We start from the raw sequence: 144,179 nt of genomic DNA, 5'->3' as shown, positions 1-144,179 counted from the left end.
ATGGTCGCCATGGCGTTTCAACGCGGAGGTCCAGGAGGCGGAAGAGGACGCGGACGCGGAGGCGGAGCCGGCAGGGTCAGCAGCATACCTCCGAGGTCACTGCTGCCGGATCCCGCGCTCCGCAAACCTATGAGGAGTACAGAGACATGCCCTGCCTGGCCCATCTGGATCCGGTTACAGGGAAGTCCACTCATACCAACCGCAACTGCAAGTGGGTCAATGATCTAAAGAACGACCCGGAGGCCGGATACAAGCGCGCCCGGAAGCATCGCCCTCGCGGAAAAGGCGGCAAGGGCAAGAACAAAGACAAGGAGGACGATAGTTCCGAGGCGATGGATGAGGATGATAACTCGCCGGATCCCAAGGCAGGAGCCACAGGTAAATCCAATCCATTCGACAAAAAGAGCGTGGGGGCTTACCACACTTTCCTCGGAACCCCAACAGTACGCGCCTCCAAGTCAGCTACCCGGATCCTGAACGCCATAGTTCCGGCTGTGCCGCAGTACGTCAGGTGGTCGGAAATCCCGTGCACATTTGATCGGAAGGATCATCCCGCAATTGTGCCAAAGGAATGCTACGCCTTGGTTGTAAGTCCCCGCATAGACGGGTATGACTTCTCCAAGTGCCTCATGGATGGCGGAGCCAGCTTGAACATCATGTACCTGGAGACTCTAGAGCGGATGAACCTCACCAAGGAACAGCTCAAACACAGCACCACTGAGTTTGATGGTGTGGTTCCGGGTAAGAAGGCAAACTCCCTCGGCAGCATCACACTTCCCGTGGCTTTTGGCGATGTTCATAATTTCCGCGAAGAGAAGATCACGTTTGAAGTTGTGCCCTTCAAGAGCTCCTACCACGTCATCTTCGGCAGGCCCACCTACCACAAGTTCCACGCAAGAGCGTGCTACATCTACAACAAGCTCAAGATTCCGGGTCCTAAAGGTATGATTACCGTATCCGGAGACTACAAAAAGGCTCATGAGTGCGAGTTAGGCGAAGCCGCCTTCGCAGAGTCTGTGATATCCGGAGAAGAGCTGAAAGGCTACAGAGCCGCGGTGGATCCGACTGAGATGCAGACCACCAAGAAGCAGATCTCCGAGCAGAAAACCTCCTTCAAGCCCGCGATAGAAACCAAGAAGCATGACCTCATCCCAGGTGACTCTTCCAAGCAGGTTTCAGTCGGAGCCAACATGGACCCCAAATAGGAAAGCGCTCGTCGAGTTCCTCCGCGCTAACATGGATATCTTCGCATGGCAACCTTCTGACATGTCCGGAGTACCTAGGGAACTCGCCGAGCACTACCTCAACATAAATCCGGGGGCCAAACCAGTGAAGCAAGCTATGCGACGCTTTGGAGATAAGAAGCGCCACGCCATAGGAATGGAACTAGCAAAGTTACTAGAAGCAGGTTTTGTAATAGAAGTTATCCACACCGATTGGGTCGCGAATCCCGTCCTTGTACCCAAAAAGAACACTGAAATACTAAGAATGTGCATCGATTACTCTGGCTTGAACAAACATTGCCCGAAGGATCCGTTCCCCTTGCCGCGCATTGACCAAGTCATTGATTCGACGGCGGGGGCGGAACTTCTGTGTTTTCTTGATGCGTATTCCGGGTATCATCAGATCCGGATGAAGGAATCCGACCAAAAGGCGACTTCATTCATTACCCCGTTCGGTACTTACTGCTATGTTACTATGCCTTTTGGTTTGAAAAATGCAGGTGCTACTTACCAACGTACGATGCAGCGGTGCCTGAAGGACCAAATTGGCCGGAACGTGCACGCTTACGTCGACGACATCGCGGTCATGACCCGGAAAGGATCCGACTTGATCAGCGACCTCACAGAAACCTTCGACAACCTCCGCAGGTACAAGATGATGTTGAATCCGCTGAAGTGCGTCTTTGGCGTGCCAGCCGGAAAACTCCTTGGCTTCATAGTCTCTCACAGAGGCATTGAGGTTAACCCGGAAAAGATCAAGGCAATCCTGTGTATCAAAAGGCCAACTTGTCTCAAAGATGTGCAACGACTAACTGGTTGTGTTGCAGCAATCAGTAGGTTTGTTAGCCGTCTTGGCGAGAAGGCACTACCTCTATACAAGCTGCTGAAGAAAACAGACAAATTTGTCTGGGACGACGCAGCCGACGCAGCTCTTCAAGGGTTGAAGGAAATACTTACCTCCCCACCTATCTTGGCAGCTCCAGCAGAGTCAGAGCCAATGCTCCTTTACCTGGCAGCTACCAACAAAGTCATCAGCCTCGTCATCGTGGTGGAGCGAAAGGAAGAAGGTCATGAATATGACGTCCAAAGACCTGTCTACTACATTAGCGAGGTGCTGACGGAGTCAAAACAGAGATATCCTCACTTTCAGAAGCTAGCTTATGGCGTGTTCCTAGGCAGCCGGAAGCTGAGGCATTACTTCCAAGAGCATCCAGTAACAGTCGTGAGCAAGGCTCCGCTATCAACAATTCTCAACAACGCTGACGCAACAGGACGTACGGCTAAATGGGGCATCGAATTATCCACCTTCGACATCGTTTACAAGCCCAGGACTGCGGTTAAATCCCAAGTCTTGGCAGATTTCGTCGCAGATTGGACAGAAGCTCCGGATGCAAGTCTGGAGCCGGAACCAGAGACATGGGTCATGCACTTCGATGGATCCAAGCAGCATCAAGGCTCAGGAGCCGGAGTCACCCTGAAGTCCCCTACCGGAGAAGAACTGCAGTATGTTCTGCAGATCCACTTCGAAGCTACTAACAACATGGCGGAATATGAGGCTCTACTACACGGTCTGCGCATCGCTAAGGAAATTGGGATCAAGTACATCATATGCTGTGGAGATTCCGACCTGGTGGCATAACAAGTAGCCGGAACCTGGAACGCCAGAAATTCCGTCATGGCGGCCTACAGAGACGAAGTTGACGTGCTCGCCAAGTGCTTCCTCGGATACGAAGTCAAGTACGTCAGAAGAGACGACAACACAGCGGCAGACATGCTATCCAAGCTCGGATCCGGCAGGAAACAAATTCCGCCTGGCATTTTCCTGGAACATCTCCGGATACCCTCAGTTAAGGGCGCTAACCCGGAAAACCCAGAGGTGGCAGTATCTCCGGCTAGGGAAGTGATGGCTGTCACTCCGGCTTGGACACAGCCTTTCCTGGACTACCTCATCGATCAGAAGTTGCCAGAGGACGAGGTCCTCGCACGACAGATCGTCAGACGAGCAAGAACCTACACAATAGTGGATGGACAGCTCTACAAACGAAGTGCAGCAGGGGTATTTCTTAAATGCGTCTCCAATCAAGATGGCATTGAAATCCTCAGAGAGATCCACGCAGGGGATTGCGGGCATCATGCCGCTCCCAGATCACTCGTTGCAAAAGCTTTTCGGTTAGGTTTCTATTGGCTTACAGCTAAAGAGGATGCTGATAAAATAGTCAAGACCTGCCGAGGTTGTCAGTACTACGCTACTCAACCAAACGCTCCAGCCCAAGAGCTGAAGACCATACCTATCACCTGGCCATTTGCGGTCTGGGGGCTCGATATGGTTGGTAAGTTAAAAAGATCATCTCCTGGCGGTTTTGAGTACCTCCTGGTCGCTGTTGACAAGTTCAGCAAATGGATCGAGGCTAAGCCAGTGAGAAAAGCCGACGGTGCTACGGCACTAAAATTCGTCTGCAGCCTCGTGATGAGATTCGGCATCCCACACAGCATAATCACAGATAATGGCACAAACTTCGCTCAAGGAGAGTTAAGGGATTATTGTGACACAATGGGAATCCGACTGGACCTTGCATCTGTGGCTCATCCACAATCTAACGGTCAGGTTGAAAGGGCTAACGGTCTAATATTATCAGGAATTAAGCCGCGCCTTGAAGAACCGCTGCGACGAGCAGCCGGAGCTTGGGCTGACGAGTTGGAAGCTGTTCTGTGGAGTTTACGAACTACCCCTAACAGATCAACAGGGTTTACCCCATTTTTCCTGGTATACGGATCCGAAGCCGTGCTTCCTTCCGACATCATCCACGACTCACCGCGAGTTTCTGCCTACAATGAAGAAACAGCTGACGAGGCCAGACAGCTATCTGTGGACCTGATCGAGGAAGCTCGGAACTTAGCTGACCAGCGCTCCGCCATCTACCAGCAGAAGCTCCGACGCTATCACAGTCGTCGAGTTCGGAAACGCTCCTTTATGGCAGGAGACCTGGTCCTCCGCCTTCGACAGGTGAAAGACCATAAGCTGCAATCTCCATGGGAAGGACCCTTCGTCGTTAGCAAAGTGCTTCATAACGGGTCGTACTACCTTATTGATTTCCGCGAGCTAAGGGATAGACCTGCTAACTGGCACCGGAAACGCAAGCGTGAGGATCCGGATGACATCTACGATGAAACAGATCGCCCCTGGAATATCGCACAGCTACGTCCTTTCTACACTTAGCATATATTTTCCGAGTTCTAAACTCTGTAATAGTTATACATGATCAATGAAATAAAGCTTATGGTTCACTCTTTGAGTCTTTTACCTCCTTTACTTGTTCATTTTAGATCGTGTATGTTTTTTCCGACTAAAACCGCAGAGCTGGATGTTTTCCGCCTAGGCGTGTATGAAAGTTGTGATTTCCAAAACCGTCCTTTAGGACGTAAGCTTAAGTTTTCTGATCAAGTTGTTATCTGTTGCGAACTCGTGGATTCCTAGTAGCGATTTCCGGCACCTATGCCTGGGGGCTTGTTTCCGCGGTTATTGACGGATTGCCATTGGGCTTCGTCGCCGCTGGCGAGCGTTTCCGGCTAAGGTCTTCCGGCTCGTGGAAGGTCAAGCGGGCAAGCCGGAAAATAACGAAGTCAGCACTTGCTTTCCGACATAAAACGAAACATGCACATAATATTTAACGGATAGCAGGATAAGTGTTTCCGCCCCATGCATAATCGTTTCGTTCCTAGCTACTTAAGAATTTAAAGTCTTATTACAAACCCTCGCTGGGGCCAAAATGATGCATTGTTTTTCCCGCAGGAATAAAAGTTTTCATTCCCCCTTAGCCGGAGAAGTCTTGCCCTCTGGATCCTGTTCCTTGGCGCCTTCGGCCGGAGAAGACACGTCTTCTTCACTTTCTTTCTCTTCAGAAGCAGCGGTGCTGGTCTTGGGTTCCTCTTGGGGAGCATCCTTGGAGCTGGTCCAGGTAAACTGGGTTCCGGATTCCGCAGGTCGCGCCTTGGCCTCGACTTCCTTTTGAAGTTCCGCTTCTAAGGGCTCGTCCGCAGGGAGGACGACCTTGTCGTAGAATTCCTCGTGCCGGATCCTGCGCGCGATACGGGTGTCGTAGCCGCTCACTGCATCCAGCAGCGCGCCGACATCCGCATCCGGAGGAACGCCCGTGGTCACTTCATCAAGATCAAGACCCGGAGTATGTGCTAGGCACATGGTCAAGGCCATTGCAGCTGCGCCTCGGGCTGAAGATGCTTGCAGATCTGTCACCAGCTCCGGCAGAACATCCATCTTACCAACAAGCTTGCGCACGTCGCAAGTGCGGCTCCTCTTGATGTTCAAGTTATAGCATATCTTGCGGGAGGCGGAGATGAGATCTTTGCAGTCATCGCCCGCGAGTTGCAGAAGGTCGTCCCGTGGGAACAAATTCCGGCGCTGTTCCGGGTACCCAAGCGGCTCTGCATAAAAGATAATCAGGATATAAGCACGCAATTTGAGCGCAAAGTAAAAAAATTGGAGCAAATAACTTGACAAGGTTCCGATATCATACCCAAGATGTTCTCATTGAGCAAGTCCCAGTGCTGCTCCGCCGTCTCCATATATTTCCGGAGTCCATTCAGCTCTTTTTGCTGCCTCCTGATGGTCTCGCTATCAGCGTTCTTTTTCAGTTCCAGCTCGCCCTTTTCCCTGATATGCTCGGAGTTTTTCTCCGCCAGCTGCTTTTCGGCCTGCTCCCTTTTAAGTTCCGCCTCCTTTAGTTTCGTCTCCAGCTCTTGGTACGAGGAGCGCAGGTTCTCAAGTTCAGACGAAGCTGTTGCAAGGGAGGAGGATGCGCCTATAATAACATAAGTTAACAGCAAATTTGAAATCGGAATTTGGTTAATGACGAAGAAGGCGGAAACCAACCTTGGGCGTCCGCCAGTTGTTTAGCCAGTTCTGCATTCTCATCCTTCAGGGTCCGGATATTTTCCGCCTGACTCAGAGTAACGCGGCGCTGCAGGGCAATGTTCTTGTGCAGCTCGTAGTGCAGCGCCTGCTGTTCCTGTAAAATTTAAACAGTGCAGGAGTAAAGATTCCGCCTATAGCAGTGGTTTCTTTTAAAGCATCATTGCCGGAACCTTTCCGCAATAATGCTTGGGGGCTACTGGTCCATTCTAAAAAACTTTCCCGGAAGTAATCTTTCTCTAAGCATCTAAGCGCTAACTACTTTTTCAGTTTCCGCCTACATGCTTGGGGGCTACTGGGGAGTACCTTTTGCTTGCAGATGAGCTGGTCGCAGAACTGGCCAACGTTTTTCTTGAAGTCCTGGATTTCCGATGTCCTGGAATCAGGCTTCCCCCAGGCGTTGTTCAGCATGGCGTTGAGCAAGTCTTGTTCAAGCTCCCACTTCTCCGCCTCAGTCAGCTTGTTGAAAAACTTAGTGGCATACGCCTTGGGGGTGGAAGTGGTGTCAGCCGGATCTCCAAAGTTCTTCGGAAAAACGACCATGTCGCCAGCGCCTTCTCCAGCTTTCTCGGAAGAAGTTACTTCAACCTCTCCTTGGCCTTGTTTTTCCGCTTCTTCTTGGGCAGGGCCTTTGGCCTTAGGATCTTCTTCGCCCGCATGCCCGCTGCTAACCGGAATTATTTCCGGTGGAGTGTTTGCGGCAGGTGGGGGAGATGGATCAGCCTGAGGGGGCGACGGTTGGGGAGTTGGGTGGGAGACGCTTGGTGGAACTGGAGTAGAGGGACCAACAGCCGGAGATTTCTTCATGTATTTTGTGATGGGCTCCTGGCTGGTGGTCCGCGTGGCAGCGGTTTTCGGATTCCTGCAAACAAGTGAAAGGGTTTAGACAAGAGATAATTTCGTTAAGTTAAAATTGCATCATGCTCGGAAACTTACGGGGCGCCGGGGATGATGGGGCGTGTGCCCTGGCCAGCTGTCGAGAGCATTCTTAGACGCGCACGCTCCGCTTTCCTTGAGTCTAGTGGAGGTGGTTTTGTCGTTTTCGGCTTCTTGGCGGAGGCCTCGCCGCTAGCTCCGGCTTCAGAGCCAGAAGCTTTGGCGCGGGGACGCTTTGTAGGTCGAGGGGCCGCCTTGCGGGGTGCCTGGTCCTCTTCCTCCTCGTCGTCTTCCGGAGCCTCCTCCGCCGTGTCGCCGGTGACGGGGACGCGAATGATGGTGCGGAAGTTTTCCTCCGCCAAAGTGTTGAGCTGGAAGGAAAATGAACAAGAGTTAGAGTTAAACATCAAAAAACTTGTGAAGTTTGAAGCAACGAAAAGAACAAAGCTTACCGGAGGACACTGGTCGTTCGTGTAAATGTCCTTGAACAGTTCCGGGACCTGTTGGCCCCTCGGAATCTTCACCAGCGTCTTGATCCTTCTCTTCAGAGAATCGGCCGGAAGATCGTGGCGGGTAACCCGGAGAAGATCGTCCGCCCCGGTATAAGCGCACATCAGGCGCGCGTTGTAGCGTAGAGGCTGGATTCTCCGGGAGAACCAGCTAAGTGTGAGCTGGGCTCCGGTCAGTCCGTCGTGGACTAGCCAGGAGATTCTCCGCGCAGCCTTCTCCAAGGTTGGGGTCAGGGCGAGTGGAGGGACGAAGCTCCAGCTTGCAAGTTCTTCCGGAGGTTCGTTGACGAACTGGGGCCTTCGTGGACATCCGGAACAGAAACATTCTTCTCGTAGAACCATCCGGCATTCCAGTACCGGACGGATTCGTGTGAATCATGGGGAGGATACATACGGTTGGGGCGGAGCATAAACGTCATGCTTCCGCAGTTCACCATTGCTTTGTCCTTGGTTTCTTTCTTCACCCGGAAAAAGAATTGCCACAACTTGACATCTGGCCGGATCCCAAGATGTCCTTCGCAGAGAGTCACGAAGTTGGACAAAAGAAGGTATGAATTTGGGCAGATGTTGTGGGGCTGGAGCCCGTAGGTGTTGAGGATGGAGAGAAAAAATTCCGAACAAGGGAGTGAAAGTCCGCGTTCCACCCAAGCCTTGGTCATGACAATTTCTCCGGCTTCTGGCTTGGGGACGTCGGAGTCACGAGTGAAGCTCCAGTGTGTGGAGATCATGCCCTCGTTCTGGAGCTCTCTAAGCTCCACGTTGGTAGTTGCGCAAGGCCACCATTGACCCCGTTCTCCTTCGCGGATCCGGGCCTTGGACGCCTTCTTGTTTTCCGCCTCCTGCACCTTTGCCGCCATCCGAGCTTGTCCCTCGAGTTCTTCTTGTAGCTCTTGGAGGGTAGGGATCCGGCCTGGAGCGGTGCTGGAAGATGCGGAAAAAGGTTGAGCTAGTCTGATGTCGGAAACATATGGTGGCAGGAATGATATGGGATCCGGGCATATGGGTTCTATTTGGTTGGGATCCGGGCTACTCGAAGAGCTACCAGTACAAAGCGACGATTCGAGTGGCATGCTTCCGGCTGCACCCATACAAAGTGTTTGAGTACCCGGATCGCTAAGTCTATCCTCTACACTAGGTTGTCTTCTACAAGGCCGGCGTACTTACCGCTAATGGCGCGGTGGCTCGACGGAGCTCCGGCGAAGATGAGGTTGCCGAACTTGAAGGAAATCGACCCGCGTGACCACGAATCGGCGGCGGAGCGAGTTTCTCGTTCAAACGTGGGAATCTTGGCGCGAGGGGAGCCTTGGGGAGGCGGCGAGCGAAGTTCACCGTGGAGAAGCTCGCCGGAATCGAGATCTGGCGGGCGGCGCGGCGCGAGGAGGAAGACGATGTGGTGAGAAGGGGTGAAAAGAATGGATTTTTACCGGGCCGCGGGGTATTTATAGGCCGCGCTCGGAGATTCGGGATCCGGATCCAACGGTGGAAACTGAACAGTCGCGCCGTTGGATGAATGACACGTGTTTAGGTCAACTGCGGTAAAACGACGTGGAGGTAACTTGACCATGCACTCCCGAAATTTCCGGCTGAAGATTTGCATCTGCGAAAATTTAGCGTGGGAAATGAGGAAGTTGTGCGCGGGAAATGTGGAACTTCCGTTGTTGAGTGTGATCTGAAGATGAAGGATTTCCGGAACCGTTTGAGTCTTTTAAGATTTCGGGTAATTCCGTGAAGATAAGTTGTCTCTCGTTCGAGCAGGGAGTAACCCGGAAATGTTCTTTGGAACGTCGATGGATGAAGTCCCGCGGGATGGGAGCATTTTCCGGCTATAAGTTGGAAAAAGAAGAAAATGCAAAGTTGGAGCTCTTCGAGTTTCTCCGCGTTACCAACGTTTGTCGGAGATCATGATGGACCAGCAAGGCGGAAACTGCAGGTGAAACTCGGAGAACTCTGGGGGCTACTGTTGTGGGTATACTTCATTGGTGTACCATCGACAGTGCCTAGATCCGGCAAGCCCGGGTGGCCCACAGACGGTGATGAGGCATGTGGCCCATCGGGCGGCCCAGTTGCTGTTGATCATGAAGGAAGAAGTCCAGCCCAGGATCAGTAAGCCGGATCCGTACCGACATAGGAGTAACCCGGATCCATGGAGGCCCATGAGGAACCCGGATCCAGGACGACGTGTATGGAAGGCGGATCCGTGACGTGCACGGCAAGATATTGTACCGTAGCTAGGCTATCTGTAATCCGGCTAGGACTCTCCATGTAAACCCTAGATCCGTGCGCCTTTATAAGCCGGATCCCGGGAGCCCTAGAGGCACAACCACAACTCATTGTAACAACGCGAAAGCGCCCAGATAATTCCAGACAAGCAGCAGTAGGCCCTGTCATCGTGCAGGTGTTCCGAAGCTGGGTAACTCGCGTACCACCGTCCCGTGTGCACTCCGCCTTATGGCCCCTACTTCTTCTCCCCCTCGTGAGGATCCCTCCTCCGGGGTACCGTCGATTAGGCAACGACACCGTGCGGCGAGACACTGTCGTGCGCCAGACGCTGCCGTGTTTGCTCCCTTTGCCGTGCGGTCACACCTCAGCCCGCACGGCAAAGCCTCCTCCAGGCACTCCCAGCAGCTTGGCGCCTTTGCCGTGTGTATGCATATGGCCATGACTCTGTCAGTCATCATATGTTACAAGAGAAATGAACAAAATATATTTTATGATTTGCCACATTTTTCTTCAAAATGTCTATTATTTGCCATGACATCCACGCTTCAGAGACGTTCTCGGTTCCCTCTGGCGTGTCTAGCTTGATAAAACTAGACCCTTGCTAAAGCCAAAGCTACATTGAGGTCCTTCGTAGCTGTTGTCTGTAGCTTCACTTTCTTGGTTTCCTCAAGTGAAGAGAACATGAAAGACAAATTCTACACAGATTAACCAGAAAGGTTTTGAAGATCTACTCACCCTGGAAACCTAAGATCGCTCGATGCGTTGTGGTCATGGAAACACCCCTTGCAAGGCAAACTATCAAGTTGCTACTTATCATCGTACTGTCAGAGAAGAAGACCGAGAGAACAACTGACCAAGGTAAGAATGAAATACAAATAATGATTGTCGCCTGTTGAGACAAGCCTAAGAATTGGGCGGCAGATAACTAGAACAATAACCAGCGATTCATAGGGTAAGGAAAACTTAACTGATAATAAGAACCAAGGCAAAATACACAGTTGAGAAGAAAAACACATTGAAAGGATAATATTTGCCTTACATTATAAGCACCGGGTCACATAGGACAAATGGAGATAATATTTGCCGCGCATTATACCAAGTCATACATGATAGCTCCCCGCAAAAGAGATGTATTATACTCTCCCTGCGTCTAATAATATAAGATGTTACGATTGTAAACTATACTGTATTAGGCTGGTCATAGTGCATAGTATCATATAGTAGTATCATGTATATGATACTTGTCTATGATACTATCACTATAGTGGGTGGTATTATATAATATGGGAGTATCATAATTTTCTAAATTTATTGTTTTGTAGAATCCCAATACAAATATGTGTACAAGATCTATTTAGCATTAGCTTTTTTTTGTAATATGCGCTATGATATAGTATCCACCTATGTTACTCTAATTTTATCTCTCCACATTAATTACCATTTTTCTGGACCTAAGATGCATGATACTACTAAGATACTAGTACTATGGCCAGTCTTATTGGACGAAGGAAGTAGCTAGTTATGCATTGCAAGGATCATCTTCCAGCACTGCAAATCTCCCATAGTTTCCTACCAACGAAGGAGGCCATGCCATGAAGTAGGAGGAAGAGATATAATTGGCACCGAATGTCCTCGGAGCCAGTTTCTCCAGGTGCAATGTTTCCAAGCAGAGTGAATACAACATCTCCACTGAGGCCAAATACACAAAGCCATCTTTACTGGCCACCATATAAAACATACCAGGGTCGTCCTTGTGATAGACCCGGTCTAGCTCCCACCCGTCAATACCCTTCTCGTCGCCTCCAGGCATCAGAACTTGAATAATGTCGTTTCCAGTGTCATATACGATGCGAGGCGCGCCACCCTTGGTCCCGCCGATGATAACGCTGCAATGCGGCCGACCCTTCAAACACGGCGGGAGCTCGGAAACGGAGAACTCCATCGTCTCCGTGTCCAGAGTGAGCAAGTACTCCATGTTTTCGCAAAGCCAGTACACGGTCCCGTCGACTAGATTCCCAGAACGAAGCCAGTATTTGTCGCCGTCATGTGGCAGTGTCCTGTCAGGTACTCCCTCCCATGGATGAACACGCCAGTCCCAGGTGTCCGACGAGAACACGGCCGCGCGCACCCTGCACGCGTCGTAGCAAACCCAGAGCACTCGGAAAGACATCGGGTCTTCCTCAGATGAAAGCAAAAACATGCCGAGGAAGAGAATCTCCGGAGTGCCCGCGCCCATATCAGGGAGAACGATGTAGTCAGGGCTGTATCGGGCCAAAGGGTTGACCATGGCGAGTTGGGCAGACTGCGTGTTGGCCAGTACGAGGTAGCCGTCGTGACAGCAGTCGACGTGCCAGCTGCCGTCCAAGAGGGAGGTGAGGAAGAAGTCGCTGCTGCGGACGGCCGCGAGGACGTCCCGGTCGCGACAGTACGTGGGGGCGAAGACCGGGAGGGGCGCCGAGGCGTGGAGGTAGCTGAAGACGCCGAGTAAGGGCGCGGGGCGCAGAGCGCGAAAGCGCCGGCGGAAGGACGGTGAAGATGCCACAGCGCTGCGCCACGCTCGGCAGGTGAGGGCGGCGCGGACAAGCGTCGCGAGGGAGGGAAGGCGGACGAAGATCTCCAGCAGGATGTCGTCGCTGAAGGAGCCTATGCCTGTCGCGGGTGCTTGATTTCCCCCTCGCCGGCGGCGGCGGCTGCGCTGGCGGCCACTAGCCATGGTGGAAACAGAAGGGACTACAGCGGACTCTCTCTTTAGAGCTTTGCAGATACCCAAACCCTAAATACGCGTTTCTAAACCACCCTAAACACATTTTGCGGGCTAAAAAAAACATATGCAAGTCATGTTTGGCGCGTGTAAATTATGCGCTCTTTTATCAGCTCGCAAACAAAACCGTAATACAAGGTTTTGCAAATATCACAATCAATTGGTACAATAAATATTTTAGTGTCATATACAATACAAAAATAATCCTAATTACAACAAATATTTATTGTCATACAATAGAAACAATAATCCGAATTACAATATGAATCAAATGATACAACAACAATTCAATAAATAACAAATGGTTGAAAATAGAAATAAATCCTAGTTGCCATGGCTCTGCCAGTGATGTTGACAGATCTGTTGACTTATCATTCTCAATCTGACGGCATGTTTCAGTAAATGCCACAACAATATCCGGATTTCAAGCAGGTTTAACCCGGGTGCCAACATTATCAAAGAAAATAATAAGTTTAAACCTCTCTCATCCTCGATGATCATATTGTGTAGAATAACACAAGTGGTCACCATGTCCTTGAGGGTATCCACATCCCAAAATCAGGCTGAACCTCGAACTATTGCAAATCTAGCTTGCAAAACACTAAAAGCCCGCTCAATATCTTTTTGAGTTGCCTCTTGTGCTTTTGCAAACTCGCCTTCAGCACCGTTCCTGGCAGCCTGAAGGTGTTCACAAATGTGACCCAATCTGGATGTATACCATCGGCAAGGTAGTACCCCATTGTGTATTCCCTTCCGTTAACGGTGTAGTTGTAAGCCGGGGCATCACCTTTAGCTAGCCGGGTAAGAAGATGGGAGCTATGCAACATTTATATCATTGAGAGAACCTGGCAAACCAAAAAAAATGTGACAAATCCAAAGATCCTGTGATGCAACTGCCTCAAGCACGATCGTTAGTTCTTTGCTTGCTACAGTACAAGCCTTGCCAAGCATTTGGACAATTCTTCCATGCCCAATGCATACAATCTATGCTATCTAGCATACCCAGCCAACATCGACATTCGTTCTCGGCCATTAATCTAACGATATCTTCTTCGTTGGGAGCTCGAAGATACATCAGCCCATACACACGCATCATAACTTTGCAAAAATGATGGACGGATTCCATCATCGTATCTTCACATATGTGAAGATACTCATCGACATAGTATGTTGGAATGTTTTAGGCGAAGATGCGCATGACGGCGGATATCTGTTGGTGAGCACTAAATCCTATGAGATCGGCCGCATTCCTCTTGCGCTTGAAGAGGTGTATTGCTCTCACATGTATCAACGATCGTGTTGAACAAAGATCTACGCATTCGGTATCGGCGGCGAAAGATATGGGGCGGGTATGTGGGTACCTCGGCGACATAATCCCGCATGAGAAAATCGTGCCCAAGAACGCGGTTCCGGGGGATGCACGACCGCCCCATGGTTGACCCCTTCCTCTTCTTCGGCCTCACGTCCAAGATCTCCTTCGCCGCGAGGATCACAACCGTTTGATCCATGTCATCATCGAGCAACTCCTCCAAATCGGAGTCGTCGTCGGAGGACGAATCCTCCAATAAAAACAGCGCGCACGGGTCCATCTGCAAGCGCAACGGCAATGAAGTTAGGAGCTTGACGGCGGTGAATCCGCGGCTATGAGGAGTTTGGCAGAGTTCCGTACCTTGGCAGCGGAATGGACGCGGTGAGGCGGAGCGAGTATTTCTGTCGGGTAGATTCGGAAGGGACGAGCCACGTACGCCCGAATCTGCGTCGCTGCGTGGTGGAGGCGGGAGGTGGGAGAAGGGGGAAAGAGAAGGAATTGAATTCCTTTCGCACCAATGCGGGAAAAGAGATGGGGTTCGCGCTCGCATAGGCTCACGAAAACGGGAACTTGGGTTTTCCGCGGCGAGAAACTGGCTGGCCCGGATATTTTTTTTGGTATTGGGGTCTGATGTGGTGTCTGGGCTGTCCTCTTTTTCCTCCAAACCCGCAAAATGGTGGTTATTACGCGGTTGGAGTCCGATGCGATGTCTGCTAGAGATGCTTTTATCTCTTCTGAGAAGCAACGCCATCCATCAATTGGTCTGTGGGATTTGTAGCAGCCCGACATGAGGAACCCAGAACCGACTCTTTTGACGGTGAGAAGTAAAGTCACACAAAAATAAGAAGTAAAGTCAGGGTATGCTGTCATTAAATACCTAATTTTATAAGGTAGCTAATTACTGTATGAGATTACTGTAGCATAAATCAACTAAATTATTTGTTGCACCATAATTTTGGTTCCAAGTAATAGCTGTAAATACATATCTCAAATTTGCACTACATAAGTTGATTTGAATCATATTAGAATGAAATAGTATGAATTTGAAGAAGAAAAGTTAGAGTATTATAGCTTCTCTAACTTTCCTTCTCGATGTTAGAGGATCCGGTTCCGAGGAACCCGAGGCAGTGAGCGGTCAGCGTTGTTAACAGTAGTAGTACGAGACAGATGGCGGTACATTACCCAAAGAGACCTCCGAAGTGCAGCCGAAGGTGCAATAAAATTACAATTACTCTTACTTCAGTTGGTCGCACCCAATGGCACACCTAGAGACACAGTAAGCGTGATAGGCCAAAGGTGTCCGATCTTTTGATGAGATGAAGGTAGATCGATTTGTTGGTGTAGTTCGTGCTTGACGGTCCAACTACACGTGCAAAGCTCGTGCGCCAATGCAATCGCTAGGACAATCTTCGGGAGTTACTGATCTTGCGGGAGCACGATCAGCCTGACCAGAAGGTCTTAATTCCTACCTGAAATCGAGAACAAGTAAGAACTAAAGATGCAATCAGAATATTGCGAATAGAGATGAAAGCTTGATTGATAATGGTGGGATTCCGAATAGTCGGTCTTGTTCTGGGCGTTGACCTCAAAAGAAGTACACGAAGTTGTAGCAATTGGCTAACTTTTAATCTAATCAAAATCCAAGTTCTAATGACGGCTACAGAGGGATATATATATATATGGGGGAAGTGAAGGGATTTTCGTCCAACCAGCTAGGGTTGGCCAAAAACACACCTAAATGGGCCTTCCTTCACTTATATGGCCTCTTAAAATCCCCTAAAATACCTAATCCGAAAATACATGGGTATGGCCCATTAAATAAGGTGACGCAACACCATAAATAACTCTTGGACGAATTTTATGATGGGGAAACTTGTAAAATTTGTCCAAGCACCGTTGCTTCATTATGGTGTCTTTAATGTTCTGAAATCTCCACTTGGGGCGTCCTCTTGAATCCTCACATGTTTGCTGCCATCTTCTCCATGTGTGATCATGCTCCAGTGTTTGTCCTTCTCATCCATGCTAGGACCATCATTCCTAAGAGTAACAAACACATCTGATTTAGGCAGCATCATATTCTCATATATATGAAGAATAGCTCCAAGAAACGAAAGTACCCGATAGTTAAGTTGCTTGGCACGAGCTCGAGTGATTGGTCCTTGTATTTGTGTGGCTGTAGGTACATCGGTTGCATCAATAGATGGGATGTCCTCATCATGCCCCCCTTCCTGAATTGAAGTCGTCCTCGACGAAAGCTCATCTTCCTCACCAAAGTATGGCTTCAAATCTGCAATGTTAAATGCGGGACTAACCCCACCAAAATCTGCAGTAACTCAAGTTTGTATGCATTATCATTGATGCGCTCTAACACCTTGAAAGGACCTGCATCACGTGACATTAACTTAGACTTGCGCAATTCAGGAAAACGGTCTTTGCGCAAATGCAACCATACAAGATCACCAACATCAAACACCACATGTTTTCTTCCTCTATCTAAAGCAGTTTTATATTTAGCATTCATGCGCTCAATATTATCTCTAGTCGTTTGATGTAATTTCAGAATCAGTTCAGCACGTTGTGTAGCATCAAAATTTGTTTGCACCGAAGATGGTTGATACGTCTCAAACGTACCTATAATTTCTTATGTTCCATGCTAGTTTTATGACAATACTCATATGTTTTATATACACTTTATATCACTTATACGCATTTTCCGGCACTAACCTATTAACAAGATGCCGAAGTGCCAGTTCCTGTTTTCTGCTGTGTTTGGTTTCAGAAATCCTACACAGGAAATATTCTCGGAATTGGACGAAACAAAAGCCCAGGGTCTTATTTTTTCACGGAGTTTCCAGAAGACCGAAGGAGATACGAACTGGGGCCACGAGGCGGCGACACCACAAGGTGGCGCGGCCAAGGAGGGGCCCGCGCCGCCCTATGGTGTGGGCCCCTCGTGCCTCTCCCGACTCTACCATTCTTCCTACTTATACTCTCCGTCGCGAAAACCCTATTACCGAGAGCCACGATACGAGAAAACATACTGAGACGCCGCCGCCGCCAATCCCATCTCGGGGGATTCAGGAGATCGCCTCCGGCACCCTGCCGGAGAGGGGAATCATCACCCGGAGGACTCTACATCACCATGATCGCCTCCAGACTGATGTGTGAGTAGTTCATCCTTGGACTATGGGTCCATAGCAGTAGCTAGATGGTTGTCTTCTCCTCTTGTGCTATCATGTTAGATCTTGTGAGCTGCCTATCATGATCAAGATCATCTATTTGTAATGCTACATGTTGTGTTTGTTGGGATCCGATGAATATGGAATACTATGTCAAGTTGATTATCAATCTACCATATATATGTTGTTTATGATCTTGCATGCTCTCCGTTGCTAGTAGAGGCTCTGGCCAAGTTGATACTTGTGACTCCAAGAGGGAGTATTTATGCTCGATAGTGGGTTCATGCCTCCATTGAATGCAGGACAAGGATGAGAAAGTTCTAAGGTTGTGGATGTGCTGTTGCCACTAGGGATAAAACATCGATGCTTTGTCTAAGGATATTTGTGTTGATTACATTACGCACCATACTTAATGCAATTGTCTGTTGTTTGCAAATTAATACTGGAAGGGGTGCGGATGCTAACCCGAAGGTGGACTTTTTAGGCATAGATGCATGCTTGATAGCGGTCTATGTTATTTGTCGTAATGCCCTAAGTAAATCTCATATTAGTCATCTTGATATGTATGTGCATTGTTATGCCCTCTCTATTTGTCAATTGCCCAACTGTAATTTGTTCACCCAACATGCTATTTCTTATTGGAGAGACACCACTAGTGAACTGTGGACCCCGGTCCATTCTTTTACATCTGAATACAATCTACTGCAATCATTGTTCTCTACTGTTCTTTGCAAACAAACATCATTCTCCACACCATACGCTTAATCCTTTGTTTACAGCAAGCCGGTGAGATTGACAACCTCACTGTTAAGTTGGGGCAAAGTATTTTGATTGTGTTGTGCAGGTTCCACGTTGGGGCCGGAATCCCTGGTGTTGCGCCGCACTACACTCCTCCACCAACAACCTTCACGTGGCCTTCATCTCCTACTGGTTCGATAACCTTGGTTTCTTACTGAGGGAAAACTTGCTGTTGTACGCATCACACCTTCCTCTTGGGGTTCCCAACGGACGTGTGCTTCACGCGTTATCAATGGTAATGGCAATAAATCAATTGGTGCACGAGGAACAAAACCATACACAACTTCAAAAGGGCACAACTTAGTAGTAGAATGCAGCGAACGATTGTAAGCAAATTCAATATGAGGTAAACAATCTTCCCACATTTTTAAGTTCGTTTTAAGCACAACCCTAAGCATAGTAGACAAAGTTCTATTGACTACTTCAGTTTGCCCATCAGTTTGGGGATGACATGTAGTACTAAACAGCAATTCAGTCCCCAACTTAGCCCATAAACATCTCCAAAAATGGCTAAGAAACTTAGTATCACAATCAGAAACAATAGTATTTGGCACACCATGTAAACGAACAATTTCGCGAAAGAACAAATCAGCAACATGTGTAGCATCATCAGTCTTGTGACATGGAATAAAGTGTGCCATCTTAGAAAACCGATCCACAACAACAAAGATACTATCCCTCCCCTTCTGTGTACGAGGCAATCCCAAAACGGAATCCATAGAAATATCCTCCCAAGGTACACGAGGAACAGGAAGAGGCATATATAAACCATGAAGATTAAGTCGAGACTTAGCTTTTTGATATGTAGTGCAGCGTGCCACAAATCTCTCAACATCTCGACGCATACGTGGCCAAAAGAAGTGTAAGGCAAGTACATCCTCTGTCTTCTTCACACCAAAGTGACCCATCAATTCTCCTCCATGCGCCTCCTGCAACAACAAAAGACGAAAGGAACTATCTGGGATGCATAGCTTGTTAGCACGGAACACAAATCCATCCTCGAGGACGAATTTGTTCCATGTTCTACCATCTTTACAATTCAGCAACACATTTTTAAAATCAACATCATGCAAGTATTGTTCCTTTATGGTTTCTAATCAAAAAATCTTGAAGTCAAGTTGAGATAGCATAGTATAACGGCGCGACAAAGCATCAACAATAACATTATCTTTACCCTTTTTGTGTTTGATAACATAAGGAAAAGACTCAATAAACTCAACCCACTTTGCATGGCGGCGATTAAGCTTAGCTTGACTACGAATATGCTTCAAAGATTCATGATCAGAATGTATAACAAATTTTTTAGGCCATAAATAATGTTGCCAAGTTTCTAATGTCCGAACCAGCACATATAATTCTTTATCATAAGTAGAATAGTTCAGACTAGGCCCACTCAATTTCTCACTAAAATATGCAACAAGTTTGCCCTCTTGTAATAACACACCTCCCAAACCAATTCCACTAGCATCACATTCTAGCTCAAAAGTCTTATTGAAATCAGGAAGTTGGAGTAATGGAGCATGTGTTAACTTATCTTTCAGAATCATGAAGGCTTCGTGTTGTGCATCGCCCCACACAAAGGGCACATCCTTCTTGGTAAGCTCATTCAGCGGCGCAGCAATGGATCCAAAATCTTTCACAAAGCGCCTATAGAAACCAGTGAGGCCAAGAAAACTCCTCACTTATGTGACCGTCTTTGGCTGTGGCCAACTCTCAATTGCTTCAATCTTGGCTGGATCAACTTCAATTCCATGTGCAGTAACAACATAGCCAAGAAACGCAACTCGATTGGTGCAAAAGGTGCACTTCTCAAGATTACCATACAAACGTGCATCACGTAAAGCATTGAAAACATCACGTAAATGATCCAAATGATCCTCCAAAGATTTGCTATAAATCAGAATATCATCAAAGTATACCACCACAAAACGTCTAATAAAAGCACGTAAAACTTTGTTCATCAGTCTCATGAAAGTACTAGGTGCATTAGTTAAACCAAAAGGCATTACTAACCACTCGTATAAACCAAACTTAGTTTTAAACGATGTTTTTCATTCATCTCCTAATTGCATACGAATCTGGTGGTAACCACTACGCAAATCAACTTTAGAGAACATAATAGAACCACTCAATTCATCAAGCATATCATCTAACCGAGGTATAGGATGACGGCATCGAATGGTAATATTATTAATAGCTCTGAAATCAGTACACATGCGTGAAGAACCATCTTTCTTAGGTACCAAGATAATAGGAACATGTCAACACCCGGATTTTTAAGTCTAGATGCCTATTATGCCATACATCGCAATCCCAGGAAGATTGTTTTTGCGAGACATAACAGTTGAATATCATAGAGTCATCATTCATTACAATACCAACATAGTCATTACATAAAAAGGATCACATGATCCAGTCTCATTACAACACTTGATCTATTGATCATTACATAATACGTGGCGGAAGCGAAGTAGTAGTGAACTATCTATTCCACAGGCAACGCTTGACGTTAGGAGAAGCTCCTAGTTGTCGTAGACGTCATGTTGGCCGTCATCTTCATATTGTTGTTCAGCTTCATAGTCTGGCCATTTGAATAGTCAGGGACACAGCCGTGAGTACTTTCAAGTACTCGCAAACTAATACTAATGTAAGCACTAATAGTTTTATTGAGAATGTTCTAAGCTCTAGGGTTATTTGCATAAAGCCAATTTTAGTTTATAAACTTTAGTAAAGACTCCTCATTTGCTTAGCTAACTCAAGTGGGAACATTAGTGTCATTCCCACAACTCTGTTGTGATTCAATTCAAAGTCACCTTTAAAAGTCAATTCACAATTCATATTTGAGGGAAATTTCTGATGATGGAACCATATGGCCTTTCCAACTGTCCATGACCGCGGACGCGGCTATTCGAATAGGTTTACACTCTGCAGAGGTTGCACACTTGTGCCACAACATTTGATTGCATCCGTCAAGGATAACCTTGAATCATCGTAACTCAGTACGCGGATCATAAACCGTTAACCTTTCACTTACACACCCTAGTATAGGCACCTCTCCCCATGAGCTTGGCCTCTGATACGTCTCCGACGTATCGATAATTTCTTATGTTCCATGCCACATTATTGATGATATCTACATGTTTTATGCATACTTTATGTCATATTTATGCATTTTCTGGAACTAACCTATTAACGAGATGCCGAAGAGCCGATTCTTTGTTTCTGCTGTTTTTGGTTTCAGAAATCCTAGTAAGGAAATATTCTCAGAATTGGACGAAATCAACGCCCAGGGGCCTATTTTATCACGAAGCTTCCAGAAGACCGAAGAGGAGACGAAGTGGGGCCACGAGGTGGCCAAACACTAGGCCAGCACGGCCCAGCCCTTGGCCGCGCCGACCTACTGTGTGGGCCCCTCGTGACGCCCCCTGACCTGCCCTTCCGCCTACAAATAGCCTTCGTCACGAAACCCCCAGTACCGAGAGCCACGATACGGAAAACCTTCCAGAGACACCGCCGCCGCCAATCCCATCTCGGGGGATTCAGGAGATCGCCTCCGGCACCCTGCCGGAGAGGGGATTCATCTCCCGGAGGACTCTACGCCGCCATGGTCGCCTCCGGAGTGATGAGTGAGTAGTCTACCCCTGAAATATGGGTCCATAGCAGTAGCTAGATGGTTGTCTTCTCCTTATGTGCTTCATTGTCGGATCTTGTGAGCTGCCGAACATGATCAAGATCATCTATCTGTAATGCTATATGTTGTGTTTGTTGGGATCCGATGAATAGAGAATACTATGTTATGTTGATTATCAATTTATATCTATGTGTTGTTTATGATCTTGCATGCTCTCCGTTATTAGTAGAGGCTCTGGCCAAGTTTTTGCTAGTAACTCCAAGAGGGGGTATTTATGCTCGATAGTGGGTTCATGTCTCCGTGAATCTGGGGGAGTGACAGAAACCTCTAAGGTTATGGATGTACTGTTGCCACTAGGGACAAAACATTGATGCTATGTCCGAGGGTGTAGTTATTGATTACATTACGCACCATACTTAATGCAATTGTCTGTTGTTTTCAACTTAATACTGGAAGGGGTTCGGATGATAACCTGAAGGTGGACTTTTTAGGCATAGATGCATGCTGGATAGCGGTCTATGTACTTTGTCGTAATGCCCAATTAAATCTCACAATACTCATCATATCATGTGTGTGCATGGTCATGCCCTCTCTATTTGTCAATTGCCCAACTGTAATTTGTTCACCCAACATGCTATTTATCTTATGGGAGAGACACCTCTAGTGAACTGTGGACCCCGGTCCATTCTTTACATCTGAAATACAATCTACTGCAATTGTTCTACTGTTCTCTGCAAACAATCATCATCCACACTATACATCTAATCCTTTGTTACAGCAAGCCGGTGAGATTGACAACCTCACTGTTTCGTTGGGGCAAAGTACTTTGGTTGTGTTGTGCAGGTTCCACGTTGGCGCCGGAATCCCTGGTGTTGCGCCGCACTACATCTCGCCGCCATCAACCTTCAACGTGCTTCTTGGCTCCTACTGGTTCGATAAACCTTGGTTTCTTACTGAGGGAAAACTTGCCGCTGTACGCATCACACCTTCCTCTTGGGGTTCCCAACGGACGCGTGCTCTACGCGTATCAAGCTCTTTTTCTGGTGCCGTTGCCGGGGAGATCAGGACACGCTGCAATGGGAGTCTCCACAATCCAATCTCTTTACTTTGTTTTTGTCTTGCTTTATTTTATTTACTACTTTGTTTGCTGCACTAAATCAAAACACAAAAAAATTAGTTGCTAGTTTTACTTTATTTTGCTATATCAAAAACACACAAAAATTAGTTACTTGCATTTACTTTACTTATTTCATCATGTTTCCTCCTAAGTTTGTTCTTAAAGATGTACCGGTAGGCCGAGGGTCTATCCTTGGGAAAAATAATATAGAATTTTTTTTCACTCATATTAGTACGGTTGAGGATTTTGAAGATAGACACCTGGTAGAACTTGCTCCTATTTATGAAATCGCTGTTGCTTCTTTAGTACACGCGTTAGAAGCTAGATTTGTTAATCTTAATCCTGTAATTCAACATATGTTCCTTACACTCAGTGATATGGAAGAAGGAGAAAAGAAAGATTTTGTATTAGAAACCCTTCTTAAAGAATTTGGGGGAATAGCAAGAGAAGCTAGAAAAGTCTTCACTAAATATAATATGCAAGGCTCTTATACCAACTTTGCCAGTACCCTTGAAAAGATGGAAAAAGATAGACAAAAGTACACTAATAAAGTTAATTATGAGGGGGATATTAAAACATCAATACCATGTAAGCTCCTAGCAATGCATGAGGCACTAGAAAATAACTATGCTTGGCTTGTTCCTGAAAATTTGTTTGATGAGAGTAGCAAGCCCAAGACTAATGAAAAGGGAGCCGCTGAAACTTATGTATCCAATATAATATGCATGGTTGAGAAAACTCCACACCCCACTGTAGATGCTCCATCTTTCGATAATACTTGATACACACTTTCTGCGCCTAGCTGAAAGGCGTTAAAGAAAAGCGCTTATGGGAGACAACCCATGTTTTTACTACAGTAATTTTATTTTATATTTGTGTCTTGGAAGTTGTTTACTACTGTAGCAACCTCTCCTTATCTTAGTTTTGTGCATTGTTGTGCCAAGTAAAGTCGTTGATAGTAAGGTTCATACTAGATTTGGATTACTGCGCAGAAACAGATTTCTTTGCTATCACGAATCTGGGCCTAATTCTCTGTAGGTAACTCGGAAAATTATGCGAATTTACGTGAGTGACCCTCAGATATGTACGCAACTTTAATTCAATTTGGGCATTTTCATTTGAGCAAGTCTGGTGCCTCAATAAAATTCGTCTTTACGAACTGTTCTGTTTTGACAGATTCTGCCTTTTATTTCGCATTGCCTGTTTTGATATGTTCGATGGATATTTCGATTCCATTGACTTTCAGTAGCTTAGTGCAATGTCCAGAAGTGTTAAGAATGATTATGTCACCTCTGAACATGTAAGTTTTAATTGTGCACTAACCCTCTAATGAGTTGTTTTGAGTTTGGTGTGGAGGAAGTTTTCAAGGATCAAGAGAGGGAGATGATACAATATGATCAAGGAGAGTGAAAGCTCTAAGCTTGGGGATGCCCCGGTGGTTCACCCCTGCATATATCAAGAAGACTCAAGCGTCTAAACTTGGGGATGCCCAAGGCATCCCCTTCTTCATCGACAACATTATCAGGTTCCTCTAGTGAAACTATATTTTTATTCCATCACATCTTATGTGCTTTGCTTGGAGCGTCGGTTTGTTTTTGTTTTTGTTTTGTTTGAATAAAATGGATCCTAGCATTATTTGTGTGGGAGAGAGACACGCTCCGCTGTTGCATATGGACAAGTATGTCCTTAGGCTTTACTCATAGTATTCATGGCGAAGTTTCTTCTTCGTTAAATTGTTATATGGTTGGAATCGGGAAATGATACATGTAGTAATTTGCTATAATGTCTTGGATAATGTGATACTTGGCAATTGTTGTGCTCATGTTTAAGCTCTTGCATCATATACTTTGCACCTATTAATGAAGAAATACATAGAGCATGCTAAAATTTGGTTTGCATAATTGGTCTCTCTAAGGTCTAGATAATTTCTAGTATTGAGTTTGAACAACAAGGAAGATGGTGTAGAGTCTTATAATGTTTACAATGTGTCTTTTATGTGAGTTTTGCTGCACCGGTTCATCCTTGTGTTTGTTTCAAATAACCTTTCTAGCCTAAACCTTGTATCGAGAGGAAATACTTCTCATGCATCCAAATACTTGAGCCAACCACTATGCCATTTGTGTCCACCATACCTACCTACTACATGGTATTTCTCCGCCATTACAAAGTAAGTTGCTTGAGTGCTACCTTTAAATTTCTATCCTCTACCTTTACAATATATAGCTCATGGGACAAATAGCCTAAAAACTATTGTGGTATTGAATATGTACTTATGCACTTTATCTCTTATTAAGTTGCTTGTTGTGCGATAACCATGTTCCTGGGGACACCATCAACTACTCTTTGTTGAATATCATGTGAGTTGCTATGCATGTTCGTCTTGTCTGAAGTAAGGGAGATTTACCACCAAAATGGTTAGAGCATTGCATAATGTTAGAGAAGAACATTGGGCAGCTAACTAAAGCCATGATCCATGGTGGAAGTTTTAGTTTTGGACAAATATCCTCAATCTCATATGAGAAAATTAATTGTTGCTACATGCTTATGCATAAAAGAGGAGTCCATTATCTGTTGTCTATGTTGTCCCGGTATGGATGTCTAAGTTGAGAATAATCAATAGCGAGAAATCCGATGCGAGCTTTCTCCTTAGACCTTTGTACAGGCGGCATAGAGGTACCCCTTTGTGACACTTGGTTAAAACATGTGCATTGCGATGATAATCCAGGTAATCCGAGCTAATTAGGACAAGGTGCGGGCACTATTAGTATACTATGCATGAGGCTTGCAACTTGTAAGATATAATTTACATAACACATATGCTTTATTACTACCGTTGACAAAATTGTTTCTTGTTTTCAAAATCAAAGCTCTAGCACAAATATAGCAATCGATGCTTTCCTCTTTGAAGGACCTTTCTTTTACTTTTATGTTGAGTCAGTTCACCTATCTCTCTCCACCTCAAGAAGCAAACACTTGTGTGAACTGTGCATTGATTCCTACATACTTGCATATTGCACTTGTTATATTACTTTGCATTGACAATATCCATGAGATAGACATGTTACAAGTTGAAAGCAACCGCTGAAACTTAATCTTCCTTTGTGTTGCTTCAATACCTTTACTTTGAATTATTGCTTTATGAGTTAACTCTTATGCAAGAAATATTGATGCTTGTCTTGAAGTACTATTCATGAAAAGTCTTTGCTATATGATTCATTTGTTTACTCATGTCATTTACATTGGTTTGATCGCTGCATTCATTACATGTGCTTACAATAGTATGATCAAGGTTATGATGGCATGTCACTCCAGAAATTATCTTTGTTATCGTTTACCTGCTCGGGACGAGCAGAAACTAAGCTTGGGGATGCTGATACGTCTCCGACGTATCGATAATTTCTTATGTTCCATGCCACATTATTGATGATATCTACATGTTTTATGCATACTTTATGTCATATTTATGCATTTTCTGGAACTAACCTATTAACGAGATGCCGAAGAGCCAGTTGCTGTTTTCTGCTGTTTTTGGTTTCAGAAATCCTAGTAAGGAAATATTCTCGGAATTGGACGAAATCAATGCCCAGGGGCCTATTTTATCACGAAGCTTCCAGAAGACCGAAGTGGAGACGAAGTGGGGCCACGAGGTGGCCAAACACTAGGCCGGCGCGGCCCAGCCCTTGGCCGCGCCGACCTACTGTGTGGGCCCCTCGTGACGCCCCATGACCTGCCCTTCCGCCTACAAATAGCCTTCGTCGCGAAACCCCCAGTACCGAGAGCCACGATACGGAAAACCTTCCAGAGACGCCGCCGCCGCCAATCCCATCTCGGGGGATTCAGGAGATGGCCTCCGGCACCCTGCCGGAGAGGGGATTCATCTCCCGGAGGACTCTACGCCGCCATGGTCGCCTCCGGAGTGATGAGTGAGTAGTCTACCCCTGGACTATGGGTCCATAGCAGTAGCTAGATGGTTGTCTTCTCCTTATGTGCTTCATTGTCGGATCTTGTGAGCTGCCGAACATGATCAAGATCATCTATCTGTAATGCTATATGTTGTGTTTGTTGGGATCCGATGAATAGAGAATACTATGTTATGTTGATTATCAATTTATATCTATGTGGTGTTTATGATCTTGCATGCTCTCCGTTATTAGTAGAGGCTCTGGACAAGTTTTTGCTAGTAACTCCAAGAGGGGTTATTTATGCTCGATAGTGGGTTCATGTCTCCGTGAATCTGGGGGAGTGACAGAAACCTCTAAGGTTATGGATGTACTGTTGCCACTAGGGATAAAACATTGATGCTATGTCCGAGGGTGTAGTTATTGATTACATTACGCACCATACTTAATGCAATTGTCTGTTGTTTTCAACTTAATACTGGAAGGGGTTCGGATGATAACCTGAAGGTGGACTTTTTAGGCATAGATGCTTGCTGGATAGCGGTCTATGTACTTTGTCGTAATGCCCAATTAAATCTCACAATACTCATTGATACGTCCAAAACGTATCTACTTTCCCGAACACTTTTGCTATTGTTTTGCCTCTAATTTGTGTATTTTGGATGCAACTAACACGGACTAACACTGTTTTCAGCAGAACTGCTCTGGTGTCTCGTTTTTGTGCAGAAATCCAACTTTCGGGAAAATCCTCGGAATTTATGCAGAAGGCCCTATTTTCCCAGGAAACTAACGGAGCCAGAAGGACAATTGAGGTGGAGGCCCGAGGGCCCCACACCATAGGGCGGCGCGGCCCAGGGGGGGCCCGCGCGGCCCTGTGGTGTGGCCCCCTCGGCCGGCCTCCGACGCCCTCCTTCGGACTACTTATCGGCCTCGACCTAAAAATGCACGGAGAGAAGTCGAAGTCGCCAGAAACCCTCCAGAACGCCGCCACATCGCGAAACTCCGTCGCGGGAGCCAGAAGTCTCCGTTCTGGCACTCCGCCGGGACGTGGAATTGAAGGAGATCATCGCCGCCATCACCGCCAATGCCTCTACATCAACCAGCCATGTTTCCCCCATCCATGTGTGAGTAATTCCCCCGCTGTAGGCCGAAGGGGATGGTAGGGATTGGATGAGATTGGTCATGTAATAGCATAAGATTGTTAGGGCATAGTGCCTAGTGTCCGTAATTGGTACTTTGATGATATTGTTGCAACTTGTTATGCTTAATGCTTGTCACTAGGGCCCGAGTGCCATGATCTCAGATCTGAACATGTTATTGCTTCATCAAGATATTCATTGTTTATGGTCTTACCTATAAGTTGTATACACATGTCGCTGTCCGGAACCAATGGCCCCGAAGTGACAAGAATTGGGACAACCGGAGGGGATGGTAGCGATGTGAGGATCACATGTGTTCACGGAGTGTTAATGCTTTGCTCCGGTACTTTATTAAAAGGAGTACCTTAATATCCAGTAGTTTCCCTTGAGGCCCGGCTGCCACCGGCTGGTAGGACAAAAGATGTTGTGCAAGTTTCTCATTGCGAGCACGCACGACTATATATGGAACACATGCCTATTGATTGCTTTGTACTTGGACACCGTTTTATTATTATCTGCAAATGCCCTGCTATGATTGTTACATGAGTTTCTCTCATCCATGCAACGCCCGTCATCCGTCCCCGTGCCTACAGTATTTTAATCCTGCTGTTTACTAAAATCACTACTGCTGTCTCTGTTACTCTGCTCTACTGCCACTGCTATAAAACTGTTACTACTGATAAACTCTTGCGAGCAAGTCTGTTTCCAGGTGCAGCTGAATTGACAACTCCGCTGTTAAGGCTTCCAAGTGTTCTTTGTCTCCCCTTGTGTCGAATCAATAAATTGGGTTTTACTTCCCTCGAAGACTGTTGCGATCCCCTATACTTGTGGGTCATCAAGACTATTTTCTGGCGCCGTTGCCGGGGAGCATAGCTTTATTTGGAAGTTCACTTGGATTAATATTGTTCGCTGCAAATTCTCCATCATGGGTAAACCTCGCGATACTAAGATCGCCATATTACCATCCACTACAAGAAAAGGTACAATTCTGAATACCTTTGCCGCTCTTGATTCACCATCTGTGATTGATAAACTTGTTTCACCGCCACATGCTTCGCATGCGGGTACATCTGCTGAATCTGAACACTCTCATAATATTGATAATATTTCTGATGTGCTTGATGATAGTGGTTCATTGGGATCCTTTCTAGATGCTACGATTGCTAGGTCTAGACAAATTGAAAATACTGAAACTCCTAATGCTACTACACCTGTTAATTCACCTGAACTTGATTATTTTAGTGATGATCCTGATGAAGATTATGTGGAGCTTAATGATGATTTTATTGAAAAATGCAATGCTACTACTGATGCAAGAAAAATTAAAAAGTTGCTTGCAGAACATGCTGTTAGATATAAACTGTCTCCTGATCCTAATTTTGCCACATCTCCTATAAACATTAGGGATAAAGATTATGATTTTTCTCTTGATCTATCTCATATAGCTATTGTTGAGGAAACACCCTTTTGTGGTACTGAAAAAGAAAGTGCTGTTGAACACATGACTGAGTTATCTACTCTAAGTAGCTTGTTTTCTGATGATGTCAAGATGCGTACTTACTTTGTTGCTAAAATCTTTCCATTCTCATTGAAGGATGACGCTAAAACTTGGTATAATAATTTGCCACCTAATTCTATTAGAAGTCCAAAAGAATTGCTTGATGTTTTCTTCCGCAAATACTTTCCTGCTAGTGCTCAACATATTGCTTTGCAGAGAATTTATAATTTTGACCAGGGAGATGAAGAGAAATTGCCTGAGGCTTGGGCGAGATTCTGCTCTCTTATTAGAGCTCGGCCTGAGCATGATTTGGAAAAGCATGATTTGCTTGATATATTTTATAGTGGACTAACCATTGAGTCTAGGGCATACCTGGATAGTTGTGCTGGTTGTGTTTTCAGGAAAAGAACTCCAGACGACGCTGAAGAATTATTGGCTAAAATAAGCCGGAATCATGATGATTGGACTACGCCTGAACCAACTCCAACGCCAATATTGAAGAAGAGGGGTATGATTAAATTGAATGATGAAGATATGAGGGAAGCCAAGAAGTCTCTCAAGGAGAAAGGTATTAAATCTGAAGATGTGAAGAATCTACCTCCTATAGAAGATATATGTGAGAAAATTCCCCCTTCATCCATGATTGAGGTAAACTCCCTTCAACGCTTTACTAGGGAAGATATTCCGTATTCGAAACCTCCTGCACAATGCTTAGATGAGTTTGATAATTATATTGTTAAGCAAGAAAATTTTAATATGAGAGTAGAGAATCATTTAATGGAAAATTCTCGAGCTATTAGTGAATTGCATGATATTGTGGAGAGAACCTCCAATGATGTTAAGATGCTTGTTAAACATTTTCATATGATTCAAACTCAAATTGATCAACTCACTAAAGTGCAAAATGACTTGTTAGGGAATAATTCTAAAGAGAAACATGCTTATGAAGTAACAACTAGAGGTGGTGTCTCTACCCAGGATCCTCTATATCCTGAAGGGCATCCCAAAAGAATTGAACAAGATTCTCAACGCATTGAACCTAGTGCTCATTCTAGGAAGAAAAAGAAGAAGAAACATAAAAATGTTGTAGAATCCTCTGAACCTGTTAATGATCCTAATAGTATTTCTATTTCTGATGCTGAAACTAAAAGTGGTAATGAACATGATAATGATAAAGATAATGATAAGAATGATACTCCTGATAAAGAAGAGGTTGAAGAAGAACTGAAAAGCATGCTAAAAATAAAAAGTATACTAAAGAAGACTTTATTGCTGAGAAACATGGTAATGAAAGAGAACCTTGGGTGCAAAAGCAAATGCCTTTTCCTGCTAAGAAATTAAAATCAAAGGAAGAAGAACACTATAATAAATTTTGCGATTGGATGAAACCTCTATTCTTGCAAATCCCTTTGACTGATGCTATTAAATTGCCTCCTTATTCAAAGTATATGAAAGATATTGTTACTAACAAAAGGAAAATCCCCAATGAGGAAATTTCCACTATGCTTGCTAATTACTCTTTCAATGGCAAAATTCCAAAGAAGTTGGGCGACCCAGGTATACCTACTATTCCTTGTTCTATTAAGAATAACTATGTTAAAACTGCTCTATGTGACTTGGGAGCCGGTGTTAGTGTTATGCCTTTTTCTCTTTATAAGAGACTTTACTTAGATAAGTTGATACCTACTGATATATCTTTGCAAATGGCTGATAAATCTACTGCTATTCCTATTGGTATATGTGAGAATGTTCCAGTTCAAGTTACTACTAACTGCTTGATATTAACTGATTTTGTTGTGTTGGAAATGCCTGAAGATGATAATATGTCTATTATTCTTGGGAGACCTTTTCTTAACACCGCAGGGGCTGTTATTGATTGCAATAAAGGAAAAGTTACTTTCAATGTTGATGATAGGGAGCATACCGTTTATTTCCCCAAGAGGATTGAGAAAGCGTGTGGAGTTAATACTATTTCTAATGTGAGAACTATCAAAGTGGGAACTATTGATTGTCCTATATATGAGCCTAAAGAAGAATATCAAACTCTCGTGATTGGATCCATATCAATACAATTCAAGGTGACATGATTGATTTGAGGTTTATTTCTTCTTATGCTATGAAAATTTATTTGGTGGCAAGACTTGATCAACCTTGTTAACGAATACTTTTTATATGCATAGAGAGGGTAAACAACATCTCTTTCTTCCTCCATTTGCTCTAGTTGCTGTAGCATTTTTAATTTGCAAAGTTCCTTAGTTATTTGAAGATTTCAAAATTTTTCCTGGCCAGTAATAATAAACTAAATACCCAGAAATGTGCATTTTTCAAAGTTTTCAAAAATTCACAAAAATTATACCGTTGGTCCTATTTTTCGACGAGGCACCTGGGAGCACCAGAGGATGACCTGTGGGGCACCAGAGGGCGCCAAACCACAGGCCGGCGCGGCCAAGGAGGTGGCCGCGCCACCATGTGGTGTGGTCCCCCCTTTGCCCCACTTTGTCATTTCTTTCTCCCAGCACCTTCTCTCTCCCGAAAAAACTCGTACCAAGTTCCTCTCACTCGCGTTTTTGCTCCAGAGCTCCAGATTTCTCGATCTCTTTGCTCAGCCCAGATTTCTGTCTGAAATTTGGCACATTTGCTCTTCGGTATGTGACTCCTCCACCCATCCAAGTAGAATTTTGTTTGGTTGAGTATATCTTGAATATTTTGCTGCTGTAGGTAACATGTTTAGTGAGCTTGCATGTTTGTTCTAAGTGATAGAAACTAGTTTTGATGCATGATTAGTACTCTAGCAAGTTCCTATGGTAGTTTCCCTCAATTATATGTCACCAAATCAAATTTTTATATCATTTGTTGAAAATTTCAGAGAAGCTATGAAGAAGTTCAGCTTTGGAGAGTTGTTCAAGAAAGGGACAACCAGCACCGGGAGGCCTTCTAGGGCCGCCACCCGGATTAGGCGATCATACAATGAAGACATCATCGCGCCTAGCTTTGCGCCCGAAGAGGACAACGGGCCTCCTAATGCTTCTACTTTTCCATGCTATGATTTTCTAAGGAATGCAGGGATATTGGAGGATTTCTTAACCCTTGTCAACAGGGCAGGGTTAACCACCTATATGGGAGATGAAAGGGAGCAATACTACTTGCTCACCAAAATCTTCGTCGAGAGTTTCCAGTTCAACAACAAACAATATGAGCCAACGGTTGCATTCAGGATCTATGGTAATCCTGTTACTATGCAATTGAAGGATTTTTGTCGTGCCTTGGATATTGCCCCTGTAGGTACAGCAAGTAGGATTGATGACAACCCCCGGGACTTGTTGGAGCTCTATCGAGGGATTACCGATGATGACTGTCGCACCATTCAGCGTGGCAAGATAAGGAACATTCAACTCCCCGCCATTAAGTATTTTGCATACTACATTGCTACTAGCATTCTTGGTAGGGAGAACACTAGCAACATTTCTAGTTACCATCTTGCTTTCTTGAATATTGCACTCACTGGTCAAACATCTTATCACCTTGGTGCTCTTATTGCTCGCCGCCTGACTACCAGGGGGCCTATTTTTGGAGGAACCATTGCACTGCGCGTTTTAACATATCTAAATCTTCCTATTGATCCTAATGATGTGCCATTGGCCCCTAGGAAACTTGATATTGTTGCTATGAAGAGTCATCATTTTGTTACTACTGATTCTACTTTAGATAATATGGTGTATAGAATGTTGTTTTCTGACGGGGATGAGAAAGAAATTCCTCTTCCCCAACTAGGTTTGTTAAGTATTGACAGGCAATCATGGTCGTGCACTAAGGAGGAAGTGGATGAGCATTTGAAGATAAAAGACTTCCACCAGCAACATGACTCCGAGGACGCCGGGGCCTCCTACAACCATACCGTCACATATCCGGGTGCTTCCTCTAGTACATACCCGGAATACGATCCATCTTCGTCATACTACGAAGACACTACTTCATGGGGTCGATGGGATTGAACTCCACTTAGGCCAAAACCTAAGCTTGGGGGGAGGTATACCGGCATCACTCATTCTTTGCATATTATGGTTGCTGGATACTTGTACATACTTGTTTTGTTCGTTTGAGTGGTTTTCTAATGAGAAGAAGATAATATTTGGGGAAGTGCTGCCTGAAAACAGATTCTGGAACGTTACCGTAAAAATTCTCAAAAATAGCCAGAGCGTCATTTTGAGCTGCCAATTTTTGTGCAGGTTCCCCAGGTTGTTATCTAACTTTCATTAGTTGAACACTTTTCGATCTGAGCAACGTAAGATTTTTGTAAAAATCGATTTCTGTACTGCTGTAAGGTTTTGGCAGATTTCTGCCATCTCGCTTTTCTGTGTTTCTTTTAGTTTGCTATTTCTTGTTTTCGCTTTGTTTCTTTCCCAAAACACAAAAAGACCAAAAATATTTCTGTTGTTTCTCTTCATCATTTGTTTGCTTTGATTTCTTGCATTTGTTTCACTTTATTTGCTATTGCTAGTTTGCTATAAGAAAACCCAAAAAGATTTTGCTTTGTTTGCTTGTTTCCTCTTGTTCTTATTTGCAATTTGAAAACACCAAAAATATTTGCTGTTCTTCTTTGGTTTGTAAAGTTCTTTATGAATTCAATGGTCTTCGGTGGCTGGAGCGTGGTTTTCATTTCATATTATCCAAGTTGCACAAGTGAAAAGGCAATAATGACGATCTACGGCAATCTGATTGTGGTGAGAGGCTGGTATAAACTCTATTTGTTTTCATTTTTGTACATATACTCATCCATGTGAGCATGCTTAGTTGGTTCATGTGAGGTATATGTTATTTGAGAAAGTCTAGTAGTTCATGATCTCTCATGTTTAGCTCCAATTTATTAATATGAGTAGCATGTCATGGATGTTTGCTTGCATTGTTTTGTTCATAAGTAAGTATGGCATTGTGGTATCCTCCTCTGAGTAATTCATTTATATCGACTTGGCACATGCTCACGCATGCATATGACTGAACAAAAAGTCAATTAAGCCTCGATGATCTATATTGCTTCAGAGTTCTTGTATCACTTTTATGCCTCCGTTAATTTATTTTGCCGCAAGCATGATTATGACAGTTACTGCTCTCTTGATTTGTCTCTCCCTAGTCTATTGCTAGCCTTCACTTGTACTGAGCGGGAACGCTGCTCGTGCTTCCAAACACCTGAAAACCAAGTTATTCCAGAGTGTCCACCATAAATACCTATGCATGGCATTTCAAACCATTCCAAGTAAATTCTCATGCGCTACCTTTAAAACCTTCAAAATGTTTCTCAATTTGTGTTTATGTTTCATAGCTCATGAGGAAGTATGTGGTGTTTAGCTTTCAACCTTGTCATTTACTTTTGACGGACTCTCATATGGACTAGTGGCACATCCGCTTATCCAATAATTTTGCAAAAAGAGCTGGCAATGGGATTCCCAGTCCCGAATTAATTAACTTAAATAGACACTCCTCCATGGTTTGTGATTGTTGGACGGCACCCGAAGGATTCGGTTAGCCATGGCTTGTGTAAGCAAAGGTTGGGGGGAGTGTCATCATCATAATAAAACTAAAATAAAAAGGCACTCCTTCATGGTATGAGATTGTTGGCAGGCACCCGAGGATTCGGTTAGCCATGGTTTGTGAAAGAAAGGTTGGAAGGAGTGCCAAATAAATATGCAATAATTCATGGGAGCCGCTCTTGAAAGTCCGGTTGGCGAGGTAGTTAGTGTACCCATTACCATTCGTTGACAACAACAAACACCTCTCAAAATAATTTTACTCCTGTCTTTATAAAAATGAAAAGCTCTAGCGCATGTTAATCCCTGCTTCCCTCTGCGAAGGGTCAATCTTTTACTTTTATGTTGTGTCTCCATTACTTCTTTGAGCACTATCTTGAGAGCACAACTGTCATTCTTAGTATAATATGCTTGTCTCAAAATATGATTGATTGTGGTATAACTTTGATGCATTTATCTTTTGACAATCACTACTTCTAGTCTTTCTATGAACTCCAGAGGTGCCCGGGCATTTATGTTTTGCCAATCAAATACAGGCAAGCGAGATACCACTTTATCATACTCTCTTATGAACATTGCAATCCTGCTTATATACATGATTCATGATGCTTACTATTAATTGTTGGTACCTCTCCATGATTGACATAGCTGTTAGATGATCTTATTTGCATATGTCTCATTATAAATTGCTTAAGTATTAGCCATAGCATGAGAATATATACATCATATGAGCAAATATGTTCGTGAAAGTTCTTTTATCGCTCAGTTGTTAACTGAATTGCTTGAGGACAAGCAATAAGCTAAGCTTGGGGGGGTTGATACGTCCAAAACGTATCTACTTTCCCGAACACTTTTGCTATTGTTTTGCCTCTAATTTGTGTATTTTGGATGCAACTAACACGGACTAACGCTGTTTTCAGCAGAACTGCTCTGGTGTCTCGTTTTTGTGCAGAAATCCAACTTTCGGGAAAATCCTCGGAATTTATGCAGAAGGCCCTATTTTCCCAGGAAACTAACGGAGCCAGAAGGACAATTGAGGTGGAGGCCCGAGGGCCCCACACCATAGGGCGGCGCGGCCCAGGGGGGCCCGCGCGGCCCTGTGGTGTGGCCCCCTCGGCTGGCCTCGGACGCCCTCCTTCGGACTACTTATCGGCCTCGACCTAAAAACGCACGGAGAGAAGTCGAAGTCGCCAGAAACCCTCCAGAACGCCGCCACATCGCGAAACTCCATCGCGGGAGCCAGAAGTCTCCGTTCTGGCACTCCGCCGGGACGGGGAATTGAAGGAGATCATCGCCGCCATCACCGCCAACGCCTCTACATCAACCAGCCATGTTTCCCCCATCCATGTGTGAGTAATTCCCCCGCTGTAGGCCGAAGGGGATGGTAGGGATTGGATGAGATTGGTCATGTAATAGCATAAGATTGTTAGGGCATAGTGCCTAGTGTCCGTAATTGGTACTTTGATGATATTGTTGCAACTTGTTATGCTTAATGCTTGTCACTAGGGCCCGAGTGCCATGATCTCAGATCTGAACATGTTATTGCTTCATCAAGATATTCATTGTTTATGGTCTTACCTATAAGTTGTATACACATGTCGCTGTCCGGAACCAATGGCCCCGAAGTGACAAGAATTGGGACAACCGAAGGGGATGGTAGCGATGTGAGGATCACATGTGTTCACGGAGTGTTAATGCTTTGCTCCGGTACTTTATTAAAAGGAGTACCTTAATATCCAGTAGTTTCCCTTGAGGCCCGGCTGCCACCGGCTGGTAGGACAAAAGATGTTGTGCAAGTTTCTCATTGCGAGCACGCACGACTATATATGGAACACATGCCTATTGATTGCTTTGTACTTGGACACCGTTTTATTATTATCTGCAAATGCCCTGCTATGATTGTTACATGAGTTTCTCTCATCCATGCAACGCCCGTCATCCGTCCCCGTGCCTACAGTATTTTAATCCTGCTGTTTACTAAAATCACTACTGCTGTCTCTGTTACTCTGCTGCTGTTATTTCACTACTGCTACTGCTATAAAACTGTTACTACTGATAAACTCTTGCGAGCAAGTCTGTTTCCAGGTGCAGCTGAATTGACAACTCCGCTGTTAAGGCTTCCAAGTGTTCTTTGTCTCCCCTTGTGTCGAATCAATAAATTGGGTTTTACTTCCCTCGAAGACTGTTGCGATCCCCTATACTTGTGGGTCATCACTCATCATATCATGTATGTGCATGGTCATGCCCTCTCTATTTGTCAATTGCCCAACTGTAATTTGTTCACCCAACATGCTATTTATCTTATGGGAGAGACACCTCTAGTGAACTGTGGACCCCGGTCCATTCTTTACATCTGAAATAAAATCTACTGCAATTGTTCTACTGTTCTCTGCAAACAATCATCATCCACACTATACATCTAATCCTTTGTTACAGCAAGCCGGTGAGATTGACAACCTCACTGTTTCGTTGGGGCAAAGTACTTTGGTTGTGTTGTGCAGGTTCCACGTTGGCATCGGAATCCCTGGTGTTGCGCCGCACTACATCTCGCCGCTATCAACCTTCAACGTGCTTCTTGGCTCCTACTAGTTCGATAAACCTTGGTTTCTTACTAAGGGAAAACTTGCCGCTGTACGCATCACACCTTCCTCTTGGGGTTCCCAACGGACGCGTGCTGTACGCGTATCAGCCTCCCGGTGATAGCCAACTGTTATCCCGGGAACTGCACAGGGCTTGGGTCGTACATTCACCTCATTTCACGTCATTTCACTTTTAACGGAGGCAGCCTCGGCATAACCTCTATGACGCTTGTTTAGAGGGAACCCATACTAAGATACATAAACTTCCAGTTAAGCCCTACCCATAATCAGGTATTGTGGGGGTACTCAAGAATTGGAATGGTATCGCATCCAACTCAATCATCAGATTTTATCAAGTTCACCAATTCAATTCAAGTCACATTCACCTTCAAAATATTTCAATGGAATAACTCATCATTCCAAGGTTTTCAAAGTCATTTCAAAATCACATGTTCCCATCTAGAGTAGTCATTTTTAATTTAGCACTAGCAACTAAGTATGAGGGGTGCTAGGTAGTTTGCATTGCTTCTAGGCTAACTTTGATGCTCTTGTACCAATCCAATACTAACCAAGTGAATCATGAATCAAAAGTAACTTTGGTAAATCAATTTCATAAAAGCTTGTAAAGTAAAAACTTGGGATAGGACCATTGAGTATAAAGTAAATTGGGGTAATGCCTTGCTCTTGTAGAGCTTTGCACTTTGCAAGAATATTAGCTTGCCTTGGTTGGTGTATTGATCAAAGTGGTCTTCTTCTCCTTGGAAGTAGACCTCCTCCTCCTCTTGATACTCCTCGGTACTAGCGTCTAAAATCGAATACGAGGTATACAATCACCAAACAAGTCTTAAGGCTATTCTAAGCACCCATATGGTTCACACAAGCTATTCATTCATCATAACCTTAATCAAAAAAAGGGGGTTTGGCTTGTGTGTTAAGAAAACTTGCAAGAGAGAAATAATTTCCTCTCATTGAATCTTTTTACAATTTAATTTCCTCAAATAATAATAAGGTATGAAATCATGTTGCTCAAGTGCAACACTTCATATCTATCATTTGTGGAAAAATGATTTAAATGAGGTACTAACCTCATACCATTTGATTCTTACTTTAACAACAATTTAATGTCTCTAAGTAATCCAATATGAGATGATATAGACTAAGTCAACACACCATTTTGAATTGCTTAGGACCATGATTTAAATGAGAGAAGACCTCTCATACTATTTGAGAATTCATTTTGGATAAGTTTAAATGGGCTAGAATTAGCTACATAGTCATTCTTTTGCTCTAGCCCATGATCATACAAACAACTAGTTCATATTCTTACATATTCTGATAGACAATATGAAATGTGGCTTTTCAAAGTTGGAATCAATCAAAAATCATTTTTGGTTGATTTTTAATAAATGTTTGAAGTTGCAAAATTCCCTGCCTTGTTATTTTCCTCACATTAATTCTACAAACAATATAAGGTTGGGACCAGTGGGGTTGGATAGAGCTTTTCATAAGCTTTCCAACAATACCAAATTAATCAAATTTGGCCCAGTGGATTCGAAACTATTCAAATTAGAAAATGGAACCAGTATTGAATTTGAACTAAACAGATAAATCCAATTTGAATTAATTGGGCTGGCGGGAAAAGAAGTGGGCTGCGCAGAGGGAAAAGTAAACGGGCCAGCCAAGCTAACGCGTCTCGCACGCCGTGGGCCGCCTGACAGTGGGAGCCACTCATCAGTGGGTCTTAACGGGTGAAGCGGTAAGTTCTATCCTGAGCCGCAAGATTAGAAGAGAATCCGACGGCTTGAGTTCATCGTCGACGGCAACGAGAGGCGCGGCTACTGACGGCGAGGCTAGGGGGTGGGAGGCTCACCGGCGGCGCGGCGATGGTCGGCGACGTGCTACGGCGAGGTTGTCGATGACGGGGAAGCAGCTGGTAGCAGTGGCGTCTCCAACGGTGGCCGAAATCATTGGCGAGCTTCTCAGCACTTCCACGGCTCCGGCGATAAAATTGGATGGCTACGGTGAGGATTGGAGAGGGAAAAGAGGTCGAGGAGGCTCAGTGAGATGAGAGGAGAGGAGTGGTGTGCTTGAATTGAGGAGGGAGGCCCTCCTTTTATAGCGGCGAGGCGAGGCCGAGGTACTGCAGTGAGGTCATCAGCGACGATGCATCTACAGGGGCAGGGAGGCACTGGCGATGACACTCCTGGATCGGCGACGTCACGGCGAGGACGTAGGGCTTGACAGCGGTGAAAACGAGGCTCTGGCGAGGACGAGCGCGTGACCGAAGCTCGCAGTACTGCAGACGTCGGTGATGGTGTCATCGCGTACGGGGTTCCCGCGGGCCAATGGGCTTGTCCAAACGGTGGCGGGTGACGTTGCGGAGTTGGTGGCGCAGAGAGGAGGTGCGGGGGTCAACGTAGCTGGCCAGGCGACGTCGTGGCCGTGCGCGTCTGTGATGCTCACCATGAGCGCTCTGGCATGCGTGGGTGTCTCTGGGTGTGCATGTCCTGGCGTGTGTGGTGCACCGGCGTGTCGATCCTGGTGTCTGGTGATACGTCTCCGACGTATCGATAATTTCTTATGTTCCATGCCACATTATTGATGATATCTACATGTTTTATGCATACTTTATGTCATATTTATGCATTTTCCGGCACTAACCTATTAACGAGATGCCGAAGAGCCAGTTGATGTTTTCTGCTGTTTTTTGCTTTCAGAAATCCTAGTAAGGAAATACTCTCGGAATTGGACGAAATCAACGCCCAGGGGCCTATTTTTGCACGAAGCTTCCAGAAGTCCGAGGGAGAGTCGAAGTGGGGCCACGGGGCGCCGACACGCTAAGGCGGCACGGCCAAGGGGGGGCCCGCGCCGCCCTAGTGTGTGGCCCCCCTGTCAGGCCCCTGACCTATCTCCTCCACCTACTTAAAGCCTTCGTCGCGAAACCCCCAGTACCGAGAGCCGCGGTACGGAAAACCTTCCAGAGACGCCGCCGCCGCCAATCCCATCTCGGGGGATTCAGGAGATCGCCTCCGGCACCCTGTCGGAGAGGGGAATCATCTCCCGGAGGACTCTTCACCGCCATGGTCGCCTCCGGAGTGATGAGTGAGTAGTTCACCCCTGGACTATGGGTCCATAGCAGTAGCTAGATGGTCGTCTTCTCCTAATTGTGCTTCATTGTCGGGTCTTGTGAGCTACCTAACATGATCAAGATCATCTATCTATAATGCTATATGTTGTGTTTGTTGGGATCCGATGGATAGAGAATACTATAGTTTTATTCCATCACATCTTATGTACTTTGCTTGGAGCGTCTGTTTGTTTTTGTTTTTATTTTGTTTGAATAAAATGGATCCTAGCATTCATTGTGTGGGAGAGAAACACACTCCGCTGTTGCATATGGACAAATATGTCCTTAGGCTTTACTCATAGTATTCATGGCGAAGGTTGAATCTTCTTCGTTAAATTGTTATATGGTTGGAAACGGGAAATGCTACATGTAGTAATTGGTAAAATGTCTTGGATAATGTGATACTTGGCAATTGTTGTGCTCATGTTTAAGCTCTTGCATCATATACATTGCACCTATTAATGAAGAAATACATAGAGCGTGCTAAAATTTGGTTTGCATAATTGGTCTCTCTAAGGTCTAGATAATTTCTAGAAAGAGTTTGAACAACAAGGAAGACGGTGTAGAGTCTTATAATGTTTACAATATGTCTTTTATGTGAGTTTTGCTGTACCGGTTCATCCTTGTGTTTGTTTCAAATATCCTTGCTAGCCTAAACCTTGTATCGAGAGGGAATACTTCTCATGCATCCAAAATCCTTGAGCCAACCACTATGCCATTTGTGTCCACCATACCTACCTACTACATGGTATTTCTCCGCCATTCCAAAGTAAATTGCTTGAGTGCTACCTTTAAACAATTCAAAATTTATCATCTCTGATTTGTGTCAATGTTTTATAGCTCATGAGGAAGTATGTGGTGTTTATCTTTCAATCTTGTTGGGCAACTTTCACCAATGGACTAGTGGCTTCATCCGCTTATCCAATAATTTTGCAAAAAGAGCTGGCAATGGGATTCCCAGTCCCAAATTAATTAACCAAAATAGACACTCCTCCATGGTATGTGATTGTTGGACGGCACCCGAAGGATTCGGTTAGCCATGGCTTGAGAAACCAAAGGTGGGGAGGAGTGTCATCATAATGAAACTAAAATAAAAAGGCACTCCTTCATGGTATGAGATTGTTGGCAGGCACCCGAGGATTCGGTTAGCCATGGTTTGTGAAAAAAAGGTTGGAAGGAGTGCCACCCAAAAATAAAAATAAAATGGGAGCCGCTCTTTGAAGGTTTGTCTGGCAAGGGGGTTAGAGTGCCCACTACCATTCGTTGACAACAACAAACACCTCTAAATTTTTTACTTTTATGCTCTCCATATGTTTTCAAAATCAAAGCTCTAGCACAAATATAGCAATCAATGCTTCCCTCTGCGAAGGGCCCTTTCTTTTACTTTATTGTTGAGTCAGTTCACCTATTTCTCTCCACCTCAGGAAGCAAACACTTGTGTGAACTGTGCATTGATTCCTACATACTTGCATATTGCACTTGTTATATTACTTTACATTGACAATATCCATGAGATATACATGTTATAAGTTGAAAGCAACCGCTGAAACTTAATCTTCCTTTGTGTTGCTTCAATACCTTTACTTTGAATTATTGCTTTATGAGTTAACTCTTATGCAAGACTTATTGATGCTTGTCTTGAAAGTACTATTCATGAAAAGTCTTTGCTATATGATTCATTTGTTTACTCATGTCATTACCATTGTTTTGATCTCTGCATTCATTACATGTGCTTACAATAGTATGATCAAGGTTATGATGGCATGTCACTCCAGAAATTATCTTTGTTATCGTTTACCTACTCGAGACGAGCAGGAACTAAGCTTGGGGATGCTGATACGTCTCCGACGTATCGATAATTTCTTATGTTCCATGCCACATTATTGATGATATCTACATGTTTTATGCATACTTTATGTCATATTTATGCATTTTCCGGCACTAACCTATTAACGAGATGCCGAAGAGCTAATTGCTGTTTTCTGTTGTTTTTGGTTTCAGAAATCCTAGTAAGGAAATATTCTCGGAATTGGACGAAATCAACGCCCAGGGGCCTATTTTTGCACGAAGCTTCCAGAAGTCCGAGGGAGAGACGAAGTGGGGCCACGGGGCGCCGACACGCTAAGGCGGCGCGGCCAAGGGGGGCCCGCGCCGCCCTAGTGTGTGGCCCCCCTATCAGGCCCCCTGACCTATCTCCTCCGCCTACTTAAAGCCTTCGTCGCGAAACCCCCAGTACCGAGAGCCACGATACGGAAAACCTTCCAGAGACGCCGCCGCCGCCAATCCCATCTCGGGGGATTCAGGAGATCGCCTCCGGCACCCTGCCGAAGAGGGGAATCATCTCCCGGAGGACTCTTCACCGCCATGGTCGCCTCCGGAGTGATGAGTGAGTAGTTCACCCCTGGACTATGGGTCCATAGCAGTAGCTAGATGGTCGTCTTCTCCTAATTGTGCTTCATTGTCGGGTCTTGTGAGCTTCCTAACATGATCAAGATCATCTATCTGTAATGCTATATGTTGTGTTTGTTGGGATCCGATGGATAGAGAATACTATGCTATGTTGATTATCAATCTATTATCTATGTGTTGTTTATGATCTTGCATGCTCTCCGTTATTAGTAGAGGCTCTGGCCAAGTTTTTGCTTGTAACTTCAAGAGGGAGTATTTATGCTCGATAGTGGGTTTATGCCTCCATTAAATCTGGGACAGTGACAGAAAGTTCTAAGGTTGTGGATGTGCTGTTGCCACTAGGGATAAAACATCGATGCTATGTCTAAGGATGTAGTTGTTGATTACATTACGCACCATACTTAATGCAATTGTCTGTTGTTTTCAACTTAATACTGGAAGGGGTTCGGATGATAACCTGAAGGTGGACTTTTTAGGCATAGATGCATGTTGGATAGCGGTCTATGTACTTTGTCGTAATGCCCAATTAAATCTCACAATATTCATCATATCATGTATGTGCATGGTCATGCCCTCTTTTTTTGTCAATTGCCCAACTGTAATTTGTTCACCCAACATGCTTATTCTTATGGGAGAGACACCACTAGTGAACTGTGGACCCCGGTCCATTCTTTTAATCTGATACAATCTACTGCAATACTTGTTCTACTATTTTCTGCAAACAATCATCATCCACACTATACATCTAATCCTTTGTTACAGCAAGCCGGTGAGATTGACAACCTCACTGTCACGTTGGGGCAAAGTAATTTGGTTGTGTTGTGCAGGTTCCACGTTGGCACCGGAATCCCTGGTGTTGCGCCGCACTACATCTCGCCGCCATCAACCTTCAACGTGCTTCTTGACTCCTACTGGTTCGATAAACATTGGTTTCTTACTGAGGGAAGCTTACTGTTGTACGCATCACACCTTCCACTTGGGGTTCCCAATGGTCGCGTGCTGTACGCGTGTCATCTGGCATGATCAGGAGAGTGAGGGGAACACGTTGGACAGGGTGGTGCACGCTGGTAAGGTCCAGAGAGAGAGGGAGCATGTGCGTGTCCATGCCATGCCACGACATGGATGATTTGGTCAATATTTGTGATGAGCAAGGGTACCATTTCTTGTCTATTGTGCTTGGCCAGGTGCAGAGAGGTCAGAGAGGTACAGAGGATGACCTAGGGTTGATGAGAGAGGAAAGGAACCACTGGGTTTTGCAATGTCTAGGGTTGGCAGATCAGTGCCCACCAAGTGTTTGATGAAATGGCAGCAAGAAAGTTATTTTCGATTTTTCGAATGAATTTTGGTGGGTTGCAATCATATATTATTTGAAGTCTACTGATGGTGGTGGTGGTCAAATTTGAGTTGATTTGCAAAATCACAAAATGCATATGATCTTAAATCTGTTTCAAAGTCCTCACTTTGCTTGATCATATCTTTGAATCCATGAATAGTTTGCAGAGGTGTTCTTGAGAAAAGTTGTTCACTTTGATGTTGTCTTGGATGAGGTGCAAAGAGTTGGCATTGTGTAGTTTAGAAATTTCTAAATAACAGGGCTCAAAGTGGGTGTCAGGTTAAAGTTGGCAGATTTTGCCATTAGTGTATGTGAGCTCCATTTGAATTCAAATTTGATTTGAATTGAGTTTCTTTGATTCACAAAGTGCTATTTAGTGTTTATTAACATTTCACAAACATTGACATAAGCTAACTTGGCCTAGATCAAAGATTTGTATTTTGGCCATAAGCACATGCATGTGTTGAAATAGTAATCTTTCTATTTCCTTTTATTTCTTCATTATTGATCAAGGGATCATGTGTGATGGTTTTATCATCATTGTTCAACACTCAAACAAGTATCATGGCAATAGCACACTAACCTAATAATTCAAAAGGAGTTCTATGCATAGCACTCGTATTATTAAAAAGTTTTTGTTGGTTTCTAAATTTGAATTTTGGGAAACCACCATTCTCATTGATTGAAATTTTTGGGATGTTACAGAACAGCACATGGACTAAGAGACTCACGAATCTAACCTTTATCTTGGAGAACCTGAATTTTTCGCTGAATCTCTTTGGTCTCTTCAAGATTGGTATGATATGGCACACGGTTTGGCAGTGAAGCTCCTGGAATCAAGTCAATCTGGTGTTCTATACCACAAATAGGTGGTAGTCCAGGTGGAACATCTTGTGGGAACACATCAATGAATTCCTGCAAAAGGTTAGCAACCGCGGGTAGCAAAGAAGGAGGCATATCCTCAAATAAAAACAGAACTTCTTTGCAAATAATAGCATAGCATTGAGTAGTGTTCACATCAAGTTCAGCAATATTAGATTTGCTAGCCAGCAAACAAGGATTTTTCAAACGAATTTCAGTAGCATGGTTTGAATCAGATTTAGTATTAGTCTTATGTGGCACAAAATCTACAGCAACAATCTGATTTTCACTCTTATGTTTCTCCTCGTTTTTTACTCTACTAGCTCTAGCAAGATCATCTTTTACTATTTGTTCATGAGTCATATGTTTGAGACCAATTTTCTTTCCATCATGCATAAGAGAATACTGATTAGTTCTACCATTATGAACAGATTCTCTATCAAATTGCCAAGGTCTACCAAGTAACAAAGAATAAGCTTGCATAGGTACAACATCACAATCAACAAAATCAGAATATGTACCAATAGTAAAATGCACACGTGTAGTTCTTGTTACCTTGAGCTTCCGAGAGCTCTCAAACCATTGAATATAATATGGATGTGTGCGCTGTCTCGTAGGTAGAGAAAGCTTCTCCACCATGTCAACGCTAGCCAGAGTGTTGTAGCTCCCTCCATCAATGATGATCCTTATAGCTCGCTCTTTTACAATGCCTCTTGTATGAAACAGATTGTGGCGTTGATCATGCTTAGATTTGCTCAATTGCATGCTCAACACACGCTGTGCAACTAAGCTCCTGTACTGATCAGCAGTGTCAGCTTCCATTACCTCTATCTCTCTCTCAGAATAAGAATTGGCACCATCACGTGCAACAATAAGGGTCATTGTATCGTCATCAAAGTCACTTGCAGAATCATATGCTCCATCTTCACGCACCAACATCACCCGCTTGGTTCTGCATTCTCTCTCTTTGTGTCCAAATTCCAAGCATTTGCGACATTGAATGTCGCGCGTCTTCCCCGTGGAGGCCATCGAAGATGAACTCCGAGGAGGACCAGCAGATGGTGGGGGAGTAGCAGCCGATGGTGCTCGTGATGCAGGCGCGGTGTACTTGGAGGTAGTAGGCGCTGGTGCAGCCCCACGAGATGGTGGTGTTGATGGTCGCGGAGACCACGATGATGTACGACCTGCAGAAACATTAGCTCTTCTCCATGGTGGTTGACGATCCTGCACTTCACGTTCAGCTTTGCAAGCAAGATGAAACAAACGAGTAATAGTGTTGTACTCCTTATAATCTAAAATATGCTGAATCTCTTTATTCAAACCACCAAAGAAACGTGCAGGCATAGCCTCATTATCCTCTATAATACCACAGCGAATCATGCCAGTTTGCAATTCTTGATAATAGTCTTCTATAGAATTTTTTCCTTGTTCTAAGCGAGACAATTTTTTCAGCAAATCATGCCAGTTTGAAATAATGTGGAGGAACAAAACGAGTACGCATAGCAAGTTTTAAACCAACCCAAGTAGTAGGAACATTTGCCGGATCTGCTCTACAATATTCAGACCACCAAATAGAAGCAAAATCTTTGAACTCACAAGTAGCAGCACTAACACACAAGTGATCAGGGTATTTTAAATATGCAAAGCGTTGTTCTACCTCCAATTCCCATGTAAGTTATGCATCAGGATTATATCTACCATCAAATGGCGGAATATTTAGTTTCAGTTTAGCAACATGATCATCATCACGTACCGGGCGCGGAGGTGGGCGAGCGTAACGGTTCAGTTGTCGTGGATGACCCGGTGCAGGTTCTTCGACTTCCTCGCTGTCCAGTATGTTCTCATCTACCCGCTCGTCCGTGTACCCTTCATAGTCTTCGTATCCTTCATCAGAAGGCGTGTCATGTGCGACTGCTGCAGCAGGAGCGGTACCCGCAGGCACATCCGCACGAGGAACGCGGCGCGCGCGTCGTCGCACGTTGTCGCAACTGAGTCAAGAGCTCCTGAAACTTGGCGTCGAGCTTGGAGTTGAAAGCTGTCTTGAGGCCATCCAGCTTGTCCAACGCGTCGGTGAGTTTGGCGTCCACATCACCAATGCGCACATCCACGTCACGTGCATGCCCGCCCAAAAGTTGGGTGAAGTGAGCATGCAACTCCTCAGTCATCATCTTTGCTGGGTCAACAGCTCCCGGTGTAGGTCTTGTCATGATTAGTACACAAAAAGCACAAATGTATATGCATACAAACTACGGAATATGGTGGTGCACGTGCAATTCGTCAAGCAAAATACAAAGCTCTTACAAGTTCTTACCAAACAGGAGGAAGGTGATACGGCAACCAACAATGATCAGCTTCTCCCCGAAATTGCACAAAGCGATTACCAGGTGTCGACACAAAGCACGTGGAGAAATCTGTGGAGCTTTGGGAAGGCAAAGTATAGTGATATGGTGGCACAATAATCAAATCAGCGATGCAAATTGAGTAAACACTCAACGAAGGTACTGTGCTGGTCCTAGGCTAGATCGTATTAGAGACGCGAGGCTAAATCACCAACGAGGCCACGACGCGGCACAAAATGCAAGAGGCAGCGAAACTGGCGCTGGAGGATAGAGGCACCTAAGGTAAGGCGCCCAGTTTTTTTTTTGACTCAACCCTGGCGCTTGAGGGCAGAGGTCTCTATGGTCGGGCAACCAGAATTTTTTTTTGCCCGGAATCTACCTTGGCGCTAGACCACAGAGGTCTCTATGGTTAGGCAACTAGAATTTTTTTTTCGCGGAATCTACCTTGGCGCTAGACCACAGAGGTCTCTATGGTCGGGCGCCCAATTTTTTTTCCAGCTAGACTGCTATCAGGATTCCGATGGAAAACACGAAATTGACCAAGAAAACAGGTCTAAAACCCGAAAAAACTCAGAAACGAAGATCAAGAAAGACCCTACTATGATGGGAACCAAAGAGGCACAGCAAGGAGTTGATGGCAGAAGTAGCGGAAGTATATGGTGGTGGTGATATGGCGAGGACTGCAAGCGGAGATGGTGCGGCGGCGATGCGACTACTATGACCAGAACTCGAAACTATAACAACTCTAGGCGCTAAGACCAACACGCGACACGACGATTGCAGACAAAGACTCAAAAAGCAAAAAACTGAAAAGATCATGCAATGGCTTGGCAGGGGCTATGGGACGGATGATCTAAACCTAATATATTTTTGGCTTTTTCGTGGGTTTTAGGTATGAAGGCAATGCAATCTACGCTAGAAAAACTGTAAAATCTCACCGAGCAACCTGAAATCTGATACCACTTGATAGGGCAAAGGTGTCCGATCTTTCGATGAGATGAAGATAGATCGATTTGTTGGTGGAGTTCGTGCTTGACGGTCCGACTACACGTGCAAAGCTCGTGCGCCAATGCAATCGCTAGGATAATCTCCGGGAGTTACTGATCTTGCGGGAGCACGATCAGCGTGACCAGAAGGTCTTAATTCCTACCTGAAATCGAGAACAAGTAAGAACTAAAGATGCAATCAGAATATTGCGAATAGAGATGAAAGTTTGATTGATAATTGTGGGATTCCGAATAGTCGGTCTTCTTCTGGGCGTTGGCCTCAAAAGAAGTACACGAAGTTATAGCAATTGGCTAACTTTTAATCTAATCAAAATCCAAGTTCTAATGATGGCTACATAGGGATATATATGGGGGAAGTGAAGGGATTTTCGTCCAACCAGCTAGGGTTGGCCAAAAACACACCTAAATGGGACTTCCTCCACTTATATGGCCTCTTAAAATCCCCTAAAATACCTAATCCGAAAATACATGGGTCTGGCCCATTAAATAAGGTGACACAACACCATAAATAACTCTGGGACGAATTTTATGATGGGGAAACTTGTAGAATTCGTCCAAGCACCGTTGCTTCATTATGTTGGCTTTAATGTTCTGAAATCTCCACTTGGGGCGTCCTCTTGAATCCTCACATGTTTGCTGCCATCTCCTTCATGTGTGATCATGCTCCAATGCTTGTCCTTCTCATCCATGTTAGGACCATCATTCCTAAGAGTAACAAACACATCTGATTTAGGCAGCATCATATTCTCATATATATGAGGAATAGCTCCAAGAAACGAAAGTACCTGATAGTTAAGTTGCTTGGCACGAGCTCGTGTAATTGGTCCTTATATTTGTGTGGCTGTAGGTACAGCGGTTGCATCAATAGATGGGATGTCCTCATCAAAGCGTGTCCATTTGAGTTATGACCCTAGGAGTACTCCCTTGAGCTCTAAATAATTATTACAAATTTAGGAAAAATCCAGCTAAAATCTGTTTAGATTCATGATGCTAGTGTCATCAAGAAGTTTTCGACAAACACGGGCTGAAAATAAAACTCTAACATGAAAGACCGGATTTAACAAAGATGAATAGCGTTGGGTTTATTCAAATGAAACCCACGATGAAGAAGTCACCAATAGGGCTATGCAATTTATCTACTAGTGTGCCATGGCACAGTACTATGCTTTTGCAGTGGATGGAGCAACTGTCTATAATATCTTATCTAACTATCCAAGATAGTGGAACGAACTACCGGGGCAGCTCCCTCTTATTGCGGTGGGTATGTTGAACTACTGGAACAACTCCTCCTTGCTTCATCTCTAAAAAAACTGAGACCAATCCAGGCACTAACACCCGTTTGGCTTTTTTATAGAAGAAACTCCGTGAGTGCACAACGTGAGTACCAGGACTCGAACGCTGTCCAGCAGCCTGCGCTCCCGCAGAGCTAACCAACGGACCGACGGCCCGTTCTCTCCTTGCTTCATCTCTAGTTGGTCGTTCTCCCACCAGATTGCTTTGGATCATTTTAAACACTAGAATACCCACCCTTTCATCATATAATATACTTATCTAAAAGACGTTGGGAGTGATGTTTTGGCACATGGGAGCGTATGCTTCCTTTATTTTAAAATACATGTTAGACATATTTTGAAATGTCAAAAAAATTGAAACAAAAATCGTACATATTCATGTGCTACGCGCTCACAAAGTCGTTTAATAAAAAATCGGCTTGTCGTGTGGCGTGTGTAAAAAGGACAAAATTCGGTGAAACTAAAGACTTGTCATAAGATAAATTTTCTCTTTTTCACGTAGACTACAAAAAACATCATTTTTTCGTGAAACTTGACGAACATACATATATTATGGTGATGTCTATGTAAAAAAAATTGTCAACATTTTTTAACACTTTGAAAATATGTTTTCATGGTAGAGGGGTCATACGCACCCGGGAACCGAATTGAGTTTCTCAACAAATGTTAGAAACTAAACCATCCTAGTTACGTAGCACTTAAAACTACCAAGCGTGTAGGAACTACATGAACCAACAAGTAAATCAAGAATCGTTCCAACCTCGGCTCGGGTCTTTCTAGAAATGGAAAACATTTCTCTCTCTCATCCCGACCGTACCACGCAAGCATACCATGAATAGAGATGGAGGAGATAGATGACTCAAGGATTGCTCCCCTACTTGTATCCTAATTTTCATAATCACTTTTACATCCAAAATACATTCACATATTCATCCATTTGGCACACTCACTGTCACCACGAACTGAAACTCTTCGCGCCTAACCATTCATCTACAAGAAACTCCAAATACAATCGGTTACTTTGTTTTCATTATTATTTAATTTTTATTTAGGCTCAGTCACTTTCTACTCACCATCTACACCTTCACACTTGCAGTCAATTCACTGAAGGCACCGTGACCCCTTGGGTGCGACCGAAACACCAACAATAATACTTCTCTTCTTTGTCCTCATTGGGTTCGATATACAAATTGGGAGAATACTTCCACAAATTTAAGCTCTGATGGTGTTGTGTTCTTGTAGGCCATCATCTGGTGCTCCGCCGTGCCCTCCCGCGTTGTCTCGCTCGCCCCGCTATTTCTTCTTCTCTTGCTCCATCCAGAACGCTCAGAGGTCAAGCTCTACAACGGAGATGACCATGGATGTTTCAAATCAAAGGTCTCCTACAATCCCGAGTCCAAACACATGTGAAATTAGCGGGCCCAAGGTCACCTTCTCCAACACCAATAGCCCTCGGCGAGCCGGATTCGTGGCCAGCGGCGCCAACTCAGAGAGATAGTCTCTCCATGGACAAGTTGATGTTTCATAGGTTAGTTAATTTAGTAACAAACGTGTATTTGTTTTAGCGAAAGCACATGTGACATGTTCTAATGTTTATCTAGCCATTTGCCACAAGTTTAAATTCCCCAAGTTTATTTGATGTTGCATCAGTTATTAGCAAAATATAACAAACTCATAGTTTTCTTGGAAAAAACGTATGATAGATATTACAAAGGTTTTCTTCAAGTGAGTTTTCTCGGATTATTCAACGATGTTTACGTGCTTATTTTAAATTCTGGAAATACATGATTATTTTTGTAATAGTTTTTATTTTTGTTAAAATAGTTGGTAATTTTGTTGTCAATCAATCTATATCAAAACATTGTTCTTAACATCCTTCTCATTGCAACAAACACATGTTTTTTTCGTGTAACAGGTTGCCTTTTGTTGTAAATGAACCTGTGGCTAAAATATTGTTGTTTAACCCCCCTTTTTTGGAATATTAGTTTTTAAAATGTTGCTACATTTTTTTTGTAGTAGTGTATTTTTTGTACACGGGTGAGACTTTTTTTTGTTGCAACACCATGTGTATTTGCAAATCACCATGATGGTATTGTTACATAAATATCAGGATGGTCAGGGACAACGAGATGTATCCCTTCGGTTTAACTGAAGGAGTTGGGATTGTGGGTTGATTTCATAAAAACTAAGGGGCTAAAATGCAAAACATTTCTTGTCACTGTTTCTAGACGTTAGATCATGATCCGACGGCGCGACTAACAACCGATTTTCAAGGCCCGGATCAGACAACACGTGCTACATGCTAACCTATCTCTATGTTTATTTATAGACTCACTACAACATATGTGACATTATATAACGCTCATTCCATTACGATACATTGAAAAAACATCAGAAAATAGTCAATTTTCACATCTTTTTTTTGAAATCCAAATTTTCACATCTCTTGTATAGTTAGGATGCACACAGCCCGTCTAAATACGTTACAACACATAGCAGAACTATTATGAATGGGAAAACAAATGGAACGCCAATAGAAGCTGCAATCCGACACGGTCTATACCATTTACTACATCCCTATTCTTGATGAGTTGGGGCTGCAGGCAACGAAACGAGATAGGCAAATGGAAAGAGCTGCGACGCCAGGGCCTCGCCATCAAAACGAGGCTCCGACGGAAAGATCTGGTGGCCACGCCACGCAACGCAAACATGCAGAGCCACCGCCCCGCCCCCGAAGACCACGTCCGAGAAACAAGCCCAAGCGCACGCGCCCAACAAACAACCATCAGGGGCCACGCGGCGGCGACGGCGACGGCGACGGCGACGACCGCGGCGCGCGCCAGACGCTCGGCATCCATGTCCGTTCCCTCCGCCGGTGCCAAGGAGCCCCCTAGCCCGCCCCCGCCCCCGCCCACCGAGGCCGGGCGGACGCGGCTCCGGGACGAGCAGCTGCGGCAGCTCCGCGAGCTCTTCCTCCGCTTCGACCTCGACGGCGACGGAAGCCTCACCATGCTCGAGATTGCCGCGCTGCTCCGCTCGCTCGGCCTCCGCCCCGCCGCGGGGGACGAGATCCACACCCTCATCGCATCCATGGACATCGACGGCAACGGAACCGTCGAGTTCGAGGAGCTCACCTCCTCCCTCTCGCAGCTGCTCCTCGGGCCCTGCCGCCCCTCCGTCGCCGTCGACCACGAGCAGCTCGCCGAGGCCTTCCGCGCCTTCGATCGCGACGGCAACGGGTACATCTCCGCCGCCGAGCTAGCGCGCTCCATGGCGCGCATGGGCCACCCCATTTGCTACGCCGAGCTCACCGACATGATGCGCGAGGCCGACACCGACGGCGACGGCTCCATCAGCTTCGAGGAATTCACCGCCATCATGGCCAAGTCCGCCGTCGAGTTTCTTGGCCTCGCCGCCTTGTGAAGGGATTCCGACGCTTACACCTCCGCTTAGAGCCTCGAGGAATTCTTCTCCGCCTGTAAATTAGCTCATTTCCCCTTCTTTTCACCCTTCGGCTTTGCTATGCACGTAATTGAATTGAATTGGCTGTATTATTTATCTCATTGTAAATATGATATACTCTAGTAGTGAACATTTGATTTGGAATTGTCTCTATCCAGAAAACATAATAAATTTTGCTGACAAAATAGGAATATGAATTGCTCGATCGCGTTGATCCATATGATTTGCTGTGTTCTCCCAACTTTGATTTTTGAACTGGAATCACCGTGTTCTTCAGTATAGCATATAATCTTTTTTCCCCAGTCAGAAATCCATGCAAACATTTACATGGCTATCTGAAGAAAAAACTGGCACCAATCTCTGGTATTTGGACCCAAAATTGGTGTGTATGAAATAACCGATATGTAAAACATAAATGGGGAATTTCTCTTATATCATCAAAATGTCCGAAGCATTAAGTATAACCACCTAGTGAAATAGTCCATCAAACTGAGAATCATCCGATGGCTCAATGGTCGGATACGTCGTCGTGTAACCAACCAAGAAACCACTAGGGTTAGATAATCACATTCCTCACAATGAAAAAGCCGTGTGAGCTACCCGGTCTCTTTCAACTTTCTTATTCCTGGAAAGATTATATATAAGCAACCCACCATACCTACTTGAATAAAAGGGAGCAAAATGCAACCCAATTTTAAGTGGAATCACACCTAAAACTTATAGTTCATTTTGTTTGTTCTAGTGCAGATTTTAAGACAAAAACTTGCAATAGAAAAAGCAAAATAAACTATACGTAGGGGATAAGGGGGTTAGCTCCTTGGGTGGCCCGATATTCACGAATTGACCTAGACTGGCGGAGGGAAACATGGGGGAAGGGCCAGACAAGAAAAACACGATGAACCCACACCACAAAAGCTACTATAGTTCTAGTTTGCTCTCGACGACACAAACCACCGCTCCAATAGAATCGTTCAAGGGAGAGACATGCGGTAGAACTCCCTGAGGGAGACACTGGTATGAGATCGATAGAATCACTCGAGCGAGAGAGTGGAGGCTCAGTAGAATCCTAAGGGAGACGCGTCGCAACCACTAGAATCAAACCAGGCCGGGAGAGATCAATCACATAGAGAGGTCATTGATACCACACAATTAGTGGTAGTTAAAAGAGAGGTCTTGATTCCCACTTGGGAGAGGCCTAAGCCTAGTTCATCTCTTATCCAATATATTCCTTCCTCCTATCCTGGAGCCACAAGGGGCTATTACTATCCCTATATGGACCAAAACGGTATCCACAACTGCCCATGTTGTTGCTAGTGCTTACAAAAGATTGCCACTGCATAGAATAAGTTGGAGAAAAGGGCAATTTTTCGGCTGAGTCCACGCTCGCCCGCATCGAGTCCTAGCTAGGGTTCCCCCCGCCGCGTCCGCTAAACCCGCCCCCAGCTTGCCACCAATGGACACCCTCCACATCATCCACCCGCGACCGACAACTTCCGACCCACCCAATACCTCGTTCATCGCCCCAACGATGGCGTCATACGCCACCCACGACTAACTCCAAGGACCGCCGCCCACCGCCCCATATGTGACCCTAACCCCCAACCGGCGACCGCGAGCCTATCCTCCCCATGTATTCCTCCCTGCCACAGTAGCAGGATGATATAAATTTCAGTGTTAGGTTCTGATTTTGTTGATTTTCATTTCAGAGCTATGTGATGTTGTCTTGATTTAAATTTGAGTGTTAGGTTGATTTCTAGAGAAGGATAAATGTTCATTCCTAGTAAACGATACAATTTCAGTGCTATGTGATATTGGGATCTCCCTATGTTATTTGCTATGAACATGGATTTGTATTGTGACGACCCTATGTTATTTGCTTTCAACATGGATTTGTATCTTCTTTATTCATTTCTATCTCATTATGTACTCAAAACTAGCATACAAGTGGTATTATCGATTATTTAGATCACACATAAAATTTAAGGGTGCTATAGACATTTCACAACTCAATATATCAAACAAGACAAATTTTCCGAAGGCAAAAAGAATAGAAGAAACCGGTTTCTATGTGGTTCTCTGTTATGGTCGGTTTGACCTATACACACAGGAAGCCCACTAGTGACTAGTTGTGGGCTTAGCCCAAGTAAATTAGGGGCTTAGCCCAAGTAAATTAGGGTTTCGAGGAGGCCGTCCTCCTATATAAACACTTGTATCCCTTCGAGATTAATCAGACAATAATTCAGTATCATTACTGCCTCGTCTCCTGAAGGGAGACGGGAGACCCCTGCGCCCGCCGCACCAACCCTAGCCGCCGCCTCCTTCCTCCGCGACGGCGCCCAGCCGCCGGCGCCGAGCTCTCCAACCTCTCCGCCCTCACTTCCACCCTTACAACCTCCGTCCTAGACCCGGTAGAACCCTAGCCCCTACCACTTTGGTATCAGATTGCCTAGGTCTCATGGGCTCCAATAGCCCCCCCGTCGACCCCATCGCCGCCACGTCCACCGCCGCCACCAACACCACCCCCGCCGCCATGACAGGCGCCCACACGCTGCATGGGGCCGCCGCCGCCGCCAACGGAGACCAGGCCGCCGCCGTCCCCACGGGCCTCGACCTCCTGCCCGCTACCTTGGCGGACCTCGCCGACAGCCTCCGCGCCATTCGCTTCGAGCTCGCGGAGATCAAGGCCGGCCAGCACCCGCCACCCCCACCGGCCGCTGTTCCGCCGCCGCCCCCACAGGCCGCTGTTCCGCCGCCGCCCCCACCGGCCGCCGTTCCGCCGTCGCCCCCATCGCCCGCCTCCGCCGCCAGCAATGGCCGCCCCGCGTGGTGGCCGCCGTCTCCCTCGCCGATTCCCACATGGACCGACGCGTGGCCCGTCTACACTCATACTGCGGCGCGGACGACGGTTCAGCAGCCCGCCCACCGCCTTGGCGGCCCTGGCGGGTTTGCGGCCCCCTTCGCCGCGAGCACGTCCTTCAAACCGGGCCGCCAGGAGGGCGCCCCCGAGGTCCCGCCTTTGGCACAGCAGCCGCCCCGCTTCACTAAGCTGGAGTTCGCCACCTACGACGGCGCCACCGACCCCCTGAACTGGCTGAACCAGTGTGAGCAGTTTTTTCGGGGGCAGCGGACGCTCAGCACCGACCGCACATGGATCGCCTCCTATCACCTACGGGGCGCTGCGCAGACTTGGTACTACGCCCTTGAGCAGGACGCGGGCGGGATGCCGCCCTGGGAGCGTTTCCGCGACCTGTGCCTCCAGCGGTTTGGGCCGACCCTCCGTGGCAGCCACCTCGCCGAGCTGGGACGCCTCGCCTTCACCACCACGGTCCAGGACTTCGCCGACCGCTTTCAGGCGCTCACGTGCCATGCTCCGGTCGTCTCGGCACGGCAGCGCGCCGATCTCTTCATCGGCGGCCTCCCCGACTACATCCACGTCGACGTCGAGATGCGCGAGCCGGCGGACATGCAGATGGACACGTACTACGCACGAGCCTACGAGCAGCGCGCCCTCGCCATGCAGCAGGTCTACGTGCAACGTGGCAGCGCTCGTCCCGCGCCCCGACCCGCCCCGACGCCCACCGCCCCGCCGCGCCCCGTGATGCGCGTGGTTGACGTATTGTCTTTCCGTTCGACACGCATCCGTTGGGAACCCCAAGAGGAAGGTGTGATGCGCACAGCGGCAAGTTTCCCTCAGTAAGAAACCAAGGTTTATCGAACCGGTAGGAGTCAAGAAGCACGTGAAGGTTGATGGCGGCGAGATGTAGTGCGGCGCAACACCAGGGATTCCGGCGCCAACGTGGAACCTGCACAACACAAACCAAGTACTTTGCCCCAACGAAACAGCGAGGTTGTCAATCTCACCGGCTTGCTGTAACAAAGGATTAGATGTATAGTGCGGAAGATGATTGTTTGCAGAAAACAGTAGAACAATTGCAGTAGATTGTATTTCAGTATAGAGAATTGGACCGGGGTCCACAGTTCACTAGAGGTGTCTCTCCCATAAGATAAATAGCATGTTGGGTGAACAAATTACAGTTGGGCAATTGACAAATAGAGAGGGCATGACCATGCACATACATATTATGATGAGTATTGTGAGATTTAATTGGGCATTACGACAAAGTACATAGACCGTTATCCAGCATGCATCTATGCCTAAAAAGTCCACCTTCAGGTTATCATCCGAACCCCTTCCAGTATTAAGTTGCTAACAACAGACAATTGCATTAAGTATTGCGCGTAATGTAATCAATAACTACATCATCGGACATAGCATCAATGTTTTATCCCTAGTGGCAACAGCACATCCATAACCTTAGAGGTTTCTGTCACTCCCCCAGATTCACGGAGACATGAACCCACTATCGAGCATAAATACCCCCTCTTGGAGTTACTAGCAAAAACTTGGCCAGAGCCTCTACTAATAACGGAGGGCATGCAAGATCATAAACAACACATAGACATAAATTGATAATCAACATAACATAGTATTCTCTATTCATCGGATCCCAACAAACACAACATATAGCATTACAGATAGATGATCTTGATCATGTTAGGCAGCTCACAAGATCCGACAATGAAGCATAATGGGGAGAAGACAACCATCTAGCTACTGCTATGGACCCATAGTCCAGGGGTGAACTACTCACTCATCACTCCGGAGGCGACCATGGCGGTGTATAGTCCTCCGGGAGATGAATCCCCTCTCCGGCAGGGTGCCGGAGGCGATCTCCTGAATCCCCCGAGATGGGATTGGCGGCGGCGGCGTCTCTGGAAGGTTTTCCGTATCGTGGCTCTCGGTACTGGGGGTTTCGCGACGAAGGCTATTTGTAGGCGGAAGGGCAGGTCAAGGGGCGTCGCGAGGGGCCCAGGAGACAGGCCGGCGCGGCCAAGACCTGGGCCGCGCCGCCCTACCTCCTGGCCACCTCGTGGCCCCACTTCGTTGACTCTTCGGTCTTCTGGAAGCTTCGTGTGAAAATAGGCCCCTGGGCGTTGATTTCGTCCAATTCCGAGAATATTTCCTTACTAGGATTTCTGAAACCAAAAACAGCAGAAAACAGCAACTGGCTCTTCGGCATCTTGTTAATAGGTTAGTTCCAGAAAATGCATAAATATGATGTAAAGTATGCATAAAACATGTAGATATCATCAATAATGTGGCATGGAACATAAGAAATTATCGATACGTCGGAGACGTATCAGCATCCCCAAGCTTAGTTTATGCTCGTCCCGAGCAGGTAAACGATAAAAAAAAGATAATTTCTGGAGTGACATGCCATCATAACCTTAATCATACTATTGTAAGCATATGTAATGAATGCAGCGATCAAAACAATGTAAATGACATGAGTAAACAATTGAATCATATAGCAAAGACTTTTCATGAATAATACTTCAAGACAAACATCAATAAGTCTTGCATAAGAGTTAATTCATAAAGCAATAATTCAAAGTAAAGGTATTGAAGCAACACAAAGGAAGATGAAGTTTCAGTGGTTGCTTTCAACTTATAACATGTATATCTCATGGATATTTGTCAATGTAAAGTAATATAACAAGTGCAATATGCAAGTATGTAGGAATCAATGCACAGTTCACACAAGTGTTTGCTTCTTGAGGTGGAGAGAGATAGGTGAACTGACTCAACATAAAAGTAAAAGAAAGGTCCTTCAAAGAGGAAAGCATCGATTGCTATATTTGTGCTAGAGCTTTGATTTTGAAAACAAGAAACAATTTTGTCAACGGTAGTAATAAAGCATATGTGTTATGTAAATTATATCTTACAAGTTGCAAGCCTCATGCATAGTATACTAATAGTGCCCGCACCTTGTCCTAATTAGCTTGGATTACCGGGATTATCGCAATGCACATGTTTTAACCAAGTGTCACAAAGGGGTACCTCTATGCCGCCTGTACAAAGGTCTAAGGAGAAAGCTCGCATTGGATTTCTCGCTATTGATTATTCTCAACTTAGACATCCATACCGGGACAACATAGACAACAGATAATGGACTCCTCTTTTATGCATAAGCATGTAGCAACAATTAATTTTCTCATATGAGATTGAGGATATTTTTCCAAAACTGAAACTTCCACCATGGATCATGGCTTTAGTTAGCGGCCCAATGTTCTTCTCTAACAATATGCATGCTCTAACCATTTTAGTGGTAAATCTCCCTTACTTCAGACAAGACGAACATGCATAGCAACTCACATTATTCAACAAAGAGTAGTTGATGGCGTCCCCAGGAACACGGTTATCGCACAACAAGCAACTTAATAAGAGATAAAGTGCATAAGTACATATTCAATACCACAATAGTTTTTAGGCTATTTGTCCCATGAGCTATATATTGCAAAGGCGAATGATGGAAATTTAAAGGTAGCACTCAAGCAATTTACTTTGGAATGGCGGAGAAATACCATGTAGTAGGTAGGTATGGTGGACACAAATGGCATAGTGGTTGGCTCAAGGATTTTGGATGCATGAGAAGTATTCCCTCTCGATACAAGGCTTAGGCTAGCAAGGCTATTTGAAACAAACACAAGGATGAAACGGTGCAGCAAAACTCACATAAAATACATATTGTAAACATTATAAGACTCTACACCGTCTTCCTTGTTGTTCAAACTCAATACTAGAAATTATCTAGACCTTAGAGAGACCAATTATGCAAACCAAATTTTAGCATGCTCTATGTATTTCTTCATTAATAGGTGCAAAGTATATGATGCAAGAGCTTAAACATGAGCACAACAATTGCCAAGTATCACATTATCCAAGACATTTTAGCAATTACTACATGTATCATTTTCCAATTCCAACCATATAAAAATTTAACGAAGAAGAAACTTCGCTATGAATACTATGAGTAAAGCCTAAGGACACATTTGTCCATATGCAACAGCGGAGCGTGTCTCTCTCCCACACAAAGAATGCTAGGATCCATTTTATTCAAACAAAACAAAAAACAAAAACAAACCGACGCTCCAAGCAAAGCACATAAGATGTGACGGAATAAAAATATAGTTTCAGGTGAGGAACCTGATAATGTTGTCGATGAAGAAGGGGATGCCTTGGGCATCCCCAAGCTTAGATGCTTGAGTCTTCTTGATATATGCAGGGGTGAACCACCGGGGCATCCCCAAGCTTAGAGCTTTCACTCTCCTTGATCATGTTGTATCATCTCCCTCTCTTGATCCTTGAAAACTTCCTCCACACCAAACTCAAAACAACTCATTAGAGGGTTAGTGCACAATTAAAATATTCATGTTCAGAGGTAACATAATATCTCTTAACACTTCTAGACATTGCACAAAGCTACTGAAAGTCAATGGAATCGAAAAATCCATCGAACATATCAAAACAGGCAATGCGAAATAAAAGGCAGAATCTGTCAAAACAGAACAGTTCGTAAAGACGAATTTTATTGAGGCACCAGACTTGCTCAAATGAAAATGATCAAATTTAATGAAAGTTGCGTACATATCTGAGGATCACTCACGTAAATTGGCATAATTTTCTGAGTTACCTACAGAGAATTTTCCCAGATTCGTGACAGCAAAGAAATCTGTTTCTGCGCAGTAATCCAAATCTAGTATGAACCTTACTATCAACGACTTTACTTGGCACAACAAAGCACAAAACTAAGATAAGGAGAGGTTGCTACAGTAGTAAACAACTTCCAAGACACAAAATAAAAACAAAGGTACTGTAGTAAAAACATGGGTTGTCTCCCATAAGCGCTTTTCTTTAACGCCTTTCAGCTAGGCGCAGAAAGTGTATATCAAGTATTATCAAGAGATGAAGTGTCAACATCATAATTTGTTCTAATAATTGAATCAAAAGGTAACTTCATTCTCTTTCTAGGGAAGTGTTCCATACCTTTCTTGAGAGGAAATTGATATTTAATATTACCTTCCTTCATATCAATGATAGCACCAACAGTTCGAAGAAAAGGTCTTCCCAATATAATGGGACAAGATGCATTGCATTCAATATCCAAGACAACAAAATCAACGGGGACAAGGTTATTGTTAATGGTAATGCGAATATTATCAACTTTCCCCAAAGGTTTCTTTGTAGAATGATCAGCAAGATTAATATCCAAATAACATTTTTTCAATGGTGGCAAGTCAAGCATATTATAGATTTTCTTAGGCATAACAGAAATACTTGCACCAAGATCACATAAAGCATTACAATCAAAGTCATTGACCTTCATATTAATGATGGGCTCCCAACCATCCTCTAGCTTCCTAGGAATAGAAGCTTCGCGTTCTAGTTTCTCTTCTCTAGCTTTTATGAGAGCATTTGTAATATGTTTTGTGAAAGCCAAGTTTATAGCACTAGCATTAGGACTCTTAGCAAGTTTTTGTAAGAACTTTATAACTTCAGAGATGTGGCAATCATCAAAATCCAAACCATTATAATCTAAAGCAATGGGATCATCATCCCCAATGTTGGAAAAAATTTCAGCAGTTTTATCACAGGCAGTTTCAGCAGTTTTAGCAGTTTCAGGCAGTTTTTCGCGCTTTGCATTAGAAGTGAAAACATTGCCAACACCAATTCTTTTATTAGTAATAGTAGGAGGTGCAGCAACATGTGTAGCATTAGCATTACTAGTGGTGGTAATAGTCCAAACTTTAGCTATATTGTCTTCTTTTTCATTTTCTTCTCTTTCCCACCTAGCACGCAATTCGGCCATCAATCTTATATTCTCATTAATTCTAACTTGGATGGAATTTGATGTAGTAACAATTTTATGATTATGATTTTCATGAGGCATAACTTTCGATTTCAAAAGATCAACATCAGCAGCAAGACTATCGACTTTAGAAGCAAGTATATCAATTTTCCCAAGCTTTTCTTCAACAGATTTGTTAAAAGCAGTTTGTGTACTAATAAATTCTTTAAGCATAGCTTCAAGTCCAGGGGGTGTGTTCCTATTATTGTTGTAAGAATTCCCATAAGAATTACCATAGCCGTTGCCATTATTATAAGGATATGGCCTATAGTTGTTACTAGAATTGTTCCGGTAAGCATTGTTGTTGAAATTATTATTTTTAATGAAGTTGACATCAACATGTTCTTCTTGAGCAACCAATGAAGCTAACGGAACATTATTAGGATCAATATTAGTCCTATCATTCACAAGCATAGACATAATAGCATCAATCTTATCACTCAAGGAAGAGGTTTCTTCGACAGAATTTACCTTCTTACCTTGTGGAGCTCTTTTCGTGTGCCATTCAGAGTAATTGATCATCATATTATCAAGAAGCTTTGTTGCTTCACCAAGAGTGATGGACATAAAGGTACCTCCAGCAGCTGAATCCAATAGGTTCCGCGAAGAAAAATTCAGTCCTGCATAAAAGGTTTGGATGATCATCCAAGTAGTCAGTCCATGGGTTGGGCAATTTTTAACCAGAGATTTCATTCTTTCCCATGCTTGTGCAACATGCTCAGTATCCAATTGTTTAAAGTTCATTATGCTACTCCTCAAAGATATAATTTTAGCAGGGGGATAATATCTACCAATAAAAGCATCCTTGCATTTAGTCCATGAATCAATACTATTCTTAGGCAGAGATAGCAACCAATCTTTAGCTCTTCCTCTTAATGAGAAAGGGAACAATTTTAATTTTATAATGTCACCATCTACATCTTTATACTTTTGCATTTCACATAGTTCAACAAAATTATTGAGATGGGCAGCAGCATCATCAGAACTAACACCACAAAATTGCTTTCGCATAACAAGATTCAGTAAAGCAGGTTTAATTTCAAAGAATTCTGTTGCAGTAGCAGGTGGAGCAATAGGTGTGCATAAGAAATCATTATTATTTGTGGTTGTGAAGTCACACAACTTAGTATTTTCAGGAGTACCCATTTTAGCAGTAGTAAATAAAGTAGACTAGATAAAGTAAATGCAAGTAACTAATTTTTTTTGTGTTTTTGATATAGCAAACAAGATAGCAAATAAAGTAAAACTAGCAACTAATTTTTTTGTATTTTGATTTAGTGCAGCAAACAAAGTAGTAAATAAAGTAAAGCAAGACAAAAACAAAGTAAAGAGATTGCGATGTGGAGACTCCCCTTGCAGCGTGTCTTGATCTCCCCGGCAACGGCGCCAGAAATTTGCTTGATGCGCGTGGTTGACGTATTGTCTTTCCGTTCGACACGCGTCCGTTGGGAACCCCAAGAGGAAGGTGTGATGTGCACAGCGGCAAGTTTCCCTCAGTAAGAAACCAAGGTTTATCGAACCAGTAGGAGTCAAGAAGCACGTGAAGGTTGATGGCGGCGAGATGTAGTGCGGCGCAACACCAGGGATTCCGGCGCCAACGTGGAACCTGCACAACACAAACCAAGTACTTTGCCCCAACGAAACAGCGAGGTTCTCAATCTCACCGGCTTGCTGTAACAAAGGATTAGATGTATAGTGTGGAAGATGATTGTTTCCAGAAAACAGTAGAACAATTGCAGTAGATTGTATTTCAGTATAGAGAATTGGACCGGGGTCCACAGTTCACTAGAGGTGTCTCTCCCATAAGATAAATAGCATGTTGGGTGAACAAATTACAGTTGGGCAATTGACAAATAGAGAGGGCATGACCATGCACATACATATTATGATGAGTATTGTGAGATTTAATTGGGCATTACGACAAAGTACATAGACCGCTATCCAGCATGCATCTATGCCTAAAAAGTCCACCTTCAGGTTATCATCCGAACCCCTTCCAGTATTAAGTTGCTAACAACAGACAATTGCATTAAGTATTGCGCGTAATGTAATCAATAACTACATCCTCGGACATAGCATCAATGTTTTATCCCTAGTGGCAACAGCACATCCATAACCTTAGAGGTTTCTGTCACTCCCCCAGATTCACGGAGACATGAACCCACTATCGAGCATAAATACCCCCTCTTGGAGTTACTAGCAAAAACTTGGCCAGAGCCTCTACTAATAACGGAGAGCATGCAAGATCATAAACAACACATAGACATAAATTGATAATCAACATAACATAGTATTCTCTATTCATCGGATCCCAACAAACACAACATATAGCATTACAGATAGATGATCTTGATCATGTTAGGCAGCTCACAAGATCCGACAATGAAGCATAATGGGGAGAAGACAACCATCTAGCTACTGCTATGGACCCATAGTCCAGGGGTGAACTACTCACTCATCACTCCGGAGGCGACCATGGCGGTGTAGAGTCCTCCGGGAGATGAATCCCCTCTCCGGCAGGGTGCCGGAGGCGATCTCCTGAATCCCCCGAGATGGGATTGGCGGCGGCGGCGTCTCTGGAAGGTTTTCCGTATCGTGGCTCTCGGTACTGGGGGTTTCGCGACGAAGGCTATTTGTAGGCGGAAGGGCAGGTCAAGGGGCGTCGCGAGGGGCCCAGGAGACAGGCCGGCGCGGCCAAGACCTGGGCCGCGCCGCCCTACCTCCTGGCCACCTCGTGGCCCCACTTCGTTGACTCTTCGGTCTTCTGGAAGCTTCGTGTGAAAATAGGCCCCTGGGCGTTGATTTCGTCCAATTCCGAGAATATTTCCTTACTAGGATTTCTGAAACCAAAAACAGCAGAAAACAGCAACTGGCTCTTCGGCATCTTGTTAATAGGTTAGTTCCAGAAAATGCATAAATATGATGTAAAGTATGCATAAAACATGTAGATATCATCAATAATGTGGCATGGAACATAAGAAATTATCGATACGTCAGAAACGTATCACCCCGCACCGGTCGCTGCGCCCGCAGGCCCTCCGGCGCCTACTCGCCCCTTCAAGCGGCTGACGGCTGCGGAGCAGCTTGAGCGGCGCCGCCAGGGGCTGTGCTTCAACTGCGACGAGAAGTATGCGCCGGGCCACACGTGCGCCCGCCACTTCTACCTGGAGACCGTCGACGACGCCGACGTTGAGGCCCTCACCGCCGAGTTCGCGGCCGCCACCGTCACTGAGACCGGTGTCACGACCTACGCGCCAGTCGACACATCTGCCTTCATCGTCTCTCTCCATGCTATGGCGGGCATCAAGACGGCAAAGACGATGCTGCTCCCAGTGACGATCAATGGGGAGCGTCTCACTGCGCTGGTGGACACGGGCTCCACGCACAACTTCCTGTCCAACACCGCCATGCGCCGCCTCGCTCTCCAGCCGGCGGGATCGGAGAAGTACAGCGTCACCGTCGCCAACGGGGATCGTCTTACGTGCCAGGGCGTGGCGCGACAGGTTCCCGTGCTCGTGGGCGACGAGCCGTTCTCCATCGACTGCGTCGGCATCGACTTGGGCTGCTATGACTTCATCCTCGGCCTCGACTTCCTGAGCACCTTAGGCCCCATCCTGTGGGACCTCGACGTGCTGTCCCTCATCTTCTAGCGCGAGGGCGGCCGCCGTGTTCACTGGACGGGCGTGGGCAGCACTGGCACATCCCCGCAGCTCCACCTGATGGCCGCCGCGCTAGACGAGGCGCATCCGCTCCTGGCCGACTTACTGCATCAGCACGGTGACCTCTTCGACGAGCCGCAGGGCCTCCCTCCCTCGCGACCCTGTGACCACCGCATCCACCTGCTGCCAAACACGGCACCCGTAGCTGTGCGGCCGTACCGGTACCCCCAGCTGCAGAAGGACGAGCTCGAGCGCCAGGTGGCGGTCATGCTAGCACAGGGCATCATCCGGATCTCGACGTCACCGTTCTGCGCCCCCGTGCTCCTTGTGCGCAAGACCGACGGCACGTGGCGTTTCTGCATCGACTTCCGCGCCCTCAACACCGTCACGTCCAAGGACAAGTTCCCCATCCCCGTCGTGGATGAGCTCCTGGACGCGCTGCATGGCGCGCGCTTCTTCACCAAGCTCGACTTGCGCTCGGGCTATCATCAGGTGCGCATGCACCCGGACGACATCGCCAAGACGGCGTTCCGCACTCACCATGGCCACTACGAGTTTTTGGTGATGCCCTTCGGCCTCTCCAACGCACCGGCGACCTTCCAGGCTCTGATGAACGACGTGCTCAGCCCCTACTTACGCCGCTTTGTGCTTGTTTCTTTGATGATATTTTGATCTACAGCGCATCCTGGGCGGAGCACCTGCAGCACGTGGCCATCATCTTCAACGAGCTTCGAGCGCATCGTCTTCACCTCAAGCGCTCGAAGTGCTCGTTTGGCACGACCTCCGTCGCGTACTTGGGCCACGTCATCTCCGCCGACGGTGTCGCGATGGACGCGGACAAGGTCGCTGCCTGGCCAACGCCCCAGTCGCCACGAGCTTGATACGTCTCCGACGTATCGATAATTTCTTATGTTCCATGCCACATTATTGATGATATCTACATGTTTTATGCACACTTTATGTCATATTTATGCGTTTTCCGGAACTAACCTATTGACGAGATGCCGAAGAGCTGATACGTCTCCGACGTATCGATAATTTCTTATGTTCCATGCCATATTATTGATGATATCTACATGTTTTATGCACACTTTATGTCATATTCGTGCATTTTCTGGAACTAACCTATTAACAAGATGCCGAAGTGCCAGTTGCTGTTTTCTGCTGTTTTTGGTTTCAGAAATCCTAGTAAGGAAATATTCTCGGAATTGGACGAAATCAACGCCCAGGGTCCTATTTTGCCACGAAGCTTCCAGAAGACCGAAGAGTCAACGGAGTGGGGCCACGAGGTGGCCAGGAGGGCAGGCGGCGCGGCCCCACCCTTGGCCGTGCCGACCTATAGTGTGGGCCCCTCGCGTCGCCCCCTGACCTACCCTTCGGCCTACTTAAAGCCTTCGTCGCGAAACCCCCAGTACCGAGAGCCACGATACGGAAGACCTTCCAGAGACGCCGCCGCCGCCAATCCCATCTCGGGGGATTCAGGAGATCGCCTCCGGCACCCTGCCGGAGAGGGGAATCATCTCCCGGAGGACTCTACGCCGCCATGGTCGCCTCCGGAGTGATGTGTGAGTAGTCTACCCCTGTACTATGGGTCCATAGCAGTAGCTAGATGGTTGTCTTCTCCTCATTGTGCTTAATTATCGGGTCTTGTGAGCTGCCGAACATGATCAAGATCATCTATCTGTAATTCTATATGTTGTGTTTGTTGGGATCCGATGAATAGAGAATACTATGTTATGTTGATTATCAATTTATATCTATGTGTTGTTTATGATCTTGCATGCTCTCCATTATTAGTAGAGGCTCTGGCCAAGTTTTTACTCTTAACTCTAAGAGGGAGTATTTATGCTCGATAGTGGGTTCATGTCTCCGTGAATCTAGGGAAGTGACAGAAATCTCTAAGATTATGGATGTGCTGTTGCCACTAGGGATAAAACATTGGTGCTATGTTCGAGGATGTAGTTACTGATTACATTACGCGCAATACTTAATGCAATTGTCTGTTGTTAGCAACTTAATACTGGAAGGGGTTCGGATGATAACCTGAAGGTGGACTTTTTAGGCATAGATGCATGCTGGATAGCGGTCTATGTACTTTGTCGTAATGCCCAATTAAATCTCACTATACTCATCATAATATGTATGTGCATGGTCATGCCCTCTTTATTTGTCAATTGCCCAACTGTAATTTGTTCACCCAACATGTTGTTTATCTTATGGGAGAGACACCTCTAGTGAACTGTGGACCCCGGTCCAATTCTCTATACTGAAATACAATCTACTGCAATACTATTCTACTGTTTTCTGCAAACAATCATCATCCACACTATACATCTAATCCTTTGTTACAGCAAGCCGGTGAGATTGACAACCTCGTTGTTTCGTTGGGGCAAAGTACTTGGTTTGTGTTGTGCAGGTTCCACGTTGGCGCCGGAATCCCTGGTGTTGCGCCGCACTACATCTCGCCGCCATCAACCTTCAACGTGCTTCTTGGCTCCTAGTGGTTCGATTAAACCTTGGTTTCATACTGAGGGAAAACTTGCCGCTGTACGCATCACACCTTCCTCTTGGGGTTCCCAACGGTCGCGTGCTGTACGCGTATCACGTCTGTTTTGTGGGGCGGTTGCCGGGGAGATCAAGACACGCTGCAAGGGGAGTCTCCACATCCCAATCTCTTTACTTTGTTTTTGTCTTGCTTAGTTTTATTTACTACTTTGTTTGCTGCACTAAATCAAAATACAAAAAAATTAGTTGCTAGTTTTACTTTATTTACTATCTTGTTTCCTATATCAAAAACACAAAAAAATTAGTTACTCGCATTTACTTTATCTAGTTTGCTTTATTTACTATCTTGCACTCTATATCAAAAAAAACAAAAAAAATTAGTTACTTATATTTGCTTTACTTGTTTCAACATGTTTCCTTTTAATTTTACCGTAAAAGACATGCCAGTAGGGCGCGGGTCTATAATTGGGAGAAATAATATAGAAGAATTTTTCAACCATGTTAGTACCGTTGATGATTTTGAAGATAGACACTTGGTAGACCTTGCTCCTACTTATGAAATTGCCGCTGCTGCTTTAGTTCGTATGATGGAAATTAAATTTGTTAATCTCAATCCTATAATCCAACACATGTTTCTTACACTCGGTGATATGGAAGAAGGGGAAAAGAAAGATTTTGTTTTAGAAACCCTTCTTAGAGAATTTGGTGGTATAGCAAGAGAGGCTAGAAAGGTCTTTGCTAAATATAATATGCTTGGTTCTTATACCAATTTTGTTAGTCTCCTTCAAAAAATGGACATGGAGAGAATAAGGTACACTAATAATGTTAATAATGGTGGGGAGATTAAAGCACCAATACCATGTAAGCTCCTAGCAATGCATGAAGCACTAGAAAATAACTATGCTTGGCTTGTTCCTGAAAATTTATTTGATGAGAGTAGCAAGCCCAAGACTAATGAAAAGAGAGACGCTAAAACTTATGTATCCAATATACTATGCATGGTTGAGAAAACTCCACACCCCGCTGTAGATGCACCATCCTTCGATAATACTTGATACACACTTTCTGCGCCTAGCTGAAAGGCGTTAAAGAAAAGCGCTTATGGGAGACAACCCATGTTTTTACTACAGTACTTTGTTTTTATTTTGTGTCCTGGAAGTTGTTTACTACTGTAGCAACCTCTCCCTATCTTAGTTTAGTGTTTTGTTGTGCCAAGTAAAGTCGTTGATAGTAAAGTTCATACTAGATTTGGATTACTGCACAGAAACAGATTTCTTTGCTGTCACGAATCTGGGAAAAATTCTCTGTAGGTAACTCAGAAAATTATGCCAATTTACATGAGTGATCCTCAGATATGTACGCAAGTTTCATTCAATTTTAGCATTTTCATTTGAGCAAGTCTGGTGCCTCAATAAAATTCATCAATACGAACTGTTCTGTTTTTGACAGATTCTGCCTTTTATTTCGCATTGCCTGTTTTATTATGTTCGATGGATATTTCGATTCCATTAACTTTCAGTAGCTTTGTGCAATGTCCAGAAGTGTTAAGAATGATTATGTCACATCTGAACATGTATATTTTGATTGTGCACTAACTCTCTAATGAGTTGTTTTGAGTTTGGTGTGGAGGAAGTTTTCAAGGATCAAGAGAGGGAGATGATACAACATGATCAAGGAGAGTGAAAGCTCTAAGGTTGGGGATGCCCCGGTGGTTCACCCCTGCATATATCAAGAAGACTCAAGCGTCTAAGCTTGGGGATGCCCAAGGCATCCCCTTCTTCATCGACAACATTATCAGGTTCCTCCCCTGAAACTATATTTTTATTCCATCACATCTTATGTGCTTTGCTTGGAGCGTCGGTTCGTTTTTGTTTTTGTTTTGTTTGAATAAAATGGATCCTAGCATTCTTTTTGTGGGAGAGAGACACGCTCCGCTGTAGCATATGGACAAGTATGTCCTTAGGCTCTACTCATAATATTCATGACGAAGTTTCTTCTTCGTTAAATTGTTATATGGTTGGAATTGGAAAATGATACATGTAGTAAATTGCTATAATGTCTTGGATAATGTGATACTTGGCAATTGTTGTGCTCATGTTTAAGCTCTTGCATCATATGCTTTGCACCTATTAATGAAGAAATACATAGAGCATGCTAAAATTTGGTTTGCATATTTGGTCTCTCTAAGGTCTAGATAATTTCTAGTATTGAGTTTGAACAACAAGGAAGACGGTGTAGAGTCTTATAATGTTTTCAATATGTCTTTTATGTGAGTTTTGCTGCACCGCTTCATCCTTGTGTTTGTTTCAAATAGCCTTGCTAGCCTAAACCTTGTATCGAGAGGGAATACCTCTCATGCATCCAAATACTTGAGCCAACCACTATGTCATTTGTGTCCACCATACCTACCTACTACATGGTATTTCTCCGTCATTCCAAAGTAAATTGCTTGAGTGCTACCTTTAAATTTCTATTCTTCACCTTTAGCAATATATAGCTCATGGGACAAATAGCTTAAAAACTATTGTGGTATTGAATATGTACTTATGCACTTTATCTCTTATTAAGTTGCTCGTTGTGCGATAACCATGTTCCTGGGGACGCCATCAACTACTCATTGTTGAATATTGATACGTCTCCGACGTATCGATAATTTCTTGTGTTCCATGCCACATTATTGATGATATCTACATGTTTTATGCACACTTTATGTCATATTCGTGCATTTTCTGGAACTAACCTATTAACAAGATGCCGAAGTGCCGATTCTTTGTTTCTGCTGTTTTTGGTTTCAGAAATCCTAGTAAAGAAATATTCTCGGAATTGGACGAAATCAACGCCCAGGGTCCTATTTTGCCACGAAGCTTCCAGAAGACCGAAGAGGAGACGAAGTGGGGCCACGAGGTGGCCAAACCATAGGGCGGCGCGGCCCAGGCCTTGGCCGCGCCGACCTATAGTGTGGGCCCCTCGTGTGGCCCCCTGACCTGCCCTTCCGCCTACAAATAGCCTTCGTCGCGAAACCCCCAGTACCGAGAGCCACGATATGGAAAACCTTTCTGAGACGCCGCCGCCGCCAATCCCATCTCGGGGGATTCTGGAGATCTCCTCCGGCACCCTGCCGGAGAGGGGATTCATCTCCCGGAGGACTCTTCACCGCCATGGTCGCCTCCGGAGTGATGAGTGAGTAGTTCACCCCTGGACTATGGGTCCATAGCAGTAGCTAGATGGTTGTCTTCTCCTCATTGTGCTTCATTGTTGGATCTTGTGAGCTACCTAACATGATCAAGATCATCTATCTGTAATACTATATGTTGTGTTTGTCGGGATCCGATGGATCGAGAATACTATGTTATGTTAATTATCAAGTTATTACCTATGTGTTGTTTATGATCTTGCATGCTCTCCGTTATTAGTAGAGGCTCTGGCCAAGTTTTTGCTCTTAACTCCAAGAGGGAGTATTTATGCTCGATAGTGGGTTCATGCCTCCATTGAATCTGGGACAGTGACAAAAAGTTCTAAGGTTGTGGATGTGCTGTTGCTACTAGGGATAAAACATTGATGCTATGTCTAAGGATGTAGTTATTGATTACATTACGCACCATACTTAATGCAATTGTCTGTTGTTTTGCAACTTAATACTGGAAGGGGTTCGGATGATAACCTGAAGGTGGACTTTTTAGGCATAGATGCATGCTGGATAGCGGTCTATGTACTTTGTCGTAATGCCCAATTAAATCTCACTATATTTATCATGACATGTATGTGCATTGTTATGCCCTCTCTATTTGTCAATTGCCCGACTATAATTTGTTCACCCAACATGTTTTTATCTTATGGGAGAGACACCTCTAGTGAACTGTGGACCCCGGTCCTATTCTTTACATCGCATACAATCTCTTTGCAATACTTGTTTTACTTGTTTTCTGCAAACAATCATCTTCCACACAATACGATTAATCCTTTGTTACAGCAAGCCGGTGAGATTGACAACCTCACTGTTTCGTTGGGGCAAAGTACTTTGGTTGTGTTGTGCAGGTTCCACGTTGGCGCCGGAATCTCTGGTGTTGCGCCGCACTACATCCCGCCGCCATCAACCTTCAACGTGCTTCTTGACTCCTACTGGTTCGATTAAACCTTGGTTTCTTACTGAGGGAAACTTGCCGCTGTGCGCATCACACCTTCCTCTTGGGGTTCCCAACGGACGTGTCAACTACACGCATCAAGCAAATTTCTGGCGCCGTTGCCGGGGACCTGAAGAAAATTTACACCACAAAGATTTCTATCTCCCACGTCAACTTCACGCCAGCAGCAAATTTCTGGCGCCGTTGCCGGGGAGATCAAGACACGCTGCAAGGGGAGTCTCCACTTCCCAATCTCTTTACTTTGTTTTTGTCTTGCTTTATTTCATTTACTACTTTGTTTGCTGCATTATATCAAAACACAAAAAAAAATTAGTTGCTAGCTTTACTTTATTTACTGTCTTGCACTCTATATCAAAAACACAAAAAAATTAGTTACTTGCATTTACTTTATCTAGTTTGCTTTATTTACTACTGCTAAAATGGCCACCCCTGAAAATACTAAGTTGTGTGATTTCACAACCACAAATAATAATGATTTCTTATGCACACCTATTGCTCCACCTGCTACTACAGCAGAATTCTTTGAAATTAAACCTGCTTTACTGAATCTTGTTATGCGAGAGCAATTTTCTGGTGTTAGTTCTGATGATGCTGCTGCCCATCTTAATAATTTTGTTGAACTATGTGAAATGCAAAAGTATAAGGATGTAGATGGTGACATTATAAAATTAAAATTGTTTCCTTTCTCATTAAGAGGAAGAGCTAAAGATTGGTTGCTATCTCTGCCTAAGAATAGTATTGATTCCTGGACTAAATGCAAGGATGCTTTTATTGGTAGATATTATCCCCCTGCTAAAATTATATCTTTGAGGAGTAGCATAATGAATTTTAAACAATTAGATACTGAACATGTTGCACAAGCATGGGAAAGAATGAAATCTTTGGTTAAAAATTGCCCAACACATGGACTGACTACTTGGATGATCATCCAAACCTTCTATGCAGGACTAAATTTTTCTTCGCGGAATTTATTGGATTCAGCTGCTAGAGGTACCTTTATGTCCATCACTTTGGGGGCGGCTACAAAGCTTCTGGATAATATGATGATTAATTACTCTGAATGGCACACGGAAAGAGCTCCACAAGGTAAGAAGGTAAATTCTGTTGAAGAATCCTCTTCCTTGAATGATAAGATTGATGCTATTATGTCTATGCTTGTGAATGATAGGACTAATGTTGATCCTAATAATGTTCCGTTAGCTTCATTGGTTGCCCAAGAAGAACATGTTGATGTAAACTTCATTAAAAATAATAATTTCAACAACAATGCTTATTGGAACAATTCTAGTAATAACTATAGGCCATATCCTTATAATAATGGTAACGGTTATGCTAATTCTTATGGGAATTCTTACAATAATAATAGGAACACACCCCCTGGACTTGAAGCTATGCTTAAAGAATTTATTAGTACACAAACTGCTTTTAACAAATCTGTTGAGGAAAAGCTCAATAAAATTGATATTCTCGCTTCTAAGGTTGATAGTCTTGCCTCTGATGTTGATCTTTTGAAATCGAAAGTTATGCCTAATAGGGATATTGCAAATAAGATTGTTACTACAGCAAATGCCATCCAAGTTAGAATTAATGAGAATATAAGATTAATGGCTGAATTGCGTGCTAGGTGGGATAGAGAAGAAAATGAAAAACTAGCTAAAGAGAAAAATGTAGCTAAAGTTTGGACTATTACCACCACAAGTAATGTTGATTCTTCACATGTTGCTGCACCTCCTACTATTAATGGTAAAATAATTGGTGTTGGCAATGTTTCTACTCCTAGTGCAAAGCGTACAAAACTGCCTGAAATTGCTAAAACTGCTGAAATTGCTTGTGATAAAACTGCTGAAATTTTTTCCAACCTTGGGGATGATGATCCCATTGCTGTAGCTCATAATGATTTAGATTTTGATGATTGCCACATCTCTGAAGTTATAAAGTTCTTACAAAAACTTGCTAAGAGTCCCAATGCTAGCGCTGTAAACTTGGCTTTCACAAAACATATTACAAATGCTCTCATAAAAGCTAGAGAAGAGAAACTAAAACTTGAAACTTCTATTCCTAGAAAGCTAGAGGATGGTTGGGAACCCATCATTAAAATGAGGGTCAATGATTTTGATTGTCATGCTTTATGTGATCTTGGTGCAAGTATTTCTGTTATGCCTAAGAAAGTCTATGATATGCTTGACTTGCCGCCATTGAAAAATTGTTATTTGGATGTTAATCTCGCTGATAATGCTAAAAAGAAACCTTTGGGGAGAGTTGATAATGTTCAGATTATGGTTAACAATAACCTTGTCCCCGTTGATTTTGTTGTCTTGGATATTGAATGCAATGCATCTTGCCCCATTATATTGGCAAGACCTTTTCTTCGAACCGTTGGTGCTACTATTGATATGAAGGAAGGTAATATTAAATATCAATTTCCTCTCAAGAAAGGTATGGAACACTTCCCTAGAAAGAGAATGAAGTTACCTTATGATTCTATTATTAGAACAAATTATGATGTTGATGCTTCGTCTCTTGATGTTACTTGATTTACACTTTCTGCGCCTAGCTGAAAGGCATTAAAGAAAAGCGCTTATGGGAGACAACCCATGTTTTTACTACAGTATTTTTGTTTTATATTTGAGTCTTGGAAGTTGTTTACTACTGTAGCAACCTCTCCTTATCTTAGTTTTGTGTTTTGTTGTGCCAAGTAAAGTCTTTGATAGTAAAGTTCATACTAGATTTGGATTACTGCGCAGTTTCAGATTTCTTTGCTGTCACGAATTTCTACCTGCCTCCCTGTAGGTAGCTCAGAAAATTAAGCCAATTTACGTGCGTGATCCACAGATATGTACGCAACTTTCATTCAATTTGGGCATTTTCATTTGAGCAAGTCTGGTGCATCAATAAAATCCATCTTTACGGACTGTTCTGTTTTGACAGATTCTGCCTTTTATTTCGCATTGCCTCTTTTGCTATGTTGGATGAATTTCTTTTATCCATTAATGACCAGTAGCTTTATGCAATGTCCAGAAGTGTTAAGAATGATTGTGTCACCTCTGAACATGTTAATTTTTATTGTCCACTAACCCTCTAATGAGTTGTTTCGAGTTTGGTGTGGAGGAAGTTTTCAAGGATCAAGAGAGGAGTATGATGCAATATGATCAAGGAGAGTGAAAGCTCTAAGCTTGGGGATGCCCCAGTGGTTCACCCCTGCATATTCTAAGAAGACTCAAGCGTCTAAGCTTGGGGATGCCCAAGGCATCCCCTTCTTCATCGACAACATTATCAGGTTCCTCCCCTGAAACTATATTTTTATTCCGTCACATCTTATGTGCTTTGCTTGGAGCGTCGGTTTGTTTTTGTTTTTGTTTTTGTTTGAATAAATGGATCCTAGCATTCACTGTATGGGAGAGAGACACGCTCCGCTGTTGCATATGGACAAATATGTCCTTAGGCTTTACTCATAGTATTCATGGCGAAGGTTGAATCTTCTTCGTTAAATTGTTATATGGTTGGAATTGGAAAATGCCACATGTAGTAATTCTAAAATGTCTTGAATAATTTGATACTTGGCAATTGTTGTGCTCATATTTAAGCTCTTGCATCATATACTTTGCACCCATTAATGAAGAAACACATAGAGCTTGCTAATTTGGTTTGCATATTTGGTCTCTCTAAAGTCTAGATAATTTCTAGTATTGAGTTTTGAACAACAAGGAAGACGGTGTAGAGTCTTATAATGTTTACAATATGTGTTTTATGTGAGTTTTGCTGCACCGTTCATCCTTGTGTTTGTTTCAAATAGCCTTGCTAGCCTAAACCTTGTATCGAGAGGGAATACTTCTCATGCATCCAAAATACTTGAGCCAACCACTATGCCATTTGTGTCCACCATACCTACCTACTACATGGTATTTCTCCGCCATTCCAAAGTAAATTGCTTGAGTGCTACCTTTAAAATTCCATCATTCACCTTTGCAATATATAGCTCATGGGACAAATAGCTTAAAAACTATTGTGGTATTGAATATGTACTTATGCACTTTATCTCTTATTAAGTTGCTTGTTGTGCGATAACCATGTTTCTGGGGACGCCATCAACTATTCTTTGTTGAATATCATGTGAGTTGCTATGCATGTCCGTCTTGTCTGAAGTAAGAGAGATCTACCACCTTAATGGTTGGAGCATACATATTGTTAGAGAAGAACATTGGGCCGCTAACTAAAGCCATGATTCATGGTGGAAGTTTCAGTTTTGGACATATATCCTCAATCTCATATGAGAATAATAATTGTTGCCACATGCTTATGCATTAAAGAGGAGTCCATTATCTGTTGTCCATGTTGTCCCGGTATGGATGTCTAAGTTGAGAATAATCAAAAGCGAGAAATCCAAAATGCGAGCTTTCTCCTTAGACCTTTGTACAGGCGGCATGGAGGTACCCCATTGTGACACTTGGTTAAAACATGTGTATTGCGATGATCCGGTAGTCCAAGCTAATTAGGACAAGGTGCGGGCACTATTAGTATACTATGCATGAGGCTTGCAACTTGTAAGATATAATTTACATAACTCATATGCTTTATTACTACCGTTGACAAAATTGTTTCATGTTTTCAAAATAAAAGCTCTAGCACAAATATAGCAACCGATGCTTTCCTCTTTGAAGGACCATTCTTTTTACTTTTATGTTGAGTCAGTTCACCTATCTCTCTCCACCTCAAGAAGCAAACACTTGTGTGAACTGTGCATTGATTCCTACATACTTGCATATTGCACTTATTATATTACTCTATGTTGACAATTATCCATGAGATATACATGTTACAAGTTGAAAGCAACTGCTGAAACTTAATCTTCCTTTGTGTTGCTTCAACGCCTTTACTTTGAATTATTGCTTTATGAGTTAACTCTTATGCAAGACTTATTGATGCTTGTCTTGAAGTACTATTCATGAAAAGTCTTTGCTTTATGATTCACTTGTTTACTCATGTCATTACCATTGTTCTGATCGCTGCATTCATTACATATGTTTACAAATAGTATGATCAAGGTTATGATGGCATGTCACTCCAGAAATTATCTTTGTTATCGTTTTACCTGCTCAGGACGAGCAGAACTAAGCTTGGGGATGCTGATACGTCTCCGACGTATCGATAATTTCTTGTGTTCCATGCCACATTATTGATGATATCTACATGTTTTATGCACACTTTATGTCATATTCGTGCATTTTCTGGAACTAACCTATTAACAAGATGCCGAAGTGCCGATTCTTTGTTTCTGCTGTTTTTGGTTTCAGAAATCCTAGTAAAGAAATATTCTCGGAATTGGACGAAATCAACGCCCAGGGTCCTATTTTGCCACGAAGCTTCCAGAAGACCGAAGAGGAGACGAAATGGGGCCACGAGGTGGCCAAACCATAGGGCGGCGCGGCCCAGGCCTTGGCCGCGCCAACCTATAGTGTGGGCCCCTCGTGTGGCCCCCTGACCTGCCCTTCCGCCTACAAATAGCCTTCGTCGTGAAACCCCCAGTACCGAGAGCCACGATACGGAAAACCTTACTGAGACGCCGCCGCCGCCAATCCCATCTCGGGGGATTCTGGAGATCTCCTCCGGCACCCTGCCGGAGAGGGGATTCATCTCCCGGAGGACTCTTCACCGCCATGGTCGCCTCCGGAGTGATGAGTGAGTAGTTCACCCCTGGACTATGGGTCCATAGCAGTAGCTAGATGGTTGTCTTCTCCTCATTGTGCTTCATTGTTGGATCTTGTGAGCTGCCTAACATGATCAAGATCATCTATCTGTAATACTATATGTTGTGTTTGTCGGGATCCGATGGATCGAGAATACTATGTTATGTTAATTATCAAGTTATTACCTATGTGTTGTTTATGATCTTGCATGCTCTCCGTTATTAGTAGAGGCTCTGGCCAAGTTTTTGCTCTTAACTCCAAGAGGGAGTATTTATGCTCGATAGTGGGTTCATGCCTCCATTGAATCTGGGACAGTGACAAAAAGTTCTAAGGTTGTGGATGTGCTGTTGCTACTAGGGATAAAACATTGATGCTATGTCTAAGGATGTAGTTATTGATTACATTACGCACCATACTTAATGCAATTGTCTGTTGTTTTGCAACTTAATACTGGAAGGGGTTCGGATGATAACCTGAAGGTGGACTTTTTAGGCATAGATGCATGCTGGATAGCGGTCTATGTACTTTGTCGTAATGCCCAATTAAATCTCACTATATTTATCATGACATGTATGTGCATTGTTATGCCCTCTCTATTTGTCAATTGCCCGACTGTAATTTGTTCACCCAACATGCTTTTATCTTATGGGAGAGACACCTCTAGTGAACTGTGGACCCCGGTCCTATTCTTTACATCGCATACAATCTACTGCAATACTTGTTTTACTGTTTTCTGCAAACAATCATCTTCCACACAATACGGTTAATCCTTTGTTACAGCAAGCCGGTGAGATTGACAACCTCACTGTTTCGTTGGGGCAAAGTACTTTGGTTGTGTTGTGCAGGTTCCACGTTGGCGCCGGAATCTCTGGTGTTGCGCCGCACTACATCCCGCCGCCATCAACCTTCAACGTGCTTCTTGACTCCTACTGGTTCGATTAAACCTTGGTTTCTTACTGAAGGAAACTTGCCGCTGTGCGCATCACACCTTCCTCTTGGGGTTCCCAACGGACGTGTCAACTACACACATCAAATATCATGTGAGTTGCTATGCATGTTCGTCTTGTCTGAAGTAAGGGCGATCTACCACCTTATGGTTAGAGCGTGCATATTGTTAGAGAAGAACATTGGGCCGCTAACTAAAGCCATGATCCATGGTGGAAGTTTCAGTTTTGGACATATATCCTCAATCTCATATGAGAAAATTAATTGTTGCTACATGCTTATGCATAAAAGAGGAGTCCATTATCTGTTGTCTATGTTGTCCCGGTATGGATGTCTAAGTTGAGAATAATCAATAGCGAGAAATCCAATGCGAGCTTTCTCCTTAGACCTTTGTACAGGCGGCATAGAGGTACCCCTTTGTGACACTTGGTTAAAACATGTGCATTGCGATAATCCCGGTAGTCCAAGCTAATTAGGACAAGGTGCGGGCACTATTAGTATACTATGCATGAGGCTTGCAACTTGTAAGATATAATTTACATGATACATATGCTTTATTACTACCGTTGACAAAATTGTTTCTTGTTTTCAAAACCAAAGCTCTAGCACAAATATAGCAATCGATGCTTTCCTCTTTGAAGGACCATTCTTTTACTTTTATGTTGAGTCAGTTCACCTATCTCTCTCCACCTCAAGAAGCAAACACTTGTGTGAACTTTGCATTGATTCCTACATACTTGCATATTGCACTTGTTATATTACTCTATGTTGACAATATCCATGAGATATACATGTTACAAGTTGAAAGCAACCGCTGAAACTTCATCTTCCTTTGTGTTGCTTCAATACCTTTACTTTGAATTATTGCTTTATGAGTTAACTCTTATGCAAGACTTATTGATGCTTGTCTTGAAAGTACTATTCATGAAAAGTCTTTGCTATATGATTCATTTGTTTACTCATGTCATTTACATTGTTTTGATCGCTGCATTCACTACATATGCTTAAAAATAGTATGATCAAGGTTATGATGGCATGTCACTCCAGAAATTATCTTTGTTTATCGTTTACCTGCTCGGGACGAGCAGAAACTAAGCTTGGGGATGCAGATACGTCTCCGACGTATCGATAATTTCTTATGTTCCATGCCATATTATTGATGATATCTACATGTTTTATGCACACTTTATGTCATATTCGTGCATTTTCTGGAACTAACCTATTAACAAGATGCCGAAGTGCCGATTCTTTGTTTTCTGCTGTTTTTGGTTTCAGAAATCCTAGTAAGGAAATATTCTCGGAATTGGACGAAATCAACGCCCAGGGTCCTATTTTGCCACGAAGCTTCCAGAAGACCGAAGAGTCAACGGAGTGGGGCCACGAGGTGGCCAGGAGGGCAGGCGGCGCGGCCCCACCCTTGGCCGCGCCGCCCTGTCTCCTGGGCCCCTCGCGTCGCCCCCTGACCTACCCTTCCGCCTACTTAAAGCCTTCGTCGCGAAACCCCCAGTACCGAGAGCCACGATACGGAAAACCTTCCAGAGACGCCGCCGCCGCCAATCCCATCTCGGGGGATTCAGGAGATCGCCTCCGGCACCCTGCCGGAGAGGGGAATCATCTCCCGGAGGACTCTACGCCGCCATGGTCGCCTCCGGAGTGATGTGTGAGTAGTCTACCCCTGGACTATGGGTCCATAGCAGTAGCTAGATGGTTGTCTTCTCCTCATTGTGCTTAATTGTCGGGTCTTGTGAGCTGCCGAACATGATCAAGATCATCTATCTGTAATTCTATATGTTGTGTTTGTTGGGATCCGATGAATAGAGAATACTATGTTATGTTGATTATCAATTTATATCTATGTGTTGTTTATGATCTTGCATGCTCTCCGTTATTAGTAGAGGCTCTGGCCAAGTTTTTACTCTTAACTCCAAGAGGGAGTATTTATGCTCGATAGTGGGTTCATGTCTCCGTGAATCTGGGGAAGTGACAGAAATCTCTAAGATTATGGATGTGCTGTTGCCACTAGGGATAAAACATTGGTGCTATGTTCGAGGATGTAGTTACTGATTACATTACGCGCAATACTTAATATTGTCTGTTGTTAGCAACTTAATACTGGAAGGGGTTCGGATGATAACCTGAAGGTGGACTTTTTAGGCATAGATGCATGCTGGATAGCGGTCTATGTACTTTGTCGTAATGCCCAATTAAATCTCACTATACTCATCATAATATGTATGTGCATGGTCATGCCCTCTTTATTTGTCAATTGCCCAACTGTAATTTGTTCACCCAACATGTTGTTTATCTTATGGGAGAGACACCTCTAGTGAACTGTGGACCCCTGTCCAATTCTCTATACTGAAATACAATCTACTGCAATACTGTTCTACTGTTTTCTGCAAACAATCATCATCCACACTATACATCTAATCCTTTCTTACAGCAAGCCGGTGAGATTGACAACCTCGTTGTTTCGTTGGGGCAAAGTACTTGGTTTGTGTTGTGCAGGTTCCACGTTGGCGCCGGAATCCCTGGTGTTGCGCCGCACTACATCTCGCCGCCATCAACCTTCAACGTGCTTCTTGGCTCCTACTGGTTCGATTAAACCTTGGTTTCATACTGAGGGAAAACTTGTCGCTGTACGCATCACACCTTCCTCTTGGGGTTCCCAACGGCCGCGTGCTGTACGCGCATCAAGGGCCAGTTCCTGTTTTCTGCTGTTTTTGGTTTCAGAAATCCTAGTAAGGAAATATTCTCGGAATCGGACGAAATCAACGCCCAGCATCTTAGAAATACACGAAGCTTCCAGAACACCCGGGAAGGACCAGAGGTGGGCCACAGGGGCCCCAGGAGGGTGGCTGGTGCGGCCCAAGCCCTGGCCGCGCCGCCATACCCCCTCACCGCCTCGTCGCCCCTCCGACTCCGCCTCTTCGCCTATATAAAGGTCCCAGACCTAAAACCTCGAGACGGAAAAGCCACGGTACGAGAAACCATCCAGAGCCGCCGCCATCGCGAAGCCAAGATCTGGGGGACAGGAGTCTCTGTTCCGGCACGCCGCCGGGACGGGGAAGTGCCCCCGGAAGGCTTCTCCATCGACACCGCTGCCATCTCCACTGCCATCTTCATCAACGCTGCTGTCTCCCATGAGGAGGGAGTAGTTCTCCATCGAGGCTCGGGGCTGTACCGGTAGCTATGTGGTTCATCTCTCTCCCTATGTACTTCAATACAATAATCTCATGAGCTGCCTTACATGATTGAGATTCATATGATGATGCTTGTAATCTAGATGTCATTATGCTAGTCAAGTGGATTTTACTTATGTGATCTCCGGAGACTCCTTGTCCCACGTGTGTAAAGGTGACAGTGTGTGCACCGTGTGGGTCTCTTAGGCTATATTTCTGTCATCGTGGCGAACGAGCAGATGCCATGGGATGGCTTAAGTTGGGGCCGAATGGGCGCTAGAGGATTCGGGGGAGGGTTTGCGACTAGATGGGATGAACTTCCGGATGCTTTCCTCAAGAACACAACCAAAGGCCGGTATGCAAGAAGAGAGACAAGAGGAAGAACTCTTTACTAGATCGCTTGCTTCATTGATCTCAACATGATTACAGGTGCTTGGATACAAGTTCTATCGTCTAATCTCCTCTGTGGACACGCGCCCGTATGAGGCAGTGCCCCCTCTCCTTATATAGGGGAGAGGGTGGCTTACAGAACAAGAAACCCTAATGGCATCTTTGACTGGACAAACTACTTTACAAAGCTACTTTAATCATAGATGACGCCGGAGTCTTCTTTAATCAGGGACGCTGACGTCCTCCGGCTTCTTTCAGCGTCATCTCTCTCTTTGGCGCCAGGGCTCTGATTAAAGTCGCTTTGCTTAGCTCATCCTTGTCTTCTTGCTCTGAAGATAATCTTTGACCAGTCCCGCCGACAGGCCCTTCTCTCCGGTATCTTGTTTACCGGGTTCCGGTATACCCCCCTTGGGGATACCGGCTTAGCTTCACTTAGCCCAAACTCTTTCCTTTGTGTTCCGGTTAGAATATTAAACCGGTATTCGATGGCTCAAACCATCCGGTTTGGCATGCCTTTGGCATACCGGGGGTCATCCCCCCAACATTAGTCCCCGAAGCTGGTATAGTCTGGCGGATTCTATCCTACAGACCATGCCAGGTTTTTATCTTTTTAGGATACCGGTTTAATCTCTCCGGCTTTGAACTTGGATCCGGCATCTTTGCCCTTATTTGTCTTTTCTCTCTTTGCAAGGCATCCCCCGGCATCTCTTTTCTCCGGTTTCATTCGCATTTACTCTTTCCTCGGCGAAGTCGAGAATATCTCGGGCCCCGCGCCTGTCAGTGACATGCGCACTGTTAACTGGCGCGCCAGTGTCAGTTGTCACTTCGCTTCGACTCCCGCGCGTTCATTAAATGCACCACTGCGGATCCCACTAGCCACTTCGGATCTGTGTGTGCCTCCGTGTGGCTTCTTATTTTTTCGCGTGTACTTCCTCGCCACGTGGCGGCCTGTGGTGCGAACCGCCGCGGCCCGGCGGTTTTCGGCCCACCTTCTCTCTTCTTTATAAGGAGAACTGCCCCTTCTTCTTCCTCTTCTTGCATTCCCCAACCTTCGCGCATAGTACTCCTCGCCTTCTGCGCCTTCGCCACTCTTCGTCCGCCGTCGTTCGCTTGAGCTCTGTCGCCCGGCGAACTCACGCCGCGTTTCCGCCGGACCTCGCCGTGCGGAAATCTTCCGCAGCACCTCCATCGCGACCGCAGCATTCTTGCTTCTCCGCGCCCGTTCCCGCTTCGCCGTCGACAGTGTACGTCGGCGACCGTAGGCCCGCTCCTTCGCCGGTGAAAGTCCTCTCCAGCAACCGCACCGCCTCAGGTTAGTACCAATCTCACTTTGCTTGCGCTTTGCTCGTTTTCTAGATCTTGGGTCGACAGTGTTCTTATTTCCCCTTTTTCTTTGATTTTCTTCTTACTCGTAGATCTTCGCGCGGGGTTCAACTGTGGGATTTCTGTTTTTTCACCCCTAGAACAATGTCCAGTGAGGAATCTTCCTCTGCCTCTTCTTTTGCTTCCTCTTCCGGTAGCCGGAGTAGGCAAGCTTCCAGTAGATCTACGGCCTCAGATCCGATGGATACCGATTCTGGCAGCCAGCAGGAATCCGGTAGCCATCAAGAATCCGGTAGCTCTAGCCAAGCTTCCGGCGCCGAGCCTTCCCCTATCACCCGCGGAGCCTGGATGGGCTCCAATGTTACCGAATTCGAGATCGACTGGCTTTACCGGTCTCGGAGGATTCCGGAAGGAGTATCTTGCCGGCTTCCCGGTGACGAGATCGTACCGGTGCTCCAGCCCGGTGAACACGTTGTTTTTCTTGCTCATTTTGAGCATGGCTTCGGCCTTCCTGCCTCGCCTTTTTTCCGGGAGTTCTTAGATTTCTATGAACTCCAACCTCATCACCTTCCTGGCAATGCCATCTTTTACCTTTCCTGCTATGCCACCTTCATGGAGGCCTACATCGGCATTCGTCCCACTCGTGAGACGTTTGCCCGCTTCTTTTCTCTGCGGATTAATTCCGTTCAGGGCAAGGAAATTCCTAAGCCCAAGCCGCCTGTGGAGTGCGGGTCCTGCATCGTTGGCTCCCGCCAGGGGAGCCCTTTCTTTAAGTTCACCGGCCTCGAGTCCTGTCGTGCCTGGCAAGGAACTTTCTTCTACGTGAAGAACAACGACCGCGCGAATCTCATTGATCTTCCGCCGTTCAAAGTGGGGCCTCCCAGTAGAGCCAACTGGAGCTATAACCCGAAGACGGATCACATCGAAACCAACCGGGTGGTACGCTTCATGGCCACTTTGAAGAAGGAGACCAACATCTGCTCGGATGATATCATCCGCACTTTTATTTCGCGCCGGGTGCTTCCTCTCAAGCGCCGGGTGCATATGATGAGCGAGATGTACGGTCCTGGAGATCCCACCAAGATCACAGGCCGTCCCCTTAGCAAGAAGGACGTTGTCCGCAAGGCTAGGCAGATCTGCCAAACTGCCATGCCGTTTGACTGGGAATGGGGCCTCCTTCCCCTCAGCACTACTAACCCTCCGACCCAAGAAGTAAGAGATTACGCAATTAGGGTCGGTTTTGCCGGTAACTTTTTTGCTCTTGTTAACCCTCTTTTTTCGTGTTTCAGGCCAAGGACCGCTTCCCCCTCATTCAAGCAGAGCGGCGTGGGATCTACGTGAAGCGCGCCCTTGACTCCGTCGACCCGGATCCTTACATTTTTTGGAAGGATCTGAAGATGGGCAAGACCCCAGCCTCGCGCCTTGGCAGGTCTCCGCCGAAGCCAACCGGTTCTTCGGATGATCTGACCATGCTTGAGGTATTTTTCTTTTCCGGTTTCTTCTTCTTCTTTCATTGTTGCTTTTTTGCGAATCGCTTCTTAGCCATTTTTAACTCATAGGTCCTTGAGCACGCGCCGCCCTTGCGCGCCGAGGCCGGCTCCGAGTTTGTGGACAAACTCATGGCCCAGGGCCAAAAGAACAAGATGCCGGCATCTGATGCCGGTTTCAGTCAGGCCCCTCCCTCCAAGCGCTTCCGGACTGAGCCCTTGGGGGAGAAGGAAGTGGGCATGCGTCGCTACGGGCGCAAGCAGATGCCGACTGCCTCCGGGTAAGTTTCTTGTTTTCTTGCTTGCCTCTTTTTGCCAAGTTCTTTTTCCGGTTGCTTTTCTCCAACTGTTTTTCTTTCTTTTTATCAGCCCTGCGCTCAAGCTTGGCTCAAGGCCAGCGGGCTCTGAAGGTTCCGCAAGGACCTCAACCCCTCCTCCTCGCTCAAGCCCGGCACCATCTGTGCCGGGCACACCTCTGCCCTCCCTCTGGGGGGCACAACAAGTTTGGGGCGTGCGGCCCCTACACCGCCAGAACACCGCACGGAGGAGGATCTTTCCTTCCCTCCAGAGAACCAGGATACCGGCGCCAGCAACATCGGCGCCGAGGAAGAAGCTGCCGGGCGGGCGGAGCCTTCGGCTCCTCCCGTCCTTGAAAAGAAGACAACTTCCGCGCCGGAAACTTTCGTGCCGGAAAGTTCCAACTTGGGTGGTGCCCCTAGCGCACCCCCTTCTCCAAGAACTACTCCAACGCCGCCACCGGATGCGCCTCGCCCCAAACCTGCCGGGGCTGCTCCAACTGCGCCGCCGCCCAAGCTCTCCAAGCTAGTCAAGGGGAAGGCGACGGCCTCCAAGGCCCCTTCCGGTGGACAGCAGCCCTTGGTGCTGCATGTCTCCAAGGCCGCCAGCGATGCCAGCGGGAAGGCCACCGGCTTGCTCGGCCGCATCACTGAGTTCTGGCGCGGGGGCCGGGAGCTGGGGCATCTGCTGCCCTATGCCCAGCAATGGAACGCCGCGGATGTGACCCGGGCGACCCACGGCGTGGGCAAGGACAGGCAGCCGTTGCCAGACCCTGCTGGGGACCGATGCTCCGAGGAGCATTTCATGCGGCTCCGCCGAGCCGTGAAAGAGCTTGACAACGCGTGGTTTGATTCCACGAACAATCTGAGGGTAAGTTTCCAGCACTCTTTTCAACTTTTGCTGGTTCCCTTACTTCCGGATTTTTTCTATCTTTTCTTCAGTTTTATGCCGGTTTCTCTCTTGTCTATCTTCCCAGTCCCCGAGTTTTGTGGTGAGAGCGCAGCTTTTAGCACAAAACTTTAACTTAAAAACTTAGCGTGAAACCGGCATTGCCAGTCCCCGAGCTTCGGGTTAAGAACCTTGTTCTTAGCGCGAAACTTAGCTTAAAAACGCGCAAAACTAGCACTGCCAGTCCCCGAGTTTCGGGTTAAGAACCTTGTTCTTAGCGCAAAACTTAGTTTAAAAACGCGCGAAACTAGCACTGCCAGTCCCCGAGTTTCGGGTTAAGAACCTTGTTCTTAGCGCGAAACTTAGCTTAAAAACGCGCAAAACTAGCACTGCCAGTCCCCGAGTTTCGGGTTAAGAACCTTGTTCTTAGCGCAAAACTTAGTTTAAAAACGCGCGAAACTAGCACTGCTAGTCCCCGAGTTTTGGGTTAAGAACCTTGTTCTTAGCGCAAAACTTAGCTAATCTCTTTTTCTTGAACAGCTCACGGCTGACGCTCGGAAGGTCCTCTTTGAGGAGCTTCTATGGGAGCATCGGGACCTCGCTGAGGCACATGATAAGTGCCAAGGTAAGTTTTTATACCACCGGCATCTTCTTACCGGAAACCTTTTTTCCTCCTAACATTTATAATTTTTGCTTAACAGTGATCCCGGAAGCTTCCATTGAGGCTCTCAAGGAGCAGCTCGCCGCCGCCCAACGTAGAATTTTCCCTCTTTCCTGTTAGCTTGGTTTTCTTTTCATCTTAATCAGCACAATTTTGTTAACACCTTCTTTTCCGGGTTTCAGGGGAGAAGGACCAGCTCATCCGGCAGCATCAGGAGGAGCTGAGCGCCCAAAAGACCAGCTACCAGGAGCTCAAGTCCCAGTTCATCCAGCTGGGGCTTGATCATGCTAAGGCTCTCAAAGCTGCTGAAGCTGATGCAGCGGCCAAGATGCATGAGGCTCTTGAAGATGCCGGCAACTCCAACATGGTGTTGCAGACTGAGCTGGAGGAGCTGGCCAAAGCCCGGAAGGCTGCCGAGGAAAAAGCTGCACGGCTGGAGGCGGAGCAGAAGGAGTACGACCGGCTGGTCGTGCAAACTGACGCACACGCCTACCATAAGTCCTTTCCTTTTGCACTTTCCGATTACTGCCCACAAGCCTTTTTTCTTCCGATCGCATTTTCTTTTCGTTATCTTTCCTTCCGGTTGCATTTTCTTCCGGATTCCTTTCCTTAGCCTTTTTCTTTCTTTGCACAGGCCTCTTCCCGGACTCTCAGAGGTTTGCTGTCAAGAAGGTTGACGAGCATCGCACTGCCCAGGCCCAAGAGAATCTTGGCGTGCCATGGACCCCCTATGACCATCTGGTCGCGCTGAACGCGCGGGTGTCTCATATGCGCGCCATAGATCGCAACCTGTCTGACATTCCTGATGTAGCTACCCAGCTCTTCAGGACTCTGTGGCCTGGCGAGGAGGTGCCGGATACTTTCTCACTGATCAGCGACCGCCTTAAGGGCGCTGGCAGGAGGATCCACGAGTGGCAGTGCTCTGCTGCCCGCGCTGGAGCAGACTCTGCCCTCCGCGTCGCTTGCTCATGGTATCCGGAGCTGAACTTGGATGCCCTCACCGGAGTGCGCGAAGGCGCGGAAACCGATCTGGACCCGATTCTCACCGCTAAGCGGCAGGATCGCGCGTACCACATCGCGGAGTACGCTGACATGCGCACCTTCATCCCTCCCCCTCCTGACGTCCAAGATTATCTCGACGAGGAGGAGGATGAAGCCGAGGAGGAGCCTCTGGGCGATGCCGGTGCTGGCGATGCCCCTCCTGAAGCCCCCGCTGCCTGATCATCTACTTGCTTGAAAATTTACCTGTGTTATGCTCTTTGGTCTTGCTTATCTCAAAACAATGTCCTGTTAAATTCTACCCCGGTATGCCGGGGTTTATGATGTAAAACTCTAAGTTCGCTTTTGGTTGCCGTACAACAGTTTATGCCGGTAAGTTATACCGGTAGTCAATTATCTTAAGTTTGCCTTAGTATAATTGCTTTTGGTTTTGCTTTTATCCTGCACTGCAAAGATTTCCAAATTGTTTCCGCATCCAATTCGATGCACACTTGGTTCTTTTGCCTTGGCTCTGCCTGCCTTCTCTGGGCGTTCTTTAGCGTATGAGCACAAGGTTCTTTCACCAAACAAGCATTTTCTTGAACTTAGAAATAACATCGAAATTTTGCAAAAAACCGGTTTAACCGGGGTTAGTTAAATTTTTCCGGATTGTTTGTTCCCACTCTCTCTCTTCGCGGTTCGCGTGCTTAGTTGCTACCGGTTTATCTTGCTTGCCATGAAGCCGGTTTACGGACAGCAGCAGAGTCGAAGACTCCGGTAGGTTTAGCACGCTACTAAACCGGAAAGAAAAAATGTTCACCAAGCAACCGGTGAACTGAAAAAAATAAACATGTTGCATGCAACTTAGGTTGGGGTAGTCCCCGAGATTCATTTGAGGTTCCGACATCTTTTATTCATAGCATGTAAGGTACAAAAAGGAACTTCTTACTCCACAACTTCAAGAGTAGAAAGGACGCAACAGAGCTACGTTCCATGGATGCTTGCTCTCCTCTCCGGACCTGTCCGCCTTTCCTTTTCTCCACTCCTGTGCATCGATCAAGTAGTATGCATCATTGTGAAGCACTTTGCTCACAATGAAGGGACCTTCCCATGGTGGTGAGAGCTTATGCCGGCCTTCAGTGCGCTGCACTAGGCGTAGCACCAGATCTCCTTCCCGGAAAACTCTCGGGTTAACCTTCCGGCTATGATAGCGTCTGAGGTTTTGCTGGTAAATGGCTGTTCTTGCCAAAGCCAGCTCTCTTGCTTCTTCTAGCAAGTCCACATCATTTTCTCTGGCCTCTTTGACCTCTTGCTCAGTATAGAGCTGTACCCTTGGTGAATCATGAATGATGTCAGTTGGTATGACTGCTTCTGCTCCGTATACCATGAAGAATGGAGTGTACCCAGTGGACCGGTTTGGAGTTGTTCTTATGCTCCACAACACTGATGGTAGCTCATCAAGCCAACACCCCGGTGACTTTTCTACCGCCTCAATGAGCCTTGGTTTGATACCGGAAAGTACCAAAGCATTCATTCTTTCCACTTGGCCATTGCCTTGTGGGTGTGCCACTGAGCACAAATCCAACCGGATGTTGTTGTCCTCACAAAACCTTTTGAACTCACCTTGAGCAAAGTTGGTTCCATTGTCAGTGATGATGCTGTGCGGGTATCCATACCGCAAAATGACATCTTTTAAGAACTTCACCGCTGTATGCCCATCACATTTTGCGATAGGTTTGACTTCTAGCCACTTGGTGAATTTATCCACCATAACCAAGATGTGAGTCATGCTGCTCCTTGCAGTTTTGAATGGGCCGACCATATCGAGGCACCAAACGGCAAACGGCCATGTTAATGGTATTGTTTTTAAACCGGACGCTGGGGTATGATTTTGCTTGGCGTACCTCTGGCACCCGTTGCATTTTCTTACTAAATCCTCAGCGTTTTCCAAAGCAGTGGGCCAATAAAACCCATGCCGGAATACTTTTGCTACCAGCGCCCTTGATGAAGCATGATGCCCACATTCTCCTTGGTGAATCTCCTCAAGCATTTCTTTCCCTTCTTCCGGTTCCACACATCTTTGAAGGACACCGGTAACGCTTCTCTTGTACACCTCACCATTGATGAATGTATATGCTTTGGACCTTCTTTGGATTCTCCTTGATTCATTTTCGTCATCCGGCAAGGTGCCGTTGATCAGGAATTCCTTAATAGGTTTAACCCACGACGGTGTCTCTTGAACCAAAAACACCGGTGCATCTATCTCCATGCTATCTACCAGCATCGTTTCTTCCGGTACGGCTACAGCAGTCCCCGAGCTTGCCGGAGCAGTCCCCGAGTTTACCGGTGCAGTCCCCGAGTTTCCTTCATCGATATCCATGGGTACTACATGCGATTCCAGTACGAAAATTGATTCCGATTCCGGGCTTGGTTTGATTGATGGTACTCTTAAGTGTTCCAAGGCTATTCCAGGAGGAATTTCCTGCCTAGATAAGCCCAGCTTGGACAAAGCATCCGCGGCTTCGTTTTCTGCCCTTGGCACATGGTGAAACTCACAGCCCTCAAAGAAGCCGGCAATCTTTTGCACGTGAAATCTGTACAAGGCCATGTTTGCATCCTTCGCGTCCCAATCGCCGGAACATTGCTGCACCACAAGATCTGAATCTCCATAGCAAATGATCCGGTGCGCACCGATTTCTTTTGCGACCTTTAATCCATGGATCAAGGCCTCATATTCAGCGACATTATTCGATGCCCTGAAATGCACTTGCAAAACATACCGGAGATGATCTCCTTTTGGCGAGGTAAGCACCACACCAGCACCTAGACCCTCTTTGAGTTTGGATCCATCAAAGTGCATTTTCCAGTATTCTATCTTCTGATCTGGCGGTTTGTATTGCATCTCCGCCCAATCGACGAGGAAATCAGCCAAAGCCTGTGATTTTATGGCATCTCTTCTTTCGTACGCTGGTACATATGGTGATATCTGGATTGCCCACTTTGCAATCCTTCCGCTAGCGTCCTTGTTGCACATGATATCGGAGATTGGAGCTTCACTCACCACCTTCATAGGATGTTCTTCAAAGTAATGCTTGAGTTTTGTGGCGGCCATGTACACGCCATAAGTCATCTTTTGGAAGTGAGGGTAGTTTTGTTTTGAGAGGGAGAGCACCTCGCTCAGGTAGTATACCGGCCTCTGGACGGTTTTTCCTTCCTCTTCTCTTTCAACCACAACCACTACGCTCACAACCCGGTTTGTTGCTGCTATGTATAATAGCATAGGCTCTCTTTCTAGAGGTGAAGCCAGTATAGGTGCTGTGGCCAACATTGTTTTCAGTTCTTTAAACGTTGCGTCTACCTGAGGGGTCCAGACGAACGTGTCAGATTTTTTCATGAGAGCATAGAGTGGCAGAGCTTTTTCTCCCAACCTGCTTATGAACCGGCTTAGCGATGCCAAGCTACCGGTAAACTTTTGCACGTCTTTTAGATCGCGCGGTATTGTCATTCTTTCGATTGCCCGGATTTTTACCGGATTTACCTCAATGCCCCGGCTTGATACGAGAAAGCCAAGCAACTTGCCGGCTGGGACACCGAAGGTACACTTTGCCGGATTGAGCTTCATCCGGAACCTTCTTAGGTTATCAAATGTTTGCCGGAGGTCATCGATTAAGGTTTCCTTTACCTTAGTTTTTACCACCACATCGTCCACATACACTTGCACATTCTTTCCGATTTGATCAAACAAGTATTTTTGCATACAGCGCTGGTACGTTGCACCAACGTTGCGCAAACCGAAAGGCATAGTGACATAGCAATAAGCCCCGTGCGGGGTAATGAACGCAGTTTTTATTTGATCTTCCTTTTTCAAGGGGATTTGGTGGAAACCGGAATAAGCATCCAAGAAAGACAACAGCTCACACCCTGCAAAGTGGAATCAATCACTTGATCGATCCTGGGTAAGGGGAAAGGGTCTTTCGGGCAAGCTTTGTTCAAGTTGGTGTAGTCAATGCACATGCGCCACACCTTTGGAGCTTTTGCTTCCATGTTTTCTTCCTTCTTCTTCTCGACCAGCACCAGATTAGCTAGCCACTCGGTGTGCAGTACCTCCACAATGAAACCGGCAACCAGTAACTTTGTCACCTCTTCTCCAATGATCTTTCTCCTGTCTTCAGCAAACCGGCGCAGCGGCTGCCTTACTGGCTTTGCATCTTTCCGGACATTTAGTGAGTGCTCAGCCAGCTCCCTCGGAACACCTACCAAGTCATCAGTAGACCAGGCAAAGATATTCCGATTCTCACGGAGGAAGCTGACGAGCGCGCTTTCCTATGCCTCATTCATACCGGCACCGAGCATCTGACGGTGCGCTCAGGGTAAGCTGGATCCAGCACGATGTCTTTTGTATCTTTGGTTGGCTTGAACGCCGGTGTGCCCAAGTTTGCACTCATTGCCGCTAAGCTCAGCTGCGAGGACTGAGCCAGCGCAACCGCGGTTTGCATCCTCCTCTTCTCTTCAGCAATCACCAGCGATTCTGCCAGGTTTGATCCGGCGGAAGCTGTTTCCAGCGAGACTTTGTAGTTTCCCACCACAGTCAAGGGTCCACGAGGTGCCGGCATCTTCATCTTGAGATACGCCGTGTGAGTCGAGGCCATGAAAGCAGCCAACGCCGGTCTCCCTAGCAAAGCATGGTAAGGACTATCTAAGTCCACCACCTCAAACTCAAGATTTTCAACCCGGCAATTGTCACGTCCTCCAAACGACACATCCACCCGGACTTTTCCAACCGGTGCGCAGGACAGTCCCGGAACGATTCCATGGAACGTTGTGCGCGTTGGCTGAAGCATGTTTTCTGTTATGCCCAGCATGTTCATGGTGTGCCTGTACATGATGTTTATGCTGCTCCCATTGTCTATCAGCACCTTGCTGAACTTGACTCGAGCGTTTGGCCCTTGCATGATTGGGTCCAAGACGAGAGCATAGCCACCCGGGTTCGGCATGACCTTAGGGTGATCCTTGAATGACCACGAGATCTCTTGATCAGACCACAGCATATATTTTGGTATTGCCGGCATCACCGTGTTCACTTCCATAGAACGGCGATACAGGCTTTGTTTATCAGTTGGCTCAGTTACGAACACAACGTAGCACATATCTGGATCTTTGTAAATATTCCGGCCCAAAGGTGCCGGTGGAGGTGGTTGGTCATTGCCCTCCATCACCTGGTTAACCTGTATCTTGCTGCCGGTTTGGCTGCACCAGAAGGCGTTTGCCCCGGTAAGCGGTGGTGGTGGTGGTAGCTGTTGTTGCCGCGGCATGTCTTGTGGTGGTTGTGCATCTTTTACCGTTCCTTTTTGCATCAAGTACTTGGTCCAAGTGCAATCCTTCGTCAGATGGTTTGACGGGTGTGCCGGGTTCGGTGTGTGCCACCAGCAAGGTTGGTCCATGGCAGCTTCCATGGTGTACTTCGCAGGTTCTTGCCAGTTCTTTTTCTGAACCCAGGGCTTCTTTTCTACCCACTGTTTTTTAGGACCCGCCCATGGCTGCGATCCGGTTCTCTGCCTCTGACTGCCGCTGGCCTCAGAGTTTTCTTGCACTGCAGCAACTTGCTGCGGACCGTACCTTCGATCCGGAAAATCTTCCCTTCTTTTGTTATTCCGGTTATCCCGGTGTTGCTCTTGGCGCTGCTGTTCCGGCTCAGGTTGTACTGCCGGCTGCGTTGGGTCTCCCAACGCATAGCTATCCGCCACACGTATCATCTCTGCCAACGTTGTCGGCATGTTCCGCTGCAGCTTTTGCCACAACGGTGAACCTCTCCTGCACCCACTGCTAAACCAAGCAATGGCATGTGCCTCGATTACCCCTTCACAGGAGTTCCTTCTGGTGTTCCACCGGGCCAGATAATCCCGGTATGTTTCGTTCTGGCGCTGTATGCACAGAGCGAGCTGCTGCGGCCTGTTCGGCCTCTGATAGGTGCTGCTGAAATTGCTCACAAAGGCTTCCTCAAAATCCAGCCAGCCATTTATGCTTCCTGCCGGCAAGTTGTTTAGCCAGATTCTTGCCGGCCCAACCAGAAATGATGGTATGATTCTCACGGCCCATCGCCGATTTCCTCCTCCTGCTACGGTTCCTCCGCCGCCTGCGACGTACACTGCGGTCACGTAATCCGCGAGCCAATCTTCCGGCTTCGTGGTGCCATCATATATTTTTGTGTCACGGGGCAACATAAAGTTGCGAACTGGTGGTTTTTCTTTCATGATCCTTGGGCCAAAGCATTTTGGGCCTGGGGGACCTTCTTCCTCGATCATTTCTGACAAGTACACTCTATCCAGACGGTGCCTCGCATCCCGTTCCGGTAGGTACCTTTCTCCCAAGCGTTCTCCCAATGAGTTCCGGTATGCTGCTGGTCTTGCAGAATCAGCTTCATCATAACATTCCGGTACCGCGGCCCTTGCCTGCCGGTACCTCGAGGGATCTATTTCCTCCTCATCGTACGCTGCCCTTGCAGCCCGATAATTTTGCCCGGTTTCTTGTCTACCGGCATGATTGTTTCCGGCATAGCCCTCTTTGGCGTAGCCTCTGTTTGCCCCTTGGCCTTTTCTGCCGGCATCATATTGCCCGGCTTGTTGCTTTCCGGCAAGAACTGGATCGTACACAGTCATCTGCTGCGCATTCACTTCTTTTTCTCTTCTTCTGTCCGGATGGGGGGACGAAGCCTGCCCATGGGACTTGCTACCGGCATTCCTTGTCGAACGCGCGGATTTTGAAGCCACAGCCTTGTTTAGCCTATCAAGCTGCTCTGCATGCTGTTGCTCGATAGTTTCAAGAAGTTCCCGGACACGCTCTTGTTGTTTTGCCAGAGCGTCCCCGGAAAGCGAGTCACACAGCGCTACGGCAGCTTTAGCAGCTTTTATCGTTTTATCCGGGCTACTGTACTTAGGTTTCTCAACAATGCTCACAGATGCAGAGATACTTTTACCGGCAGCAACTTCTTTGCGCAGGTCCTGATCTAGATTGCGAGCCTTAAGCCGGTTTTCCGGTATCCTAGCAGCATGCGCGCTAACAGAAGCAAAGCCATGGGCAGCGTTGTACTCACGTAGGGTTAGGTTCAGCTCGCGCTGCGCTCTGGCGATGTCCTTGCCGCTCTCGAGCATCTTCTGGCGCTGCGCCTCCAGCTCCGCCTGAGCCGCTGCCGGGTCGATGTTCTGCGCGATGGGGGTGGCGAGGACGTTCATCGCCGCTTGGAGCGGTGTTTCCGGTGGCGCGGATGATGCTCCCGCTGCGCCTGCGCCTCGCTCCAGCGGTGGCTTGGCCGCACGGGTCGAAACCGCACGCCCAGCGCCTTCTTCTGCAGCTTCTTTGCCGGCGTCGACCACGCCTGCCATCATCACCTCCACGCTCCCTGGAGCACGGCCAGCATGTAGCCACCTTGGCGGATCCGGCGCCACCAGCACCGGCGAGAGGCACTGGCGCACAGGAATGGTGCCGAAGTAGATGCGGTGGCTGCCGAACTCGATGATGCGGCCGTTCTTGGGGAATATGCCGCCGTTGGCGAAGCAGCCCGCGTTGTCGTTGATGAAGTCCATGGCGTAGATGCGCTGCACCAACGCGGAGACCGTACGCTGACCGGCGACGTCGAGGATGCCCGCCCGAATGTGAACTCCAGCAAGCGCCACTTCATGCCCCACGGTGGGCGCCAACTGTCGTCGTGGCGAACGAGCAGATGCCATGGGATGGCTTAAGTTGGGGCCGAATGGGCGCTAGAGGATTCGGGGGAGGGTTTGCGACTAGATGGGATGAACTTCCGGATGCTTTCCTCAAGAACACAACCAAAGGCCGGTATGCAAGAAGAGAGACAAGAGGAAGAACTCTTTACTAGATCGCTTGCTTCATTGATCTCAACATGATTACAGGTGCTTGGATACAAGTTCTATCGTCTAATCTCCTCTGTGGACACGCGCCCGTATGAGGCAGTGCCCCCTCTCCTTATATAGGGGAGAGGGTGGCTTACAGAACAAGAAACCCTAATGGCATCTTTGACTGGACAAACTACTTTACAAAGCTACTTTAATCATAGATGACGCCGGAGTCTTCTTTAATCAGGGACGCTGACGTCCTCCGGCTTCTTTCAGCGTCATCTCTCTCTTTGGCGCCAGGGCTCTGATTAAAGCCGCTTTGCTTAGCTCATCCTTGTCTTCTTGCTCTGAAGAGAATCTTTGACCAGTCCCGCCGACAGGCCCTTCTCTCCGGTATCTTCTTTACCGGGTTCCGGTATACCCCCCTTGGGGATACCGGCTTAGCTTCACTTAGCCCAAACTCTTACCTTTGTGTTCCGGTTAGAATATTAAACCGGTATCTCGATGGCTCAAACCATCCGGTTTGGCATGCCTTTGGCATACCGGGGGTCATCCCCCCAACAATTTCACAGAATACTTATTCACTGTTATGAATGGCATAATGAAGTGCTTATTTATATCTCTTTATGATTGCAATGTGTTTTGTATCACAATTTATCTGTGTGCTACTCTAGTGATGTTATTAAAGTAGTTTATTCCTCCTGCACGGTGTAATGGTGACAGTGTGTGCACCGTGTTAGTACTTGGCGTAGGCTATGATTGTGATCTCTTGTAGATTATGAAGTTAACTATTGCTATGATAGTATTGATGTGATCTATGCCTCCTTTCGTAGCGTGAAGGTGACAATGTGCATGCTATGTTAGTACTTGGTTTGGTTATGTTGATCTGTCATGCACTCTAAGGTTATTTAAATATGAACATCGAATATTGTGGAGCTTGTTAACTCCGGCATTGAGGGTTCGTGTAATCCTACGCAATGGTGTTCATCATCCAACAAGAGTGTAGAGTCTAGCATCTATCTATTTATTTATGTGATCAATGTTGAGAGTGTCCACTAGTGAAAGTATGATCCCTAGGCCTTGTTCCTAAATACTGAAATCACTGCTTGTTTACTGTTTTACTATGTTTCTACTGCCTGCAATATTACCACCACCAACTATACGCCAGCAAGCACTTTTCTGGCACCGTTGCTACTGCTACTATTTATTCATACCACCTGTATTTCACTATCTCTTCGCCGAACTAGTGCACCTATTAGGTGTGTTGGGGACACAAGAGACTTCTTGCTTTGTGGTTGCAGGGTTGCATGAGAGGGATATCTTTGACCTCTTCCTCCCTGAGTTCGATAAACCTTGGGTGATCCACTTAAGGGAAACTTGCTGCTGTTCTACAAACCTCTGCTCTTGGAGGCCCAACACTGTCTACAAGAATAGAAGCACCCGTAGACATCAAGCACTTTTCTGGCGCCGTTGCCGGGGAGGAAAGGTAAACGGCACACACACAACGGACCCCGGCAACTAAGCACTTTTCTGGCGCCGTGATACGTCTCCGACGTATCGATAATTTCTTATGTTCCATGCCACATTATTGATGATATCTACATGTTTTATGCACACTTTATGTCATATTCGTGCATTTTCTGGAACTAACCTATTAACAAGATGCCGAAGTGCCGATTCTTGTTTTCTGCTGTTTTTGGTTTCAGAAATCCTAGTAACGAAATATTCTCGGAATTGGACGAAATCAACGCCCAGGGTCCTATTTTGCCACGAAGCTTCCAGAAGACCGAAGAGGAGACGAAGTGGGGCCACGAGGTGGCCACACCCTAGGCGGCGCGGCCCCCCCCTTGGCCGCGCGGCCTGTGGTGTGGGCCCCTCGTGCCGCCTCCCGACCTGCCCTTCCGCCTACTTAAAGCCTCCGTCGCGAAACCCCCGCACCGAGAGCCACGATACGGAAAACCTTCCCGGAGACGCCGCCGCCGCCAATCCCATCTCGGGGGATTCAGGAGATCGCCTCCGGCACCCTGCCGGAGAGGGGAATCATCTCCCGGAGGACTCTACGCCGCCATGGTCGCCTCCGGAGTGATGTGTGAGTAGTCTACCCCTGGACTATGGGTCCATAGCAGTAGCTAGATGGTTGTCTTCTCCCTATTGTGCTTCATTGTCGGATCTTGTGAGCTGCCTAACATGATCAAGATCATCTATCTGTAATTCTATATGTTGCGTTTGTTGGGATCCGATGAATAGAGAATACTTGTTATGTTGATTATCAAAGTTATGTCTATGTGTTGTTTATGATCTTGCATGCTCTCCGTTACTCGTAGATGCTCTGGCCAAGTAGATGCTTGTAACTCCAAGAGGGAGTATTTATGCTCGATAGTGGGTTCATGTCTCCGTGAATGCGGGAAGTGGAAATCTCTAAGATTATGCATGTCTTTGTTGCCACTAGGGATAAAACATTAGTGCTATGTTCGAGGATATAGTCACTGATTACATTACGCGCAATACTTAATACAATTGTCTGTTGTTAGCAACTTAATGCGGAGGGGGTTCGGATGATAACTTTGAAGGTGGACTTTTTAGGCATAGATGCATGCCGGATAGCGGTCTATGTACTTTGTCATAATGCCCAATTAAATCTCACAATACTCATCATAATATGTATGTGCATGGTCATGCCCTCTTTATTTGTCAATTGCCCAACTGTAATTTGTTCACCCAACATGCTGTTTATCTTATGGGAGAGACACCTCTAGTGAACTGTGGACCCCGGTCCAATTCTCTATCTTGAAATACAATCTCTTGCCAATCTTGTTCTCTTGTTTTCTGCAAACAATCATCATCCACACTATACATCTAATCCTTTGTTACAGCAAGCCGGTGAGATTGACAACCTCACTGTTTCGTTGGGGCAAAGTACTTTGGTTGTGTTGTGCAGGTTCCACGTTGGCGCCGGAATCCCTGGTGTTGCGCCGCACTACATCCCGCCGCCATCAACCTTCAACGTGCTTCTTGGCTCCTACTGGTTCGATAAACCTTGGTTTCATACTGAGGGAAAACTTGCCGCTGTACGCATCACACCTTCCTCTTGGGGTTCCCAACGGACGCGTGTTGTACGCGTATCAAGCTCTTTTTCTGGCGCCGTTGCCGGGGAGATCAAGACACGCTGCAAGGGGAGTCTCCACTTCCCAATCTCTTTACTTTGTTTTTGTCTTGCTTAGTTTTATTTACTACTTTGTTTGCTGCACTAAATCAAAATACAAAAAAAATTAGTTGCTAGTTTTACTTTATTTGCTATCTTGTTTGCTATATCAAAAACACAAAAAAATTAGTTACTTGCATTTACTTTATCTAGTTTGCTTTATTCACTACTGCTAAAATGAGTAATCCTGAAGTTGAAGTTCGTACGTTTAAGCAACGAGGGGGAGAATGTTTAAGAGATGCTTGGTATAGAATTAGTGATGCCCATAATAGGTGCACTAAGAAACACTCCACCACTATCTTACTCAGGAATTTTTATGTTGGTATCTCTAGCTGGAATAGGTATGTTCTTGATAGTCTCGCGAAAGGTAACTTCCTAAGTACTCCTGCATTAGAAGCTAGCTGCATTATTGAGAGTCTATTTGGAATACCTCCTGTCGATGAAGTTAAAACTGAAATCTCTCTTGAAGATGTTATAAAAAAATTGGAAACCATAGAGAAAATTTTTCCAAGTATTGAAGCTAAATTGGAGATGTTACTTGATAAAACTGATGAACTTGATAAATCCTTAGGAGAAATTGATGAAAGAATTAGTGTCCTAGTAACTTGTGCTGTCCATGATGATCAAAGCAATAGGATTGACGAACTTGAAAAAGCTATGGGAACCTTGGGTTCAACATTTTCTTCTCTTAAATATAAGGAGAAAGCTTATGTGGGTAAGGAGCAAAAGTTTATGTATGTCTCTAAAGTGCCTAAACCAAAGAAGTATTATTATAGGCCTAAAATTGACAAAGCCCTTAGAGCCACTACGGATGGGGGAGCTCATAATAACGATGCACCACCCTCCGACAATACTTGATATACACTTTCTGCGCCTAGCTGAAAGGCGTTAAAGAAAAGCGCTTATGGGAGACAACCCATGGTTTTTACTACAGTACTTTGTTTTTATTTTGTGTCTTGGAAGTTGTTTACTACTGTAGCAACCTCTCCTTATCTTAGTTTAGTGTTTTGTTGTGCCAAGTAAAGTCGTTGATAGAAAAGTTCATACTAGATTTGGATTACTGCGCAGAAACAGATTTCTTTGCTGTCACGAATCTGGGCTGTTTTCTCTGTAGGTAACTCAGAAAATTATGCCAATTTACGTGAGTGATCCTCAGATATGTACGCAACTTTCATTCAATTTGAGAATTTTCATTTGAGCAAGTCTGGTGCCTCGATAAAATTCATCAATACGAACTGTTCTGCTTTGACAGATTCTGCCTTTTATTTCGCATTGCCTCTTTTGCTATGTTGGATGAATTTCTTTGATCCATTAATGTCCAGTAGCTTTATGCAATGTCCAGAAGTGTTAAGAATAATTGTGTCACCTCTGAACATGTTAATTTTTATTGTCCACTAACCCTCTAATGAGTTGTTCTAAGTTTGGTGTGGAGGAAGTTTTCAAGGATCAAGAGAGGAGTATGATGCAACATGATCAAGGAGAGTGAAAGCTCTAAGCTTGGGGATGCCCCGGTGGTTCATCCCTGCATATATCAAGAAGACTCAAGCGTCTAAGCTTGGGGATGCCCAAGGCATCCCCTTCTTCATCGACAACATTATCAGGTTCCTCCCCTGAAACTATATTTTTATTCCATCACATCTTATGTGCTTTGCTTGGAGCGTCGGTTTGTTTTTGTTTTTGTTTTGTTTGAATAAAATGGATCCTAGCATTCACTTTATGGGAGAGAGACACGCTCCGCTGTAGCATATGGACAAGTATGTCCTTAGGCTCTACTCATAGTATTCATGGCGAAGTTTCTTCTTCGTTAAATTATTATATGGTTGGAATTGGAAAATGATACATGTAGTAAATTGCTATAATGTCTTGGGTAATGTGATACTTGGCAATTGTTGTGCTCATGTTTAAGCTCTTGCATCATATGCTTTGCACCCATTAATGAAGAAATACATAGAGCATGCTAAAATTTGGTTTGCATATTTGGTCTCTCTAAGGTCTAGATAATTTCTAGTATTGAGTTTGAACAACAAGGAAGACGGTGTAGAGTCTTATAATGTTTTCAATATGTCTTTTATGTGAGTTTTGCTGCACCGGTTCATCCTTGTGTTTGTTTCAAATAAGCCTTGCTAGCCTAAACCTTGTATCGAGAGGGAATACCTCTCATGCATCCAAAATACTTGAGCCAACCACTATGCCATTTGTGTCCACCATACCTACCTACTACATGGTATTTTCCGCCATTCCAAAGTAAATTGCTTGAGTGCTACCTTTAAAATTCCATCATTCACCTTTGCAATATATAGCTCATGGGACAAATAGCTTAAAAACTATTGTGGTATTGAATATGTACTTATGCACTTTATCTCTTATTAAGTTGCTTGTTGTGCGATAACCATGTTCACTGGGGACGCCATGTTGAATTTCATGTGAGTTGCTATGCATGTTCGTCTTGTCTGAAGTAAGAGAGATCTACCACCTTATGGTTAAGCATGCATATTGTTAGAGAAGAACATTGGGCCGCTAACTAAAGCCATGATCCATGGTTGAAGTTTCAGTTTTGGACATATATCCTCAATCTCATATGAGAAAATTATTAATTGTTGTTACATGCTTATGCATAAAAGAGGAGTCCATTATCTGTTGTCTATGTTGTCCCGGTATGGATGTCTAAGTTGAGAATAATCAATAGCGAGAAATCCAATGCGATCTTTCTCCTTAGACCTTTGTACAGGCGGCATAGAGGTACCCCTTTGTGACACTTGGTTAAAACATGTGCATTGTGATGATCCGGTAGTCCAAGCTAATTAGGACAAGGTGCGGGCACTATTAGTATACTATGCATGAGGCTTGCAACTTGTAAGATATAATTTACATGATACATATGCTTTATTACTACCGTTGACAAAATTGTTTCATGTTTTCAAAATCAAAGCTCTAGCACAAATATAGCAATCGATGCTTTTCCTCTATGGAGGACCATTCTTTTACTTTTATTGTTGAGTCAGTTCACCTATTTCTCTCCACCTCAAGAAGCAAACACTTGTGTGAACTGTGCATTGATTCCTACATACTTGCATATTGCACTTATTATATTACTCTATGTTGACAATATCCATGAGATATACATGTTATAAGTTGAAAGCAACCGCTGAAACTTAATCTTCCTTTGTGTTGCTTCAATGCTTTTACTTTGAATTATTGCTTTATGAGTTAACTCTTATGCAAGACTTATTGATGCTTGTCTTGAAGTACTATTCATGAAAAGTCTTTGCTATATGATTCACTTGTTTACTCATGTCATATACATTGTTTTGATCGCTGCATTCACTACATATGCTTTACAAATAGTATGATCAAGGTTATGATGGCATGTCACTCCAGAAATTATCTTTGTTATCGTTTTACCTGCGGGACGAGCAGAACTAAGCTTGGGGATGCTGATACGTCTCCGACGTATCGATAATTTCTTATGTTCCATGCCACATTATTGATGATATCTACATGTTTTATGCACACTTTATGTCATATTCGTGCATTTTCTGGAACTAACCTATTAACAAGATGCCGAAGTGCCGATTCTTTGTTTCTGCTGTTTTTGGTTTCAGAAATCCTAGTAACGAAATATTCTCGGAATTGGACGAAATCAACGCCCAGGGTCCTATTTTGCCACGAAGCTTTCAGAAGACCGAAGAGGAGACGAAGTGGGGCCACGAGGTGGCCACACCCTAGGGCGGCGCGGCCCCCCCTTGGCCGCGCGGCCCTGTGGTGTGGGCCCTCGTGCCGCCTCTGACCTGCCCTTCCGCCTACTTAAAGCCTCCGTCGCGAAACCCCGCACCGAGAGCCAAGATACGGAAAACCTTCCGAGAGACGCCGCCGCCGCCAATCCCATCTCGGGGATTCAGGAGATCGCCTCCGGCACCCTGCCGGAGAGGGGAATCATCTCCGGAGGACTCTACGCCGCCATGGTCGCCTCCGGAGTGATGTGTGAGTAGTCTACCCCTGGACTATGGGTCCATAGCAGTAGCTAGATGGTTGTCTTCTCCCCATTGTGCTATCATTGTCGGATCTTGTAGCTGCCTAACATGATCAAGATCATCTATCTGTAATTCTATATGTTGCGTTTGTTGGGATCCGATGAATAGAGAATACTTGTTATGTTGATTATCAAAGTTATGTCTATGTGTTGTTTATGATCTTGCATGCTCTCCGTTACTCGTAGATGCTCTGGCCAAGTAGATGCTTGTAACTCCAAGAGGGAGTATTTATGCTCGATAGTGGGTTCATGTCTCCGTGAATGCAGGGAAGTGACAGAAATCTCTAAGATTATGGATGTCTGTTGCCACTAGGGATAAAACATTAGTGCTATGTTCGAGGATATAGTCACCGATTACATTACGCGCAATACTTAATGCAATTGTCTGTTGTTAGCAACTTAATACCGGAGGGGGTTCGGATGATAACTTTGAAGGTGGACTTTTTAGGCATAGATGCATCTTTGGATAGCGGTCTATGTACTTTGTCGTAATGCCCAATTAAATCTCACAATACTCATCATAATATGTATGTGCATGGTCATGCCCTCTTTATTTGTCAATTGCCCAACTGTAATTTGTTCACCCAACATGCTGTTTATCTTATGGGAGAGACACCTCTAGTGAACTGTGGACCCCGGTCCAATTCTCTATACTGAAATACAATCTACTGCAATATCGTTCTCTCTGTTTTCTGCAAACAATCATCATCCACACTATACATCTAATCCTTTGTTACAGCAAGCCGGTGAGATTGACAACCTCATTGTTTCGTTGGGGCAAAGTACTTTGGTTGTGTTGTGCAGGTTCCACGTTGGCGCCGGAATCCCTGGTGTTGCGCCGCACTACATCCCGCCGCCATCAACCTTCAACGTGCTTCTTGGCTCCTACTGGTTCGATAAACCTTGCTTTCATACTGAGGGAAAACTTGCCGCTGTACGCATCACACCTTCCTCTTGGGGTTCCCAACGGACGCGTGTTGTACGCGTATCACGCCGTTGCCGGGGAGGAAAGGTAAAAGGCACTCATACTTCGGTTCCAGGTAACAGTACTTTTCTGGCGCCATTGTGTTTGTGCTCGAAGCTATTTCCTTTAGATCCTGCAATTGCATCTTTTTGTTTCTTGTTTACACTAGTTAGGCATAATGGAAAACAACAAAAATATGAGAGATCTTTATGAACTTTATCTTGAATTAGGACATGATGTGTTTGAAGAGAGAATTAAAAAACCCATGGAACTTTATATGCATGCTAATGGGAATGTTATTAATATGAATGCTTTGAACACTATTGTTGCTAATGCTATGGAAAATTCTAAGCTTGGGGAAGCTGGTTTTGATGAGCATGATCTTTTTAGTTCCCCGGGCATTGAGGAGAAAATTTACTTTGATGATACTTTGCCTCCTATTTATGATGATTATAATGATAGTAGTCTTTTGTTACCACCTGTTATGGAGGATGAATTAGATTATGATTACAGTATGCCTCCTATATTTGATGATGAGAACAATAATGATAGCTACTTTGCTGAATTTGCTCCCACTACAACTAATAAAATTGATTATGCTTATGTGGAGAGTAATAATTTTATGCATGAGACTCATGATAAGAATGCTTTATGTGATAGTTATATTGTTGAGTTTGCTCATGATACTACTGAAAGTTATTATGAGAGAGGAAAATATGGTTGTAGAAATTTTCATGTTACTAAAACACCTTTCTATATGCTTAAAATTTTGAAGTTGAGCTTGTCTAGTTTTCCTATGCTTATTGCATTATGCCTACATAACTTGTTTATTTACAAGATTCATTTTCATAGGAAGCATGTTAGACTTAAATGAGTTTTGAATTTGCCTCTTGATGCTCTCTTTTGCTTCAACTACTATTTCTTGCGAGTGCATCCTTAAAACTGCTGAGCCCATCTTAATGGCTATAAAGAAAGCACTTCTTGGGAGATAACCCATGTGTTTATTTTGCTACAGTACTTTGTTTTATATTTGAGTCTTGGAAGTTGTTACTACTGTAGCAACCTCTCCTTATCTTAGTTTTGTTGCATTGTTGTGCCAAGTAAAGTCTTTGATAGCAAGGTTGATACTAGATTTGGATTACTGCGCAGAACCAGATTTCTTTGCTGTCACGAATCTGGGAAAAATTCTCTGTAGGTAACTCAGAAAATTATGCAAATTTACGTGAGTGATCCTCAGATATGTACGCAACTTTCATTCAATTTGAGAATTTTCATTTGAGCAAGTCTGGTACCTCAATAAAATTCGTCTTTATGGACTGTTCTGTTTTGACAGATTCTGCCTTTTATTTCGCATTGCCTGTTTTGATATGTTCGATGGATATTTCGATTCCATTGACTTTCAGTAGCTTTGTGCAATGTCCAGAAGTGTTAAGAATGATTATGTCACCTCTGAACATGTATATTTTGATTGTGCACTAACTCTCTAATGAGTTGTTTTGAGTTTGGTGTGGAGGAAGTTTTCAAGGATCAAGAGAGGGAGATGATACAACATGATCAAGGAGAGTGAAAGCTCTAAGCTTGGGGATGCCCCGGTGGTTCACCCCTGCATATATCAAGAAGACTCAAGCGTCTAAGCTTGGGGATGCCCAAGGCGTCCCCTTCTTCATCGACAAATTATCAGGTTCCTCCCTTGAAACTATATTTTTATTCGGTCACATCTTATGTGCTTTACTTGGAGCGTCTGTATGTTTCTTGTTTTTGTTTTTGTTTGAATAAATGCTTGTGTGGGATAGAGACACGCTCCGCTGGTTCGTATGAACACATGTGTTCTTAGCTTTTAATTTGCATGGCGAAGGTTGAAACTGCTTCGTTAATTGTTATATGGTTGGAAACGGGAAATGCTACATGTAGTAATTGGTATGATGTGTTGAATAATGTGATACTTGGCAATTGTTGTGCTCATGATTAAGCTCTTGCATCATATACTTTGCACCTATTAATGAAGAAATACATAGAGCATGCTAAAATTTGGTTTGCATAATTGGTCTCTCTAAAGTCTATATAATTTCTAGTATTGAGTTTGAACAACAAGGAAGACGGTGTAGAGTCTTATAATGTTTACAATATGTCATTTATGTGAGTTTTGCTGCACTGGTTCATCCTTGTGTTTGTTTCAAATAACCTTGCTAGCATAAACCTTGTACTGAGAGGGAATACTTCTCGTGCATCCAAATCCTTGAGCCAAACACTATGCCATTTGTGTCCACCATACCTACCTACTACATGGTATTTCTCCGCCATTCCAAGTAAATTGCTTCATGTGCTACCTTTAAACCTTCAAAATGCTTCTCAATTTGTGTTAATGTTTTATAGCTCATGAGGAAGTATGTGGTGTTTATCTTTCAACCTTGTCATTTACTCTTGACAGACTTTCATAACGGACTAGTGGCACATCCGCTTATCCAATAATTTTGCAAAAAGAGCTGGCAATGGGGTTCCCAGCACCGATTAATCAAACTTAATTAATAATTCTCTTCACATGTTTTGCTCTGACTCATCAGTAAGCAAATTAATTTTGCAAATAGACACTCCTCCATGGTATGAGATTGATGGTAGGCACCTGAGGATTCGGTTAGCCGTGGCTTGTGTAAGCAAAGGTTGGGGGAGTGTCAATCATAATAAAAACTAAAGTACATGTGTAAACAAGAGAGAAGAGGGATGATCTACCTTGCTGGTAGAAATAACGTCCTTCATGGGAGCCGCTCTTGAAAGTCTGGTTGGCGAGGTAGTTAGAGTACCCACTACCATTCGTTGACAACAACAAACACCTCTCAAAACTTTACTTTTATGCTCTTTTTATGATTTCAAAACTTAAAAAGCTCTAGCACATGATTTAATCCCTGCTTCCCTCTGCGAAGGGCCTTTCTTTTACTTTTATTGTTGAGTCAGTTCACCTATCTCCCTCCACCTCAAGAAGCAAACACTTGTGTGAACTGTGCATTGATTCCTACATACTTGCATATTGCACTTGTTATATTACTTTACATTGACAATATCCATGAGATATACATGTTATAAGTTGAAAGCAACCGCTGAAACTTCATCTTCCATTGTGTTGCTTCAATGCCTTTACTTTGAATTATTGCTTTATGAGTTAACTCTTATGCAAGACTTATTGATGCTTGTCTCGAAAGTACTATTCATGAAAAGTCTTTGCTGTATGATTCAATTGTTTACTCATGTCATTTTACATTGTTTGGATCGCTGCATTCATTACATATGCTTTACAATAGTATGATCAAGGTTATGATGGCATGTCATTCCAGAAATTATCTTTGTTATCGTTTACCTGCTCGGGACGAGCAGAAACTAAGCTTGGGATGCTGATACGTCTCCGACGTATCGATAATTTCTTATGTTCCATGCCACATTATTGATGATATCTACATGTTTTATGCACACTTTATGTCATATTTATGCGTTTTCTGGAACTAACCTATTGACGAGATGCCGAAGGGCCAGTTCCTGTTTTCTGCTGTTTTTGGTTTCAGAAATCCTAGTAAGGAAATATTCTCGGAATCGGACGAAATCAACGCCCAGCATCTTAGAAATACACGAAGCTTCCAGAACACCCGGGAAGGACCAGAGGTGGGCCACAGGGGCCCCAGGAGGGTGGCTGGCGCGGCCAAAGCCCTGGCCGCGCCGCCATACCCCCTCACCGCCTCGTCGCCCCTCCGACTCCGCCTCTTCGCCTATATAAAGGTCCCAGACCTAAAACCTCGAGACGGAAAAGCCACGGTACGAGAAACCATCCAGAGCCGCCGCCATCGCGAAGCCAAGATCTGGGGGACAGGAGTCTCTGTTCCGGCACGCCGCCGGGACGGGGAAGTGCCCCCGGAAGGCTTCTCCATCGACACCGCTGCCATCTCCACCGCCATCTTCATCAACGCTGCTGTCTCCCATGAGGAGGGAGTAGTTCTCCATCGAGGCTCGGGGCTGTACCGGTAGCTATGTGGTTCATCTCTCTCCCTATGTACTTCAATACAATAATCTCATGAGCTGCCTTACATGATTGAGATTCATATGATGATGCTTGTAATCTAGATGTCATTATGCTAGTCAAGTGGATTTTACTTATGTGATCTCCGGAGACTCCTTGTCCCACGTGTGTAAAGGTGACAGTGTGTGCACCGTGTGGGTCTCTTAGGCTATATTTCACAGAATACTTATTCACTGTTATGAATGGCATAATGAAGTGCTTATTTATATCTCTTTATGATTGCAATGTGTTTTGTATCACAATTTATCTGTGTGCTACTCTAGTGATGTTATTAAAGTAGTTTATTCCTCCTGCACGGTGTAATGGTGACAGTGTGTGCACCGTGTTAGTACTTGGCGTAGGCTATGATTGTGATCTCTTGTAGATTATGAAGTTAACTATTGCTATGATAGTATTGATGTGATCTATGCCTCCTTTCGTAGCGTGAAGGTGACAGTGTGCATGCTATGTTAGTACTTGATTTGGTTATGTTGATCTGTCATGCACTCTAAGGTTATTTAAATATGAACATCGAATATTGTGGAGCTTGTTAACTCCGGCATTGAGGGTTCGTGTAATCCTACGCAATGGTGTTCATCATCCAACAAGAGTGTAGAGTCTAGCATCTATCTATTTATTTATGTGATCAATGTTGAGAGTGTCCACTAGTGAAAGTATGATCCCTAGGCCTTGTTCCTAAATACTGAAATCACTGCTTGTTTACTGTTTTACTATGTTTCTACTGCCTGCAATATTACCACCACCAACTATACGCCAGCAAGCACTTTTCTGGCACCGTTGCTACTGCTACTATTTATTCATACCACCTGTATTTCACTATCTCTTCGCCGAACTAGTGCACCTATTAGGTGTGTTGGGGACACAAGAGACTTCTTGCTTTGTGGTTGCAGGGTTGCATGAGAGGGATATCTTTGACCTCTTCCTCCCTGAGTTCGATAAACCTTGGGTGATCCACTTAAGGGAAACTTGCTGCTGTTCTACAAACCTCTGCTCTTGGAGGCCCAACACTGTCTACAAGAATAGAAGCACCCGTAGACATCAGAGCTCTTCGCGGATTTTTGGGCCTCGCAGGATACTACCAGCGATACATCCAGGACTTCGGCCTCATCGCTGCGCCCCTCACGCGCCTGCTTCGCCGCGACGCCTTCTCCTGGGACGAGGAGGCGGCCACGGCCTTCGTCGCCCTGCAGCGGGCACTCACGACGGGTCCCGTTCTTCAGATGCCGGACTTCGACGAGCCATTCGTGGTGGACTGCGACGCCTCCGGCATTGGCTTCGGCGCCGTCCTTCACCAGGGCGAGGGTCCACTCGCCTTCTTCAGTCGCCCCTTCGCCGCGCGCCACCACAAGCTCGCCGCATATGAGCGCGAGCTGATCGGGCTGGTCCAGGCGGTGCGCCACTGGCGGGCGTATCTTTGGGGCCGGACATTCCGTGTGCGCATGGACCACTACAGCCTGAAGTTCTTGCTGGATCAGCGCCTCTCCACCGTGCCGCAACACCAGTGGATCAGCAAGCTCTTCGGCTTCGATTTCACCGTCGAGTACCGTCCCGGCCGCCTCAACACAGTCGCCGACGCCCTGTCCCGCCGACACGTTGACGACACTGCGGACGCGCCCACAGTCGGTGCAGCCCTCTGCATCCACTCCGGGCCATCTTTCGCATTCATCGACGAGGTTCGCCGCGCTACTGCCACGGCTGCGGATGCGCAGCAGCTGCGCCAGCGCCTGGCCGACGGCGAGCTGGCCGCGCCATGGTGCCTAGACGAGGGACTACTCCTCCATGGACGCCGCATCTTCGTGCCGGATCATGGAGACCTGCGCCACCAGGCCTTGTCCTTGGCGCATTCTGCAGGTCACGAGGGCGTCCAGAAGACCCTGCACCGTCTCCGCGCTGATTTTTACATTCCAGGGGATGGCGCCCTGGTGCGAGACTGGGTGCGGGCGTGTGTCACATGCCAGCGGAACAAGACGGAGACGCTCCGTCCGGCGGGCTTGCTGCAGCCGCTGGACGTGCCGTCCCAGGTGTGGGCGGACATCTCCATGGACTTCATCGAGGGGCTGCCGAAGGTTGGCGGCAAGTCCGTCATCCTCACGGTGGTTGACCGCTTCTCCAAGTACGCGCACTTCATCGCCCTCGGCCATCCCTATACGGCGGCGTCCGTGGTACGCGCTTTCTTCGACGGCATCGTTCGCCTCCACGGGTTTCCGTCCTCCATCGTCAGTGATCGTGATCCTGTGTTCACGGGTCACGTCTGGAGGGACCTCTTTGGGTTGGCGGGCGTGAAGCTCCGCATGAGCACGGCGTTTCATCCTCAGACGGACGGCCAGTCCGAGGTCGTCAACAAGATCATCGCCATGTACCTGCGCTGCATCACCGGGGATCGTCCACGAGCTTGGGTGGACTGGCTGGCGTGGGCCGAGTACTGCTACAACACGTCCTACCACTCCACGCTGCACGCTACTCCCTTTGAGGTGGTCTACGGGAGGCCACCACCGGCGATGCTTCCCTATGCGTCTGGCACGGCCCGTACTGAGACGGCGGATGACCTGCTGCGTACCCGCGACGAGATACTGGCTGAGGCGCGCCAGCGACTTCTTCAGGCTCAACAGCTGGCCAGGAAGTACTATGATGCACACCATCGCGAGGCGGAGTTTGCGGCGGGCGACTGGGTCTGGCTACGTCTTCTTCACCGGACGACCCAGTCCTTGGACCCGCGCTCCAAGCGCAAGTTGGGACCTCGTTACGCCGGTCCTTTCCGTGTGCTGGAGCGCATCGGCAAGCTCGCCTACCGCCTTGAGTTGCCTGCGGGTTCGCGCCTCCACGATGTTTTCAACGTCGGCCTCCTGAAGGCCTACCGGGTCGACCCTCCTTCTGCACCACCAGCTCTTCCACCTACTTCGGATGGGCGTCTCGAGCCTGCCCCGGCGAGTGTGGCTCGCGTGTTGAAGGCTCAGCAGCGCCGTGGTGTTTGGCACGTCTTGGTGCATTGGTCCGGCCTGCCCGAGGATGAGGCGACTTGGGAGAAGCTTGAAGATCTCCGCCAGCAGTTTCCAGAAGTTCAGCTCGAGGACGAGCTGTTTGAGAAGGCGGGGAGAGATGTTATGGTCGGTTTGACCTATACACGCAGGAAGCCCACTAGTGGCTAGTTGTGGGCTTAGCCCAAGTAAATTAGGGGCTTAGCCCAAGTAAATTAGGGTTTCGAGGAGGCCGTCCTCCTATATAAACACTTGTATCCCTTCGAGATTAATCAGACAATAATTCAGTATCATTACTGTCTCGTCTCCTGAAGGGAGACGGGAGACCCCTGCGCCCGCCGCACCAACCCTAGCCGCCGCCTCCTTCCTCCGCGGCGGCGCCCAGCCGCCGGCGCCGAGCTCTCCAACCTCTCCGCCCTCACTTCCACCCTTACAACCTCCGTCCTAGACCCGGTAGAACCCTAGCCCCTACCATTCTCCCCACCACAGATTCTCCCCATCGTTTTTCAAAATCTAGCTTCTCCAGAAGTAGGAGCTCAAAATAAGTTGCCCTTATCCCTCGTCCAATCGTTGGCATAAGATATGGGGGACAGAAAACTTGCAGACATGGCGTACACTCTAATATATGAATTTTCAAGAGGGCTACTATATCAATTTTCTTCACGAGGCTCGGAATGGTGTTTTGACTCATAGATCTACATGCATCTATTATTGAAAATCTATACCTAATAATAAAGGGAGAAGCGTTTCCGTGGTTTGGTCCGTATGTTTCCGTGGTCCGTGGCCGGTTGGTTTCGTCGGTCGCCCCGTCTCCTGCTGTGTATGTAAGAGCATCTCCACTCGTCCCCCCGACGAGGCCCCCGAGCGACGTTTTTTCCATCCGGACGGCGAAATTCGGCCCAGTCGCGCCCCCGGTTCCTCGTTTTCGTCCGGATTTGACCCTTCATCCATCCGGCGAGCCCACGCCATCCCCGGCCCCCCGGGGCGCGCTCGGGGACTCCGGACGAAGCTAAACCAACCGCCCACGCCCACGTGTCTCCTCTTTCGTCCGGATTCCCCGAGCCATCCTCTTTTTCCCCGAGAAACGCCGCTTGGGGAGCACACGACTGGGAAACTACTGCCCCCCACGCCAAATCTTCCTCCAATCCGGACGAAAAATTCGCCGGATTTGGGCGTGGGGAGCGCCAACGAGTGGGGATGCTCTAATTGTCACGCTAAATCGTATGCAAGTAGGACAGCACAGTCCAGGCATATGAGGAATCTACGAGTAAACAAGGAAAAACGGCGGACGCACGCACCCAGACTCCTCCCGGCCGGTATCGACAAGGAAACCAACACGCTCACGCCTCCTTCCCATATAGACTGGGCACGGCCGGTGCCCCCTTCAGGAACTACGGAAGTCTTTCGTGGGCGCCAGCCGGCTCGCGTCAATGCCTCAATGGCGTCCAAGTTGTGCCCCGAGGTTGGCGAGGATACGCTGTAGGAGCTGCAGTGCGGCGAGGTCGAAGACGATGGCCATGGCCTTGAGCACGAAGGTGACGTTCCCTTGAGCTGTGGATGTAGCTCGCCGGATTTAGCTCGCCACCTCGAAACCGAGCTTTCTGTCAGCAATGGATCTCCATGGTCGACGAATCATCCTCCAAAATCCCGTGATGCATAAATATAAGCACGGGCCCTCGCCGGAGTTGTCGTCTTGCTGGAGTGACCGCCTGCCGCACTTACGAGTCACTGCCTGAGCGACGCTCGCGGTTCACCTGCGTGGACTAGGAGCCTTGGCTGTGCCTCGCTCAGTTCGCAATCTTCCTGGTCCATGTCCTGTCCGCAAAGACCATGGCAAATGCATTTTTGTCCTTCTCAATTTACAGGATTTTGCGCTAGATTAAAGTTCCAGGAAGAAGCTGTTATGTTTCTCGCGTTGGGCAGACTGGCAGATTTGCAGCTTAGCAGCTCGACAAAAATTCAAGGGAAGAAGATTGTGAACACCTAAACAGGCCTCGTGTATTTTCAGATCCTTCAAAAAAATAAATAGTGGATCTGGCAACCGTGGCTGGTTGCGGCCAAGATCCGTCCTCGCTTGCCTCTGGCTGGTCGATCCGGCGCTGGATTCGCCATCTACCTCTCGGCGTTCTGCCACGCGAGGGCTGCGCCAGTAGCAGCGGCCGGAGAGATAAAAACCGCCGCGCAGGAGCAGCTAGAATATATGCTCACCAAAGATGATGATGGGCTGTTGCTGGCCTTCAATGTCGAGGCAAGTCTTTGTTCATTGATTGCATCGGAGATTTTGTTCTTGAATTCATGGATGCGGCCGCGTTCGCAACATCGCTCTTCCAGTAGAGAATATGAAAACAAATAAACATCTTGAAGGCAAAGTCACCAATGCTAGCTAGATGCCAGCTATTACCTTTATCCATAAAAAGATGTCACAAATTCGTCTAAATTTAGTTGTATCTAGGTACTTTTTAGCGTATAGTTATATCTAAATTAAGACAAATCTTTGACATACTTTAATAGACCGAGGGAGTGCTAGCTTTCAAATACGCAATGAATTTTTTTATTCTCCGACTCAAAGGTAGTCTTTCTGAACTTGGTTTTTCTAGCGTTTGAATCATTTACTATGACTGCTATATGAAAACTGCTAACAACAGGGACTATATGAAAATTGCAATTTTTTATTTTTCATTTTGAAGTTTAATATATTTTCTCTGCCGCGGCAACGCGCGGGCATTGTCCTAGTACATTTAAAATATCAAAGAAATCCAAAAAGATCCTGGTGTACATCTTTGGACATTCTGTGTTTGCACATAAAGTATTGCCGATTCTTTTTTGTGGTCTGTGTAAAAAAGGATAACTATCTTGAAGCTCCGGAAATTATCTTTTTACCATGAAAAATGTCATTTTTCGCAAAACTTTGTGTGCACATGTAGAATATTTTCATGTAACACTCTAATATATTCTAGCATTTTTGGACATTTCAAAATACCTGTTTTTTCACCGGTGAGTGCATCTACGCCCAGGAGGCAAAATGTATTTCCGTATGTTTTTGCACTTAGGAGCATACGGTCCTAGTTTTTGAAACGAGTTTTAAATGCATTTTAATATGTCAAAAATTCCAATAAAAAGTGTCGTGCATGTATCTCAACGTTCTATGGCTCTAAAAGTTGTTTCACGAAAAACAATACTTTTTGTGTCATGTGTGAAAAAGATAAAATTCGGTGCTAAAAAAGTTTTCACCGGCTATTTCTTTATTTTTCTCACACGGGACATTAAAATTTTTTTTTCCGTGAAACTTGGCGTGCGTACATATAAATATCAAGTTATGCACGCAAATTTTTTATCAGTATATTTTAAAATAGTTTTCTTGATGGCAGGAGCATATGCACGAGAAACAAAAGTGAATTTCCGTATTTTTCTCAGCTTTTGAGTTTTTGTTTTGTTTTGAGGAGGATCTCGGGTTTTTGTTGTTGTGTGGGCCTTAGCACACTCGGCCCCGCATTCTTTCATCGTTGTTGGGGTGAGGCAGGCCCAAGAAGTCAGACGGCAGCGCTTGTCCCCTCGCAACAAAGACGAGGCCCCAGATCGACGAAGCAAGCAACCACACCGCACCCAAAGTCCCAAACCATAGCCGACGCCTCCTCCTCCTCCTCCTCCGGGTTCTTGCGGCGTGCCCGTGCCTCCTAGGTGCCATCATGCCATTGCGCTCTCCCTCCAGCACGGGTCGGCAGGATATGGGGCCCCGTGATTCGCCACCGTCGGAGGTACCTGATTCCGCTCTCGTTCGATCTACCCACATACGATGTCTGCAACTGGCTGTCCGACTACCTAGTTCTGATGAGATCGATCGTCTATCACCGAATTAACCAATAGGACCCGATCAAACAGCTTTTATACTAACACAGTATATGTTTTGCCATGGGCCTTTATCCCCGAAAACAACAAATATAGGGGTTTCGATGCAATTACCCTGTTAAGACCTTTGTTAGCAGGGTTTCTGTAATTTGACCCAACAATGGTGAATTTTGCCACTTAAATATGCACAGTAAGTCCTCTCAAAAAATGAGCACAATAACCGCTGGATTGCAGAGGAGGCCTATCTTGGAGTGATATGTGCTAAATTTGTTACTTTTGCTTCTTTTCTTTTTTTAACTTAGTAACTTTTGTGTTTCTCCAAATATAACTTTGACCCTATTTTACACTCCCACCGATCCATAATAAGTGTCAAGAGTTTAGTTTAAATTTGAGCTAATTTATTATGGATCGGAGGGAGTAGCTTCTATATCAATGTTGTTATAACTTGTGCTATTGTTAAATCATTTCCAAAAACACGTATATTAGTATTAATTTCATATAGTCGATCTTGATAGCTTTAGGCATACAAGTGGTCAAAATTTTGAAATTTCTTAGCTAATTGCAAGCCATGCTCTCTCGTTTGCATCCACGAACATACATGAATAGCTGTTTTAGCTTATGCATTACCATCTCAACTTTATTTGTCTGATTAATCCTAGCTGGGTGGATCCGGCAATGGAGCAAGAGCTGATGTTGCTAGGAAGACGAAGGAGGTTGAACGTATGTTGTCAAAGTTAGAAGAAGCGGGAGTGGAGATAGATGACAAGATAGCTAGTATTATTGATGATGAGATAGCTAGAATTAGAGCTGAAGTTGAGAGGTAATTAATTGGAGGCGATACACCTTATTTGTTTTGTACTAAAATGAAACGATGTTAACATTCATGCATTATGCACATCCTTTTGACAGGGAGAAAAACATCGATGCGCTAAAAGACAACGGGTACCTGGTACTGTACACTATATCAACTGTTGCTATTGGTTTCTTGTTGGGAGCAGACTTTGTTGCAAAGTCCCTCCCTGCGCAACTGGCCAAGATTATCCTTTTTGGTGGAAAATAGCGTAGGGCTTGCAGGGTCCACTCTGCTTATATGGTATTTAAAACCAAGTAGGTAGTCTTGGTACCTAGCTATGGTATGCAAAACCTGTTTATGTTGTCTGATAATTGTCATGCTATACTGGGGCTATTGGCATATAATAATGTAACTAGTGTTAACACCATGTAGCTGCATGGAACAGGTGCTCTGTTAAGTGTTAAGTACTGCAGGTTAATGATTGTTTGGTAATTAAATCTGGCATGCGCGTTCATGGTATGATACTTAATCAAATGGTGGTTTAGTACCTGTGGCTTCATCCGCGTAAACTGCTTGCAGAAATCATACATTGCCACTGTTTTGTCATATATCATATATTAGAATCTCCAATATCCGGCTTTGGACATTTTCAGTATTTGTTACTCTTTTGTTTGTCAGCTGAACCTGCAAAGGGGCAATATGAATATTGTCAAAATGAAAGGTGAGAAAGAGAGGGTGTGCTTGACAGATTTTGTTAACATCTGAGTTTGAGCAGGTTTTATAGCTTCTATATCAATGTTTTTATAACTTGTGCTGTTGTTAAAATCATTTCCAATAAAAGTATATTTGTAAAATTTCATGTAGTCAATCTTGATAGCTTTAGGCATACAAATGGTCAAGCTTTTGAAATTTTTTTAGTCAAGCCATGCTCTCTCGTTTGCATCCACTAACATACATGAATAGCTGTTTTAGCTTATGCGTTAACATCAGAATTTTATTTGTCTAATTAATCCTAGTTGGGTGGATCCGGCAATGGAGCTAGAGCTGATGTTGCTAGGAAGACGACGGAGGTTGAACATATGTTTGCAAATTTAGAAGAAGGAGTGGAGATAGATGGCAAGATAGCTAGTATTCTTGATGATGAGATAGCTAGAATTAAAGCGGAAGCTGAGAGGTAATTAATTGGAGGCGGTACACACCTTATTTGATTTGTACTAAAATGAAATGATCTTAACATTCATGCATTATGCACATCCTTTTGACAGGGAGAAAAAGATCAATGAGCTAAAAATCAACGGGTGTGTGATACTGTACACTATATCAGTGATTGCTATTGGTTTCGTGCTTGGAGCGGACTTTGTTGAACAGTCCCTTCCTGCGCTCGTGGCCAAGGCTATCATTTTCGGTGACAGAATACCCTAGGGCTCGTGGGTCCACTCTGCTTATGATATGTAAAACCAAGTAGGGTAGTCTTGGTAAAGCATTGTTAGCTAGCTATGGTATACAAAACCTGTTTATGTTGTCTGATAATTGCCGTGCTATACTGTAGTTTTTGGCCTATAATTATGTAACTCTTACTGGTAACACCATGTGCTGTTCTAAACTGCATGGAACAGGTGCTCTGTTAAGTGCTGCAGGTTAATTAGTGTTTGGTAATTGAATCTGGTGTGCGTGTTCATGGTAAGATACTTAATCGAATGATCGTTTAGTACCTGTGGCTTCACCCGCGTAAACTGCTTGCATGATCATACATTGTCACTGTGTTGTCATACATCATAGTATATTGGAATCTCCAATTACCGGCTTTGGACATTTTCAGTATTTGTTACCTTTGGTTTGTCAGCTGAACCTGCAAAGGGGCAATACGGATATTGTCAGCATGAAACATCAGAAAGAGAGTGTGTGCTTGACAGGTTTTGTTGACATTGAATTTGAGCAGGTTTTTTTTATCGTTGGGTTTGACATTGAGTTTGAGCAGATCTTTAACTGGGCTTGACAGATTTTGTTGCATGGCGTTTTCATATTGAGGGAGATTGATATGTCTAAAAATAGGTGCTCAGGCACCAGAACAAGCGCGATCAACAACAGGCCATGCCCGAGCATGAAAGTGTGGGTCATGTGGCTGTCAGACTAAAACCTACAACAGGCCGTGCCCGAGCATGAAAGTGTGGCTGTCAGACTAAAACCTACGGAAAAGATGAAGCATATATTCGTAAAAAGATGACGAAGTAGAACCATCCAAACCAACTTCGCAGCCTCTCTTCCTCCCCCCCTCTCCTCTCCCCTCTAGTTGAGAGTCTACTGTGAGATACCGGGCTGCCCCCGAGCCCTCTCTGGTGGCGTGGCCGGCCGGAGATGGCGAAGGGGAGGTGCCGGAGTAGTTGGTAGGACTAGATTTAGGTTTTACGGCCGTTTGCCGGTAGATTGAAGTAGGGCACGAGATCGGTTGGGCCAGATCTTGTGCATCATCTTGTGCATCCTGAGCAGGTGGCTCTTCCTCGTCGAGCTCCAGCGGTCGGAGACGGTGAGCTCTCCCACCTCAGGGATCTCTGCTAATAAGGTCCAGCTTAGTTCCTGCTCCTCCAGGATTCAAGTTGCTCTGCTGCTCCGTCTTCCTCCTCTAGCCGACCATGGAGGTGAGGTGATGAGGGAGGCGGGATATTTTTATAATTTGCCACGCTTTAGTTAGGTTCTTTATAATTTGCCACACATTACTTGATCTTCTACTATTTGCCACACATTACATCAATTCCTTACTAATTTGCCCTTTTCCTCTCTTTACAGATTTATTCATTTTTTTAAACTCCAAAATACACTGCCAAATACAGTACCTTGGTACCAGTTGGCAAACGTATCAGATCTGATTGATCGATCAACCTTCGGCATGAGAGGAAAAAACAGAGTATCCCGAGAAACAGCTGGGCTGGAGCGCCGCCACCGCACGGATAAAGCACGCACAGCAACCTTCCTCCCGGCGGCGACCACGTACAACACGCCCACCATGACGGCGGAGGAGGTGCAGAGTTGCCGCTCGGGCAGAAGCCCTCCTCGACAAATTAAATCTTCCTGCCTTACACAGCTAATGTCTACAAGGCATCGCTCATATTGGTCTTCATGAGGGAGAGCATAATTGCAAGGCTCGTCGCCAAGTACAGAATATAGAGGAGTCAATTCAATTCATGTCTAGTATAGTTTTCATAGTGAAAACTAAATCTGCCACTGCTATCATATTTTAGCTCTCACCGATTAATCATGGCTTGACCCTGAGGAGTATCAGTATTGGAGATTCTATAATTTTTAGATGGGTGGAGATTAACAGGAGACTGCAGTTGCTAATCAGTTTGGGCAAGGTGGGTTGTGCAATCTGTTATATGTTGCAGCACGTTCTTACCTTCTCGAACTCATTAACCTTCTCCATGGTTACCACTCATGGCTCCGCTACTCATGGTCCGGCCACTGCTGCCCCCGGCGATCCCGCCTAGATCCTCTGTGTATATCGTCTCCAGTATTTTTTGTCCCTTGCTGCAGGGGAACGAGTGGGGATTGATCCATAGACTCGGCCTGGTTTGGTCCAGCCAGGTATCATTTGCCACAGGGTAATGTATTTAGCAGTGTATTTTGAAGTTTAAAAAATGAATAAATCTGTAAAAAGAGGAAAAGGGCAAATTAGCAAGGAATTAATGTAATGTGTGGCAAATAGTAGAAGATCAAGTAATGTGTGACAAATTATAAAGAACCTAACTAAAGCGTGGCAAATTATAAAATCTCCCGACGAATTTGGGCACGAACGGCGGCCTTACGGGTGACCTTGCCGGAAAAAAAAGAGGAACCGAGCCGATTGGGTGCTGGGCCGACAATAGGGAGCAGGCCCAGGGTGAGGCCCATGTACTAGTTGCTTCCAAACCCCCAGAGGCCCAAGAGGCAGGACTGCCAGTCCAAGCCATGGGCCAACCCTACTCGTAGTCCTTCACCAGGAGGACGAGAGAAGCACAAAGAAGGCAACCGCACAAAACCCTACTCCCTGCCTCCCTCCCGCGTTTATTCGTGCTCACACTCGCCGGTTCCATGGCGCTGTCTCCCTCCAGCATTCGTCGGCAGGATGTGCCCCCCCGTGATTCGCCACAGGGGGACTCTCCGCCTCCCACCTCTCAGGTACCTAGTTCCGCTCTCGTTTGATCGATCCTCCTATGAGGCTACGATGCCTGCAACTCGCTGTCGGACTGCCTTGTTCTGACGAGATCCATCGTTCATCACCAAATTAACCAGTAGAACCCATCAAACGGTTTTTACGCCAACAAATTATATGTTGCACCTTATCCTTTACTGAGACAATACTTGTCAGTGGAGTAACGAAGATGTAGGATTCCCCGGAAAAAAAAGACGTAGGTTTGATTCAATTTCCTAGTTCAGACTTCAGACTTGAGACCCTTGTTAGGAGAGGTTTCTGTAATTTGACCCAGTAATGGTGGATATAGCCACTGAAATGTGCACAATAAGTGCCGGAATGCAGAGGAGGCCTATCTTAGATAGATTCATGTGGTGATAATTAGTTTTTACTGAATCAAGTTTTAGTGGGTGTGCCCATGGCCCTGGTGCTGGCCCAGCTCGCACATTGAGTACACAGCAGATATGTTGAACAGGTAATTCCATGATATATGGGCGTTTGATTTACTTGGAGGGAAGACGAGTATTCCATCCTTCTGCTTTTTCTTTCCTTAGTGACTTTTTTGTGGTTGCCAACTTTGAGCACTATTGTATAGCTTCTCTATCAATGTATATGTTCTGAATTGTACTGTCGTTAAAGCATTATAAAAACCACTATAGTAATATAAATTTCATATAGTCTGCCTTGATAGCTTTAGACATACCGATACCGGTGGTCAAACTTTGCAAAGTTTGATATATGGAATCTAAAAGGACTATTGTTAGCCAATTGCAGCCACGCATGCTGTCTCGTTAGCAGGTACAATTATGCACAGAATGCTCTGATGACAGAGGCGTTGGCTTGCCGTGATGGGATTGAGCTTGCAAAATCCCTTGCGGTCCGGCAAGTTATTATCGAGACAGACTGTCATGGGAATCCTCCATCAAGTTCAAACGCATGCCTCACAGTTGGCTGGGTGTAGCTTACGCTTTACTAGACGAGAAACAAACTATGGGTTGTGTGCAAAGCAAGCTAGCTGTGAAAATATTAATAGCTTCTTTTAATATAGTTAGCCTTGTATAGTTTCTTTTTTCTTTTCATTGAACTTCTTTTGTAGCTCTGCTACCTCCTTGTATGCTCCCGTCTTCTCGACGGCTTCTTCTAATATACAATGACGCATGCTAGGCATGTGTTCGAGAAAAAAAATTAATAGCTCGTGGGTAGGCACGACACCTCCTTTCCTTGTAAGTTGTGTTCAACATGATTGTAACTTGCTTGGAAAAATATAAATGAAGCCGTGTGCTTTTCTAAAAAAAAAACTCTTTTTTTCTTTCTTAGAGGTCTAGAATGCAAAAGTTGAGGACTTGTCTGTAATTTGCTCACTCTTTCGGGTCCTCTTTGTAACTTGTGCACCGCTTTAATACAGCTTCCAGGCCCTTTGGGCCTTTATCTATTAAAAAAAGAAGCATGCATGAATAGCTTTTTTAACTCATGTATCAGTCTCTCAGTTGTAATCTCTGATTAATCTTACCAGGGTGGATCCAGCAATGGAGCAAAAGCTGATGTTGCTAGGAAGACGAATGACATTGATCATTTCTTCGCAAAATTAGAAAAGGAAGGATTGGAGATAGATGGCAATATAGGTAGTATTATTGATAATGGGATGGCTAGAATTAAAGCTGAAGCCGCAAGGTAATTAATTGAGGCACTAAAACTTATTTGATTTTTTAATCAAATGAAATGATCCTAACATTTATGCATTATGCACATCCTTTTGATAGAGAGAACATCGCTGAACCAAAAAGCAAGGTGTTGGTCTTACTGCTCACTATTGCATCTGGTACTCTTGGTTTCTTCCTGGGTGTGGAATGGCAAGAAAATAACATCCGTAAGAACATCTCCAAGGAACTTGCCAAGAAGAGACGTGCTTAGTTAAATACCTAAGGCTTGCAGGTGAACCAACTAAGTAAAATAGGAGAACATTGTTGGCCAATTATGGTATGCAAAACCTAAGTTTTCTGTTTCATGTTATACTGTTTTTTTTGGCATAATATAATGTAACTCTTATTTGGTACCACCATGTCGCTGTTCTAAGCTGAGTAATTGCAGAAGGGTGTGTGCAGTGATTATCTATTGACCGTTCTGATAATTTATGAAATAATCACTGATATGACAATCAGGTGGTGGTTTAGGATTTTTGGCTTCACTTGTATCGATTGTTACAGAAATCATACACTGTCACTGTTTTGTCATATATTGGAATCGTTAATTACTGGCTTTGTCCCATGGGCTCTTCTACAGTTGGTCTTCATTTTCAGCATTTATTGCTCTTTTTTGTAAATGTTCATTGGTTTGTCAGCTCAGCCTGCGAAGGAGCAATTCGGGTGTTCATCTTTGAACCTGTTGCTCAGCCTAGATGAGGTTCAGTGGTGATCTAAGGGAACCAATTCCTGATGCCAGCATGCATGTTCCATATTACTGCTCTATTTCATAGTGCGACCGCATGTGGAATGCACACAATCTACTAGCCATATCAGGTTAGGGATCGAGAGTTCGAGACAAGGCAGGATACGGATAGTTGTGCACCACATAGGCTACTTGACTCAACTATCTGAGTGATCCACTCCTTGCAGGAGCTTCCTGCTATTGCAACGCAATGAATGCTTCCCACGCTAGCAGTCTAGGAACAAGATGCATTTTGCACACGCCATGGGCTTGCAACCATAATAGGAACTTGGAGCTACTAATATTCCTTCCACGCACTTATTTCTCCTGTCAATTACAAAAATATATTCATTTGTCCTCTAGGTGTCTTTGACGCAGAAAAACCTGCTTAGACGTTTTCTCTGCCTAGAAGCTTTTGCTGCAATCATGTGATTACAGGAGTACTTTGTCTCTGTACAAAGGAAACAACTAGGAATGATTTGTTTGGGAAAAGAATAAAAGCTTCTAGGGTTGCGCAATATCACAATTTGATTATATAGTTCGTTGGGTTGTGTCAGGCAAACATTGCTTCGTCTAGTGGGGGGTGGGGCACACAGTTAGGGAGGACGATGGCAGTATGCAAGATATGAATTTGGGTCACTTATTAATTGCAAACATCGTGCTCAATCCTCTAAAAAAAATCGTCCTCAATTTATCAAATTGATTGCTTAGATGATGTAGGCGAGTGCTGCCCCCTGGATCGCTGATATATAGTTTACCGTGCATTGTACATCAGCAATTGTAAACAACATTCAAGTGTTAGCATCTTAATTTAGAACTACTAAATATGATAGGTAAGCCGAAGGGAACAGGTGCTGTAGTTATAGAAAGGCATCAGAGCAGCAGTAGTTGAGGATATAGGTGAGACAATTATACATGTTATTACTTATATTACAGCATACCGTGACTGTCCATGTTGGTGTACTACCAAGGGAGCAGCATATTATCATCGATTCCCGCCACGGCTACATCCTTCTCATGAATTGGGATGAGTCGTTGCTCACCTTGTCCAACCCCCTGATGCGATTGAGCAAAACTTTCTGAAATACTTTACATTCTAGGCGTAAAATTTGTTCTAGACATTTTCATAGTTAAATTTTGAGAGTTAGTTGAGTTGATTGTTAGATAGATATAATATTAAAAAAATATTGTCCTTGATTTATTCTGCCTGTGTTTGAGTATCTTTACTGGAGACTTTTGGGTGACTGACATATAAACAAAGGTTAAAAATTAGAACCCAGTTTCTATTCCATGTTTAGACTCGAGGGAGCTACTCAGCTACATATGAGATTGAGGGTGCGTTGAAGAACAGGGGAATCATCTACTTTTTTATGTCAGCTTTAGTCTTCAGATAAACCAATCGATTGCAGTTATGATGTATTCTTTTATTCTTCTATTTAGAATCCGAAGAAGAAGAATAAAATCCATTAGAATAATTTATTTTTCATTCTTAAATTAAGTAATAAAAATAAAGAAATAATTAAAGAATACAATCCTTGTCGAATTAGCAAAGATTTAGCTTCGAAATCCTTTCATTTAATTAGCCAGCCCAGCTTTTTTCTATGCTCTGATTTCTGAGGCCTGGTTTAGCTTGGATACCCCTTTATTTAAATTGAATTTCTTTTTTCCAAAATATAATTTACCAAATTTTTCATGACTCTGAGGTTCAACCCAATTCATCTTTTATTTCTTTTTCCTTCCGATACTAAGTAAAAGGATTGAAAAGGGTCAAATTTGGGGCAAATCGATGACTGGAAATATCAATGATATATTCAGTTAGGACTATCATGAGCAAAGTTCATGTGCAGGCACAAATGTAATAATTGAAGCAATTTGGATATAAAAAACATAGGTACCAAAGAGGCAAAGAGAGAATAGATTAACCATAACTTGCAAAATCCCTAGCGTCAGAAGCACATCAGCGATCTCCTCCTCGGCAGATCCAACACCAGCAAGCTCTGTTCTGTTCGTGGATAATAAACACGACATGAAAAAAATAGATAAGAAAAAAAGTGAAAGGATGTAAACCATGAGGAGATACGGAGGGAGTACATTCCAAATACGATTCGGGTAGGCCTTCCGCTATGAGCTCCACGCCCGCGTCGTAGTCACCCTGCTCGCCATGGGAGGGCAGACCCATCACATAGCTCCTCTTCAGAAGTGGCATGGGTGAGGTGAGTCCACCCGGAGCGCTGGTTTCTTGGGTGGGCATCGCCGGAAGGAAGAAGCTGTTAAGGGAGGGATGGTGGAGGCGATGTCTTCCTCTCTTCCGCTGCCGCTGGGCATCCTCCCCGGTGGCATCGTTGTCGTCCCTTCCGGCGCAGGTGATTCTCCGCCCTGCTGGCCGGCGTGGCCTGCCTCCAAGACAGCGGACTCCCCTTCCACCGGCCACATTGATTGGGAATTGGGATAGACCCACAACCAGCAACCCCACTCGCGGCAACGCAGGCCCACAAGCCCATGCATGCACCGGCAAAAGGCTGAGGAGCCAGCGATTGTAAGAGCATCTCCACTCGTCCCCCCGAACAGGCCCCCGGCGAGCGTTTTTTCCATCCGGACGGCGAAATTCGGCCCAGTCGCGCCCCCGGTTCCTCGTTTTCGTCCGGATTTGGGCCTAAATTCATCCGGCGATCCCACGCCCCCGGCCCCCGGGAGCGCTCGAGGACTCCGGACGAAAGCAGCGCGCGAACGGCGAGGAAACTTCCCGCGCGTCTCGGTGGCCCCAACTTGTCGGCGAGAGAAGCCGATCGTCGTCCTCATCGCATCGTCTTCCGCGCGCTGTAAAGCACTGCCGCCGGTCTGCATTCGCCGGCCACGCGGCGAGTTAATGTCGTCGTCTTCCGCGCGCTGTAAAGCTTTGCGCCGGCATGCATTCGCCGGCCACGCGGCGAGTAATGTCTTCGTCTTCCGCGCACGCATCGTCTTCCGCGCGCACTAAAGGCTGCCGCCGGTCAGCTCGCCGCGATCCACGCGGCATTTAATCCCCGCGCCAGCCACGCCTATATACGCCGGTCCGCTCGCCGCGAGGCGTACCCCGTGCTCCACTCTCCCTCCATTCTCCCTCTACTCTCAAGATGGCGTTCTACGACGACGACGGCGCAGCCAACAACGGCTTCGCCCGCCGGTCTCTCCACGCGTGGGAGGGGCACCTCCTCCACCAGGCGGGGTACCCCTGCCCGCCGGACACGAGGCCTCCCGGAGGCGGCTGGCGGCTAAGTGCTGGCGGCGTTCCAATCCCGCCGCCGCCGCGGGGCCATGCCCTCGACGTCGCCATCGAGGAGGCGAGGATGACGATGACCGACGAGGAGCGCGCCGACCCGCGCCACCACCCCGACAACTACACGCGGTGGAACTCCTACTTCCTCCAGCGGTGGGAGCGGAGGCGGCGGCCTACGACGGCCGCCGCCTCCGCTGCGCGCAACAACGCCGCGGGCCGCCGACGGTGGTGGGGCGCGCGGGCCGGACACTCGAGGCCGTCATCGAGCACATCGAGGGCGGCAACTCCCCGGTGCTCACGATGCCCCCTCTATCGGCATCGAGGGCATCGGCGAGCCGCCGTCGGGGAAGCGTGCGGCGGCCACGGCGCATGGCTGCCGGCTCGTCGTCTTCGAATCGGCGTCAAGGTCATCCTTGGCGCCGGTGAAGAGGAGGAGGCGACGTCGCCTTCGGCGCCGGTGCGCGTCAAGAAGGAGCGGCGTCTCCGCCCGGCGACCGAAGGCGCGACGGCGGCGCCCTCGTCATCCGAGAAACGACCTTCCGCGCCGCGGAGCGGCCGGAAGAAGACGAAGAAAGAGGCCGCCGCAAGCCGGCTCGCCGAGGAGGAGGCGAAGCGCGCGGAGGAGGCCGCGATGGCGGAGGCGATCGCCGGGTCGCTTGCCGACATGGAGGAGGAGAAGCGCGCGGACGACGCCGCACCGGATCGGGCCAGCGCGGCCCAGCGGCGCCGAGAGGCGGAGCGACGGCGGCGGCTGCGGACACGGCCGCCGCACGCCAACTCGCCGCCCGCGCCGCTCCAACCGCCAACGACGATGTCGCGCGGTGCCGCCGTCTGCGACACCTCCATCCGGCGTCGCTGTCCCCGTCGTCGACCTCGAGTCCTCCGACGACGGCGGGTACAAGCCATCCCCGGGGTGGGGAGACGCCGGCCAGGGCGGCAGCCGACGGGCCGCGCCGAAGGTGCCGAAGGTCGAGGACGACGGCTCCGACGACGGCGGCGACGACTACACGGTGTTCTACCGCCGTATGGGCATGTAGAGCGCCGTGTTTTAAAATTAGCGTTTGAATTCCCCTAGCCGAATTCGAAATATAGTCGAATTCGGCCTCTATGTATGAACTCCGCCCGTTTTAGTCTAAATATCATTAAATTTAGTCTATATTCACCCGAATTTTAGCCGAAGTTTGTCAAGTTTCCGTTTTTAAAATTCGCATCGTCGACTTCGCCTGGGCACGCGGCTGGGAAACTAGCGCTCCCCACGCCAAAACTTCATCCAATCCGGACGAAAATTTCGCCGGATTTGGGCGTGGGGAGCGCCAACGAGTGGGGATGCTCTAACACCCGTAATCTATTTAGATAATTACACGCCCATAAATATTTAAATATTCTACTAAAACTCACAATCACCGATGTTTTCTGAGCTTGCTTTGGAACACATTTTGGGGTCTTGAACCACCAGGATTTGGAAGTGGCAGGCTGAGCGAAGCTCGCAGTGTCTGACATTGGAATTAGCGATGAGGGACCATACATGCTTAGCGTACGGACACAAAAAGGCAATGTGAGCTGCAGTTTCAGGAGCTTGATCACACAGGCAGCTGGTAACAGAGCAAGGCCACCCTCTTCGGAGCAATCTATCCATTGTCCAATTTCTATTTTGCAGAAGCCATATAGAATTTTAAATTGCCTTCAAAAAAAAAATCTTAGTCTTCCAAGCTGATTCAAGCTGCGGCTTCGCCGCTTCGGCATACGTCTAAGGAATTGACAGGCATAGGTAGAGGAAGCAGAGTACTGTCCATCAGCGGTTAAGGTCCAATGTATAGAATCTGAATCTTCAGATAGGTTGATGTTCTCGATCATCTCCCAAAGAGTGAGAAACTGATGCAATTCATTGTCTGAGCTCAAACGTTGTAACCGTCTCATCCAGACTCCATTGTTAATGGCCTAGGCCACTGTCAGCAACTTGTGCCGAGCTAGTTTTGCAAGATCAGGGACAATGTCAGCCGGTGCCAAGCCTTGTAGCCATCTGTTTCCAAAAACGTCATTTTCTTCCATCACCCAGTGAAATATTGGTATTCTTCCATCACCCAGTGAAATATTGGTACAGACTGCAAAAAGCTGCATACCTTTAGAGTCACAAAGAGCTTTGGGTGTAACTTGGGACTCGTGATATGTTTAGAAACTTCTGATGAGATTAATCCCGACTCCGGAGCTTGTGATGGCATGACGTAGTCCAACTGTTCTGTTGTTGACATTACAATAGGCCCGCCGAAGACGAAAACGGGTGGCTCCTGCTCTCGCCCTCGCGGGCGACGACAGGGGCGGAAACCCTAGCGCCGCCACTCGCGCCCCCCACCTCCTCCCCTCCCCTCCTCGCCGCCACCGGGGCGCGCTGGCGGGCAAAGCCCGGTCAGCTGCGGCGGGGCCCCTTTCTCTCCTCGCTCGAGCGGTGGCGGCGCGGGCAGCCGACCTCGAGCGGCGGCGGCGCGCTAGCGTGGGGCGCGGCGGCGCGGTGGCAGCCACCGGCGGCTGAGCTGCAGGTGCTGTGTGCCGGCGTGGAGGGCCACGAGGTGCTGCTGCTGGGCGCTCGCGATGGAGGCGTCCGGCTGCTTTCCGGGGTCTGGCTCTGCCCATATCTGCTGGGGTGGTTGCCGTCTCCTGCATTGGTGGCAGGGCGGCGCCCCCCAGGCTCCGGCGTTCGTCCGTCTCAGCGGCAGTGGGCGTGAGTTGGCTTCCTCACTGGCCGGCATGGTGTTGGGCAGTGGAGAGACTGCTTGCGGGGTGCCGGACACTTGTGGTCGGACTCGTGGCGGCGCAGTGAAGCTTCTGCTTCCTGGCGAGCAAGGTGGCCTCCGGGCGGCGCTTTGGCGGCTCTTGGCGGCGGGCGTCGGTGGAGGGAGCGGCTGCAGGGTGGTGCTCCGATTCGGGCCAGAGCTAGGCCTACCACGGGCCAGGGGGGCCCGTGGTGGGCGGCGTCTCGGCCTTCTGGTTCGGCTTCTCTGAGGTGGTGGTCGTCGTTGCCTGCCTCGGTGGCAGGGTGGCACCAACCCTAGGCCCCGCTGGCCGGCATGGGGGCGGCGTGTGCCTGCTTGTGGTGTGTCGGCTTCTGGTCGGTGGCGTGGCTGCGCCGGTTGTCGCCTCTTTCTCAGCCATCAGCCTGCAGCAGTTCGCTGCTAGGCTGACAAGTGCCATGGTTTCGCAGTGGCGGCCATGGTGGTGACGCGCTTCCCAGACTGGGGAGGGCGTCGTGGTTGGGTGTGGAGCCCCTCTGTCTTGCCATCAGTTACAGAGGACGCTGCTTCCGTCTGTGCTGGTGTGCCCCATGGTGATGCAGATGGCGGCCATGGGTGCGGTCTCCTCTCTGTTACGAGGCGAGCCGTGGCAGTGGTGGTGGTGGCGTCTTCTTGCCGGTTGTTGGGCTCCGGTGTCGGGTTCTTGGTGGGGTTCTTTGGTGCGCGATGGGTGATCCATGCAAGAGTAATCTATGGGTGTCTCTGCCTTTGATGCCCTTCGACTCCAGCCGGTGGCACATAGGCATCGTGGCGTCGTCTCGGCCGCGCGCGACCTTTCGGCCACACCCTCGACGCAGGTGGTGTCGGTGCATAGTGTGGTCTCGGAGGCGCGCTGCCCTTCGATTACGTCGATGGTGCAGTGCCGGTGCTGGGTCTCGGTGGACCAAGGTCGTTCGACTACTCCGGCGAGTCCTCTAGTTGGGCTGTCCCTCCTTCATGTCCTTGGGGCTCTTCCTCGTGATTGATGTGCCTGGGTCGCGATGAGAATTCTCATCGGCCAACCGTCCCTAGTTTGAGGGGTGGCCACTTTGTTGTTCTCTTCTTAGTCTTGTGTGTTGGTGGTGTGCGTTTTTTTGTTTTCTTCTTCTTCCTCGTAATCTTCGTGTACTCTAGTTCATTTGAACCCATCTTGTAGAGGCTGAAAACCTTCATAGGCAACTTGACTAAATATATGTTCAGGCTGGCTCACACCCGCCGTAGTTACAGTAAAAAAAAAAACTGTTCTGTTGTTGTACCTGATACTGGTTCAGTGGCAGCAGTCATTGCATTGTCATTTGTGGAAGGAATTGTTTTTAAAACTTTTGATTGGTTGCTAGTGATGCCCTCCTCCAAAGCGAGCAGCTCACCTCCCTACTGTTATATTGCCGTGCATAGAGTTGGAGTGGTGGACTGGTAATGGTCATGTCCACTACAGGAAAAAAAAGAGCAATCCGAACATGAACCCAGGAAATGTTCAGGATTTGATGCCTTGTTGCTGCTCGAGCCTTCGAGGGTTTAAAGGGGAGGGGAAGGCACCACAGCTATGGGTGATTGGGAGAGGAGAGATAGGCGGTGCCATGAGAAAATGGGGGATTCGTGAAGAGAGGGTCTAACCGACGTCTATGCTTCCCGACATTTTTTAATACTCACCGTAGAGTTCATTGTGTGAGACGTCACCAAACTCCAACAACACTAATATGTCATTTCGTATAGTAGAAATTTTCCAGTTAATTACTTCAAAGGTCAAATTCAAGCTTATCATCCAATCAGCGATAACCGACTTTTCTTGCGGGTAAAGACTAAAGAGAGCCTACTTCTTCAGCCATTCCTTGATAGGCAGTGTAACACAGTAGTACTATATCAAATGCAACAAGTGTTGTTTTACCTTTCGCAGAAAAATTAAGTGTGACTTTAATAAGATACTTGCTTCCAGATTTATGTGTCCATAGGCACATACCTAATTTGGTTAATCATTTATTTGTAAACATAACTGGTTTACGTACTTAATGGCATGTACAGGCCAACGTAAACTAGCGTACCTATTTTATTTTTCCAACCTTGTCAGCGGTACAAAAAATAAAGCAAGCAGGACATGTATAAGTTGGTTAATAAAGCATGCCAAAAATTTACCTTCCAAGCAGACATATACTACATAAAAGGATGCACTCTCACTCTACTACCTAAGTTTAGTGGGCTAATATAATTTTTGTCCAATAATAATTGATGTTTATCCTAGAATAATTTAGAATTTCGACGCATATAGAAAATTAATATTCTCACCAGTCCGTATTCTGCAAGGAACAAGGATGTTTCAGCAAGATCACATAACACAAAAGACATTCCTAATACAGTAAATCCTCAACACCTAAAATCAACACAGTTATTAGTGACCAAATAACAAACAAGTTTAGCCTTCTTACACCAATATGAGAAGTGCTAATTGGATGTAAACCACTAGTCAACAAATAGTGCAAAAGGTAACGACATGGGATTGCCAGGTAAATAGGTAAGGAATAGATCTTCAACACCACTGAATTCAACTGGAGTAATAGTCCTGAGTAGCACTAAGACATTATAATTTTAATGGGAACAAGAAGCAAATGTCCTTGCAGTTCTTGTACAAATTCACCTTGCTCGTCATAGTTACATCTGATGTCCAATAATGCATTTCATGGAGCAACTTCAAGCGCAAACCTCCCATAGTTACCTACTAAAGAGCGAGGCCATGGTAAGACAAAGGGATAAATTTGGTTGTCAAATGTCCTCTGGAACAGCATTTCCAGCTCCATTGTTTCCAAGCAAAGGGACAGGAACCAACAAGGATTTTGTGGCTCATGGTACATATCCGACGTTGCCAAGTACACAAAGCCATTCCTGATTGCAGCAACATTTAGTTGGAGGTCACCTGGTAGTGGTAGGTCCTCGATTATCCGGGCAAGCTGTGTTTCCAGAGGAACTACCCTGTCTTGCACCCATTTCTCAACACCATCATCATCAGCTTTGCGCAACAAGACACCAATGCTGAGTCCAACTGCATAAACAATGCAAGGTGCACCATCCATGGTTTCACCCACGTCAAAGCTGACATCTTGATCTACCGCCGTCAAGCATTGTGGGAACTCATCAACCGAGAACTCCATAGTAGTAGTGTTCAATGTAATCACAATCTTCAGATCCACGCAAACCCAGAAGATGAACAGCCCATTAGCCTGCATGCCCTCCTCAAGCCACTCCGAGTCGGTCTGCGGCGTCGGGGAGACCTCCACCCATGGGCCAATGTGCCACCCCCTTGTATCGGAGGGGGAGAAGACCAAAGCCCTCACCCTGGACTCATCATAGACAAGGCACACCACGCGGAAGGACATGGGGTCCTCGTCAGAGTAGATCAGGTGGATACTACGGAGGCCGTAAATTCCACGGTAATCCTCAAAGATATCCCCATCCGGCATGTCGAAGACCCCACGGCTCCACCTTGAATATGGGTTGAACAAGCCAAGCAACGCATTGTCCCAATCATTGAGGAGGAGTAAGCCATCGCGGCAGTCCACGATATTCCAGCAGGGTGTTTGGCCGCGGCGATCCGGGATGGAGGTGATGAAGAAGTCGCCGCAGCGGACGGCGGCGGCCAGGTCCTTGTCGGGGCGACGGGTCGGCACGAAGTCGGGGAGGGCAGGGACGTTAGGACGGTGGACGGACCTGGGGCGCGTGAAGAAGAGGCCGAGGGGAGGCGACGGGTGGAGGGCGCGGAATCGGCGGCGGAAGGACGGCGAGGAGGCCACGGCGCGGCGCCACGCCCGGCAGGTGAAGGCGGCGCGGATGAGCGCCGTGAGGGAGGGGAGGAGGAGCAAGATCTCCCGCAGGATGTCGTCGCCGAGGGAGTCGATGGTGGTGCAGTTTGGTTCCGTCGTGCGCTTTGCCGGCGGCGGCTGGGTGGGATCACAGGCGAGGTCCATTGCGGGGAGCGGCGGTGGATTCCTCTCCTCGGCTGCCAAACCCTACCTTTTCGTGCAGGGAGGCGATGTGTGGAGAGCCCAAGTCGTATGCACTCTGCAAAGCTTACTTACTTTGCGCAGTTTTGGGCCCATCCAAGCCTCCTCATTCTTGGCCCATTCACACTCGCCACCTCATCTTGAAGCCTCAAGTATTTGAGTTTATAATTTCTCAAAAAAAAAATTGAGTTTATCGTGAAGCATAACTATGACAAGGTATGGTGTTAAGGATTCCCAACCAGATAATAAAAAATTTCACAAGCCCCATATCTTTAGTTTCGTTACTACGTACGTCCTAAGATTCCATTCATGAAGCCTCATCTTATTGTGCAAAGTATACTATACCTCGTTCAAGTTTGTGCATGTGTCTGTTTGCTACGGATAGCGCCCACTTTCGTATAGGTCCGAAATGGAGTAGCCGCGCTGGGTCATTTGAAATAACCGTTGCCTTTCTAGTACTTGGATGAAAAAAATATTAGTATCCATAAAAAGCTGAGAAGTCTATATCAGTTCTTCAGACATGAGATGAAATGAGGAAAATGAAGACGATGACGAGAACGAAAAGAAGGAGGAAGGCTCAGGCAAATTACACATTCTAGGAGGACGAAGGAGAAGAACGCCAATGCGAGGAGTTACAAGAATGCAGGGTATATAGTTGTCATAGAGGAGAAGAAAAGTTGAGACGTTCCCTCGGGGTGTACAAAACTTCACAAATAGCCACTAAAGGTGGTTACATTTTAAAAATGATGTGGCTTTTAAAAAATACCTAGATGTCATCAAGAAGAGGGTGAATATGGGTTCTAGACATCATTGTCAATTTATCTAAAATGAATTAAAGTAATTAGATTATATTAAAGAACAAACCCTAGATATGATAGAGGATAGGTGCACCAACAACCTATTTCTATATAAGACCAAATAATATAAATCAACGAAGTCTACACAAGATATGTCAATTAGACACTAAAACACACTTGGCGTGAAATGTCCCTTATGTCCACAAAGCTAGGGCCGCCAAAGAAAAATGCGTGATAGAAAGTATTTTTGCAATGCTTTGGCAAGCTCGTTATTTGACTATCTATTGTTTAAACATTTTTGCGACACTTAGGGCTTGCGCCACAATATATAGATCAACTTGTGGCGCATTTACAGTCTTGGTGACAAGGGTTTAACTTGTCAATGCCTACAAGTTGTAGACTAGGGTTTCGCAGAAAGTAGAGGGCAAGTAGATCTCGAAGGTTCAGCCGAAAAGGTGCTCGACTATGAAAAACTAGGGTTTGTGTTGACAATGATTCAATCCCTTCTTTCTCCCTCAGCTCCCCTTTATATAGGAGGTGGAGCCGAGGCTTTCGTATCGTACAAGTTACAAAGTTCGGGAGGCTATTTGAATCCTTCCCGTATTATTACAAGACTCTTTATTCCTAATCTATCTCTATTTTCCATATCGATGCTTATTGGGCTTCCGGGCTTCATAAACTTCGGATCATGGGCCTTCAGCCATCCTCGGGTACCTTATTCGGCCGGTCCATTCGAAATGCCTATGTCAGTAGCCCCCGAGATTTTGCTTGAATCGTAGAGTCGAGTAAAATCTCCGCCGTAAAGTCAATCTATAAATTCTTCGGATTACCATAACACTTTGCCCAACGTATTTATATTTTGTGTAGGGATAATGGTAGATGAGGTTGGTTCATCTGACGGATCAGGTACCAGTTAACTGCTCTCGTGGCAAAGCCGCAAAAACCTACTTCAAGGTCAAGTCCCTGGACTTGACCTCGGGATACTAGCGTAATTCGACATGTGCCGCTTAAGGTTTACCATGAGCCGAATTCCAGTTATATTTTATCGAGTACCTAACGCGTTTGTTAGGATTTTTCTTCGTGTATGTTGACACGGATAAAGTAGTAGAGCGCATTCGGGTGCGATACCACGCCACACAGAACGGATCCTAGGGACTTACCTTCGTAAAATATTACGGCATCCAGAGTTTTTACCACGGCGGACGCGTTCTGGGAATATATTTTTGAGTGCCTTTTATCGGCTGCTGGAATTGTTAATTCCTTCGAGTTGTTTAATGATAATATTCTTATCTCCCGATAAGAGTACATGACGAGTTATATGTAACTCGAAGATGTACGACAATAATTCCTCACCTTATATTTTTGTCTTGTCATCCTCTTGTTTCGTCTCCTTCTCATGTTTCATCGGGTGCGCGACCAGCGCTCCCGATGGGAGTAGCCCCCGAGGCTACAGCTAAGTGCTTGCACTTGGGTGTAGGCTCAACTTATATTACCCATCCACTCTATTATTATTTTAAGTCCAACTTTCTACTCCTTTTCTTTCTTTATTTCGTCGGGTGCGCGACCAGCGCTCCCGGTGGGAGTAGTCCCTGTGGCTACAGCCGAGTGCTTGTACTTGGTTGTAGGCTCAACTTTTGCTACTTGGACCAACTCTATATTCTTATCTTGCAATTTGTCCTCTTATCAGAAGTATGAACAATACTTCTGATAAGAGTAGCCCCGAGCATATGAACAGATGCTTGCATTTGATCATAGGCTCCAAAAGTTCTTATTGGAGCACTCAAAATTTTACTGTCACTACCTTTAATAAAATCACTCGAAACTTTCTTGAATGATGTCGTTGCTGACAATAGCCACAATTCCCTCCTTGGGAAGCCACGGCTCCTGTCACCTCACTGGGATGTGGGTCCAAAATTCTGCGTCGTCGACACGTCGCGCAAGTGGGGGACACACGTCCTCCGTATTTTCCGGCACGCGCGCAGTAACTCCGTCCAGTAATTTCACGCCGACGAGACCATTTTACCCTTTTGGACACGCGTAAGGCTAGAAACACTTCATCTTTTCATCCAACGACGCGGCGAGTCAACTTCTCTCTGTAAATTCACCGCATCATCCCCATTCATCCCCTTCGCCGCTCCGCACATCTGCTTTCTCTCTCTCTCCGCCATTGCCATCCCTCAAGCTCCTTGCGCTCTTGCTTCCTTTCATCCTATTCTTCCACCAAAAGCTCTCCTCCATGGCTCCTCCTCACACGAAGCTGCTGAAGAACAAGGCTCCAGGCACTGACGCGCCAGCGGAGAAGGCGCGGGTCTCTGGTCGGGAGCGATCCAGGATCTCCGCCCAGGACCAGAAGATGCTGAAGAAGCAGGAGACTTTGAAGTTTCCTGGTGATGAAGGCTTTCCCCATCCTCCTATCGGATTCCGGGTAACATTCACCGACTTCCTTATTCGCGGCCTCTCCACTCCTATCCACGAATTTCTTCGTGGTCTCCTTTTCATCTATGGTACCCAGCTGCATCAGTTGACCCCAAAATTCTCTCCTCCATATTTCCATTTTCATTACTCTCTGCGAGTGTTTCCTCGGCATCCATCCTTATTGGGGCTTGTGGAAACACATTTTCTACCTGCGGCGCAACAGCTCTAGGAATGTCGTCTACAATGTAGGCGGCGTTTGCATCTGCGTCCGCCCCGACGTTGATTATTTCGACGTGAAATTCCCCGACTCTGTCCAAGGTGGGCGCAAGAGATGGCTATATATCCAGGACGAGTGTACCCTCTCCCAGGAGTATAGTATCACACAGTTTGAAGCTGCCGAAGAAATTCAAAGGCGCAGATCTTGGGACACAGAGGCCTCTGCCGAAGAAAAGGCGGCCACTGAAGCTCTGATGGCCCGCATCCATCAACTACAAAACACCGACGGAGAAGAACTCTCGGGTGTACAAATAACCGCATATTTCCTTAGAATCCGGGTGCAGCCGCTGCAAGCTCGCAAAAACCCTCTTTGGATGTACTCAGGAGCTAAAGATGTCGACCGTTTGTCGAAGGAACTTTCTGTAAAGGACTTGGAGAAGCTTATTCGATGTTTCACCTCTTTGAGCAAAAAACATGAAGTTCCTTCATCTCGCCGCGTGGAGCCATACAGTGCTTCCCACGCTCTTCCCGAAGTAAGTGTTTCTTTTGGGTAAACTCTCCATTTTATCGGCTGCTACTGCTTTTTCTTGTATTCTTAATTTTCTTGTCTTTGCTTTGTGCTTTGCAGGACCATCAAATTCTCTCTTCTCTTCCCCCACTCCCTGATGGTGGAGAAGTGGACGGTCGATTCGTTGTCACCGATGATTGACAAGAATCCTCTCTTCCTGAGAGTGATGCCGCGGGATCTCAGAAATCCGCGGGTTCCTCCGAAAAAGAAACCGGGTCAGAACAACAATCTGAGTCTGGCTACTCCGTTTCTCCTCCACTTGCCATTTCTTCTGGGTGCAAGAGGAAGAGAGGCGATGTCGAAGATTCCGGCGCCTCCAAACCTACTGAACCAACTACCGAAGGATCTTCTCCGGAAGGAGAGGGTGCCTTCGACCCCTTTGATGATGCTCGCGCTGTTAGCGCGTGAGTTACTTTATTTTTGTCTTTGCCTATCTCTTTTTTCTTCAGAATACTCATATTTTGCCTTATTGCTATATTGACAGGTCCGAGGAGGGAGAAGAAAAGGAAGAACCCGCAGTTCATGGCACGACTCCTAGAAGCACGTCTAACACCATGGTTCTTTCTGAAGAACACATCACTGCTGCGAAATCTTCACCTCCCCCACAGCAAAACACCGAAGCATCAAATCCAGTGCCTAGCCCCCAAGCGCCTGTGCCGAAGAAAGCAAGAACTGGGGCTGGTAATACTCAAGAAATTGTTGCGGGGAGTTCTTCGACTCCTTTGCTGGACGATGTGAGTCCTCTTTTTCCTTGTTTTGCTTGTCTATTTTTCCTCTTTCTGCCGATGTTTTTGACCTTTGTCGAGTTTGTCTTCCCCTGACTATATTGTTTCTGACGTGTTGTTTCTTGACAGCCTCTAATGAAGAATCTCATCAACCTTGGCTCCCAATTTATTGGGTTCCGTGATGAAGCCGCCACTTTGAAAGGTAAAGCCGCATTGTTCTTGATATGTCTCATATTTTCACCAGATGATTGTTTGCCTTCTGATAAGGAATTTTTGCCTTCTGATTTCTTCTTTTCAGAAGCGCTCCGCCGAGCCGAAGAACGTGTTGATGCGCTGGAAGCTAAGATTAAATCCAGCGAAATGGCACGTGAGAAAGCCGAAAAAGATGTTGCTGCTGTCGAAGGTCTCCGCTAGAGACTCAAGACTATTGAGGACGCTTTAAGTGAGAAAGAGGCTCAGCAAATCGAGCGTGAAAACGCCATAGTGTTGCGCTTTGACACGCAGAACAGAAGATTCACTAGTAAGCTATTACTGCGCTTTGTCTTTTGCTTCTGCCTTTACTTGTGTGGTTATCTCCGATGTTAACGAATTCGTGGTTTCCTCCAGCAGGGCGGATGGGTGAAGAATATACTTTACACGAAGAGGTCGAGGATCGTATTCTCGATACTCTCTCGATTCTGGAGCTAAACGGCGACTTGGCACGCACCAACATTTCCAATGCTTGGGTCGCGTTTAAGCGCATCTTCCCCCATTTCTTCCCCAAGGAGACGCAGCCGGAGATTTTTTCTGAGATCGTCCAACGCTTCTTGGCGAAGGAGGATCTTGCTTTGGCTCATCGCCAGGGCAGCCTGAAGATTGGGGTCGAGGGGACCATCGCCTTGGTCGCTGCCAGCAGCCAAGAAGTTGACTGGGTGAAGGCTGGCACCCCCCAAGGACTGAACAAGGAAAAATGGAAAATGCTGGTGAGGGACGCCAAGCCGAACTCGAAGAAAATCATCGCCTATCTCGACCCGAAGTCTGCTGCGTCCGTTAGCACTGCCAGGAAGGAGGTCAAGTAGACCAACCTGTGTCTGTTTTTCTTTCCTTTTGTAGTTGTCGCTTTCTTTTGTTGCTCATGGCAATTCATGTCGGCTCGCTAGGAGTCATCTTTTGTATGGACCCTCTTTTATGTAAATGTATTGAATATTAATGAAACTATTCCTTGCCAAATAATTGATGTCGATATTTCTGTCTTCTAGTTGATTTTTGATAACTATACTAAAGCTTCCGGACCTTCCAACGCTTCACCCGCCACTTCTCATTCTGCAAGAGCTCCGGCCGATGTTTTCTTGGACGATTCTTCGTGTGCTGACTCAATTCATCAGGAACTAGCCGATCTTCGACAGCAACTCCAAGCTATGAGGAAACAGGCTGTGATAGTTATGGACCAGTCTCGCAAATCCTCTGATCGTGAACAAGCTGCTCTTCGACAAGCACAGGAGGCTCTGGAGTTGAAATAACCTGTTGTTGTCGATGCCTTACGGGCTACTAAGCATGAGGATTATATGCTTGACCTGATGACTGATGCAAGTCAAGATATGGCGTGTATGTTACACTTTATCCTTCCCTTTCCTTGACGTTCTTCGTGTTCCTTCTCATATTTTGTTGTTTTCTCTTGTTGCATATAGGTTCGTTTCTGGATGCTGTCACCGAAGAACAGCGCGTTAATGCGCGAGTCGAAGTCCTTCTTCGACTTGCCAAACAGAATGACATTGACTTATGGGCGAACGAAGATCGTACTCGCCGAATCGTTCGATTCCAGGACCGAGTTGCTCAAGTCCGGGAATTCCGTGATTTCTTTGGTCATACTTTGGCCATGGTGTATAACGCTATATTTCCTTGAACCCCTCTGCCTGCAAATCTTACTGAGCTGATGGATAAATTCAAAGACGTGGAGAGTATCCACGACTTTGTAAAGGCTCAGATGGTCGCCGGTGCAAAGTTTGCTCGAATTTGGTTGAGGATCTGTCACTCAAAATTGGACTTCAACAATCTCTTCACTATTTTTAACCTCAAGACGTCGAAGAGGAGGGTAAACATTGACAAACACAATGAATTTGCATCACCTGTAGCTGAAAAAAATGATCAACGAGCTTGTTCGGTACGACGCTGCTTTCTTCACAGATCTTCGGTATGACGTCTCGACACAGATTGTTACTGCTTCCAAGGAGAACATAACCATAGATAGATTTATGTAGAAACTATTTTTCTCTTTTCCCGATACATTTGGTCTGAGCCGAATGTATGTATTTGTAAATCGTATATATTGTAATCATTATTGCGAGACTTGTGTACAGTCAAGGCAAATTTTTATGTTATCTTTTCCCTTGAGCCCCCGAGTATCTCGGTTGACATAATTATCTTTATTGTTCGCGGGGCTTATGTGTAATCAAGTTGTGTATATTGGCGAGTGCGTTGGAGTTGAATATATTGTAATTTTTTCGGGTTCAAGCCCCGAGCGTTGCTTAAGAGAAAGAAGAAGTATTTTTCATCACTATTTTTTATTTCAACCATGCTATATTGCAGCATCGCAAGTCCGCCTCATTAAAAACCTTTCGGCCCCACTCGGTGCCCTGAAAAGAAAAGAGTGCGTCTGAAAACTTGCGAGCTCTTCAGATACAATGTGTGTTTACATGAATTGTATTCTATGGTCTTCCTTCTAGGCGTAGAAACGTCGCAGCTGCGCCACGTTCCACAGGTTTGGCTCGTCTTTGCCTGTCTTCTTGTCCTTCAGCCTATATGCTCCTCCTGGAATTACTTCAGTAACTATGTATGGCCCCACCCATGGAGACTCGAATTTTTCATGGCTATCTTGTTTGAGCCGAAGGACTAGGTCGCCAACTTGAAATGACATGGGCCGCAAATGTCGGTTGTGTTAGTTTTTGAGGTTCTGCTGGTACGTGGTTACTCTTGACAGTACTTCATCCCTAGCTTTGTCGAGTGCATCGACATCATCTTCTAGCGCCTTTCTTGACGTTTCTTCGTCATAATCTGCCAGTCTGAGAGAGTTATGCTCTATTTCTATCGGGAGTACCGCCTCAGCTCCGTGAACCAAAAAGAATGGAGTTTCCTGAGTTGCTGTGTTGGGTGTTGTTCGTATGCTCCATAACACATTGGGTAACTCATCAATCCAAGTGTGTCGTGCTTTCTCTAGTGGTGTTAGCAGTCGCTTCTTGATGCCATTGCAAATGATGTCGTTTGCTTTCTCGACTTGGCCATTGGTTTGCGGGTGCGCCACCGATGCAAAATGTAGTTTAATACCTACTTCTTCGCAGTACTCTTTGAATTCTCGAGAAGTGCTGCCATTGTCCGTAACTATGCTAGCTGTTAGGAACGCCAAATCGAAAAACTATCCCCTTGATGAAGTTCACCGCCTATGTTATATCTGCCGAAGTTACTGGTATTGCCTCAATCCACTTGGTAAATTTGTCGACAGCTACGAGCAAATACACGTGTCCTCTTGGCCAGGACTTGTGTAGTTTTCCCACCATATCGAGCCCCCATTGTACGAAAGGCCGCGCCAATGGTATCGGCATCAACTCTGTTGCCGGAGAGTGGGGTTTAGCCGTGAATCTCTAGCACGCGTTGCACGTGTGACGTGGGCATAACCCTTCGGGTACTCGACATTGCCATACCCGGTGCAAACTATGGAGGTGGACCAGCACGAGGACTCGACGAGCTGGACCTGCACGCGCCTCAACTTGGACAACAAGGAAAGAAAACTCCAATATGAATCCTACTAGGAATCTTGTAAACCCTAGCTTGGCTGATATATAAAGCCAGGCAGGGGGAACCCTTGAACACGCACAATCAGAAACATACATCATAGAGGTGACTCGCCTAGACATCGCAACCTGCGAACTAGAACTAGACTAGATCCAACAACTCCGCCTATGGCGGCCCCCTGTACATATATATTCATACAGTGGATTGCTAGCAGGACGTAGCGATCCTCCACCGCGGGGACGTGAACCTGGGTACGTCGTGTACCGCCTCGCTCCCGGAACTTCCGTCGTCGCCTTTCTCTAAAAACCCAAGCCCCTCATGGTGGGCATTGCCGAGGAACCGCCTCGTCAGTTGGCGCCGTCTGTGGAAAACGCGGCGACTGGATTTTGTCATCCGGGCGGGATTCTTCGTCTACATCGGCGGCCAGAACGCATCTGGCAAAATTCATCTATACCAAGTATGATCAACCTCATCAAAGACGTCCTGGCAGCAGTTGAATCGGCGAAACCAGCAACTCACGCATACCGGCGTATATGGCTCCATGCACGCGACAGATAAAAAGAAAGAACTTAGTAGAAATCATCCAGAGAACCAAATCAGCGGAACCATGCCGAGACATCCCAGTTTGCGATGCAAGAAATCCAGGCACGAGGAAGAGCAAGCGTAAAAACGATCAGATCAATATGCTGGTTGGGAAATTCAAGAGGAAAAAAGCAATTTGTCTTTGACGTTTCAAGTGAATCAAGCAATGAAATTCAAGTCATGGGTCGGCAGCTCCAACTATGGCCTCTGCCACCAACGAATTCTCCGTCACGGCCGATCTACGCATGCACAGGTTGCAAGAATCAAATAAAGGAAGTGTCAGCCAAGGGCATAGCAATACGGCTGTGACATACAGGTCATGCGTGAAGACAGAATATCGGATCCGGGCGCACAGGTCTTGGGCAAATAATCTTGTTCCGATCCAGAGATAACCAAGTCGCTCTATGAAGACAAAATACAAGCTGACACACGGTTCTGCGCGAGGATGAATTTTCAAGAAAAGACCATAAAATAGCACACTACCAGAAGCTGACAAGGAGAGCTTGCGATACGTCCGCCCGGCAATCGTCCCGGCAATCGTCGGGGGCACCCAGAGTATCGTAACTCCTCAGGACGGAATTCTCTCGGATGAGTGCGGACAGCTCCACCGACATGGTCGACTTCTTTCGACCAAACGCAGCACAACCTCGCCGTCACTTGATCGCCATCCGCAAAAATACCAGGTGCTATATTTCCAATTAATCTTTACTTGTAAAAATTTATTTCGCCAAATATTTTTGGCTCGTACTATTATTTGTGCACAGTTTTTGCGCTGTAATATGACTGCAGATCGGAACAAGCTTCAACTGCTTCACCATGCACAGTCGCCACGCTTGGGGCTCGCTCGTTGCATCACGGACCCGATATATTCGGGAGCTCGCCTGTCGACTGCTCTGCTCGGCTGACCGCGCCCGCCATCGCGCACTCTTCTTACTCGGGGGCTCGCCTGCCGCGGACCCGACATTACGGACCCGATATATTCGGGAGCTCGCCCGTCGACTGCCCTGCTCAGCTGACCGCGCCCGCCATCGCGCACTCTTCTTACTCGGGGGCTCGCCTGCCGCGGACCCGACATTACGAACCCGATATATTCGGATGCTCGCCCGCAGCGGATCGGCTATGTCGACCGCGTCCTCCTCATCGGCCACGTCAGCTAGGCGCCGTGTGGATTATCTTGGATGGTGCAACTATTTCAGCTGCGCCAGCCGCATGGACTATCTTGGATGGTGCAATTCCTGCAGAACTAAGTGTTCCTCTTCCTTTCGCCACACCCGATGATTGGGGAGGCGCCATTACATCATTACCTCCGGTCAAAGGCTCCATCACCTATGATTACTCGATGGACTTATCTTCTTCAACCCTGGATATATCTTCTCCCGATGCACTGTCGGGTCGGTGGATTCATCGTCTGGAATATTCAATGGATATCATATTATATCGACCCGATGCGATCCCATTGGGAGTGCTGCAATTACTCGGGAGCTCCTGGAAGGTCTTCAACTATTATGTCTACTCCCATCGGGAGTGCCGGTTCGCTGGAACCCAAGAAGATATGAAGACTATTAGTCCCATCGGGAGTGCCGGTTCGCTGGAACCCAAGAAGATATGAAGACTATTACTCCCATCGGGAGCGCCGGTTCGCTGGAACCCAAGAAGATTTGAAGACTATTACTCCCATCGGGAGAACCCAAGAAGATATGAAGACTCAAGTTTTGAAGAATTGCAGTAATTCGGGACACCCGAACTACATCGTCAGGAACCTTGTTCGTATATTTCAACGAACATCGGTGCGATGAAAAATACGCCCAGAGATTGCACTCTAAAAAAGCCTCTGAAACTACGAGTGCTATGATGCATAATCAACAGGGACATTGCTCTTTTCCTTTGGTATAGATGCCTCAAAGAGTGCCGCAGATAGCGAGGATAATGAAAAAGCATCTGAAATTACGAGTGCTATGATGCAAAAACAACGAAGACCTTGCTCTTTTCCTTTGCTATAGATGCCTCAAAGAGTGCCGCAAATAGCAAGGATCATGAAGCAATGGAGACCTTGTTCTTTTCCTTTGCTATAGATGCCTCAAAGAGTGCCGCAGATAGCAAGGATCATGAAACAACGAAGACCTTGCTCTTTTCCTTTGCTATAGATGCCTCAAAGAGTGTCGCAAATAGCAAGGATCATGAAGCAATGGGGACCTTGCTCTTTTCCTTCGCTATAGATGCCTCAAAGAGTGCCACAACTAGCAAGGATCATGAAACAAACAAGGACGCTGACCTTTCCCTCTGCTACAGATGCCTCTACGAGCGCCGTAAATAGCAAGAGTCTAGAAATACATATAAAACAACCCACGTTCGATATTTTACTTATGGAAATATCAAAGAACAACGGGCTCATCGGCAGAGTTAGTGCTTCCGATACAGTCGGGAGCTGCTGTCAGAACATACATCGGTTGAAAGCAAAGTTGCACATACAACGGGTTTAGCAAGACCTGCAACACGAGCTGATCACTCAAACAATTTGCTGACCAACGAATACACATACGCTTAAATGGGCAATTAAGATTTGCTCCTTCAAAATTTGCCAATGACATTGACACGGTAAAAGTGCATATATATGTACCTACCAAAAAACTTGCAAACAATGGCATCAACGATGCTCAAGGTGCATTAAGATTGCCCCCTGAAATAAACAACAATGTGTCAACGGCACCTAAAGAAAACTATAAACATCGGGTTGCTCGACTTGAGTCTACTCACGGTTGCAAGCATCAGTGCCCAGATTCGGGGGCTACTTCCATCGGGAGCGCTGGACGCGCACCCGATAAAATTATCGACTCCTCTGGGCCATCATCTGAATCATCGGCTCTTCCTGGGTATCATCCGAATC

General features: G+C 46.0%; 4 protein-coding genes and 1 long non-coding RNA gene across 6 annotated transcripts; 3 read left to right on the top strand and 2 right to left on the bottom strand.

The window, feature by feature from the left end:
- Positions 1-11,261: 11,261 nt before the first annotated feature.
- LOC127339717 (uncharacterized) lies at positions 11,262-12,468 on the bottom strand. Its single transcript, XM_051365536.1, has one exon. It carries the CDS (start codon positions 12,466-12,468, stop codon positions 11,275-11,277), a length of 1,194 nt encoding a protein of 397 aa, XP_051221496.1. The 3' UTR covers positions 11,262-11,274.
- A 39,519-nt stretch (positions 12,469-51,987) lies between these two features.
- LOC127342848 (probable calcium-binding protein CML14) lies at positions 51,988-53,235 on the top strand. Its single transcript, XM_051368868.2, has one exon. The coding sequence runs from the start codon at positions 52,142-52,144 to the stop codon at positions 52,976-52,978; it is 837 nt and encodes a 278-aa protein (XP_051224828.1). The 5' UTR covers positions 51,988-52,141; the 3' UTR covers positions 52,979-53,235.
- A 143-nt stretch (positions 53,236-53,378) lies between these two features.
- On the bottom strand, positions 53,379-124,712 carry LOC127342852 (uncharacterized). Of its 2 annotated transcripts, XR_011755629.1 has the most exons (6): positions 124,309-124,712; positions 124,147-124,219; positions 119,020-119,270; positions 117,341-117,477; positions 116,177-116,312; positions 53,379-53,642 (listed from the first exon to the last, which is right to left on the bottom strand). It is a non-coding gene; the product is annotated as an uncharacterized lncRNA (long non-coding RNA). The 2 variants fall into 2 exon arrangements; XR_011755628.1 differs by lacking the exon at positions 53,379-53,642 and having other exon boundaries at positions 115,905-116,312; positions 124,309-124,710.
- Positions 114,445-117,212, top strand: LOC127342849 (uncharacterized). The gene is made up of 5 exons (XM_051368869.2): positions 114,445-114,744; positions 115,495-115,655; positions 115,745-115,784; positions 116,645-116,802; positions 116,894-117,212. Exons 1-5 carry the CDS (start codon positions 114,676-114,678, stop codon positions 117,048-117,050), a joined length of 585 nt encoding a protein of 194 aa, XP_051224829.1. The 5' UTR covers positions 114,445-114,675; the 3' UTR covers positions 117,051-117,212.
- Positions 119,279-122,042, top strand: LOC127342850 (uncharacterized). The gene is made up of 3 exons (XM_051368870.2): positions 119,279-119,780; positions 121,307-121,464; positions 121,554-122,042. Exons 1-3 carry the CDS (start codon positions 119,694-119,696, stop codon positions 121,702-121,704), a joined length of 396 nt encoding a protein of 131 aa, XP_051224830.1. The 5' UTR covers positions 119,279-119,693; the 3' UTR covers positions 121,705-122,042.
- Positions 124,713-144,179: the final 19,467 nt, after the last annotated feature.

This window comes from Lolium perenne, chromosome 3 (genome assembly GCF_019359855.2).
Source record: "Lolium perenne isolate Kyuss_39 chromosome 3, Kyuss_2.0, whole genome shotgun sequence".
Lineage (NCBI taxonomy): Eukaryota > Viridiplantae > Streptophyta > Magnoliopsida > Poales > Poaceae > Lolium > Lolium perenne.
This window is presented reverse-complemented; position numbering and strand designations above follow the sequence as displayed.

What these genes read in the sequence shown, in the direction of transcription:
- LOC127339717 (XM_051365536.1), bottom strand. Translation starts at nt 12,468, where the DNA reads ATGGCTAGTGGCCGCCAGCGCAGCCGCCGCCGCCGGCGAGGGGGAAAT.
- LOC127342848 (XM_051368868.2), top strand. Translation starts at nt 52,142, where the DNA reads ATGAGTTGGGGCTGCAGGCAACGAAACGAGATAGGCAAATGGAAAGAG.
- LOC127342849 (XM_051368869.2), top strand. Translation starts at nt 114,676, where the DNA reads ATGCCATTGCGCTCTCCCTCCAGCACGGGTCGGCAGGATATGGGGCCC. An exon ending in GTGATTCGCCACCGTCGGAG is followed by an intron (nt 114,745 to 115,494) that starts GTACCTGATTCC and finishes GATTAATCCTAG; the next exon opens with CTGGGTGGATCCGGCAATGG. An exon ending in ATTAGAGCTGAAGTTGAGAG is followed by an intron (nt 115,656 to 115,744) that starts GTAATTAATTGG and finishes TCCTTTTGACAG; the next exon opens with GGAGAAAAACATCGATGCGC.
- LOC127342850 (XM_051368870.2), top strand. Translation starts at nt 119,694, where the DNA reads ATGGCGCTGTCTCCCTCCAGCATTCGTCGGCAGGATGTGCCCCCCCGT. An exon ending in CTCCGCCTCCCACCTCTCAG is followed by an intron (nt 119,781 to 121,306) that starts GTACCTAGTTCC and finishes TAATCTTACCAG; the next exon opens with GGTGGATCCAGCAATGGAGC. An exon ending in ATTAAAGCTGAAGCCGCAAG is followed by an intron (nt 121,465 to 121,553) that starts GTAATTAATTGA and finishes TCCTTTTGATAG; the next exon opens with AGAGAACATCGCTGAACCAA.